Source organism: Neolamprologus multifasciatus, chromosome 22 (assembly GCF_963576455.1).
Source record: "Neolamprologus multifasciatus chromosome 22, fNeoMul1.2, whole genome shotgun sequence".
Classification (NCBI taxonomy): domain Eukaryota; kingdom Metazoa; phylum Chordata; class Actinopteri; order Cichliformes; family Cichlidae; genus Neolamprologus; species Neolamprologus multifasciatus.
In genome coordinates this window covers 28,484,862-28,612,149 of record NC_140459.1, presented here as the reverse complement: position 1 = coordinate 28,612,149, position 127,288 = coordinate 28,484,862, and the positions used below count along the sequence as shown (strand labels likewise).

The following is a 127,288-nucleotide window of genomic DNA, read 5'->3' as shown; positions in this document are numbered from 1 at the left end:
CTTCCAATCAGTAGGTGACCTGCTCTACCTCCTGAGCTACAGCCACCCCTACAGCTGTGTACCGGGGCCTGCGCTTTGTCGGCGGTAATAATAGCTCGATTGCTTGCGAGGCGAGCGGGTCTATCCCACGCTTTGCCGTGAGACTGGGCAGACATCTCCGAAATCATCGAAGCACTATTGCAAAGAGGCTGTATCTTGACAAACCGACCAGACACATGAAGATTAAACCACTACATTCTCGGCTAAAAAAATATTAAAACTGTATTTGGTGACACACACAAACAGGGTTTTTCAAAGTTCAGTTCTGTTAGTTTCCACATGCTGGTTGTTGTGTGCTAAAAACAATGGCCACCAGGCCAAAGCAATGGTTTTGAGTCGATCAGCGTTAACCCCGCCCCCTGAGTTTGATGGGTGAGGTTGACAGATAAAATTATTTCATGATGAGAGCCAGGCGCCAGGACTGCCAAAATGAAATAAATAAATATATCATTAAATAATTAATTAAATGTGTCAATAATTAATTAAAATGTGAAATACATAAATAATTCATTAAATGTGTCAATGAATAATTAAAATGTGTCAATAATTAATTAAAATGTGAAATACATAAATAATTAATTAAATGTGTACGGAAGCGTAGAGCTGCCACCCAGGCAAAAGAAAAATACAAGTGTATCACGTTATAACGTGAAAAGTTTATTGTTCTAACGAGATACTTTTCCTGTTTGTACAATATACTATCATGTTTGTACAATATACCTTTCATGTTTGAACAACATAATATCAGTTCGTACAATATACATAATTATCACGTTCGTACAATATAATTATCACGTTCGTACAATATAATTATCACTATAATTATCACGTTCGTACAATATAATTATCACTATAATTATCACGTTCGTACAATATAATTATCACTATAATTATCACGTTCGTACAATATAAATATATTGTACGAACGTGATAATTATGTATATTGTAATGACGTGATATTATGTTGTTCAAACGTGAAAAGTATATTGTACAAACATGATAGTATATTGTACAAACAGGAAAAGTATCTTGTTAGAACAATAAACTTTTCACGTTATAACATGATACACTTGTATTTTTCTTTTGCCTGGGTGGCAGCTCTACGCTTCCGTAAATGTGTCAATAATTAATTAATTAAATGTGTCAATAATTAATTAAAATGTGAAATACATAAATAATTAATTAAATGTGTCAATAATTAATTAATTACATGTGTCATAACTATTTATTTAATTAATTATTTCCCATTTTAATTAATTATTGCCACATTTAATTAATTATTTAATGGTGTATTTAATTAATTCATTATGGCAGTCCTGGTGTTCCATACTCAAGAGGCATGGTGTCAAGAATGAAGCTCATCATCTTCCAATTCACTCAGGAAATGGCAAGACACACCAAGGTAGGCCTCTGTTGCATGACTGTTCTAGACATCAGCAGTCACGGTGAAGAAACTTTTGACAGCTGCAAGGGTCTGCTTTATCTAAAGATATGAGATAATTTGAAACAATAGTAACCATTAGGAAGAAAATTACAATATAGTTTTTTATTATTAATAATGTTTGTCAGTTTATGCATCAAGATTTAAATTTGCCAATTCAATAATTCAGTTACATCAAATACAGTTAAGTAGGTTAAACATTCAACATATCAGTAAAAATAACTTTTTAACCAGGATAACTTTTTTGGTTGCTCAGTCAGCAAGCTCTTAATATTATTTCATCATTACATGTATTAAATTGTAATACAAATTGCTATTTTGTGTTTATAGTGTCTGAGAGTTCAATCCGTTATTACACTCTTAAATCCTACTACTTATTCCTGCGTCTTTCAGGATCTTACAAAGCTTGAAACAACGCGTTGACTATTAAATTAGTCGCCAATGATTTTGATAGTCAATGTAATCGTGACTAGTTGACTAATCGTGGCAGCCCTACTATCACCATAAACAGTAGCATAAAAAAGAAAAAAACCAAAACACACCATGACCAGTTTGTGTCTCTGTAACTAACCAGAGAACTTCAAGCATTACAGCACATGACTAATTTGTGTTACTTTTCTCCAATGACCCAACAAAACACAGAAAGGCAATAATAATGATAAAAATAATAAAAATAGAAATAACTTTATTTGTATTGCAAATAAAATCAAATACAGACACATAATCAACATACAATCTATGTAATCTGAGAAAGCTTAAGGAGCTTAAGTTACCTTACTGCGCAAAAGTCCACTAAACACACGCAACCAAGCTACCAACTCTCCCGACTTCATATAACCAGGGAAACAATGCCTGGCTAGCTAGCTAAGCTTGCAAAAGAACACCACAAAAACGCATAGCATAGTAAATGAGCTAAAACAAAGGGTTACCGTGCCAGTTTCCTCTGTTGTTTTTCACTGGTAGCTGACTGAGTGTTGATAAAGTTGTGTACAATATTAGCCCTTTTCTGACTTATTTTAACTGGCAGTTTAAACAATTTCGCAATTCACACAGCTTAAATAAATATTGTGTGCTAACCTTTATGTTTGTGTGTGTTTTTCAGATGATGCATTTCAGGAATACTTTGAAAATACTTGTCCTAGCCTCCAAATAATCAGTTGTTTTGAATTTAATAAATCCTCTTAACCTTGTTTTTTCTTCCTAGCCAAATAAAATGTTCCACAGAAAACAACAATATGGAAGGTCATCTTGCAGGACTCAATAAATAGTTATAGGTAGGTTTTTGAAATGTCATACTTGGTGTAATCTTAGCTGTGTTGACATTGTTACGCAACTGATATAGTATATGGTTTGATGACATTGCCAATGTTTACAGTGCAACAGGCGTATTTTATCATTTGAGAGAATGGGTAACTGGAATGTCACACCTTTAATATTTTCCTCTTTGCACACTATCAGCTTTTGACGTGAGCTGACAGCAGATTAACCTATATTACAGGCTCCTTTATTAAATCCATAGATCACTACTGTATGGAACCACAGATGGAAAATATGTTTTATAGTCATGGGTCCTTCTTCAGTTTTACACTGGATATAAAATGCAGAATGCAGTGGGTTTGTATGTGATTAGGGCTAGTGGTGTGCAATACTGCAGTGTTTAGTATTCATCTGATATCAAGTAAATACAGCAGGGGCAGTATTGCCAATAATACCGATACCAATGATTTTTAAGGCAGCTTATGTAGGAGAGACTGGCATATAATGGTTTATGAAATTAATCATCACTTGTTTGACAAATCTGAACACATTTTAATGACCACCAGAAATCACTATGATTTTTACTCCAGAATAATTAGTTAACATAATAAAACACATACATGAAATATATTTGACTGTCGACACAAAAAGGTTATTATATTCAGACATTTTTCATACTTCATGTTTTAGGTATATTTTTTCAGCTCCAGTACAATAATTTATTTAACACAAGTCAGTGGCTTGAATATATTATCTAAATGTCTTAGTATATTCTACAGGCAATCAATCTGCTTACCTAACAACTAAGATGACCAACAACACTTTACTATTAAGTAATGCTGGAGAACCGAATAAATAAATATTTTAACCACTACATGAAGTACCTTGTTGTTCTTTGCCTGTTAGAAAGGACAGTAAGACTGGGCTCTGTCTGTAGGCTCTGTGCTGGAGGTCTAGTCTGTCGAAGGGATTTCCTTCCTCCCGTCTTCATCTTTTGCTGCTTGTTCCAGCATTTACAACTGTAAATTACTTCTTACATGATGCGCTGCTTTCTCACTCACTGCAGCCTGCATTTCACTGCTCAGTCCCATGGGCTCAAGTGATAGCTAAACACAGCAGAACATGGAGGGGATGGAGCAGCATGTACCTGCATGAGAGGAGCAGTGTTTACACAGAGATGCCTATGATCTGATAAACACGAACAATGCCGTGAGCTTGGTAATTATATTAAAATATTACACCAATACCAGTGTTGGTCTCTACATTATTGTTATTTGGCTTGGTCTAGCCACCTCTAGTTAAAACAGTTCAAAGAGCCTAAAGTTTCCCTGGGCCAGTTCAACCATATACTATTATACCAAACATTAGAAAAAGTGTTTGAAGTGAAACATTTGTGATGATCTAAATTGCATTTAGATCATTAAATTGTCACATATGACTAACAGCTCTAAAATTTTGCTTTTTGCTTTTAGCAGGCAGGTACTTATTTTCTAGTAGAAAAGGAAATGGATAGCAGAAATTAAGTTGCGAGAATTTTGGTGAAGTACACCAAAACACCAACTGTGGAAGACTAGAATGGAATTAGAGATCAGAAAACTTGACATCTGGAATTAAAAAAAAGAAAGAAAGAAAATTCATCAGGACCCTGATGACAAAAAATTCAGGTAACAAGGATCTGACAGAGAGTAGAGGTAGGAACCCATCCTTGTTGGATGAAAAACAGGTGCTGGTGCTAAACTCTTGAAACAGCTAGTACAGCCACGTCTCCAGAAGGTGGTGATTGGAGAGGTGTGCCAGCATGCGTACATACATCAACCTGCGGCTAAGGAAATGGGAAAGAGAGAAAGAGCAGAAGAGAACAGGCACAGAGGAAGAAAGAGTATGATAGACATGCTTGACTATGACATTCTAATATAATTTTGGTTGTACTATAGATGTAAATCAAAATTAATGAATTAATTAATTTCAATATTTTAACATCTGTGTTTGGATTGGAATGTTTGCAGAGTTTACAATCGCTGTGTCTTTAGCTTTGTTAAGCTCTGTCCTCCAGTCCAAGCTGGCTACTGAAATACGGATCACACAATCAGTCCCAGTGGCTCTGCCAACCTTCTGGCACTGCCCCTGGAATCCACTGCACCACCTCTCCTCTGCAGTGGAGCCGCAGACCACACTACACCACATTCTCAAAAGTAATTTTGTGTGTAGCATCGTGTTATATGGGATTAGTACAAACCATTTTAAAAGTTGTAAATTTTAAAAGTTTTAATCCATAATAAAGTGCTGTCAAGTAGTATTTAGATTGCCTTTTCTATTGATGAGATTTGTGTTTCTGTAATTATTCCTTTTTCTACTAAACTACTGAGCACTAAACTACTGAGCATTAAACTACTGAGTTATTCATTGTTCTTGCCAGTTGGCTTTGCTAAAATCAAGCAATAATCGAAAATGTAACCTGCAATCAGTTTATGACTACATCTGGCTAATATTGGCAGTTCATGTGCTAGCACATCCACACCTTCTCTGTCTACATTCATTTCAGTGTCAATAGAAATGTTCCATCACAGCACAGCTGTTATGATTAGCCTGACGGTAACTGTCAAATGTCAATGTCAACTGTCAATGATGACTTGCACCAAACCCCCCCCAAACAAACAAAACAAAACTATGCAACATACCAGCTGAACACTAAGTGTATTGTGCTCATGAAGCATAATAATAGTGGAAGATGATTAAGGTTTAGAAGAAATGTTTGAGGATCAGAAGAAAATTAGGCAAAGGGCTCCGAGACATTGATATTCATTTACAGACAAAGCTGTGATGTGTATTTTGTGTGATGTGTGTTATACAGACTGTAATCGTGCTAATTTGAACATGTTTTAAATGGCTAATTGAAAGTGAACATGATTTCAACCCAGCTGATTTTGATCGACATGCACTCTTACTGTACACTGAAGCACTGAATCCAACACATACCAACTTGCAACTGATTACATAATTATGTGTGGTCAGTGGCTGAAGCAAAAACTTGGGTGTGGGAGGAGTTTGGAGAGGCCATGGAAAAAGACTTTCAGACTGCCTCGAAGAGATTCTGGCAAACTGTCAGGGGGCTCAAGAGGGGAAAGCGGTTTTCTACCTGCACTCTTATAGTGCGGGTGGAGCGTTGCTGACTTCGACTGAGAAAATTGTCGGGAAATGGAGGACCTCCTTAATCGCAATGGCACGTCTTCCGTGGAGGAAGCAGTCTGGGGACGAAGGGGATGACCCGCCAATCTCCGGAGGCAAGGTCACTGAGGCATTTAAACATCTCCTTGGTGGCAGAGCAAGCTGATACCAACTGAAAATGTAGACATTATTGCTTACAAAAAGCTCAATGGTCAGTCTCTTCTTTAGTCAAGAGGATGTGTTTTTCTCAGTTCCCAAAATTTTTTCACATTTTTATTTATCTGACCACAGAACAGTTTTCCACCTTGCCTCAGTCCATTTTCTCTACCAAGAATTAAACATTGCCCACAACGTTCAGCTGTGTGAAAAATGTTGAACACAATAATTAGATCTAGATAACGCATCTGCAGTTACATTGTCAGTGTTTTAACATTAATCTGTGGCTTACAATCCTGCAGACCAGACCAGTGCCCAATTCTCTTGTTCGTGTTTTGCATCACAAGAAAAAACAAACAAACACTGGTCACAGTTATCGTTTTTGGATTATGGTCAGTGAAAACTTGAATAGGTTTCAAAGTAGATTCTATTTACACTTGAAAGCTCTTCAAAGCAAGCAACAAGGCAAGGACATCTTTGTTAATTGTGCTGTAGTTTAGCTGATGTTGTACTTTTAGAGCAAAAGCAGGTGGGGTGATCTAGCCCAGCGGTCCCCAACCTTTTTTGCGCCACGGACCGCTTTAATTGCAGACAATACTTTCACAGGCCAGCCTTTACGGTGACCCAGATAAATACAACAAAATAAAATGATACGACCAAGACAAAAACTGTGGTGTTTTGTATATATGATAAACGCAAATTCACTGTGTAATTGTGTAACTTTATTGGCACCATTCCCCTGAAAAGGCCAACAACACTGAGAGTAACATCCTCCTCTCTGCCCCTTAATGCTCTCTTGTTGCTATGGTAGTGTGTAAACATTTCTTTCAAAATAAGACACACAACTACAACACGTGAAAAGACCCAGGGAAACCAAGTTAATGATAAAAACCCTGAAAACCATAAATTTCACACCTGAGCCTCAACTCTCATGGCCAGGTGTCAAACGACTCATGGACCGGTACCGGTCCATGGCCTGGGTTTTGGGGACCACTGATCTAAGCCACACCAGTCTACTAGAGAGCAATGCTGTCTAGGTACTAGTATCAACTGTTTATTTAAAGGAAAGGCTGAAATTTTATGAAGCTAGTGCATTACTCAGCAAACATAATCACAACCTGATAAGCAGGAGACCAAACAATGGTCCAGGTAGCCACTGTGTTCACAAAACTGGATCAACATAATGCATACTATATAGTCCACAACCACGAGGGCAATGAGTAGTAATCCTGAAAACCAGACCCATGTGCGCAGTGTCCTACAGCTGCTTCTGGAGAACCGTCTATGGCCACGTCTACACTAAGAGTTTTTTTTAATTGACTGACAATGAGGTTGGAGTTGTTGCTGCGATTAACACAAAAGTACAAAGTTGCAAAAGCAAGTGAGAATTAAAGAATTTGAAGAAAGCTAAACGTATTAGTGTGGACATGACCTATACGTTAATGCAGAGAAGTGTGAATTTCACGCCTCCACAGTCTCTTTCTTGGGCTTTTGTTATTTAAGGACGGCAGGTGAAGACGGACCCAGCCAAGGTTCAGACAATTGCTGAGTGGCTGGTCTATAAGCCTCATTAGAAACAGCTCCAATGTTTCTTGGGATTTGCCAATGTTGTGGAAGTTTTCCACTTAAATAAGCCTGCAGACGAGCGGTGAGCGGTAGCTAGCATTCTTTAATTCATGCACACAACATATAAACAACTTGTGAAGCCCCTGCATGACCACGGGGCAGGGTCAGCAGAGTCTCTCTGAGCCAAGTCAACCTCTCAGTTAAATACCTTCTCCAGGAACAAAAGGCAGTACACAGCTGTTTCACACCCTAAGGTTCACACTCCCTTGCTACTTCCCAGAGTCCTCAAGAGACAAAAGACTGGTCCTCTGGAGTTCCTGTTTCCCCAACATCCTGACTACACCCCCTACCATTTGTCTTAAGTATGAGTGTCAGACATGTTAAAACAATGAAATAATGTGATTAATACCTTAGTGAAAGAAATTCCTCTACAATCCCACCCTTTGATTCTAAAATCAAGAATCACATTAAAACCAAGAATTTCTTTCCTGACATTTCTGTATATCACATCAACATTATTGTACACTTAAAGGAGTTTCACACTGTGTATCCTCACTTCACTGTTCTCCCACCACCCTTTGTTCATCTTTAATCTTCCCCACAATCTAAGCTCTCACATGCAAATGGAAACAACAATGATACAGAGGAAAGGTCTTCTCCAGAGTGTCAAAGTACTTTGCATGGCAAAGTGAAACAGCATTAGGTGTCATTCTCTGTCACAGTCATGGCTCCTGGTGTCTGTGCCATTTACAGAGTCATAATTCCAACGCTGATCTTCCTTGCGCTGTCACTTTTGGAGCTTAGCACGCTCTCTCCATCCCTCGATTTCTGTTCCAACGGCGGCTGTAGAGTTAAGGCAGAGCACGTCGTACACCTTAGTTGTCTTCCTCAGCGTCAACGACGAAACTCTTTCATTTTATTTTAAGATTTTGCTGTTCAAAATCTCCTCGTGACAATCCTTTGGAAGCCCAGTGTCGTTTGTCTGTTGTCCTGCAGATGGTCCCTGCTTCTCACTGGTCCACTTGAAAGTGTTGTCTCCTAGTCACAGTTTGCATCTACGCCTCAGTCAATCCTTCCATATCCCTCATGTCACGGTTCCTGCAATTTAAAAATGAAACTTCCCCGGAAAAAAACCTCTTTTGCCCTATGTTAGCTTAGCACAATTAGACATGCACAATAAGTTGTGCATTGTCTCTTAAAAATTCTCAGGGCTTCTCCCCTAGAGTAGCTTCACTCCAGGCCTGTTGTAAGAAAAAACATTAGCCAGTGGTGTGTCCTGCTGTAAATCATGTGATTAGATCATATGATTAACCCTCTGCTGTGGAAAAAGTGACATAGATGTTAGCGCAGCGCGTCTGTATGCACACTTTCTCACAGTGACCTCTGCACTAGTAAACAATACAAGGTCATGAATAACACACCGCTGGTAAATTCACAAAGACACAGAAAGTGGCAATTAAAAGGTTAAGTCAGCACGGCTCAAAAGCCCATGCAACCCAGGATGTTGCTGTCACCTTTCTGCTCCTGTAACAAAGAAAACATACATATATACATCCACCCTTTTGTCTCTCTGGGTGGAGGTGCAATCTTGCATATTGGTGTCAAGTCAGTCAAGTTTTTGTCAGTCCAGTCAATCCCGTGTTTATTGCTGATAGCAGAAACCTCTTGTGTCGCAATAAGTTCTACTGCCAGCAATGACGTCATTTCAAAAGGAAAAAAAAGAATTTAGACTGGATTACCTCGCTGAATCCTTTTTGGCAGGGACTTGTTTTCTGATTGTCCCAAATAAGTGGCTTTCCTCCTGAGCCCATTTTAATTTTGGAGAAGCTCACTTGCGATTGTCAACATGTTGTATAGCGCTTTCGTTTCTGATCTTGCAGGCCTGCTTGAAAAAGAGGAAAATTGCCAAACAAAAAAAATCTCAGTGCACTGTTTAAAAATCAAAAAATATGAATGCCTAGTTTTAGAAGTTGTCTAAGCATACTCCCTTAGAATGATAAAAAAACAAAAAAAACAAACTAATTGGCAGGTTCAAAGTGGTACCAAAAGAAAATGCATCAGTAATCCCCAAAACTTTCATCCACCAGTCACACACCTCACACAACAGCAATATTCTATTAGAAAATGAGTTTTTGTTGTCCCCATGTACCCAGATGTGTGTCATGATAAGACCTCCCTCACACATCAGAAACCAGAAACTTCAATAATCTATTAGTCCCCACTCATCTGACCCTCCCGCAGCATTCTGTTCACCGCTGATTCAATCATCCTTCCCCAAAAATACTACTAGTTCACTAGTCTATGTATCACTTTTCTTAACCTACTAAGCTAACCGGACAAGATGATGGTAACAGAAATGCATGCTTAAAATGCTATTGGTCTTCATGAGCTTCATTGCATGTGTGTTTGTGTTAGTAGGATTAATGCATTTTCTGTTTGTGTAATTTTTGTGTACCTCTCCTTTTTGCGGTGCTCCAGACACTTTTCAATTCTCCACGCAAGGCAGTCGTTTTTCCTTCCAGTTTTCCTAAACCCAAATTTTATTCCCACACTACAACAGCATTCTCCATGTTGTCCCCTTCTCCTTTGACTGTGGTCTCATCTCATCTCTCCCCCTTGCAGCAGTCCAGTGAGAGTCAGTTGTCTTTCAGCTTTGTCCTGTTTTCCACTGTCTCATTTTGCCATTTTTGCTCCAAAAGTGGCAAATGTCCAACTCAGGCAGTCTTTTCAAAAGTCCATTCACACAGTGAAGTTGCAGCTCCTTGGAAATGCACATCCATCCATCCAGTCATGATGATGCCATTTTTCTCCTTGCTGTCGCTGTCTTGCCACAGCTGTTTGCTGCTGGACCTTTTTCTTCACTGCTCAGGATGCTGCTGTGAGCTCTTGAGATCCATCTCGTTGTTCTGAAACTGCATTTCTAGTCTTCAGGGAGAGATTCTTGGAGCTTGTGTTCTCAGGGTGACAAACACATGGAAGTTAAGCTGTAAAACAATTCAGCCAAAACTTGGCTTGAGTGTTTGTAATGATGTTAACCTATAATTTTCTTCCGACTGCTTGCACGTGGAAAATTGATCCGGGTCTGCTCTTCACCTGCAAGTGACACACTGAGACATTTTGATCATTCTTCTCATTGCTTAAAACAACACATCTCCCCTCTCTGGTTTCTGAACTCCCTTTTCTTAAAAACCCAGAGAGATTGTAGTGTTCTACGTTGAAAAACACCAAACCCTCTTCCTATTTTGCTTATTTTTATCAACAATTTTGCTAATTTTGTGTGTGTCCACCCTAGGGGAGCTGGTGGCCTGCAGTACCACCCTCTCCCCACTAGTTGAAAACAACTTTTACACACATTTCTACACTCCTCTCTCTTTTTTTTTTTTTTTTTTTTTTTTTCCCCTTTTTCAACTTTTTTAACCCCGTTTCTCACTTTTTTTTTTTTTTTTTTACACACACATCAACGTTTTCCCACACAACCATTCTCTGCAATCTTACACACTACACATTTACTCATTCTTACCACAGTCACATATTGAGTTTTGTCTCTGGCCGCCTGGTGGAACGTCTGCCGATCTACTGGATCTAGATCCCATTTTACTACACGAGGCGTCCCCCGTGAGGCCCTTGCCTTCTACGGACCAAGGAACGAACACCGCCACTCCGTGCACTATAGTACACAGAGATGGATCCCGACAGTGTACCCGAACCGCCGTTCCTGTGACGTACTTGGACCGAACACAGGTCTGGGCTGGCTTCTCCCCAACAACGTGCGCGAGCCAACTGTCCTTGTGAGAGCCGTACCCAACACAAGCCTGGGGCCTCAAACCACCAGGTTTTCCTCCCGGAGACTCGAACTCCGGGGTCGGCCAGCGTTCTCCCCCTCGGCCAGACAAAAAACTCTCCATGACTGTATACAAGTTAGCTACAACTCACCCATCTGCAGAAGTCCCCTCAAAATCGATGATCTCGGTGGTGACTGAAACACACGGCTCCGTGACTCCTCCATTTCCTTCGCTTCAACAGCTGGTAGGACAAAGGTACCTTTTCCCTCAGGGGTGATCAGCCCGTCCACGGAACCGTTGTTCAGCGACCACAGCGGACCACCCTGCTCGCAGCGCCATTTTGTTGTGGAAGTTTTCCACTTAAATAAAGCCTGCAGACGAGCGGTGAGCGGTAGCTAGCATTCTTTAATTCATGCACACAACATATAAACAAGCTTGTGAAGCCCCTGCATGACCACGGGGCAGGGTCAGCAGAGTCTCTCTGAGCCAAAGTCAACCTCTCAGTTAAATACCTTCTCCAGGAACAAAAGGCAGTACACAGCTGTTTCACACCTTAAGGTTCACACTCCCTTGCTACTTCCCAGAGTCCTCAAGAGACAAAAGACTGGTCCTCTGGAGTTCCTATTTCCCAACATCCTGACTACACCCCCTACCATTGTCTTAAGTATGAGTGTCAGACATGTTAAAAACAATGAAATAATGTGATTAATACCTTAGTGAAAGAAATTCCTCTACACCAACTTTACTGATGCTTCATCAGAGGTTACAGTAAGGTAGCAGTGCCACTTTCTAGACGTACGTCTCTCAAAGTTCAGTTTGTTTGGTTCACAGAGGCGGATCCAGCATTCTCAAGATTAACGACTCACCTCAGCACCATTGTTGGTACATTCCGACACTAGATTACATTTTGTGGTAGAGGTGGATGCTTGGGTAGCTGGGGTTGAAGCTCTCCTTTCCCAGCGCTTTGGCTCTTCTTTGGCTCTCGGAGGAGGCGGACGCACTTTTTCTCCTCTCCCTTATCTTCCCTGCTTATGTCCTTGTCTAGTCTCGTGTTTTGTTTTTTTTTGTATTTTCCCTGGAACACTCTCTCACAGTCTGTTCTCTAAAACCTAAAAGAGGAATTATGGATTTGATCAACTGGTCCCTAAATGCAATTGACACCCCTTTCTCAACGAGAAGTTTGGGCTTGGGTGAGCCTGAGTGCTGAAGATATCTACCTATTCGGAACCATGGTAACAGGGTTCTGGCTGATCGGAGCTGGGTTGGCCCTGACTTATCGAAGAATTAAGAAAGCGGAACCGGCTGTTCAGACCCCCACAAGGCTGCCCGCTGGGATTGGAACGATGGGAAAAGCGTGAGTTTCTCAAATGGGCTCATTGAGTCAGCACGGATAAGATCTTGGAGAGGCTACGGCTGCTGTGAATACTCAGAATAAGATCTTTGACTGCAGACTGGAACATCTCGGAAGGGCTAGCCCGGAATAACATCTCTGGGCGAAAAATTGGATGACATCTCGGGGAGGCACACTGCCGTGAGTTCTCAGATATTGGCTCCTTGAGCACAAGAAATGACAACATCACAGAACGCAAGTATGGCGAAGCTCGTGGGTCTCCAACAGGAGATTGAGAGACCAGTGTTGGACTTTAGAACTGCTTTGAAATTCGTATGAGCTGTTCGCACTAAGTAAAAAAAACATCACTTATGCGGATACCCTCTCGGCGCCAGCTGCAAGGCCGGAGCTGAACAAACACCCTGATAATGACTGTGTTTAGTCTGTTCCTTCCCATTCCATGCAAGACCACCTGGGTTGGCTGGAAGACTGTTTACTTAGCCTAGCAGGGCGAAGGACACTGTCTCAGCTGAACTATGGACACGCACACACATACATATACTGATACTGATAAGCACTCACTGACGCATCACCCTCCCTACCCCGGATCCAACGCCACCTCCAACGCTTACCTCCCCTCTGATGTGGACATCGGGTCAGTTGGAGGCGCAGTCGAAAGATTGCAGCGGTCCCAGATCAGATGTACACACTGGAACTCTTTCCCATGTTGCTTGTCTGTGTTTATTGTGCTATGGTGTGTTGATATCTGTGCATTCCTGTATTATCCTTTTGTGTTACACATTTCAATGTTTTTTTTTTTCCTTGCTACCTAGCCTGACCTGTCTCCCCAATGTGATGTTTGTGTATTTTATGTACGGTCGGCAAAGTCTGTCATCTCGGTTGTGGGCAAAAGACCTGCAACTGACAAATAAAGGCTATCTCATCTCATCTTTCATCTCATCCCCTGCAGATTGTTATTGTAAATAAACTGATTGTAAACTCGATCGCTTCTGTGCATTGTGTCTGCTTTCGGTCAATTTCTGTGCCGTCTGTAACAAAGTTATCATCTTCCAGGATATAATAAATAGGTAGATAAGTACCTTAAAAAATGTAATCCATAGTGTAATTGGAGTTGTATATACATTGCTACACAACTAATAAATGGCTTAATATCAGTGTTATTCATTTTTAATTCAAAAATTCAGTATCTAGGAAGTATTAAAATGTATGCTAGTATCCTTTTTTGGAAGTGTTTCTTTTACTCCAATATTGTGACGGATTTGAACATTTGTCAGTGTTGTAAATAGCATACAAATCATCATCAGTTTTAATAATAGAGTACTGTTACTTATTTAGAGACCTCTTTATAGTGATGATATGTGTATATCACAGTCACTGCTGACTTCTTTGTCTACTAAACCCCTGAATAACTCACACACCATGAAATATACATATTGTATTCGTTAGTCAGTAGTTAACAGCTATTGTTATTGCAAGCAGCTGACAAACCTTTTAACATGTCAGCAGTCATACTGGTCACAAAATAAAGTAAAAGTTTAGAACTTTAGAACTTTAGAAAGCAAATTTAATGCATTATTACCAGTCCTTTCTTCTCTACTATTGACACTTCATGTGTTGACAACCTTAGGTTGTGTCCACGCCTTCTCTGTCAACATTATTTTCAGTATCAACAAACCAGATGCCTCAGGGCAAAACAGTGACAAGTCACAGTGTAAAAACAGTGACTTGTCTAAGAAGTTTACATCCAATGGTTTCCACATAGTGGAAATGGCAGAGATAAACCCCTAAAATTCCCTACACCTTCCTTTCACCTAAATTTAAAAATGAAAATATAAATTTTGCAAGAGAGAAAAATATTGCCATTAGTCCCATTTAAGAATAAACTTAAATGGGATAGGCAAGCAAGCATTTCTAAATGATGTTATTTGTAATGTTTCAGTTGAGAGAAAAAAAATAAATATTAAGCATCATGTGTCTTTTGCAAGCCAGCTGCACTCACATGATTCTCTACTGATCCAAATCAGCTAACACATTATAAGCAAAGATAATAATCTGTATCTTAATTCAAAAATATCATATAACACTACTGTTTTGTAAATATTAAATAAACTGATTTCCATTAGTTAGTATGACAAATAGTTCTTTTAAAATTTATTTGAAAAAAACCCCCCCAAAACAACTATTTTATTTTTTAATAATTTTATTAAATCTATTTTTCTGGATGATAGAAGGCACTTATGAAGCATATCAATGAAAAAGAAGATTAGGTTTTGGAAGGAGTATTTTGCAAACTAAAACACAAAACGTGACACACTCTGGGCAGAGAGACATCCATAAAGAATGGCTTAATGCTGGATGAGGACAAAAACACACAATTGGTTGAAATAAATACCCAAACTTTCACCTGAAGACATCAATGTGAAAAAAAAAACAACCATCACAGTAAGAACAGTGGCAGAGGTCAGAAATAATTGCATCAAAGGGGCCCAATGTACCGTGTTTTTCGGACCATAAGGCGCACCAGATTATAAGGCACATTAAGCGAAACAAAACAGTCAGATAAGTCAAATTTTATTCAACTCATTCTTCTTGCTTTCTCCACTTCCATACCATTGATTCATTAATGTTGATTTTTCATTAATACTTAGGCAAGACCCCTTTATATCTCATTGGGATGTACCATATTTTCTGCACTATAAATATGATGAGTTCTGAAAAAATGAAAATGTATAGCTCTGCCATCACTTCCAACATAAATTAAGACAGAAAACTAAATAGCAGTGATGTTTGTAGGGTTACTGAAGTTGGGCTAGCTGGTATATAATGATGTGCTGCGTGATTGCTAGCGACACAGCTATGTTAGCATAACATAAACACAGTGAAGCTGGAGGATGAACGCTAACTTTTTTCCAGAGGAGAACAACTGAGATAATCCATCCACAATACAAGGTTAGTCATTAATATACTGCAACAACATGGGAATAGAGCAGCTACGAGATAATTCAACATTAATCAATCAATGGTATGGAAGTGGAGGAAGCTAGAAGAATGAGTTGAGTAAAATTTGACTTATCTGACCGTTTTGTTTAGCTTAATTTGCCTTATTATCCGGTGCACCTTATGTATGAAAACAGACCCGGTCATCAAGCCCACTCAAGAATGGGGCTAATTATTTTAGGGATTGTAACATTTAGTCCTATCAAGTAATCATAATAATAATAACAATAACAATTACAACAACAATAAGAACTCTTATTATTATTATTATTATTATTATTATTATTATTATTATTATTATTGAAACACTTTTTCACATTATACACTGGATATTACACAACGATAAAGGTTCTCCATTTATTTTTTATTACAGTTAGTATGTCCTTTGCATGGTAATACTAGCAGCAAAGGACACAAAAAATGACATCAGACAATGACATGTGAAGGGGTCCTGCCCAAATATCAATGACACTATCCTCTTGAGGCTGTTTTGGCAGCATTATTTAGACAACTTATGTTGGGTGTTCTATTACTTTATTACTTGTTCATTTGTGTTCTTAGTAGCCTCAATGAATGGTCAGTGTTAGTATTTGTAGCTCCCATGTTGCATAGTGTTTTAGAGTTAGAGGTTTTAAAGATAGGCGATTGTGGGTGAGACACTTCACCTGTTGCCTTCTGGTGGTGGTCAGAGGGCCCGGTGGCGCCAGTGTCCGGCAGCCTCGCCCCTGTCAGTGCGCCCCAGTGTGGCTGTGGCTACAATGTAGCTTGCCATCACCAGTGTGTGAATGTGTGTGTGAATCGGTGAATGGGTGGATAACTGCTTGTGTAAAGCGCTTTGGGGGACTAGTAAAAGCGCTATACAAATACAGGCCATTTACCATTTACCATAAGACCATATATGAGGGTGGAATCTTAAGTTTTCAGCTAATAATAAAGAACCTCTAGTAAGAGTTATGCGTTAAATGTTATGGTGTAAAACATGGACTCAAATATCAGCTGTATTGTGCTGAGTAAGAGGCTAATAAAATATATATTTAAAGGTATTTATGTATATCTATATGTGTTTGCATGTGTGTCGGTTTTGTGGGTTGTCATAATAAAATAAAATTTAGTGCCACAACTTCTCTCAATGCACAAGTCAGACACAACCTCTATAGTTATTTGCACATAGTTTTTTGTTTTGTTTTGTTTTGTTTTGCCTGTCCCATTTGGTTCGTTTTGCCATCAGAATTATTGTCTAAAGGCGAATTATTGTCTAAAGGCGAAGAAAGATGCCTAATGGATTTACTTTACCAAATTGACCATCCCAGCCTTGCCGTAATGGTCTATTTGATTCACCTTTTATTTATATATGATTGATACATATATCAATCACCTGGATCACCTGTTGAGAAAGAAAAAAGAAAACAAGCAGAAGAAAACGAGAGCAATACAATAAACAACATCACAATGATATATGTGAATATAACAGTAAATACTAAATATTAAACATTATTGTGCACCACGTAATATCGACAGCGCACAGTGTGCTTTGAGGTAGGAGCCAAAAAGGGTGTAGTTTGTGTGTGTGAGCACCCGTGTGTACACCTGTGAGCATAGTTGCGCTTGTTTTTAAAAGGTTCCTTCAAGTAATGATCTGCTAGAGGGTATTTGCACATAGTCAACAACCACTCCCTCCCTCCCTCCCTCTCCCACTGAACAGTTGCTCATTACTTGATAGCTACATGGATTGTCATGGTCCGGGTGAGTGCTGGATTTTCCTGCGTGCCAGTAAATCCATCACTGGGCAGAGTCATCACACCCCTTGTTTGTGGCACCTGTGTGTAATTTGCTGGGAGGCTCTTAAGACCAGCGTTCTCAAACATTCCTCGCCAGAACGTCAGCTAACCCACGTTAGTGAGAGCCATAGCTCGGTAAACCCCGTTTTGCTGTTTTTATCTCGCTAACCCTGTCTACTTACCTCTGCAGCTTCACAGTGGATTGGATCTTGCTGCCTGTAACCACTCAACTCCCCGTCGCTGGCCTGCTACTATTCTTGGCGCTATTCACCTGCCTGCCTCCCTGCCCTACACTTCACAGTGAGTGTACACGAACTGGTTCAGCCTCACTCGGACCACTAATCCCCTCCTAGCCTCGCCGTCAACCCAGACAATGACTCAGAGAAACCCTGCGACCCTGTACCTTGTATGCCTGCTCCGGAAAATCCCAAATAACATGCCCAGCCCAATAAAGAGACTATTTCCTTTTGGCTTTGCTGGTGCACACGCAGTGTGATTCTTGTTTATTTGGTTAAACAATTATTTTGGAGATGGTCTAGCCAAGACTTGTTTACTTTCTCAGCATTCCTGGTAAAAGCTTATCTGCTAGCCCTTGCTAATCAGTGTGTTTGTAGCTATAGATTCTTAGTACCATAATCAGAAACTTTATGTTAGCAGGTAGCCAAAGTTCAGAGGTTTATGTTTTCCCTCTCGCCCTTAGTTCATGATTAACATTTTTATTTCTTTTACCTCCTCCATGGTCTGCCATTGTTGCGTGCCAAATAAATTGTTCGTTTGCACTATACCTCCGAGCCTCCGTTTGGTGTCTGCATTTGAGTGCACTTACTTGTATCTGGCCGCCCGGTCGTGACATGGATAGCTTCATAGATATATCCTACAAGTTCTTCTTGACTCATATTCCTGTTTTTTTTTAATGTGTTTTTGGTAAGATGCATTAAATTTACACTCTGTGTTATCTCACACTAATCTGTAGCGAACCTCTGAAGTGTGTTTGCATTTATTTAGTATGCATTTCCCAGATTTCTTTTTTTCCTATTTTTTCTAACAGTTTAGCAATTGATCTTGTTCTGCCTCAAATAGAGTGGCCTCATATTGTGTAGTCAAATTCTTCAGAAGCAAATGGGATCATTTTAATGAGTGCCATTTTGAGTTGTTTTGCTTTTTAATCATTGTGTTGTTTTTGTTGCTATGTTACTTCATTTTAGGTTAATCAGCACCCGAACCACAATGAAAGTTTAACTGAACAGGAGTTTTTCAACAGCAACAGAGGTAAGCAGAGAAAACAATGAGATAAACAGTTCATGCAAATGCAGAATCTGACCAAGATCTGGAAATATTTTGTACTGTGTGTTTTCCGTTCTGTTGGGTGTCATACTGTTTTATTCAACTTCAAACAACAGATGTTGTTACTTACATGAACTAATAATGTGGGAGGTGATTTATGCTGGTAAATGCTATCTATTCAAATGCCATGAATATAAGAGGACACTAACCAACTTCTTATGCTTATCCGATTTTGTGCATTCCAGTGCAATGCTGTTAATATGCTGCAAACTTAAGGTTATGTATATAACCCCGGTTCTCTGAGTAGCATGAGTGAGTGTCTCACTATGGGAACGCCTGCTGCGTGACCTCATCAGAAGCTCAAATACCATTACGCCAGCCCTTACAGGCTGGCTAAGTGACGCCCATGTCAGGAGGGGCCAGTGCCTCCCTATATAATAGGCTGACATAGCGTCAGATGTCATTCAAAACAAGCCCACCTCTTCCTCGCTTCCATAGCAAGGAGGGCGGTCTGGTGAAACACTCAATCATGCTACTCAGAGAACCGGGGTTATATACATAACCTTAAGTTCTCTTTCATAGCATTCGTTTCGTGTCTCACTATGGGAGAAATACTGACTCCCGGATTGCCAGACATGCCTGTTAAGAAGACAACTGTCCCCAACAGCACTTCACAGGGGAGAGGCCCCCACCTGGGAAGAACCTGCACTGAGGACTGAATGTGCTAGGTTAGGCGCTGTCACATCTAACCTGTAAAACCTAGCAAATGTATTAGGTGAGGTCCAGCATGCAGCTGCACACACCTCCTGAATAGAAACTCCCCTAAAGAGAGCCCATGAGGTTGCCAGACCTCGAGTGGAATGCGCACGTAAGCCAGCAGGGGGCTGAAGGCCTGTGAAAAGGGATGGCCTGTGATTCTAAGCACCAGCTTTCAAACACATGCCACTTGTGCTCATATAGCGTCCTAGTAGACGATGCTCTAGAACACTGAATAGTGTCGATAACACTATGAGGGAGCCCTACCGTGTTCAGGTTAAACCACTCACGGGCCAAGCCCATAGAGCTAGCCTCTCTGGGTGGGGGTGGAATATTTCCCCCTGTGCCTGAGACAGGAGGTCTCTGCGTAGTGGTAACGGCCAAAGTGGGCCGCACAGCTGCTGAAAAATCTCCGCCAGCCAGTGCTTCCCTGGCCAGTGCGGGGCTATCAGAATCATATAGTGACTTCTCTCCCTCACTCTGGCCAGAGTTGGAGAAATGAGGGCCACTGGGGGAAAAGCATAGAGGAGGGTTCTCGGCCACTCGTGAGCTAGAGCATCCACCCCGAGTGGAGCTCTCTGATCGTGCAGCGAGTAAAACAGGGGACACGGAGCATTCTCCCTGGATGCATAAATGTCCACGGTCGCCTGACCGAATCGCAGCCAGATCTGCTTCACCACCTCTGGGTGAAGCTTCTAGTCCCCATACAGCGGGTTGCCCCTGGAGAGAAGATCTGCTCCAAAGTTCAAGATCCCCGGCACGTGAGTTGCTCTCAGTGACAGCAGGTGGACACTGCTCCAGACATCAGTCTGCGTGCCAGTGTGTGCAACTTGGGGGACCCCAGACCCCCCTGTCTGTTGATGTAGGCCACAACGGTGGAATTGTCCGACCTCACTAAAACATGATGACCTCTCAGCCAAGGGAGAAAGTGTTTTAGCGACAGGTGAACTGCCAGCAGTTCCGGGGACAGAAAAGCCCTCACCCTCACCCTCACCCGAAGGGAGTCTAGGCTGAGCCCTATGAAAGTAATGCATTGAGTTGGCGTCAATGTGCTCTTTTCTACGTTTATCTGGAAACCCAAAGTGTCCAGATGGTGTATGAGAGCATTTGTGTGACAAGTCGCTCCCTGGCGGGTTGGGGCTGCCACCAGCCAATCGTTGATGTATGTGGCCACCCGAATGCCCTTTTTCCTGAGCGGGGCCACTGCTGCTTCGGTGCATTTCACAAACACCCTTGGGCTCAGAGAGAGACCAAAAGGCAGGACTACAAACTCGTATGCTATCCCCTGGAAAGCAAATCTCAGATACTTTCGGTGTGGGGGATATATATGGGGATGTGGAAATAAGCATCCCTCAGGTCGATTGATGTGAACCAGTCGCCCGCTCGTACAAACCGTAGCAGCGAGGCGTGTGTCAACATCCTGAACTTGTATGTCCTCAAATGCCGGTTCAGGGCACGGAGATCCAGAATGGCTCTCATCCCCCTCCCCCCTTTCTTTGGTACAAGGAAATACCTTGAATAAAATCCGCTGTGCATTTCCTCGGGAGGGACAACTCTTATAGCTCCTTTGTCTCTCAAGGTGGAAATTTCCTCCAGGAGAAAACTGTCTGACTCGCCCAGAGCACAAGAGTAAACGATTTCTTTGAAATGTGGTGGAGCGACACTGAATTGCAGCCTGTAGCCCTTTTCCAATGTCCTCAGCACCCATGCTGACTGAGTGCAGGTGGCCCAGCTCGTCATGTGGAGAGACAGAGCGCTCACTGGCCACTCCACCGAATATGGCGTTTTGGAGCCCCCTTGTGGTTGCAGCGCAAAACATACGCCATTTCGGTGTCCCGTCACCTCTGACACAGGCGAGCGAGGTGACGGGCTCATCTGCACCATCACAGCCGTGGAAACGCGAGTCTCCACGGGCTGCGTTATGGCAGACGGTGCTCTGTTTTTCAGCATGTTTGAGTTTTTCATGCGTTTTGCAACGCTCGACAGCGCCCTCGGCAAACTGCCTGGATGCGCGTGTCGGGGCTTTTTTAATACAGAATGCATGAGAGAAGTGCCTGTGAAACAACACTGCGAACTTTGGCTCTCTTTCCCTCTGGCGGGTCCGGTGACAGGAACGCCGGCCCGAGTTAAGCACTCTGTGTGTTGAACTCGCTCTGGAACGGAGCTGGGAGGCGGCAGGGCAGCCCATGAAGGGGGGAAACTGGGTTCGCTCCCGCCTAGAGAAGAGGCTGTCAGGCCGGCCGCTTCTTCCTCCTCACGATCGCGGCAGTGGGGGGAGGAGGAGGGGCCGCTTGAGGTCTGGCCTGGGGAGACTGCTTCAGAGTCCATGATTCTTAGGGGGCCCCGGCAGCCTGGGGGGCTGCCTGCGTCTTAGGCACTTTGGGAATCCTGAAAGCGGGGACCGGGCCCAGAGACGCTGCCTGCGCGAATGACTGGCGCGGTGCTGCTGGGTGGCATACTGGGCCTCCTTGGCAGGCAGAGTTTCAGAGCCTCATCATCTCTCTTTTTCTCCTCACATCTCTTCTGCATGGATGTAACAGCCGCACCGAAGAGACCGTGAGGGACGACAGGGGTGTCGAGGAGTTCCTCTTTTTCCTTGGTCGTCAGGTTGGTGAGCCCGAGCCAGCGTGCTCGCTCCTGAAGAACCATGAGGCCCATGGCTCTTCCAGTAGCCTGTATGGCTACCTTGTGGAGGCGGAGGAACGTGGTCAGTTATAACGCAGATTTCTTCCCACACTGTGGTATCTGGGTTAGCTGTCATGCTCTCTTCTAGCTCAGCTTGGTAAGCCATTAGCATAGAAGAGGCGTTGTGGGCTCTTACTGACAGAGCCGCTGCCTTGTAGCACTTGTCTGTAAGGCTAGACTGGAAGCGGTCTGTTTTGGAGGGGAGAGATGGAGCCGATGAGGACAGAGACGTCTTCGGGTGAAGATGGCTCGCCACCAACGGCTCCACTTGTGGCAACTGGCGGAGGCCGATAGACTCCATCCCCTCACAATCCAGCAGAGAGCTCCCCACGATGGGGTGTTTCTCGCTGTAAGGTTTTGCTTTCCATGTCACCGCTATCTCATCGAGTAGCTCAGGGAAAACAGGCAACACATGCTTCCCCGTCTTTTTCGCCTTCTGCAATTTCTTACCGTCAAAACGAGACTTTACAACCTCTGTTTGTATGGCGGGCCACGGGATGTTGAGCCTAGCGGCTGCGCGCTTGCACATGTCCTGCATGTCGAGATCCAGGGGAGACGGCGGTGTCGGTTTTTCAACCTCGCCGGTAGTCGAGGGCTTTGCAGCCCAGCTGATGCTAGCCAAGGAGGTGAAATCTTCCTCCTCGCCGTCGTCGGACAGCAGGAGCTCCGAGTCAGCAGACTCATCTCCGTCCTTGTTAGCATCTCCTCCCCAGGTGACTCCAGCATCAGGGGAAAAACACACGATCTCCGTGTGCCTCCAGCGACGGGAAAGCGGTCGTGATGGGCTGAGGGTCTGCCTCTGCCCAGCTCGGCCCTGGCGTTGTGGCCAAATCATCGGGCATCTCAGCCATGGTTAGCTAGAGGGTTGCGCACGTTAGCGAGACTGACACCGAGTGCGGAGAATATTGCTATTCCTCGCTAACGTGGGGTGAAAAGTGTTGCTACTTTTCTACAGGTATTGCTACCTAATGTGTAAAAACCGCTAGCATCAAAGGGTATTGCTACCTGATGGTGAAACTAGGGGTACCTTTATTAGCAAAGTATTGCTACTTCCCTGCGTGAAAGTATTGCTACTTGGCACCCGCACTAGCTACAGAACAGTATTGCTACTGCTTGTATGCTAGTGGACAACTGAAAAGCTGGGAACAAAGCGCCCGGCGACCGAGTTGTTCACTCGAATCTGTGGACAGTTTAGCTTTAGCACCCAATAGCACAGTTGTCTACAGGCTTCTGCGAGAAGCGAGAAGAGGTTTTTGAATGACATCTGACGCTATGTCAGCCTATTATATAGGGAGGCACTGGCCCCTCCTGACATGGGCGTCACCTAGCCAGCCTGTAAGGGCTGGCGTAATGGTATTTGAGCTTCTGATGAGGTCACGCAGGAGGCGTTCCCATAGTGAGACACTCACGAATGCTATGAAAGAGAACTATAAATATTTATAAGTAAAGAGCTATTGTTTCTGTTACTGTATTCTAAAGGCTTAGTCCTATTTTTCACATTCACACATGTATTTGTTCTCAGATTGGAACTCTGCCAAGATGTATTTCAAATGGGGAAGATCCAGAGTTAGCATTTTCCCGCTACTGAGTATCACAGCAATTGTTTTGGTCTCCAATCTTTTATGGAGTTTTTCTGGATATACCTTCTGTCATCGTGAGCCGAGTCTTTGTGGCTGTCAGAAATGTCTAAGAGACAGTGATCCTTGGTTTAATGACATCATCAGTGAAGCTCCTGTACCCTTTCTGTCACAGAAACGTATACCTTCAGAGGAAGATTTCCTCTGGTGGAAGGTAAATAACAAAAAAAATCAACATATCACTTTTTTGGCTTCTGTGGTGATGTTAAAGGTATTCTTATTATTAAAGAGCAGTATATTCAAGTATGTCATGACATTTAACAACATATTGCTGCTGTTAAATGACATGGTCTACCTCCATCCAAAAAACAAGCCCAATATATTCCTCTATTGTGTAAGTAAACAAACTACACAAGTTTAAAGCACCTTGTACTATCCATCTTTTATTCTTTTAAATATACTGCACTCTTCATCCTCCTGTATTTCTACCTGAAGAATGGTAAAATCCTTACCATTTACTGGCAATGACAAGTTCTGGAAAACCTTTTTTTAGTTCCTTTAGTGAAAGTCGCAATATCACAATATGAAAGCGCCTCCCCACGCATAAAACTGGATCATTGTCATTTTTTTTAAAGGGCCAGATTTACTAAATGGGGCAAAATAGCATGTGAGCGAATTCCCACTCATCAGTAAGACAATCAGTAAGGCAATTGTTTTGGTCTGGGTTTGTTGAAAAGGTTTGTTGAAACCTTTTATGGAGTTTTTCTGGATATAACTTCTGTCAAAAGAAATGGCTTAATATGGCAATGAGAATTTTTTTTTTTGTTTCTCTCAAGAAAGGGGTAGTGTTCAGGCCCAGGGGTTGAGGTTCTCACTAATGATAACTTAGAGCTCTGAGGTAAAACTGTGACTATATCTGAATTGAAAGACAAAAATTTTTGTAAGTACTGTTCATAATCTCATTGCATAAATGTGCACAACTCGTATGCTTGAAGAAACTTACAGATTAATCCTGATGTTGTATCTTGCAGATTAGTCTTAAACTTTTCAGAACAATTCTAAATATCAAATGAAAGTACTGAAATAAACTTCAGGCCTAATAAGATTTTTGCCTAAATCAGTATACATTTTTTACTCTTGAGCTTCAGTGATCTTTCACAGTTGTTGTAAATGGTGCATCATAATATTGATGCTAATATGGAAAAAGTCACAGGGGTGGGCATTTAGACAAGATCTAACTGAGCTGTGAGCTTAATAAAGAGGAGTGTATGTTTGAAAGGGTCTTTCCCAGACTTACTGGTGACTCCTGAACTTGTAATCATTGGGCAATCCTATAGTATTTTTGTTCTGTGGGGAAGTTTGATTTTTTTTCAATAACTTTCTCCTCTTTGTCAGAACTTACAGGGGGCGAGACTTCAAAACTTGACTTTGTACAATAAAACTCTAGAGAGGCTATTTCAGACAATAACACCAATTGCAGATATTGGAGAACCTCGTCCTGATCACTGCAGGAGTTGCGCCGTGGTGGGGAATTCTGGAAATTTGAGAGGATCGCATTATGGACCTCTGATTGATTTCCATGATATCGTAATAAGGTAATAATCATTTAACACAAACACAAAATCTAATGTAAACAATGTTCTTGCGAGACAAAAAATATAATATAAGTCTATGTATATTTATGTATCTAAAATGCAAAAATGTGTGCAAAATATGCATCCTTCTGTATTATTTAGAATCAATCGGGGGCGTACCAAAGGCTATGAAACAGATGTTGGAAACAAAACAACTCATCGTGTCATGTATCCAGAGAGTTCTACTAGACTGGACAATACCACTAATCTCTTGTTTTTTCCTTTCAAAACAAGTGACTTTTTGTGGCTCATGAAGGACTTAAATCAAGGGTAGGCTAAAAGGGCTACTGTCTTAAAACCTATGTTGCTAGAAATTGTATAACTGTTTTGCTCTGAATAGCAGATTTTAACTGCTTTGCAACATAGTTTCAGCTAATTGTAAGGAAAAATGCAGTCTAGTTTTTTTTTTGTTTTGTTGTTAGAACAACCAAATTAAACAAAACAGTTTTTGAGACAACCCATCAGAGGTCAGCCTTTCTTTTTTTAAACAGCAAAAAGTGCAGAAAGTTATATGAATTGTTATATGAACAACTTAATCTTTTGTTGTGATGTGCTAGTCTTAGGTAATTATTAGCATTTATTTATGTAATCAGTTCATTTCATCTTTTCAACAGGAAAAATGGTGCTACAAAATTAAAGAAGATAACTAACAAAGATTTGGTGAGTATTTTAGGTTTACATGAACAAAACTGGCATATAATGATATCTAAGAAGTATAATAATAAGTAATAAATTTAAGCTACCATTAATTCAGGCAGGCGACAAAGTCAGCTGATTTTACACACTGAACTGGATAATCTCATATACAGTAGGTTTTTACTATTAACCTGATTTAGCATATCCACTATTGCTACAGATGTGCAAGCCATTTCACAAGTCACCTGCACCTCAGCTTTTTCTTTGTTGCAGTATTTACTGTTTACTCTGCTCTGTATTGGGTATTGTTATGGTTTTCCCAGTCTCTCATACTTGGCATTTATGTGCCTGGAAGGTCATGCAGGTCAATAGTCAAAGCCATACCACCAAAAACAAATACTGGCTTCTTTTAGCTACAGTGGTGGTAATTTAAAGTATTTTGTGAATTTACTGCAGAAAGTAATAGTTCATAGAACTCAGATTTTAGGCTATGTCTGATTCATAATAGATCTGGATCCTCCATCCGGCTTTCATGAAATATGTTCATCAAGAATGGCTGGGAAAGAAGGGTGCTTATCCATCCACTGGCTTTCTTGCTGTGGTTCTCAGCCTAGTGATGTGTGATGAGGTATGTTCACTTTAAACAATTTGTACATTATGCATCTGACTGACAGTGGTGGTAGTTAAACACTGAGAAACACTGATTTACCAGCAAAGTTGAGAAAAGTCTGCCTTAGATGACTACATGACTAAAACAGAAATGTATCTATGGTTATTTCAAGAAGAGTCAAGAAGAGTGGACATCTGATGTTTGACACATTTACCTCCAAACCAAAGGCAGCAACTACTCTAGCTAAAGACACATCCTCTTTTAGGGTTGTGTTTAAAGGTGGTACCATGAAGGATATCAAGTGTTAAAAGTTGCCAAACCGAACATGTAGAGCCTACCCGCTTGTGTCAAAAGAGCAGCTGAAAGTAGTTTTATATAACTCTTGGCTAGCAATGTGTAAAAATTCCATACTTGGTATTGATTCAATGCCAAGTACAGGGCCAGTGTTGGAGTCAAACAGATTCAACAATTAGTTTTAACTTCGCAAGAACAGTGTAACATGAATTTTGAGCTGAATGTGTTTGTTTGCCTGAAAAGCAATTTTTGTGTCAGCTTCTGTTTAAATGGGCGATCTGGGTCGTTGTGTCCTTGGGAAAGACACTTCACCCGTTGCCTACTGGTGGTGGTTAGAGGGCCCGGTGGCGCCAGTGTCCGGCAGCCTCGCCTCTGTCAGTGTGCCCCAGGGTGGCTGTGGCTACAATCTAGCTGCCATCACCAGTGTGAATGTCTGCGTGAATGCGTGTGTGACTGAATGTGTAAAGCGCTTTGGGGCCCTTAGGGACTAGTAAAGCGCTATACAAATACAGGCCATTTACCATTTTAAATGTATTATATAAATAAAATTAAGTTGACATTTAAAAATCAAGGGTTACTACATTCAGAAATTTCCTTAGTTTATGTTTGATGTACAGTGTGGGCCATTTATATGGATACACCATAATAAAATGGGAATGGTTGGTGATATTAAAGTCCTGTTTGTGGCACATTAGTATATGTGAGGGGGCAAACTCCTCAAGATGGGTGGTGACCATGGTGGCCATTTAGAAGTCAGCCATCTTGGATACAACTTTTGTTTTTTCAATAGGAAGAGGGCCATGTGACACATCACACTTATTGGTAATGTCACAAGGAGAACAATGGTGTGCTTGGTTTCAATGTAACTTTATTCTTTCATGAGTTATTTACAAGTTTCTGACCACTTATAAACTGTGTTCAATGTGCTGCCCATTGTGTTTGATTGTCAATGCAACCCTCTTCTCCCACCCTTCACACACTGATAGCAACACCGTAGGAGAAATGCCAGCACAGGCATCCAGTATCCATAGTTTCAGGTGCTGCACATCTCGTATCTTCACACCATAGACGATTGCCTTCAGATGACCCCAAAGATAAAAGTCTAAGGGAGTCAGATTGGGAGACCTTGGGGGCCATTCAACCGGCCCACGATAACCAATCCACTTTCCAGGAAACTGTTCATCTAGGAATGCTCGGACCTGGCAACCATCTTGCTGGAAAAACTCAGGGAATGTGCTAGCTTCAGTGCATAAAGAGGGAAACACATCATCATGTAGCAATTTCAAATATCCAGTGGCCTTGAGGTTTCCATTGATGAAGAATGGACCCACTATCGTTGTACCCCATATACCACACCAAACCATCACTTTTGTTGTTCCAACAGTCTTGGAGGGATCCATCCAATGTGGGATAGTGTCAGACCAATAGCGGTGGTTTTGTTTGTTAACTTCACCTTTCACATTACAGTTTGCCTCATCACTAAACAAAATCTTCTGCATGAACTGAGGGTCCTGTTCCAATTTTTGTTTTGCCCATTCTGCAAATTCTGTGCGCCGATCTGGGTCATCCTCGTTGAGATGCTGCAGTAGCTGGAGTTTGTAAGGCTGCCATTTGTGAGTAGCTAATATCCGCCGAAGGGATGTTCGACTCATGCCACTCTCCAGTGACATGCGGCGAGTGCTACGCTGTGGGCTCTTGCTGAATGAAGCTAGGACAGCCACTGATGTTTCTTCATTAATGACAGTTTTCTTGCGTCCACATTTTGGCTAATCCAACACTGAACCAGTTTCACAAAACTTAGCAAGCAGTTTGCTAACTGTAGCATGGGAGATGGGTGGTCTCGTAGGGTGTCTTGCATTGAAATATGCTGCAATGACCCGGTTACTGCGTTCACCAGATATCAACATAATTTCGATCCGCTCCTCACGTGTTAACCTCTTCGACATGTCAATGGCTGTGAACAAAGAGAAAGTTGTAAATAGCTTATAAAAGAATAAAGTTACGTTGAAAACAAGCACACCATTGTTTTTCTTGTGACATTACCAATAAGTTTGATGTGTCACATGGCCCTCTTCCTATTGAAAAAACAAAAGTTGTATCGAAGATGGCCGACTTCTAAATGGCCACAATGGTCACCACACATCTTGAGGAGTTTGCCCCCTCACATATACTAATGTGCCACAAACAGGACTTTGATATCACCAACCATTCCCATGTTATTAGGGTGTATCCATATAAATGGCCCACCCTGTATATATTTTTTCAGTTCTAATAACATATTTTATTTAACATCTAACAGTTGGCTGAATATATTTAAATGTCTGAATATAATCTGTAGGCTATTGACCCTGTGCACGAGAAAATGCTAACTTCCTGGTTTGAGACCGGATGTGGGGTTGTACATTTCCGGTAGCTTTACTTTGCGGTCAATCGCTACTGCGAAGATATACTCCAAAATTGATGTCCAAAACTCGAAAACGGAACGATAAGTTACAAAGAGGAGAAGGTGGGAACACTCACCACTGTTGTGTCATAAAAATCTAATGATCAATTTTGACGTTTAAAGAGTTTAGATCGATCAGTTGTTTACATCACTCAACACAAGCAGAACTGCATCACTGCAGCAGAAGACACATCGTCCACATTCAGAAGCACATCTCTGTATAGTGACTGGTCTTATGATTTAAACAGGCAAATGTTCAGCATTCAAACTACAGGTGAACAATAGTCAAACCAGATGTTTTCCCCGTTATGTCGATATCAGCTAATCAAGTACACACCTACACAGCATGTTAACAAACCGTGAAAAAAAGCCACACAAAAAATTAATGATTGCTGGTAACGGTTTCTATACATTAGTATTTACGAAGGGTATGTTGTGACTTACCTTCAAAATTACAGCGGTCCCTCGCTATAACGCGGTTCACCTTTCACCTCGCTGTTTCGCAGATTTTTTAGTGCAAGTTTGCATGCTTTTTTACGTCCTGCGTCCTGATCGCTGCAGACGATCTCCTCCGTCTCTCCTGTACAGTACAGAATCGCTGCATCTATCGCTAGCAGTGTGACTCTGAAGTGCAGTGCTGTATGTCCACGATGTACACGAAACGTTTTGCACTGTCAAAAAATAAAATTGGCTACTTGATTTCACCTATCACTGGTTATTTTTAGCACCCGCGATAAACGAGGGACAGCTGAGAAATATAACATTTGAATCCATTTTCTCTTTTCCCCTGAGGCGTGGGGGAAAAATATCGACAAGTCGATGAACATCATTTACAGATATATTGGGTAAATGCCCGAGACATCTATAGAAATGTAAATCGCCACTTTATTTATTTATTTGCTTAACTTGTTTTGGACCGTAAACAGGGCGCGAATAGGACACCGGAAACAAAGCTCCCCACAGGAGTTTCCGCACCGGAAGTAGCATATGCTAACGTGCACATAGTCAATAGGTCTGCTAAAGTAACAAGTATGATGATCACTTACACATTGAAAATTAACATTAACTTAATCTAAACATTAAAACATTATTTTCATACCAAAATATACAGGCTGTTTGGGAAGTATCACAGCCCTTCATTTGTTATTGTTCCAAACTCATTTTTCAGAATTTCACACATAATATGCACAATATAATGACAAAGTAAAAAAAATTGCTTAAAATTCTACCAAATGTATTAAAAAAAAATCATTAAGTCATGATACCAGCTGAAATCTATCAGTAACTGGAAATCCTGCCACTTAGTGCAAATTAAAATTAGCTGGTTCAGTTCCAACTCGTAAACTATAAAAAGGTGTCCCATTACCATCGTGTCACACAAGAAACATTTCATGATGTATAAGCTCACTCAAGATCTCCACAACCTTATTTTTGAAAGCATACTGATGTCATTGTTTGAGGAAGAATTTCTAAACTGCTGAAGGTTCCTGTGAGCACTGTTGAGGCCATGATCCGGAAGTGGAAAGAACATAATTTCACCATAAACCTACCACAACCAGGTGCTCCCCATAGGATTTCAGACAGGAGTGAAAAGATTTATCAGAAGAGTTACCCAAGAGTCACTTGTGGAGAGCTACAGAATGGAATCAGCTGCACTCGCCCACCATGGCCTGTTCTCATTCTCAAAGGCATGTTGAAATGCATTGAAAGTCTGCTGAACAACATTTAGAAAACCCTGTGAAATACTGGGCATGTCAAGGTCAGGTGATCGGTATGTTGTGGAGTGGACCCAAAAACAGACGAAAGAGAGGCCGACCTCACAGGGGAATAACAGAGATGATGAACCCTCTCAGGGGGCTTGACAGATGGCCTTCAATGAAGTGGGTGAAACTGAAGGCCCTCAGGTGGCTTTGCAGGTGGTCGATGCGCTGGATGTGGTTTAGGAGGTGCTGGGTGCCCCAGAAGTGGCTTGGTAGGTGCCAGCTGGAGGCTCGGCTGAACTAGTGAAGAAGGATGCTGAGCAGGCTCGGCCTTGGGACTTCCAGGCCATACTCAGTAAAGATGTTCCTCTATACTCTGCCCGCCACTTTGTTAATGGGCCGAGAGGCAGGACCGAACTTTTAAAAAAGAGTAAGCTGTTTATAGAGGCTGATGGCAAAAGGCAACTAAGGTGGATCTACGATAAAACTAAACTGGACAAACTAAATACTAGAACACTGGAATTGTAAAACATGAAACCTGAACATGGATACCTGGGACATTGCAGGAAACAAATAAACAACTTGACAATGAATGAATGACAGCTTACAACATACACAAGAGGATGACGAGGGAAGAGGAAAGACATGGGGACCACAGCTGGGGCAAATAAATATAATAATGACAAGACAGGAGGAAACAAAACTGAACACACTAACATAGGACGCAACACCGTCAAAGTAAAACAGGGAACACTAAGACAGAAACTAAGAATTAATGGCTAGACACAGGCTGGGAAGAAGGAATCCACAAGGGAACAAGACAGACTGGGGAAACAAAGGGAGGAGACAAAAAGGGAAACACGGAAACTATTACGGATGATGAGACAGAGAAGGAGCGAGAGATAGCCAGAGAGAGAGAGAGAGACAGAAGGCACGACAGAGAGAGAAGGAGAAGGAGAGAGAGCAGCAGCATACATGAACGCACATGACAGAAAAAGGAAAACGTAACAAAACACGGGAAGAGAAACATGTAAACAGGAAGGGGAGACGAGACACATCGAAAAGACAACATGGAAACTGAAAAATATAACTAAACATAGCAGCAATACCAAGACTAACTCAATACTAAATAATACAAAACTAAAACATTACAACAAAAAAGAATTTGGAAAAACACCATAAACTCAAAATGCTGGGTCCAATGATCCAGAACCATGACAGGGGGAATATAGTCTGGTCAGATAAGAACAGAATTAAACTTTTTCGGTGCCATAATACACACCATGTTTGGAGGTCAAATGTTACTGCATATCACCCAAAAACATCATATCAACTGTGAAGTTTGGATGTCGGAACATTATGGTGTGGGGTTGTCTTATAGCATACAGCACTGGGATGTTTTGTATAACTGATGGTTGGTTGAATGGAAAAACGTACAGAGACATTTCTGATAAAAATCTGCTGCTGTCTATCAGAATAATGAAGATGAAAATAAAGTAGATGTTTCAGCAAGACAATGATCCCAAACACACAGCTAAGGAAACTCTCAAATGTTTTTAGAGAAAGAAAATAAATGGCCCATCCAGTATATATATATATATATATATATATATATATATATATATATATATATATATATATATGTGTGTGTGTGTGTGTGTGTGTGTGTGTGTATATATATGTGTGTATATATGTATATGTATATGTATATATATATATATGTATATATTTGTATATATGTATATATTTGTATGTATGTGTATATATATGTATGTGTATATATATCTACATATATATATATATATATATATATATATATATATATACACACATACATATATATATGTAGATATATATATATAGATCCATGAGTACATCAGCAAGATAGACACAACATATTGGTTAGTTATACCAAGTGATAGCAACCTCAGGAAAAAGGAACACGAGAAGCTTGAGATATACCTAGGGCTGAGAAAGGACCTTGAGAAGATCTGGTAATTTAAGGCAACACAACAGTGATTCAGTGGTAATTGGAACATTGACCCCCAAAGTGGGCAAGTAGCCTCAGTGTCATGAACTCGCTGTGTGCAGGCAGGAATAGGACCCAAAAGCAGACTCCCAGAAGCAGGAAGTGAACCCCAAAAACACGGATTTATTGCTGGAAAAAGGAATAATCATACAGAACTAAACTGGGGAATTCTAATAATCATTCACACAGGGAAACACAGGGAGAGTCACAAAGCTATGAGGACACGGAACTGAGGGAGACACGGACATAAATACTCAGACGGATCATGAGGGAAGTGAGAACACATGGGAAGCAGAGCTGACATGAATAACCATAAAGAGACAGGGGGAGAGCAAACACAACATAACGCACACTGACGGGAGACTTTCAAAGTATGGAGGAGAGGCAACCGAGAGGGAGCGAGGGAGAGAGAGAGCAAAAATGATGGACTAGGGAAATATGAAGGAATAAAACACAAGGAGGGGAAACAAGACACAAGGACTCACACTGTATAAACACAGACACTCAGGGGAGACAGAGGACAAAGACACAAGGGGAGATCTAATAAACCATACTGAACAGAATAAGCTAGGAACCATAGAATACAAGTGAACTCAAAAATAATACAGAATGACCAAAAATGCACAACGCCCCCCCCAAAAAACAAACAAACAAACAAACAAACAAACAAACAAACAAACTGGGTCAAAAGGACCCAGAAACATGACACTTAGGGGATCCCAGAACTGAGAAGTGATTATCAATGATTATCAGTCATGTTCCAGTGTGGAATCTGGCTGTACCACTCAAGGACATTTACAAAGTGGTCAAGAAGTCACTTTTTTGTTATCTTGGTTGCATGCTTAGGGTTGTTGTACTGTTAGAACAACCTTCACTCCAGTGAGTGCTCTCATTAATGCTAAAACTGTCAGTGAAGATACTACCCATCCCTATTCCTTTTGCAGAATCCCTGTCATCACAGCATTTATGCATAAAGTGCTCTATGGGCTCATTTTCATTAACTCCTCAGTCAGCTTTGTGGTATAACTTAAACAAGCTACTAAGAGAAAGATTCTCCATGTCCTCAATAGGACATGGAGATAATGATTTATTTTAAGAATGCTATTAGTTAATGAATAAAAGAATGAATGAATAAATAAATGCTCCTAGTCTAAACAATACATTAAATCTTTACTTCAATTTTTTCCCCAGGTCACTATCTTTGGGTTTGGAGCAGACAGCGGGGGAAGCTGGAGCCATTACTTTGAAATCTTCAAAAACAAAAAATTTAAAACAGGAGCCCATCCAGGAGCAGAAGAATATAAAATGATAGAGAAATTACACAAAAAGAAGACAATTGTTTTTTTTAAAGGATGGTAATTTCTTTTTCATGTTTTCATTTCTGCCTTTATCAGTTGCAAATCATCTAACCAAAGACCTGTGTTATAAAAATGAATAAGTGATGGTAATTGCCCCCCCCCTTCAAAATAAATACCACTATATACTAACTTTATCTATATTTGACTTTATCACTAGTAATCTTATATACATTTTGCCTCCAAACTAATAGAAAATACAATGCAAAATCCAAAGTGCAGTCATAATCCCCTGTAACTTGTTCATGAAAAAAAAAGAAAAGTATAGATGTTTGTTGCTAAAGGGTTATTGAATACATTTGATAGTCATACTGGATACCTTTCAAGTATACCTTTCAAGACAAGTCATACCTTTCCATAATAAAGATTGAACAAGCCTTTAAATAAACAGATGTGCCTGAGAGCAGTGTGTTTGATTTGTGTTCTTTGTGGGAATGCCAATTTTCCGTCGATCCATTCTCGCTTATCCTTATCAGGGTTGTGGGGGAGTTGGAGCATATGCCAGTTATCATAGGATAAGAGGCTGGGTTAACCCTGGACAGATTGCCAGTCTGTCACAGGGATATCACAGAGGAACAGATAACAGTTTGCACTCACTTTCACACCTATGGGCAAATTAGAATCAACAGTTAACCTAACCCCACTATGTATATCTTTGGGCTGTGGGAGAATACCCAGAATACCCAAAGAGAACCCAGGCAAAAACATGCACGAAAGGCCCCAGCTGGATGATGGAATACATATTAGCCACCCATCTTAATCGTTTCTGACATAGATGTACCCTGGAATGTACTTTATATATTTAAGTCACTTAAATTATTAGTTATTTTAGTTATTTTGTATAAGAAAATTGTGTTTGTTGCTTTTATGTGTGTGTGATTATTTGTTATTGCTCAGCTTGTAAGATAACATAGTCATTGCCTCATAACAAGTTTACAATAGAAGGAACATGTTCTCATTTCACCTACCGATAATGATAAATGTGGGGGAAGCATATGGACCTTACTTCCAAAGATGAATCTGGGAAGTATTAACATAATGCCTTCAGTAGGGTACAACACTAAAAATGTTTATTTTTATAACACTTTTCAACATATGGTTACACTGTACAGCCCAAAATGTACACCTGAACAATGAAAAGCAATATACCGTATTTTCACGACTATAAGGCGCACATAAAAGTCTTACATTTTCTTCAAAAAGTGCGGTGCACCATATAGTGCAGTGCGTCCTGTGTGTGTTGTTGTTGTAAGGAGGACGTAGTAGAGAACACCATGAGAACGCTAAAGGGGGAAGTGTGGGCGTTGATTGTATATAAAAGAACAGGTATGTGCATTATGCAGAACATCGCTGTTTTAACAACCCTGAAAATGGCAAAGAGACATGCTTATGAAGCACAGTTTAAACTGAAGGCCATCAGCTACGCGGAGGAACATGGAAATCGAGCAACCGCGAGACAATTTAAGATTAATGAGCTGCCTCTTGTTCTCTCATTCTCTCCCCCTCCCTCTCCTGTTTCTACTTCAATCATGAAACTCATCAATGATCAGCTGATCGGCTTTCCTCTCTTGTTTGTTTATCGCCCACTTTGCGCCAGAACGGGAAAACCGGCGGATGTCGCGCTAAACAACAGCAGCAAGTTTAAGCTTGATCAGCTGTTGTTAGAATTTATTTAATATTAATTTCTAGCTGTAAAAGCTGCTGATCATGATATCGGTTTGGTTATCTGGTGAGAGGGAAACATGAAGATGAAACCAGGAGATGTCCTTACTGAATCATCAGAGCTGAACAGGTGATGGAGAAACAGGTTTACCTTTTAGGTGACATAAATGAGTTAAAGGGAAGTTATGAACTGTTTCTGAGAGACAAATAACACCAGGATCCTTTTCTAAGTAGCTGACAGCTGGTAACTGTGCAGGGGCGGGGCTAGCAAAGTTTTGCCAGGGGGGCAGGTAGGGCATTAACAGGGAAAGGAGGGCACAAAGAAATACTTTCTTATTCTCATTTAAAATGTCTCGTTTTTAACAAATAATTATCTGAATCTTACAACAAACGTTTTCATCTGATGTCAAATGTATAGAAATCCATTATTGTACATAGTAATTTTTTTAGGGTCCCATCATAATTTCTCAATCAATCAATCAATTCGCCACATGCAGGTCGGTAGCGTTACAGAAAAACACTGAAATGTACACAACAGTGGGAAAGTACAAGAGGAAAAAAAGAGACCTCTACTCATGCTGTGCTTCCATGGTAGGACAGCACGAGAACAGAAGAGAACAGGAGAAAAAAACTCCTCTGCACAAAAATCACATAAATGTCCACAGCACAACTTTGTGAAAGACATGACAAGCCACAGGATTGGGTGGGGGGTAATACGTAATACGAAGCGAACACAGCAGCCGCCCTGCACAGCGCTACCATTCCAGCGCGACACACAGACCCGCAGGAAGACCCGTGTTCCCCCGCAGGAAACAAGCATCGAAGGCGTTTGGAAAGGGAGGGGGATGAGTGTGTGCTTATCAGTGTAAGTGTATGTGTGTGCGTGTCCAGAGTTCAGCTGAGACAGTGCCCTTCGCCCTACCAGGCAAAGTAAGCAGTCTACCAGCCAACCCAGGTGGCCTTGCATGGAATGGGAAGGAACAGACTAAACACAGTCGTTATCAGGGTGTTGTTTTTCGGCTCCAGCCTCGAGACTGCCGCTGGCGCCAAGGGGTATCCCCATGAAGTGATGGTGCTTTTTACTTTAGTGCGAACAGCTCATATGAATTTCAAAGCAGTTCTACAGTCCAACACTGGTCTCTCAATCTCCCGTTGGAGAGCCGCGAGCTTCGCCATACTTGGGTTCTGTGATGTTGTAATTTCTTGTGCTCAAGGAGCCGATTTCTGAGAACTCACGGCGGTGTGCCTCCCCGAGATGTCATCCAATTTGCGCCCAGAGATGCTATTCCAAGCTAGCCCTTCCGAGATGTATCCAGTCTGCAGTCAGAGATCTTATTCTGAGTATTCACAGCAGCCGTAGCCTCTCCAGATCTTATCCGTGCTGACTCAATGAGCCCATTTTGAGAAACTCACGCCTCTCCCATCATTCCAATCCCAGCCGGCAGCTTTGTGTGGTTTTGAACAGCCGGTTCCGCTTTCTTAATTCTTTGATAAGTCAGGGCCAACCCAGCTCCGATCCTCCAGAACCCTGTTACCATGGTTCCGAATAGGTAGATATCTTCAGCACTCGGGCTCACCCAAGCCCAGACTTCTCGTTGAGAAAGGGGTGTCAATTGCATTTAGGGACCAGTTGATCAAATCTATAATTCCTCTTTTAGGTTTTAGAGAACAGACTGTGAGAGAATGTTCCAGGGAAAAGCAATAAAAAACACGAGACAAGACAAGGACATGAGGAGCTAAGCAGGGAAGATAAGGGAGAGGAGAGGAGAAAAAGTGCGACCACCTTCGCTGAGAGCCAAACGATAAGAGACCGTTCAGAAGTAGTTAAGTACTGTATATGATGCCTGTATTTTCCCACATTTTCTAGATACTGTACCAGTACTTTGTGTAAAATGCCATCAAAAAGTCAATTAAGTTTTATTGTTTCTCACCTGTCTTTCTATCTCCTTTCACTTATTAAAGGTTGCCATGTTAGAAAAAACATTTTGCCCTGCCATGCTGTTTATTGATGTGGCAAATGAATGTTTTATGAAAATATATCTAAATCTGTCATCAGTAATCAGTAATGAACATGTCTCACCTCTAGTCTTCTCTGTCTTAATTTCAGGTTTTAACCATGTGTTGTAGATAGTTCAGGAGGTTAACTCGACCAAGCAGTCGAGTACTTTCGGGTACTGTTTAGAATACCAGAATAGGGAGGATGGTGTAGGTTTAAGTTTATTAGACTGATACATATATACCAACAAGACAGTGTACATCACTGTGACAACAGCGTTTGTTTTCATTCAAAGGATTTATGGTTTTTCCAATAGTACCTGGTGGGCCAGTCTCTAGTCAAAATGCCCGGGCCGATTTTTTGTCCCAGTCCAGCCCTGACCATGAGAACGTTAAAGGGGGAAGTGTGGGCATAGATTGTATATAAAACCCGCGCCCTATAATCAGGTGCACCTTATGTGTGTGTTAAATACAGTAATGGCACACATAACTGAGACTGCGCCTTTTAGTACGGTGCCTCTTATGGTCGTGAAAATACAGTAATAAAAACATACACTACATACACTCCCTGTCCACTCATCTGCCTTCACATGCATATGAACTCGAGTGACATCCCATTCTTCTGAAAAGGCTTTCTATAAGGTTTAGGGTTTTGTTTTGGGGAACTGTTGACCATTCTTCCAGAAACACATTTGAGAGGTGAGATACTGACGTTGGACATGTAGGCCTAGCTTGCAGTCCCCACTCTAATTCCCCTGGAAGAACACCTAAAGGTGTTTGTTGGGGTCAGGACAAGGTCCATAAAGACTTAGTTTTGTGCACGGCTACTGCTAGTGATTAGAGAACTTTGTTTAGGGCCTTTAGCTCTGTATACATTCCCACCCCCTGACTTACCCATGATTACAGGGGCTGAACTGGGTTTTCCTGTCATGTACCCTTTTTGTGGGCGTTGGGCTGCAAGGAAAGCCTCTGCCATCTCTGAAGCTTCTTTTGAAGTGGTGGGGTTGTGCTCTTTCACCCAGGTCCTAAGGCTAAGAACCCTGAGAAACTGCTACATCACTATAACATCTCCTATTTGGTCCTTTGTCTTCTCCTTTGGAAGCATCCACTTTTCATACAGGTCTTGAAGGCGCGTTCGCAGCTCTTTTGGGTCCTTCACCATCATGTCGCGGAATCTCATTCGGTAAGCCTCAGCACTTATTTCGAATTTTTCAAGAACAGCAGTTTTTAACTTTATCATGTCTGCCTCTTCAGTGTCCATAGCAACATATGCAGCACGTGCTTTACCACTGAGAAGTGGAGCTAGATGAAGTGCCCATTCTTCTTGTGGCCACTGACATCCTGTTGCAATCCTCTCAAAAGTGGTTAAATAATGTTCAATATTTTCATCCTCACCATAGGGCTGCATCAAGTTTCGTTCAAGTGTCCTTTATTTTCTGGCGTCGCCTTTCAACAATTGTCTCACAAAACATAAGACCTGGCAGTCAAAGTCTCACCTGCTTTATACAGAATTCCATTCACATCTAAATCTCATTAACCTTTACCACTGAGAAAACAGGGTAGACTAAATAACACAGTCTAAACAAGGAAACAGGAATAAAATCATTCTTCCACTTAAACTCATTCACTCAACTAAACAGTTTGTGAAGTCAATCTCTTCACAAAATCTGACTCTGGAGGTTATATTAAACTAAATTAACAATTTTACACAAAAAAAAAAAAAAACAGCCCTTCATTTGGTTACAACTAATTGTGGGGATATGATGTCACTAATTGATCAGTGACATCATATCCTATAAAAACAGGAAGTACCTTCCATTATACCTGTTTCACATATAGGACCTGCACAAAGGAACACACAATGGTAAGTATAACCAAACTACATAAACAAATGAAAGATTCAAATCAACTAATGATGAACTGACATTTAGCTTTAAGAACATTTTCCCCAGATGTAATGAACGTAACCAATGCTACCACAAACTGACATGGGATTGTATGTAGAGCCAAGGTTACATGTGCTGTGTTTACATTAAAGCATTACGACTGACTATAAGATCACAGAACACAAAATAACAATATATACAAGTGACAAATGGTAAATGATTTCAGTCCTAGCCACTTTGTCACAATGACAAGTACCAGTCTCATGGCAACCATTAAACCCAAACTTTTCAATTTGATTGTGAGACAGAGAAGCATGACTTGTCATTCCACAGAACATGCCTCAACTGCTCTAAAAGTTTAAGGGCAGCCCAAGGGACAGGGGCATAGCCCAAAAAAGGGACAGGGGCCCACCCACCTGAAGGCCCACCATCCGCAGGAAGCACCATAGGGGTCGGGTGCATTGTGTGCTGTCGGTGTTTTATTAGTGGATTTGGGATTTAGGAGACTCAGGAGGGAAAAACAGTGCTCTACCTACACTGTGTATATTGTCCTAGGACCTGGCATCCACATATGTGGACATCACATTTTGGGTTGTGTAGACCAGGGGTGCCCAAACTCCGGCCCGCGGGCCAATTGCGGCCCGCGATCCATTTTTAATTGGCCCGCAAGTAATTTTATAAGTAGAATAGAATATGGCCCGCACTTCAACTTTTGCTTGAGTGTACATACCCAGCGCAGCTGATACTCACCAGAATAATTTACTAAAATTATATGCACTCCTGTTATTAAGTCCAGTTCAGTCTGTTAATGTTGATAACGGTTTCAAATTAACGTTAATAGGTGTGTTGCTAAGCCTAATAACTTGAAATGTACCCGTCCCATTTTCCCCTTTATTGTTTTTTTTTTTGTACTGTAAATCTTCTGTCGAAGAAGGAATCCGAGGCTGCTGTTCTGAGAATGAGCTACCAAAGCTTTTTCTGAATAAATCAATAAAGATCCATTTATGGAAAGCTATGATGAAGGCAGTTTTGTCTTTAATTATATTCAACAATATAACATATTCGCCCACTTTTAAGTGATTTTTCTAACTTTAATACACTAAAGTTAAGGTTATTTACCTAATTTCTAGTAAGTGGCCCAGCCCCTCCTATATTTTTATGTATGTGGCCCTCAGTGAAAAAAGTTTGGACACCCCTGGTGCAGACCAAAACACTAAATTTCGCTCTACAAGGAGCTGATATCCACTTACGAGGACATTACACTGCCACTGTTCTATCGAAATTTAAAGTGAATTTCCTCTTATGTGGTATTATTTTTTCTCTGAAACAAAAATCAGGTAAAAAAAATCTGGTAATTCTTGGTTTTTACATTCATCAGGTTGCAATCAGCCCAAAATGTACAGGGTTATGCAGTGTTATGTTTCACCTGCATGGAGAGTTCCTTTGTTGTCCGTTCACAGCAAAATCTTCCAAATACAAGCATCACATCTTAAATCAACTCCAGGCCTTTTATCTGTTTAATTGATAATGACATAAAGAAGAAAATGCAAACACCAGCCCATGGAAGAGCCTTTGAGTCAAATATCTAATTAAGTTCGGTCCCTTTAAACAGAGGGTAGCGCATGTTCGGGAGCTGGAACGAGTAAACCCTTCATCCAATTCGATTGTGGATACCCTCAAATAAAAAGTGAGAGTCTACACTTTTTATACCCATTTCCATTATGTAACTATAATTGAAATATGTTTTAGTAAACAGGTAAAAAAACAAAACTTGTCTCAGTGTCCAGGTATGGCCCTAACATCATGTCCCAGAAATCTGTAGTTTGTTTTATATATATATATATATATATATATATATATATATAAACACCCAGCACGCCCCTGCGGGCGGTTTATCCTTCAAGCTCGGGTCCTCTACCAGAGGCCTGGGAGCTTGAGGGTCCTGCGCAGTATCTTAGCTGTTCCCAGGATTGCGCTCTTCTGGACAGAGATCTCCGATGTTATTCCCGGGATCTGCTTGAGCCACTCGCCTAGCTTGGGAGTCACCGCACCTACTGCTCCGATTGCCACGGGGACCACCGTTACCTTCACCCTCCACATCTTCTCGTGCTCTTCTCTGAGCCCTTGGTATTGCTCCTCCTCTGGCCAGCCTATTACCCCAGCAGGGTACCTGATCACGGGCAGGGCGTACGTGTTGATGGCCCGGATCTTGTTCTTACCGTTCAGCTGACTCCTCAGGACTTGCATGACCCTCTGCAGGTACTTGGTGGTTGCAGCTTTTCTAGCGGCCTCTTCATGGTTCCCATTCGCCTGCGGGATCCCCAGGTACTTGTAACTGTCTTCTATGTCTGCAATGTTGCCTTCTGGTAGTTCAATCCCCTCAGTTCTGACTACCTTCCCTCTCTTTGTTATCATCCGACTACACTTCTCCAGCCCGAACGACATTCCAATGTCATTGCTGTATAGCCTGGTAGTGTGGATCAGTGACTCGATGTCTTGTTCACTCTTGGCATACAGCTTGATGTCATCCATGTACAGGAGGTGGCTGACAACTGCTCTGTTCCGTAGTCGGTATCCATAGCCAGTCTTGTTAATGATCTCACTGAGGGGGTTCAGGCCTATGCAGAACAGCAGTGGGGACAGAGCATCTCCTTGGTAGATCCCGCACTTGATGTGACTTGTGCTATGGGTTTGGAGTTGGCCTCTAGTTCCTGATGAAGGCTCTTAGGGTCCTGTTGATCTTGTACAATTCTAGGCATTCCAGTATCCAGTTGTGGGGCATTGAGTCATAGGCCTTCTTGTAATCAATCCAGGCAGTGCACAGGTTGGTCAGCCTGGTCTTGCAGTCTCGGCTGACTGTTCTGTCTACCAGTAGCTGGTGTTTTGCGCCTCTGTATTCTTGCCAATCCCTTTCTGTGCCCCTCTCATGTATTGACCCACGTGCCTGTTCATCTTAGCCAATATGATGCCTGACAGGAGCTTCCATGTAGTACTGAAGCAGGTTATTGGTCGGTAGTTGGATGGGACCGGTCCCTTCTTGGGGTCCTAGGGGATCAGGACTGTCCGACCTTCGGTTAGCCATTCCGGGTGTCTCTCGTCAACTAGCAGCTGGTTCATTTGTGCTGGCAGACGCTCGTGCAGTGCAGTCAGCTTCTTCAGCCAGTAGGCGTGAACCATGTCTATATATATATATATATATATATATATATATATATATATTAGGGATGCACCGATACCGATACTGGTATCGGGTATCGGGACCGATACTGTAAAAAGGTGGTATCGGTTAACTCGTAAAAGTTAACCGATACCACGAACCGATACTAACTTATTTCATTAATCAGAGGGTGGATTGTCATTTTTGTTGTAGTTTTTTAGGTTGGCCACTAGGGGGACATCCCGTGCTAAACAGGCACAGGGTTAGACGAGTGAGACTGGCGGCTCCAGATAAAAAAAGAGAAACTGGAGGCTGCTGTAGCTAGGCTAAACAAAATGTCAGCAGTGTGGACCGGAACAGCCAACTTTAACTCGGGTTTTGGAAAAGCGATGAAAAATGTCAAGAGAAAATCCATGGGCAATTAAAATAACAGAGGCTCTGACTCATTTTATTGCTCTGCATGACCAGCCAATGCCGGTCGTGGAAAACATAGGATTGCACCGTCTTCTCAGCATACTCGAGCTGCGATATAAAATTCCCAGCCGCCCACACATCAGGGAGATAATGGTGCCAAAACTTTCTAAAGAGGTAAAGACAAGCAGTGTGTGCGATGTCAGTCCTTGGTTTAATGGCACAGTGGACTGATGATCCAGGGCAGATGGGGAGTTCGTTCGTCAATGCCAAATACTTTCGTTATTTTGTTTGTTTGTTTATAATATGGACACTCTGCAATAATTTAAAAGTTTATTTTATTCTCAAACCTAATTTGTATTTACTTTATTCCAAACAGAAGTGTTTATTTATTATTCTGAAAGCTCGAGACAGTGCCAATAGTTCAGTGATATTTTGTTAAATTACAATGTGGAGACTCTGCAATAATTTAAGAGAAGTGCTTATTTTTCACTTGAAATTTTTTTGTGGTCATTTTTATTAAGATATTATTTATTATCGGCAGAGAATAAAATAAAATCTGTCTTCCAATTCATTGCATTTGTGTGTGTGTGTGTGTGTGTGTGTGTGTGTGTGTGTGTGGTAGAAGTATCGGTTTTTGTACTCGGTATCGGCAAGTACTCAGATCCAAGTATCGGTATCGTATCGGTTTGAAAAAATTGGTATCGTTGCATCCCTAATGTATATATATATATATATATATATATATATATATATATATATATATATATATATATAAAATTCCCCACTCGCCCCTTGTGGGCGGTCAATCCTTCAAGCTCGGGTCCTCTACCAGAGGCCTGGGAGCTTGAGGGTCCTGCGCAGTATCTTAGCTGTTCCTAGGACTGCGCTTTTCTAGACAGAGATCTCCGATGTTGTTCCCGGGATCTGCTTGAGCCACTCGCCTAGCTTGGGAGTCACCGCACCTAGTGCTCCGATTACCACTGGGACCACCTTCACCTTCACCCTCCACATCTTCTTGAGCTCTTCTCTGAGCCCTTGGTATTTCTCCAGCTTCTCGTGTTCCTTCTTCCTGATGTTGCTGTCATTCGGAACCGCTACATCGATCCCTACGGCCGTCTTCTCATGTTTGTCTAGCACCACTATGTCCGGTTGGTTAGCCACCACCATTTTGTCCACAGATGTTCCTGTATACTATGCCGGCCACTTGGTTATGGCGTTCCATGTATGCCTTGCCTGCTAGCATCTTGCACCCTGCTGTTATGTGCTGGATTGTCTCTGGAGCATCTTTACACAGCCTGCACCTGGGGTCTTGCCTGGTGTGATAGACCCCAGCCTCAATGGATCTTGTGCTTAGTGCTTGTTCCTGTGCTGCCATGATTAGTGCTTGCGTGCTGTCTTTCAGTCCAGCTTTGTCCAGCCACTGGTAGGATTTCTGGATATCAGCCACCTCCTCTATCTGCCGGTGGTACATACCGTGCAGGGGCCTGTCCTTCCATGATGGTTCTTCGCCTTCCTCCACTTTCTTGGGTTTCTGCTGCCTGAGGTGTGTATATATATATATATATATATATATATATATATATATATATATATAAAATTGTTGGTAAGGAATTGTTAAATATGCTTATAACTCATTGAAGCATATTGGTATAATTGTAGTGCAGTGGTAAAACGTCAGTATAAGATGATGTATTTCTGAAATGTATGATGCAAAGGACCTGTATGTGCAGCGTGGAGCGGCGTCTGCATGAAAGGGATAACTTGTGAGAATATCTGTGTGCTCCAGTATTCCAAGTGGGCTGAGATTGCTGTGGAATGTAAGTGTTTATAAAAATGTATGTAACACTTCCACACTTTTTAAAGGAGCCTTGTGTGATTTAGCTCTTTGTACTTTGTTCTGCACAGACAGAGGCCACTGCCGTGTTTTTGTGTTTTGTATTTTATTTCATTTCCTTTATTCCTCGTATTGTATTGGTGCATCTTTGTTTAATTGGTTATTCTGTTACTTTGCCACGTTACCTCTCATGCTGTCGATGTTCAGTACAAGTCCATATGGCCGCTATTTGACAAAAGTAAAGGTCAAAGGACATTTTTGTTTATTCAGTCGTCATTGACAATAAAACAGCACATTAAGAACCCCAGTAATTGTGTCCTGTGTGGCTAACCATTTCCCAGGCTACATAAGAGACAATATTGTTTGTTTAATATGTTGGCAGTATTACATTTAATATGTTGGCATTATTACATTTGGTTCAATACGTAATGTGTAAAAAAAGAATGTACGAGCTTTGATAACTGTTTCTGATAGAATGAAGAGTAGACTGATATATGAAATTTTCCTTTATTGGGTGAGAAAATCATACCATGTCAAACTGCTTTAAGTCATACAGAATAGATATCAGAGCCTTAAACAGGCTGACTTCTGCTAAATGGGTCAAACTGGGCAGAAAGTATGCAAACACATAACATCCTTATGATGTAACACTATAGATCAACTTACGGTGACCTATAGTTGAAGTGACCTTCAACTATAGGTTGAAGGTCACTTGGTGTTCGCTCGCTCGCTCTGTGGTATAGTATCGCTTCCTGTTCCTGCTCAAACACAGTGGTGTTTCTGAGTAGCTTATTTGCTTAGCAGTTTAATTAACAACTTTTAAATACATTCTTTTTTCACAGTATAATCTTCACGTGCTTCATCCGAAGCACACTTTCTGTGTACTCACTACCTAATTTATAGTATTCACTCACTGTCTCTGTACTGTTTCGCTAGCTTAGCTCGTAGCCGACCCGTTAGCACCATGGCTACTTCACCTGTCCCTTCTGCACTTTCTTGCTCATTGTGTCAGATGTTTAGTTACTCCTCGGCCTCCTTTAGCAGTAATGATATCTGTAACAAATGTAGCATATTTGCAGCTCTGGAGGCCAGGATTACTGAATTGGAGACTCGGCTTTGCACCCTGCTCTCACCCTTAGCTAGCCAGGCCCCTGTAGCTGGTGCAGCCGAAGATAGCGTAGGCCCCGCTAGCTGTTTCCCGGCAGACCCCAAGCAGCTAGGGAAAGGCTGGGTAACGGTGAGGAGGAAGCGTAGTCCTAAACAGAAGCCCCAGGTACACCACCAACCCGTTCATGTGTCTAACCGTTTTTCCCCACTCGGTGACACACCCGCCGGGGGTCAAACTCTGGTAATTGGTGATTCTGTTCTCAGACATGTGAAGCTAGAGACACCGGCAACCATAGTCAATTGTCTTCCAGGGGCCAGAGCAGGCGACATTGAAGGAAATTTAAAACTGCTGGCTAAGGGTAAACGTAAATTCAATAAAATCATAATTCACGTCGGCAGTAATGACACCCGGTTACGCCAATCGGAGGTCACTAAAATCAATATTGAATCGGTGTGTAACTTTGCCAAAACAATGTCGGACTCTGTAGTTTTCTCTGGTCCCCTCCCCAATCAGACCAGGAGTGACATGTTTAGCCGCATGTTCTCCTTAAATTGCTGGCTGTCTGAGTGGTGTCCCAGAAACGATGTGGGCTTCATAGATAATTGGCAAACCTTCTGGAGGAAACCTGGTCTTGTTAGGAGAGATGGCATCCATCCCACTTTGGATGGAGCAGCTCTCATTTCTAGAAATATCGACAAATTTATTAAACCCCTCAAAATATGACTATCCAGAGTTGGGACCAGGAAGCAGAGTTGCAGTCTTACACGCCTCTCTGCAGCTTCTCTCCTCCTGCTACCCCCCCAAAAACCCATCTCCATAGAGACTGTGTCTGCTTCCAAAAAGACAAAAAACAAACTAAAAACCAGCAACAAACAACTTAAACAATCACAAAGAAAGAACAATACAGTATCCACATCTGAACCAAAGAGTAAAACAGTGAAATGTGGATTATTAAATATTAGGTCTCTCTCCTCCAAGTCTCTGTTAGTACATGACTTAATAATTGATCAACAAATTGATTTACTCTGCCTTACAGAAACCTGGTTGCAGCAGGATGATTATGTTAGTTTAAATGAATCAACACCCCCGAGTCATTCTAACTACCAGAAATCTCGAAGCACAGGTCGAGGCGGCGGTGTGGCAGCAATTTTTCACACCAGTCTATTAATTAATGAAAGACCAAGACAGACTTTTAATTCATTTGAAAGCCTGATGCTTAACATTGTCCACCCCAGCTGTGAAACTCAGAAACCAGTCTTACTTGTTATCATCTATCGTCCACCTGGGCCTTACACAGAGTTTCTGTCTGATTTCTCAGACTTTATATCTAATTTAGTTCTGAGCTCAGATAAAATAATTATTGTGGGTGATTTTAACATCCATGTAGATGCTAAAAATGACAGCCTCAACATGGCATTTAATCTGTTGTTAGACTCAATTGGTTTCTCTCAAAATGTAAAAGAACCCACCCACCACTTTAATCACACTCTAGATCTTGTTTTAACATATGGCATAGAAACTGAACATTTAACAGTGTTTCCTGAAAACCCTCTCCTGTCTGATCATTTCTTGATAACATTTACATTTACAATAATTGATTACGCAGCAGTGGAGAGTGGACTTTATCAAAGTAGATGTCTTTCTGAAAGCGCTGTAACTAAGTTTAAGAATATAATCCAGCCACTGTTATCATCGTCAATGCCCTGTACCAACACAGAGCAGAGCAGCTATCTGAACGCTACCCCAACAGAGGTCGATTATCTTGTTAATAATTTCACCTCCTCACTACGTACGACTCTGGATACTGTAGCTCCAGTGAAAACTAAGGTCTCTAATCAGAAGTACCTGACCCCGTGGTATAATTCTCAAACACGTACCCTAAAGCAGATGACTCGTAATCTGGAGAGGAAATGGCGTGTCACAAATTTAGAGGATCATCATTTAGCCTGGAGAAATAGTTTGTTGCTTTATAAGAAAGCCCTCCGCAAAGCCAGAACAGCTTACTACTCATCACTGATTGAAGAAAATAAGAACAACCCCAGGTTTCTCTTCAGCACTGTAGCCAGGCTGACAAAAAGTCAGAGCTCTTTTGAGCCAACCATCCCTTTAACGTTAACTAGTGATGACTTCATGAACTTCTTCACAAATAAAATTTTTATCATTAGAGAAAAAATTACCAATAATCATCCCACAGATGTAATATTATCTACAGCTACTCTTAGTTCCATTGATGTTAAGTTAGACTCTTTTTTCCAATCGATCTTTCTGAGTTAACTTCAATAATTACTTCCTCCAAACCATCAACGTGTCTTTTAGACCCCATTCCTACAAAACTGCTCAAAGAAGTCCTGCCATTGATTAATTCTTCGATCTTATATATGATCAACCTATCTCTAATAATCGGCTATGTACCACAGGCCTTCAAGGTGGCTGCAGTTAAACCTTTACTCAAAAAGCCATCTCTAGACCCAGCAGTCTTAGCTAATTATAGGCCAATCTCCAACCTTCCTTTCATATCAAAAATCCTTGAAAGAGTAGTTGTCAAACAGCTAACAGATCATCTGCAGAGGAATGGTTTATTTGAAGAGTTTCAGTCAGGTTTCAGAGTTCATCACAGCACAGAAACAGCTTTATTGAAGGTTACAAATGATCTTCTTATGGCCTCTGACAGTGGACTCATCTCTGTGCTTGTCCTTCTTGACCTTAGTGCAGCATTCGATACTGTTGACCATAATATTCTATTAGAGCGATTAGAACATGCTGTAGGTATTACAGGTATTGCACTGCAGTGGTTTGTATCATATCTATCTAATAGACTCCAATTTGTGCATGTAAATGGAGAGTCCTCTTCACACACTGAGGTTAATTATGGAGTTCCACAGGGTTCGGTGCTAGGACCAATTCTGTTTACATTATACATGCTTCCCCTAGGCAGCATCATTAGAAGACATAGCATACATTTTCACTGCTATGCAGATGACACCCAGCTCTATCTGTCCATGAAGCCAGATAACACACACCAATTAGTTAAACTGCAGGAATGTCTTAAAGACATAAAGACTGGATGGCCACTAACTTTCTGCTTCTTAACTCAGATAAAACTGAGGTCATTGTACTCGGCGCTGAAAAGCTTAGAAATATGGTATCTAACCAGATTCTTACTCTGGATGGCATTACCTTGGCCTCCAGTAACACTGTGAGGAACCTTGGAGTCATTTTTGACCAGGATATGTCCTTCAACGCACATATTAAACAAATATGTAAGACTGCGTTCTTCCATTTGCGCAACATCTCTAAAATTAGAAATATCCTGTCTCAGAGTGACGCTGAAAAACTAGTTCATGCATTTATTACTTCCAGGCTAGACTACTGCAATTCATTATTATCAGGATGTCCAAAAAACTCACTGAAAAGCCTTCAGTTAATCCAAAATGCTGCAGCAAGAGTACTGACAGGGACTAGAAAGAGAGAGCATATTTCTCCTGTTTTGGCTTCCCTTCATTGGCTTCCTGTTAAATCCAGAATTGAATTCAAAATCCTGCTCCTCACATACAAGGTCTTAAATAATCAGGCCCCATCTTATCTTAATGACCTTGTAGTACCATATCACCCTATTAGAGCACTTCGCTCTCGCTCTGCAGGCCTACTTGTTGTTCCTAGAGTATTTAAAAGTAGAATGGGAGGGAGAGCCTTCAGTTTTCAGGCCCCTCTTCTGTGGAACCAGCTTCCAGTTTGGATTCAGGAGACAGACACTATCTCTACTTTTAAGATTAGGCTTAAAACCTTCCTTTTTGCTAAAGCATATAGTTAGGGCTGGACCAGGTGACCCTGAATCCTCCCTTAGTTATGCTGCAATAGATGTAGGCTGCCGGGGGATTCCCATGATGCATTGAGTTTTTCCTTTCCAGTCACCTTTCTCACTCACTATGTGTTAACAGACCTCTCTGTATTGAATCGTATCTGTTATTAATCTCTGTCTCTCTTCCACAGCATGTCTTTATCCTGTCTTCCTTCTCTCACCCCAACCGGTCGCAGCAGATGGCCGCCCCTCCCTGAGCCTGGTTCTGCCGGAGGTTTCTTCCTGTTAAAAGGAGTTTTTCCTTCCCACTGTCGCCAAAGTGCTTGCTCATAGGGGGTCATATGATTGTTGGGCTTTTCTCTGTATCTATGAAGCGCCTTGAGGCGACATTTGTTGTGATTTGGCGCTATATAAATAAAATTGAATTGAATTGAATTGAACTTACATCAGACTATGTAAAGCATATAAACAATTACAGCAATATGATGCAACAAACACAGCAGTACTACTAATCCAAAATACTCAAAGCTTCATAGAACTGAAACAAACATTTATTTTTAGGTCCATTTTGCTGCTGATACATACTTTAGGTTTCTGAACATTAAACTTGTTGCTGCCTTTCATAGTGTTTAACTTGAAGGCCCTGAGTACTTTCTCCCACAATGAAAACACTGGAATGATAAAATATTTTGAACATTACCTAATAAGACTGATTCAGGACAGACAATTAGTTATTTTAAACTTTTCTAGCAGTCCCTCACAAACAGGGAACAGTCTGTCTATTCTCTCCATCTGTCAGCTGCTGCTGCTGGCTCTTCCTCCTCCTCTTCCTCACACACTGCTGAGTTTGTCCTGGTGGATCATCAGGGGTGCAAAGCCTCACAGATGATGTGCAGCAGTGGGTCCCTCAGTCTGTCCTCAATCTGGACACTTGCAGTTGTCACACATGGAAATCAAATGTGTGATAAGCTGCAGGAATCGAACACAAGTGTAACTTATAAATACATGTTCATACTTTTATTACGCAATCAGAGAGAAAGAAAAAGAGAGAGAGTGCTGGACAGACAGACAGGTGACAGTCTCAGGTGTATACACTGCTACAAAACAGCACAAGAGAAGGAAGATTTAGTGTTTGTGTTATTACGAGTGCTAAACAAGAAGAGGTACAGTGGACACATGTGTGACTCCTGTGATTAAAGCATCTTTCTTTCAGCTTAACGAGTGAACCGTCAGCTCGTTCAAACACACGTTAAAGTCCGTTTGGCTCACCACCACCGAACAGAGGCAGCAATATAACACAGCTAACATTAACAGTGCAGTGGATCCTGCTTGTGCCGTGATAGGTCGGCAGCCTTATGAAATCTCCCCTTGTGGGACTAATAAAGGTATATCAATCAATCAATCAATATTCAGGACTGCAAACCAAGCAGCATTGACTGACTTTCAGCTTGTTGTGTTTGTGGATATATGACTGACTTTAATTATTCATAAAATCATCACATTCTCTGTAAGATTAAGGTCAACTATATATATATTTTAAAGTAGAGGCTTTAAAACCAAGTTAACGCTGAAAGTACAAACATCACTAATGTCACATAACTTTGCCAACATGTGGCCAACAGTAATGTTTTGATGTTCATCATTATTAAACATTCGCACATAAATAAGTAGTGATGGGTACCGGTATCGTTCTGACATAAACGGTAGTAACCAGACCGAAAAGCAGTGCACATTTCGGTGCTTCTTTCGGTGCTTTTTTTTTTCCTGAGATGTGATACACTTCAGATTCTAGCCAATCATTTTACGTTTCCAAGGATGGTAGGTGGGCCCAGGTACGTACGTTCTTTTAGAGCAGAGCTACAGATTAAAAACGCCCAAGGCGAAGCGGTCAAAGTCTGGCTATACTTCACAGCAAAAGATGCAAACTCAGCAGCCTGCAACAAGTGCTTTAAGGTGATATTGTGCAAAGGAGGTAACTCCTCGAATCTGATGAAACACCTGGCGACGCATAGCGTTTTTTTAAAAGCCGAGAAATGCGGCGTATTTGATAGCTTGCTGCGAGACCTCACACCGTGCACATCTACTGCAGGTGTGGTGCCTGTTATCGGACGCGGAGTTAGCAACATCCCCCAAAAACCCGAAGAGTAGAGTCCTGGCCCCTAGCCCTGCCAGTGTAGCAGAAATGATGACGGATGATGATGGCAGCAGCAGCCGTTCTTCTCTGCGTGAGTAGCTTAATGGTACTCAATGTTAATGGTACCTAATGGTAAATGGTTTGTATTTGTATAGCCCTTTACTTGGTCCTAAGGACCCCAAAGCGCTTGACACTATACACAATCATCCACCCATTCACACACTGGTGATGGCAAGCTACAGTGTAGCAAAAGCCTCCCTGGGGCGCACTGACAGAGGCGAGGCTGCCGGACACTGCCGCTACCGGGCCCTCTGACCAACACCAGTAGGCAATGGGTGAAGTGTCTTGCCCAGGGACACAACGACCGAGACTGTTGGAGCTGGGGCTCGAGCCGGCAACCTTCCGATTACAAGACGAACGCCCAACTCTTGAGCCACAATCGCCCTCAGGCCTAATGTTTGTGTGTAATTTACGTTGAGTAGGCTAACCACGTTATTACATTAATGCATGTAAGGTGAACTAGCAAACACCGTCGTAGTTAAACACCGTCGTAGTTACATGCTGCTGTCTTCTTGTTATACTTGTGATAGTCCCTTCACCCTGGCCAAAAAAGCTAAAATGACCAAAGAAAAAGTGGAAAACAGCTAAACATGAGAGGTTTTTGGACAAAGTTTGTGCTTTTTCCATTGTTTAAGCGCTGCTTCCAGCCAAGAGTGATACCATATATGCCCTATAGCTGCAGAAAAGTCTAACATTGTTATCTTTTTACAAAAGAACAGCTAAACATAAGAGGTTTATGGACAAAGTTTGTGTTTTCCATTCTTTAAGCACCGGTTCGAGCACCGTTTAAGCACCGTTTTAAAGCACCGTTTTAAAAGTACCGGTTTGGTACTGGTATCGGATAAAACCTAAACGATACTCATCCCTATAAATAAGTGACACCATATTCAGTACTTACTTTTGACAGTTCACTCTTCGGCCGCTCCCTTCTGTCGTCTGCCGTATTTTGCGGCAAAATTATCCACACCCACTGCCGCGCTATGGATTGTGGGATATATGGGACCACGAAGTGTGCACCGGACCACGCTTGATATTTGGGGAAATCAACGGCGCATTTGGAGTATGCATTTGAAGTACACTTCGAATTGGGACAGCCGTCGTCGCGTGGCGGTGACATAATCGCACTTAAAATGCGTACTTCAAGCGTGCGGTCTCTTAATTGGGACACAGCCTTCTGTCTATCAGCATTGCACATGCACCTCGGACATCCTGTTTGAACAATAATCCAGTCTAGAAATAATAGATTTATTACCAGGTTTTTCAGCATCACTCTGGACAGACAGGATATTTTTAATACTTTTAATATTGATATTTTTCCATTTTAGAGATATTGTGCAAATGTAAGAAAGAATTCTCACTCCATGGACTTGTTGCCACTGATTTCAGTGTATGTCTTCTGTCTTCCCTGTTTCTTAGCGGGTTAAACATGAGCTAAAGGCGAGAGCCTAAAAACCGGCTCAGGGGAAAATTTAGATAACATGTCACTTTGTATGAAACAAAAAGAATCACTAGAGGTTCACAACAATCTATGAAACTACACTGTGAGATACTACCAGTAGTACTAACAAAAATGCTATGAACATTTCTATAAGTCACTTTAATACCAAGAGTACAAAGAATCACAAGAATACACTGGATTTTCTAAACTATGAGTGTTTTTTTCAGCTGTTTGATCAAAGACTGCTGTCCTGAAAGAGCAAGCAGCCAAAATTAAAGTTTTCCCTCTTTATAGGACACTTGCAAACACTGGACAGCTGCTTCATCCAGCCATGCTTCCCAAAACCCAAGACATTTAAAACTAGAACAAACAAGAAGAGTTAGGATTAAAACCAGACAACCAATTAGCCTTCCTGTCGTGTTCAATTTACAACTTAAAACCACTCATAAATATTTTGTTTTACATCTGATTGCTTCAAGGCCTTATGACATCCTCCTTGAACATATAACAGTGATGATCACCTCTTTTATTGAATTTTATTGAAGACAAACAAGCTGATGAGTAAGATAACCAAAAAAATGTGAAACTCTGTTATAGAGTCTGACAGCTGATGGTAAGAATGACCTGCGGTAGCGCTCCTTCCTACACTGTGGGTGTAAAAGTCTACTGCTGAACGAGCTGCTCAGTGCTCGTACAGTCTCATGCAGGGGGTGGGAGGTGTTGTCCATGATGGATGTTAGCTTAGACAACATCCTCTCCTCCCCAACCTGCTCGATGGACTTCAGCGAACAGTGCAGGACAGAGCTGGGCCTCTTGGTTAAGTGTCCCCCTGTCCCTCTCTGGTATTCATATGTATTATTGTAGGGTCTACCTTACAATATAAAGCACCTTGAGGCGACTGTTGTTGTAATTTGGCACTATATAAATAAAATTGAATTGAATTGAATTGCTATTCCACCACTCCAGCAGACCACAGCATAAAAGAGAGCAGACACCACCACAGTGTCGTAAAACGTCCTTAGAAGAGTGCTGTTCATCGTAAAGGATTTCAGCCACCATAGCAGGTGGAGACAACTTAGACCCTTTTTGTAGAGTGCATTTATGTTTGTGGACCAGTCCAGTTTGTTATTGAGGTGAACACCCAGGTAATTTTACTGCTCCACCATTTCACTGTCCAAACCCTGGATGTTCACTGGTGTAATAGGGGGTGGCTTTTTGCTGAAGTCAATCACCAGCTCCTTCGTCTTGCTGGCATTAATGTGAAGATGGTTCTGTTCGCACCAGCTGATGAAGTCATTGATGACCCCCCTGTATTCCAGTTCGTTTCCCTCCGACATCCGACGCACAATGGCGGTGTCGTCTGACAACTGTCCATGTTATAACGGAAGTCTGCAGTGTACAGGCTGAAGAGGAAAGGGGCGAGTACTGTTCCTTGTGGGGCCCCCGTGCTACAGACTACCACCTCAGACACACAGTCCCGCAGCCTCACATACTGGGATCTACTGGTAAGGTAGTCAACAATCCACAAGGACAACTTATGGTCCACTCCCTGTAGCTTTTCCCTTAGCACTGAGGGCTGGATTGTGTTGATGGCACTGGAAAAACAAAAAACATGACTCTCACAGTGCACCTGGCACTCTCCAGATGAGAGAAGGCCTGATGCTGCATTTAGATGACAACGTCATTCACCTCGATGTTCGGCTGGTAGGCAAACTCCACTAGGTTTAGGTTTCTCCCGACTAGTGGGCGAAGGTGGTGAATTATGATCCTTTCCATGGTCTTCATCAGGTGTGAAGTCAGTACAACGGGTTTGAAGTGGTTCGGCTCCTTGAGGTATGTTATCTTTGGGACTGACACCATGCAAGAGGTCTTCCACAGAACAGGGACCCTCTCCAGACTGAGACTGAGGTTAAAGATGTATGTGATAACTAGGGGTGCAACGATACTCTTATCGATATTGAACCGTTCGATACAGTGCTTTCGGTTCGGTACGCATATGTATCGAACAATACAAAATTTTTAATTTATTTTATCAACTTTCCTTCTGACGGTGCTGTCTGTGTTGAGCGCTCAGTGGATCTGCGCTCGACAGTGCAGCCTAGGCGGAGTAGTCGAATGCAGATTCACTGAGCGCAGGGCAAGCTAGTGAGACAGAAGTTAAGTTCTCCTTGCAACATGGCAAATTGAACCTCCCCCACCCTCATTCAGATCTGGCGTTTGGAACTATTTTGGTTTTCATGTGATGTATGACCCTGAAGGTAAGCGAGTCATGGACTAAAGTAAAACAGTATGTTGGATGTGCCACGCAATGCTCAATTACATTGGTGGGAACTAGTGTGTTAGTGCAGTTAGCTCGTTAACGTGTTGGCCGTCCAGCCCCACGCACGGGGTGATCCGCGGTAGCTCGTTAACGGAGATTTGCCGTGTTGTGGCGTTAACGTCATTTCAACGAGATTTACGCTGACAGCACTAGTGGGAACACAACAAATATGACTGCACATTTATGCCGACATCATCCTAGTGCAAAGACAAGTGGAAGCAGAGAAAAACAACAAGCAGGCATGCTACAAACTTTACCCGAGTCATTTAGACAGCCGTTAGCACATGATTCTCCTTATGGGGACCTGATATGTTTAATATGCTGCTGAGAATATAGCCCAGAAGAAGCGTATAGTATAGCTTTTATTTTGGAAAGAGCCATTTCTCTGTAATAAACTCTCTTTTCCAAAGATGAGTGATTCCTCAATCGGATACAGGCTCGCAAAATCGCTAGCGATTTTTCCAGTCGGGCTACCAAAATCTCTCTGCCCTGCCCGTCGGCCTATCGTAGGAAGGAAAAATCTATGTCAATGCTTTTGCATTCTTTCGAAAATGTAGCTGGGCAATTATGTCATTGGCATCGGTGAGCCACTGTCAATGTGACATATTGAAATCGCGTTTGAATTTGCGCTTGTTTTTTGCTTTCACTTTGCAATCGCGTGAACTGTGTATAGAGAGCGACAGCACTGATTGGTGAGTAATGATAATTTGCGCACCAATTCCTCTGACATCGTCTTATCAATCATTAGCTTACTATGCAAACATGACAAGTGAAATCTCCCGCAGCTTAAACATGTGAGAGGTTGATCGCGCAGAGAATCGCTGAGCATTAAGTGAGTGCGTGTGTAAAAGCAGCAGGATATATATTTTAGTTCTGCTGAGCCAAATAAGACAGGTCAGGGTGAAGCAGTGACAGCCAAAGAAAAGCTTACCACAAGTTATGACAAATCAGACTATAAGGCAAAAAGAAAGTGCAGCTTTATGGTTTTATGGACAAACGAATTTCTGTGGTTGCAATATGACGAGCTAAATAACCAGGGCTGCACATAAGTGGTCCGCAGGTGCGCATTCGTTGTCAAAATAAAAAACGCGCACAAGATAAGAAGTTGCAACTCCTGTTTGCGTATATAAGATTTTCAGGAGGAGGACAGACATTTGTTTAGAACTCTTAAAGATGTCGAAGAAGCTCCTTTAAGCAATTACTGTGATGTACCTCCGCCTCCAAAGAAATGTCAGAAGGAGTCCGAACCACAAAAGAAGCGTGTATTCTCGGAAAAGTGGTTGCAGGAGGTGAGCTGGCTTCAAACAAATGACGAACGCACAGAGATGTGGTGCAGAATGTGCCGTGAAAATTTAATAAATGACAAATTAAAAAGGCATGAACTTTTTTTTTTTGTATCGAAAAAATATCGAACCGTGACACCAAAGTATTGAACCGAACCGAACCGTGAATTTTGTGTATCGTTGCACCCCTAGTGATAACCTCACAGAGTTGATCTGCACAGTCCCTCAATAGTCTGGAGCTGATTCCATCCAGACACGTGGCCTTCCTGGTTTTCATCTTCCTTGGCTGACTCCGCACCTGGTCAGTTGTGATGGAGAGGCTGCAGTGTAGGGTGTGGGTGGTTAGCTCCTGATGGGGGGAGGAGGCAGTACAGTCGTTGAAGGAAAAAGGGGGAAAGTGAGGTGCTGTCCACTACTGTGTGAAGTCACCAAATTAGTGTTGTAATGCTAATGACCTTGTTAAGAAAGGGGGATGAGTGGAAGACAGCACTTAACACAGGTCAAATTCCTTCTCCAAGTCCATAAAACACATGTAGACATACATGTAAGTCACTTCTGATGAACAACAACTCAGTGTTTTGTGATGCTAGGGAGGCAATGAAACCAGTGTAAACCTGTTCAGATTGTGAGAGTGAATTATGAGTTTAAGAAAATAATCATGTGGATAGAGGTGAAAAGCAAGAAATAAAAGTATCAAATTCAGTAATTTTAGGTCAAATGTGAGTCATTATGATGGGCGATATTTTTGTATATGGAATGGCAACCAATATGTAATGAAATGAAGAAATGTATTGTTTGAAATGTATGTGCCTCACACTGTGGTTTAATCACTAAAATCTCTCTCCATGTTTTCCTTCTACATTTATTGATTCATACAAATATACTGGATAAGAAAAAATGTGAAACCTTCATTAAAGAAAATCTACTATGAGACAGAAAATTATATAGAAATGTGAGATGTGAATGAATAAATGAGAAAACTGAAACAACTGCCATCTGCTTTTAAAATAACCACATGCACAAAACAGTTAAAAAATGAAGAAGAAATAAAACCAAGGTTGTGGAGGTAAACACAGACGACACAAGAGCTCTCGATTGACACTGCTCGTTTATTACTCATCACCACACAACTGAACACTTTCCCCTCCAAAACACAGCAACAACACTTCCTGAGAACTGGGTGTGAGTGGAGCCCTCCAGTGGTTCACCACACATGCCCCCCCCGAACACCCAGTAGGGTTATCCCCTAGTCCAGAACCCTTGCTTTAATTAAACGTCCAGAATGGCTGAACCGGGGAGGTGGAGAGCTGGCGGAGGGGAAATGAGCCTGAGGGTCAGGCTGGCATGGGCGGTCAGGAAAAACTGAAGATAGCTCGGGCCCCGCCAGGTGGGGGGCGCTCCCAGAGGAAGAAGCAGGGTTGTCCAGTCCAGTGGAAGGCGGGCGGCCACGGCGGGGGGCCTGAGCACCACCTGATCATCCAAAAGCACATGTGCTGGTTTAAGTCTGTCAATAGAAACAGCCTCCTGCCGACCCACAAAATCCAAAAGGAAATGCTTCCGGCCCAGTTGAATAACCCTAAAGGGGCCGTCATACAGTGGACGCAGCGGAGGCCTATGAGCGTCATGCCTGACAAAAACAAACTGCGAAGAGTCCAACGACCATGGAACAAAGGTGTCGGGCACACAATGGTGCACTGGGCCAGGAAGAGAAAACGAGTCTCTTGGGGGACAGAGAGACAGCACAGATGGAGCGAAGCACGGGGGTGGGCTCTCAGGCAAGAATTCCCCGGGGACCCGGAGGGGCTGACCGAGGACAAGTTCAGCCGGGGAAACCCCAAGGTCTTCTTTAACCGCGCAGCGCAACCCCAGTAAAACCCATGGAAGGCGGTCAACCCAGTTGCCATCTGTGAGAGAAGCACGGAACGCGGCCTTAAGCGACCGGTGGAAACGTTCGCACATCCCGTTGGCCTGCGGGTGGTACACAGTGGTTCCTTGACACCCAGGCCGTAAGCCATGGCAGACCAAAGCTTGGAAACGAACTGGGGGCCCCTGTCTGAGGTGATGTCGGCGGGGGGACCGAAACGCGAAACCCACGTTGACAAAAATGCCCTGGCCACTGCTGCTGCTGTAGTGGACGCCAGAGGCACTGCCTCAGGCCAGCGGGTTGTGCGGTCCACTACAGTCAAAAGGTGCATGAAACCTTGTGACTGCGGCAGAGGACCAACCAGATCAACATGCACATGATCAAATGCCTCCCTGGAACGCAGAAGGATTCGAGGGGCGCCTGTGTGTGCCTATGGATCTTAGCACATTGGCATGGGATGCACGCGGCTGCCCACTCTTTCACTGATATACAAAGGCCTGGCCAAACGAACGTAGAGCTGACCAGCTTGACCAAGGCCCGGACGCCTGGATGAGAGAGGGCGTGTACGGAGTCGAAAACGCGATGATGCCACGAAAGGGGAACTACAGGGCATGGACGGCTGGTGGAAACATTGCAAAGCAGGCTGGGCCCGCCGTTCCACACGGGTCTGTCCTCCAATACAAGGCCTGTTTGCGCAGACCGAAGGGCAAGGACGTCCGGGTCGGCCTGTTGGTCAGCGGCCATAGCCTCAAAGTCTATGCCAACATAAACGGGAGAAACCAGCACACGGGATAGACAGTCAGCCACGCAGTTGGACTTACCAGCCACGTGCTGAATGTCAGTTTTGAACTCGGAAATGGCTGCCAACTGGCGCTGCTGGCGCCCGCTCCACGGATCAGAGACCTTGGACATCGCGAATGTCAAAGGTTTATGATCGACGTGCGCGGTGAAGCTCCGACCCTCGAGAAAAAAACGAAAATGCCGTGTCGCGAGGTGCAGGGCCAGCAACTCCCTGTCAAAAACGCTATATTTGCGCTCACTGTCCCTAAGCGTGCGACTAAAAAAAGCGAGCGGTTGCCAGACACCGGAGACCCGCTGTTCTAACACTGCGCCCACCACCACATCCGACGCGTCCGAGGTCAACGCAATCTCCGCCGACGGAAACGGGTGGGCCAGCAGGGCAGCATTTGCCAGCGTGGTCTTGGCCCCAGAAAATGCCTGGATGCGTTCAGGGAGCCAGTCAATCGGGTCCTTAGCTTTTTTACCCTTCAGGGCAGCATAGAGAGGCTGCAGCAGGTGCGCAGCTCTGGGGAGAAAGCGGTTGTAGAAATTGACCATCCCCAAGAACTCTTGCAGCGCTTTAACGGACGCAGGACGCGGAAAAGCTGAAACGGCCCGGACCTTGTCTGGCAACGGAACTACACCGTCAGCGGAAATGCAGTGGCCCAAGAATCCAGAACTGGCAAGCCTTACTGCCTCTTGGGGGGTTGACGATCAGGCCGTGTGCCGCCAAGCGCTGGAAAACCTGATGCAGATGGGACGCGTGCTGACTCTCAGAGCAGCTGGCCACCAATATATCATCATGGTACACGAAGACGAAGAGCAGCCCGCGCAAAACAGAGTCCATCAACCGCTGAAAAGTCTGGGCGGCGCCTTTCAGGCCGAACGGCATGCACAAAAGTTCAAACAGGCCGAAAGGGGTAATAACGGCAGTTTTGGGGACGTCTTCGGCGCGCGGGAACCTGGTGATACCCCGGCACCAAGTCAATTTTAGAAAAAATCGAGGTGCCGACGAGGTGGGCGGAAAAATCCTGGATGTGGGGAATGGGGTAACGGTCGTTCTTCGTGACATTATTCAAACGCTACAGCGCGCTGGCGGGGTCCATGTCCCAGGGTCGGAAAGGCACAAGGCGGCAGGCAGCGGTGTGATCTGGCGCCAAAACGCTGATGGTAGAAACAGAGATCCGTGGTGTCGCTGTGCCACGATCTTTGCCATCAGCGAAGGATTGGAGACGTCAGGGCAGGTCAGTGGGGAAGTGGAAGGCGCCGCCGGCGAAGCTGGAACTAGGTCGTGATCGTGGAAAGTGCGGGTAGCCAGGAGAATACGATCTGCGTCCTCAGCCAGGGAGCGATAATCCTTCGTGTCCAGAAGGGGAGAGTTGGCGAGGCTGGCTGTCACGGCCACCGGCAGCTGTCGGAGGAAGATGTGGGCAAAGAGGAATCCCCCGTCATCCGGTCCGAGAAAGGATAGCATGTGCTCCATCAGTTCGAGAGCCGTACCGCCACCCAGGCCTGAGAGGGAGAGGAGCTTCTCGGCTTGCTCTGCGTTGGAGAGGGCATAGCGCCGAAGAAGCAGCTCCTTAAGGGCGGCGTACTTCCCTCGGGTGGGTGGGTCCCGGAGGAGAGTCAACGCACGACGGGTGGCTAGCGGGTCGAGAGAAGCCACTACATGGTGATATTTCTTGTCATCAGCCGAGATGCCACGAAGGGCGAACTGAGCCTCCACGTGCATGAACCACGACGTGGGATTGTTAAGCCAAAAGTCCAGCAGCTCGAGCGCCACAGCAAACGTAGCTGCAGCCGGAGGCAGAGGGCTGGCGGCTGCTGATGCATCAAGAGCGGAGTCGGTGCCACCATCGGACTGCAGCATGTTCGAGTCAGGGGTCACCAATGTGGAGGTAAACACAGACGACACGAGAGCTCTCGATTGACACTACTCGTTTATTACTCATCACTACACAACTGAACACTTTTCCCTCCAAAACACAGCAACAACACTTCCTGAGAACTGGGTGTGAGTGGAGCCCTCCAGTGGTCCACCAGATGGTCATATTGTTGTCTTTGGATTATCTAAGGTAATCTGATCTAATTGTTCACAAGGAACGAGGTGGAACAACATATTATCTTACACATGTGCAAGCATACCTAGTCACACACCAACCCTTTTAAAAACTCTGTAAATAGCACCTGGGACATTTTCTATTGTGGTTACACTGTCTTGACAGGCATTTCAAAAGTTCAGTACATCAATTGTCAGCTCATATAGTAATAATAATAACAAATTAAATAGGAACAGGAGCTGTTTGTGAAATACCTGCTTGACTGCAGAGAGCAGAAAACATGATCACATGAACTCAATAAAAAAAATGCAGTAACTGAGAGTTCAGTGAGGCAAGATCACTTGAAAGAACTGAACATGATTTAATGGCAGAGAAACTAATGTATTTGGTGACTACACTCCGATTACCCATAACAGCAGATGGAATCCCTGTAGTGACAGGTTTTAGGACAAGACCCCAAGGAGTCTAGATGCTGGAGCTTTAATGGAGCTCTGCGCAATTCAGGTGAGTTGAAAACAGGGAGGAGATGGGTTGCACAAAGGGAGAATGATGGAAAGCACAGATTTCTAGCACACAGAGTGGAGGCTCAAAGAAGATGACTGTACTTAGGTAATGATGATGATTTAATAAAAAAAAAAAAAAAAAAAAATCAAAATCAAACCTGAACTACTTAGCCCCAACCCAGTCATGATCCTTCAAAGGCAATTTGTGCCTCACTTCTTACAAGTTCAAAGGGGGTGAAACAAGTTCCCACATCAGAACATTCAAAGACTATTCTCACTCTGCTATTGTGAAGATGTACCTTTTAGTCCCATAATGGATCTCAAGGAGATGAGAAGAGGCTTTTGAAGAAGTGTATGGTGAAAAACAAATGAGACAGAAACACCGAGACAGCAAGACCAAGACCGGTCTCAAGACATCCAACTCTACTGACTACATGAACAACACTTGTGATTGTATATAAAAAAAACATATCTGTACCCATTCATCTCTCCATCTGTTACAGGTTGTCATGTAGGGTGATGGAGTACCTGGAGGGAACCCATGCAGGAGTACGGAGAACAGTTCCTGTGTGGGAACAGAACACACAAAACATAACATAAATTATTTGCCTAACATTTATCTCCATTATACAATTAACCTCCTAGGACCTGGTGTCCATATATGTGGACATCACATTTTGGGTTGTCTAGACCGAAATACTAAATTTTGCTCTACAAGGGCCTGATATCCATTTATGAGGGCATTATACTATCACTGTTCTATCAAAATTTAAAACGAATGTCCTCATATGTGGATTTCATTTTTCTCAGAAAAAAAAAATCAGGTAAAAAAAAAAAAATCCGGTAACTATTTGTTTTTACATTCATCAGGTCCCAATCAGCCTAAATAGTAAAGAGGAATTAAAAATGCATGCCATGAGAGAGTTCGGGTCTTAGGAGGTTAAGAGTCTTAGCAGGTTAAGTCAGTTGTTTTTATATATACCTTATGTTGGGGAACTGGGGGTTGGAGCTTAAACAGTTTAGGCCAACATTTTGCTGTGATCTTTATTTTGAGTTTGTAGTTATAATCTTGATTATTTTGCATTACAACATAAAACAATATGCTCCACAAATTTGTCCTGCCTTGTTAATCTATTGGCTTGTTGTAAAGTGTTGGTAGGTGTCGTAAGGTTAGGCACGAGGGGGTGATGAAAGGTTAAGTAAGTAAGTAAGCAGGACGTGGAGCAACAGTTTTCTGATCGTCGCCGTTTATTGTGGTTTCGTTGTAACATAAAAGGAATGTAAACAGAGCTCCCACCAGAGGCATTTGTTTTGTATTTTTCGGTTTGTATGGAGAATAAATGTTTTCCTTTTTTTACATTTGTGTCGTTTTTGCTACCGAAAGACATATAAGCGATTCAAGAAGAGCACGAGTCAGAAACTTTACGTCCTGCAGAAGCGGCAAAGAAGGACCAAAGGTTTCCGCTACACTGGGTATATCATTAAAAAAGAAAACTGGGGCAGAAAAAAGACAATATACCTGTCAGGGACTGGGTCTGTGACCCAGCATTTTTGAGTTTATCGTTATATTTTTGTGATTTCTTAGGTATATTGGAGGTATGTTAAGATCTTGCTGTGGCTGTTATTAGTTTGGATTTGAGTTTCCTTGTATTTTGTTATTCATTGTTTATGTTTATTGTGGTGTCGTGATGAGGAATAACCGGGGACGGTAACTAAGATATTGACAACGCCACCTGGGGGAGGGCGTTACACCCCAGGAAAGATTTCTCTAGCCAATGTAAGTATTACACTGGCTACCAAAACCCACAGACTCGTTATTAACGGCAGAAGTTAGACAGATGAATTTTACAAATCAAAGTTTATTAAGAACTACTACTAAAAACATAGAATTATAAAATCAAAAAGGCACCTAAGGTAGCAGGGTTGAGACGGCAAAATAGTTAATTAAAACACTTTGTTAACAAACAATGATTAAAATGACCAGACTCCCTACCACGATGCTACCCTAAAACAATCACAGCATGATAAAAGAATAACTAAACAAAATGGTGGAGACCGGCCACTTGAGGAGGCAACCTACAGGGAGGAGTGCCCAAGGGTGCCACCAATTACTCACCCGTGTGATTCCACTGCAGACCTCACTCACACTAAACTCTAAATGGTGCAATCTACCTATGCCCGGTGTGTACACTCGCATGCATCGGGAAGGGGATTCCACCTCACGTGCCTAGCCCCTCAACAAGCAGCCGCACCTCCACTAAAACAATAAAACAAAGCATAAAACGTTACACAAATTAATAAAAGATCTACATAAAACAATTACACCCCAAAGTACTGTTCGTTATAAAAGCATCACATAACAAACAAAACACCATGTGACAAGACAGCAGCAGTATAGTGCAAACCACTCTAAAAGGGCAATACTAAACTGAGTAGCTTTCCTTGAGAGATCTGCAGCGCTTAACTGCCTAATGCTCTCAGCCACCTTGGATGGACAAGACTGCCAAATGCCTCCTTCTGGTAGTGAAGCGCAGCTGTTCCTTATAAGCCTGCTAATTTTCAACTGGGGAGGTGTGGATGTTAGTGGTGCGTTTGTGGACATCATGTAAAATCCTACCCCAGAATCTACTTCACTACATTAAGTCCATCTAGTCATAAGCTCCTAGGTTGCCTAGTTATAGTTCTTTGTTTATTTAGATTCCTTTGTGTCATCACCCCCTGTGTTAAGTCTCCCTTGTTGGTTAGTGTGTCTAACCTGTCATGTTTCATGTCTGCGTGGTTTATGTTGTCAAGTTCGTTTCATATTTGTGTCCCCTCATCTTTCCTGTTTATTTTGAAAGTCTTGTTTCCATGTTCTGTGTACTTAGCTTACACTTTCCTTGTTGTGTCATTATGATCTATTGTGTCAGCTCTTTCCTCATGTGTTTCCACTTCAGCTGATTACCCCGTGTGTGTATTTAGTCTGTGTGTTTCCATTCAGTCATTGTCAGGTCGTCTGTTGTACTTCCCCCTAGTCATGCCAGTTTCTAGTGTTTTGCATGATTGTGTTTGGGGCATGTTCATGTTTCAAGTCTTGGTTTTTCCTCACAGTTTCTATCATGCCCCTGCTCACTATCATTTTAAGGTCAGGTATCATAGTTGCCATAGTCTAGTCTCGCCCAATTTAGGTTTAGTTTTAGTTCTCGCCACTGTTGATTGTACCTTGTTGTATGTTCCTGTTTTTCATTAGCCACAATAAACGGCTCACTTTTAGTTTACCACAGTTTTGTCTTCCTCCATGTCCTGCTTTTACATCTACTTCCTCATCACCGGTGTACCCTGCTGTGACAATATCCTTGCTTCATAGATTGCCTCTATTACATAGATGTAATTAACCCTTTAAAGCCGGTCAGAGCGGGCACGCTCCGTTTTGCGTAACTATTTTTAAATCCCGGTAACACTGCAACTACATAAGCTACCGCAATAATTTTTTTTGCATATGAAACCGGAGGAGTTGTACTTACGTCTTATGCCATCAGCTTGTCCTAGGTCACGGTTTCCTTCCACATATAGCTTTGCAAAAATTGCATAAAAAGCACTTGCAGCAACAAAAATATAATATTCCAGAAACACAGTTTGCCGATCCGATCAGCTGTTCGTAACACTTCCTACGTTGGAATAGACGTCAGCGCGAACTATCGCATGTCCGTTATTACCTGCCCGGAAGTGACGTCATTTTTGCGGAAATGTAGTTTTTTTTTACCTTCAGGGCCTATACAAGCATATACTGGTGTTTTTAAAGGTTATGTTTGACTTTATGACTTTCTGTGTTGTTTCTGGGATGCTTAGAAGTCAAACTGCACTGCTGGAAAAAGTTTATTTTGATGCACATGCTGTTTTTTTTGCAAATTTGCATTACAATATTTATTTTTGTTTTTCCAGCAGTATATAAAAATTGGTGTATTTAAAAAATAAAACTATGAAGACACTCAAAATAAATTTCCTCTGGTGGGAAACTATGTTGTGCAACTTTTTTGTATTTACAGTTTTGAGGGATAAGCCTCTTAAATTTCTCTAACTAGAAATATATGTTAAAAAAACAAAAAAGATTTTCAATTCTTTTGTAGTTTATTGCACTTTTTTGCAATTTATGTAATTACTATGCACTTAATGCATATATATTAGTAACATGTGGGCTATAATGGTTGTATTGATGTATAGCAACTTGAAATGCTTCCAAAAATGGCACTACAGCATGTAAAAATATAATATAAGCTCTGGCGGACTTGGTTCTATGGTAGGTCTTAAAGGGTTAAATGACAGGTAGGTAAGGAGAGAGGAGTAAGGTAAGTGTCTTCCTTTGTTAAAACACAGTGATATGCATAAAGTGTTGCAAAGCAACAAGTATATTTACAGGATCTGTTGTGCATCACAATACTGTAATATAACCAGATCATCCACTTCTGTCACTTTGGACAAGTTTTGTCTATGTCCTTCATCATATAGTGCGGAAAAATGCACACACACATATTCAACTCCTGTTGAACACATCACCTTGGTCCACAGCCAGACCTCTGTGGCACAAAGTTTCAGGTATTAAACTGCTAGAATTTCAATGAACATAGACCTTTTGTTTCATTGTTTTGAATTTCACCCACATTGGACAAAGACAGGAATACTTGCACAGCCTGTTAGGCTTCTTTCCTTTTTTGCATAAAGCAATTATTTACATTTATCTCTACTGTTGCTCTTTTGCTGACCTCAACATTCATTTCAAAATATTTTGAGTTAGGAGCAAAGGCTTTGGTCTGCTTAATTTTTACCTGTTTAGAAAACAACCATAGAAAAAAAAACAACCACTGTACTTTTAAAATGTCAAAGTCATTGTCAATGTCAACTTTATTTATATGGCACTTTACAGCCAACAAGATGCACCAAAGTGCTGCACAGCAAAAACACCAAAGCAATTGATAGGAGTACCTGAAAAGAAAGAAGGGGGGAAAAGGCAGAGATTATTTGTTTTAAACACGACACTAGTTTCATGTAGATGAAATCAAAACCAACTCTATCTGGTGGACATGTATGCTACCATGAAAGTAAACAGTCTATTTTTGAGCCATCATCTGGTGTTCACATTCTGTGGAGATTTTCACATTAGTCAGATATGAAAATATTAAAACACAGCTACAAGTTAGGGGCTCCTTGAAGCCAGTCTCAGACATAGAGTTCTCTAGCATATCGAGACTATCTCTCCACACCGTTACATATTCCATATGTACGGGGTACGACCCCCCTTGGTCGTGGCGTATGGATATTTCTTTAAGACACTCCAGCACGCCCGGCTACGCCCCACAGCTTACGTATAAAACAGCTGTGTGGACGTGACACCGGTGATCGTTTGATCTCCACTTGGTGTGTGTGTGCGCGCTTACCTTGAGAGTGCTGTGTGCTTGCGTCTGTTGGAGCGTGCTTCGGCATCCTCCGTGGGCGATGTCTCTCTCCCTTGTAGGTGGCCCCGGTATTCCCCTGGTATCCCTTAGCTTGGTTTCCCCTAGCTGGCCCTTGCTTCCCCTTGGTTGGTCCCCCTTCCCTGGCATATCATCTCGAAAAAAAAAACAGGCTTATGCGCCGGTCGGACCATGCTGTGCAGCTGCCGGCTAGCGAGTAGCTCGGTTACAGTAAGGAAACACGGCAGGGACACGGCTTCAGCGTTCAAGCATACGCTATCGCCTTGGCACTGTGCGGCTCAGCTGCTATGTGTGTTAAAAGAGGGGATACGGCTTCAGCGTCCCAAACGTTCACTGTTGGCCTGCTTAACAGTGTGGGAATAAACAGTGGGGAATTATGCTACAGTTCGTGCCAGCTAATTGTTAGCCGGCCTGCGAGTAGCATTCCAGCTGGTTAGCCTGTCTGGCATGTCGCCCGCAATTTGCGGGTTAACGCGGCCAGCAGGGCTCCGCTCGTAGCTCGGCTATATTGGGGAAATGTGTCAGAGTTCCAAGCATATGCTTTTACCTGTCAGCACTGTGACGCAGGAGCTAATAAACAGTGGAAGGGGAATTCAGGTTGTGGCTAGCGCCAGCTAATTCTACATAAATGTTATCCAGCCAGTCACTACATGGTAAAATTTAAAAGAGACATAAATACTAATTGTACTTTCTGTGGGGATCATCCAGAAACTGTGACACATCTTTTTTGGTATTGTTCTTTTACACAGAGATTCTGGAAGGAATTTAGCGGTTTTGTCATTGTCCATATTTTAAGGGAGTTTTCTTTACAATGGGAAAAGGTTTTATTCTGTTTCTTTAAGTTCCGCAAGAAGAATGATAAATGTTTTTTTATGATAAATTTGTTAATACTTTTAGCTAAATTTTTAATCCATAAATGTAAGTTTACTAACAAAACACCATGTTTCTGTCATTTTTTTAAGGATGTGGAAATGTACATACAATCAATATCAGACTCCACCAACAAAAAGCTCTCAAAACAATATATATGTGAATTTTTGCATGTATTCTTATAATTGTTACCTTTTTCCTTTTACCCCTGGCTTTGTGTGTTCATGTTCTGTTGTTTTGAATACTTCATCTGTTCGTATGTTGTATACTCATTGTTTGTTAAATACAGTTTAAAAAAAAAAAAGCGCCAGCTACCTGTTGGCACTTCCTGTTGGCACTTCCTGGTTAGTGTGTGACCCGGCCCCTTGCTTGGTAGCAGAAGTATGGCAGCCCACACGTCCCAAACATGTCTGTGTATGGCATTTTTGCCTTTTTATGGTAGGCACAAGCAGTGTGGCTGTGCCTGGGTGAAAAAGGGCAAATATATAACTACTATGAAAGCAGCCTAGAGCATGCTGTGCTGGCTGAAGTAGCTGCTGCTTGCATGCACTGCTTTGTTGCCAGCACAGCCTAGGCAGAGGTTGATGTTTATGACACTTGGCTCCGGTCAGATGACTAGGGTTGCCTGATGGAACTGTTTGTCTGGCCTGCGGCCACCACTCTTTAAAGAAGCTGAGGGGCCTCTGCAGGCGTGCAGAGACGGCCATGTTCAGTTGAGGTGGGGAGGACTCTGAGCCTAGGCTCAGCTGTCCTCCAGCCGCTCTCCTCCCTCCTGACCTCCTTTGAGTTGGGCTTAGTGGCCAGGTCTGCTGCAGGCTGTGTTCCCCTGGCCTATTACCCGCGCTTCGCCGGTTCATACGCCAGTCAGACCTCGCTGCGGCTGACGGCTCGGCAAGCAGTTGACAGTTCTCCGGCCTGCGGCGCTGGCTCTCTGTCTGGCACATTGCCCAAATGTTGCGGGTTTACGTGGCCGGCAGGGCTCGCTCAGTGAGCTGACACCCCCGGTGAGTTACGTCCCTGGCTGCACTGCAGCTCCGGACAGTCTTCCCCTGGCATGTTGCCTGCATTCGCCGGCTTACACGCCAGTTGGACCTCGCTGCAGCGAGTGTGCGTTCTCCAGCCTATTTTAGCCGGATTCTCTCTGGCATATCAGCTGCTGCAGCTCCTGGCTGTGTTCCCTTGGCGTGTTGCCTGCACTTCACCAGTTTACACGCCAGCCGGGCCTCGCTGTGTGTGATTATTTGGCCGGCGAGTGGGTGTTCTCCGGCCTGCGACGCTGTGCATGGGTGTCTCGTTTTCGAAGTTCACTCTCGCTCCCCTGTCTGTGGACAGCGCTAGCGACCGCTCAGCCCTGGGGCAGACCTTCGGGTTAAGTCCCCACTTGGCTTTCAGTGGGCTAGACCGCCAGCCCCCGGTCTGCGGATGGCTGGGTTGCTCCGTGGTTGGATGGACCCTACAGGTTGCTTCCCAGCCTTGGCCCTGCATCTTTGCAGCTGTACTGCTGCTGTGTTCCTCTGGCGTATAGCCCGCGGTTCGCCGACTCACATGCCAGTTGGACCTCGCTGTGTCTGATACGTCAGCCGGCGAGTGGGTGTTCTCCAGCGCTGGCTCTCTGTCTAGTGGGTTGCCCCTGCATCGCGGGTCACCTGGCCAGAGCAGGTGCCCGCTCAGTGAGCTAACACCTCCCGTCTGTCCGTTAGTGTCTCATCAGGCCCACTCTGCTGGGCACTCGGGCATAGCACTAGGGCATAGCAACCACTCCGCGGTGTCTATAGACACCGCGGAGTGGTTGCTATGCCCTAGTGGTGAACCTTGGGTTGCCACTTGGGCCCTCAGTGGCCTGAGCCACCAGCACCTCCCTTGTCGTGTATGGTCCAGGTCAGCTTCTCTACTCCTAATTTGCATGTTAGCAATGTCTTTGATATGCTGCTTAGTGATGGTAAGCCAATGAAAACCCAATAAGAATCGATAAGAGAATCAATAAGGTATTAAATTGCTAAGTGATACTGATATGGGAAAACAGCCCTTACTTGTCGAAGCATGGACTCCACTAGACCCCTGAAAGAGTGCCTTTAGGACAGGTTGCCCCACTGCATGTTTAAATGCAGATGGGACACGGCCCGTGAGTAATGATAAGTTAATCAATGATAAGAAATGAGGCCCAATTACATTGAACCCATCCTTTAAAATCCGGGATGGGAGGAAATGATGAGCCGAGTTCGAACTTCTCAATTGATCATTCATACTTTTAAAAGTAAAAAGTGAAATTGGCTCAAACTGGTAGAAGTTGGACAGAGATTCACCAGGAGGAAGAGGATTCACTACAGGAAGATGTGGGAGTGAGGTTTTTAGAAGTGAAATCTTCCGTGTAAAATAATTTAAAAATTGCTCACAGAGAGCTGGGGAGGCAAAGTCTGGTTTATCAGGGCAAGGATTGATGGCAGAATTGAAAATTTTAGACAGGGCCGGGGGTTATGGCTATTAGTCGCGATGATGTTGGACAAAAAAGCAGCTTTAGAAGTCTTAACACCATCCTGATATATAGTGCAGCTGCTACGTAAAATTTCGTAAAATGTCTGAAGGCGAGGAAAGAGCCCAGCTGATTTATTTTTTCAAGTGGAGAAAAAATGCTAATGACATATTGTCTAATATAGTCACCAAATATTTAGATATTTAGAATTTTACAAGGTTGATCTCCTAAAATTAGTGTTATTGTTAATATCTGTGGAGAGTGGAGAGTTGTCATACCCTGAGAGCAGGCAGAACTCTTACACGCACAATTAGTCAGAGACAGGGAGGCAAGAGAGCTAAGGTGGAGAGCAAGAAAAACTGTCAGCAGTATATATACACACACACACACACACACACATACACACACGATAAAAGTTGATGTGGATCACCCAGCTTTGACAATGTATGGTATGCTGCTTTTCAAGAGGTGGACCCTTGGACTGCCGACCAAATTATGGTCCACAGTACTTTCCAAATTAAATATATACCCAGCAATATAGGCAATAGAGGATTAATGATTTAATGACCTCCAGAAAATCATTATCACCAATCAGAGTGAAAAGAAACACTTGTTCAAAATTACTCAAATGAAATAAAAGGGAGATAAAAGAAAACAAAGGGGCTTATTAAACATGGCTCACATGGAAGTGCTGAAGTGTTTTGCAATTACAAAATTTAAATTAGAATCCCCAAAATTGGACTTTTAGACTGATGAATCACAAAAGGTTAAAGTTAGATGTCATTATATATGATGATACATAGAGGGCGCTCTTTTACTACTTAATAGAGCAGAAGAAACTTGACACCCTAACCCTGTTAAACATAACACATAGGGTTATTTTTCCAAAGTCATGGCTTAATTTTAGTTCTGTAAATCAATTATTATTTATTAATATTTAAAATATTGTAAATGAGAACAAGAAAAAAGAAATCCTTTTATATATAAAGCGGGTGGTTCAGTTTCCCTGATGTGGATCAGGCCTAGTTTGAGAATAAAATGGTTATCACTGACATTTATCACACTGACATGAGACACAGACTTTCAAAGTAAAACAGGAAATATAACACAGAGACTTGATACTGAGACAGAGTCATGACTGACCGGAGAGACAGAGGGAACATGAAGTACAGAGAAAAAGGGTAACCACAACACAGGTAAGGTACAGAAACTCCAAGCTTCTTTAATAATAACCAAGAAGCATAAATCAAACACAAAACACTGGGTCACAGCCAGGACCATGACAGCAATGACAAGAATGCAAAAGACAAACAATGAAAACCTGGAAAGCCAGTTGCCTGGTAATCAAAGGGCTAACATAGAGACAGACAACCACTCAAGCTACCATTCATACCTGCAGCCAGTTTAAAATAACACTTCACCTAGAATCCACCCAGTTACAAATAGATCATCAGTTGTAAGAAATTTGAAAAAATTAAAAGCTTATTTGTACTTTACATGTACTGCCTGGCGTTCTAACACAAAAGCTGACAAAATATTCAGTTTTCCATGCTCAAATAAAGAGACGAAAAAAGGGCATATGACCAAAATAATTTGTTTGTTTGTATGACCAGAGTAAAATGTTGTACCTTGGTATACAACATTGGAATTATATGACAGTTGTTTAGCAGGTCAGATGAACACACTGGGAAATTGCTTCTTTTTAGAGAATCCATCTTAGAATTTGCAAAGATCTAAAATAAAGTGTGTTCTGTGGCCTCAAATATCACTGATTTGGTTTCTGCTTATTAAATTTCTTATAACCTTCTTGCCATTGGTCTATGTTGAGTCAGTCTTGAGACTGACAGTTCTTAACTTCTTTTTTTTAAGCAGAAAACCTGCAGAAACAGGTAATGGGAGTATCATGATCATTTACCTGAAAACTACCATCTAATTTCTTTCCAGTTTAGAACAGAAAATGATCAAAACAAGAAGCAAACAATGGAAAAAACCTATTACACCTTCCTGTGTTTTGGCACGAAAAGTACCACACAAAAGATCTAACGCCCACAGCATGCAAGACTGAAGGGTGGTTTTTGCAGCGCTTTCCCAACACTTTTGCTTTAAAGACAAAACCAGGAACTAGTCTTTGTCCAGCAATTGTGTTGTGTTCCAGCCTGCAGTGCTGGTTGTACTCGAGTGTCCCGTCCTCGAGTTCACTCTTGTTGCTCCCCTGTCTACGGACAGCGCTCGGCAGCCACTTGGCCCTGGGGTGACCTGCCAGTTGGGTCCCTGGCTTGGCCCTCCTCTCCAGCGGCTGCACTGCAGCTGCCGGATGTGTTCTCTGGCGTGTTGCCCGCATTCGCTGGCTTGCCCGCCCATCGGTCCTCGCTGTGTCTGATATGTCAGCCAGCGCATGTGTGTTCTCCAGCCTCCTTAGCCAGTCTTTGTCTGGCATATAGGCTGCTGCAGCTGCAGGCTGTGTTCCCCTGGCGCATTGCCGCATTCACCAACTTGCCCACCAGTCGGTCCTCGCTGTGTCTAATGCCCCAGCTAGCGGGTGAGTGTTCTCCAGCCTGCGGCGCTGGCTCCCTGTCTGGCGTTGCCCGCTTCTTGCAGGCACCCAGTAGGGTCTCCTCTCAGCGGCTCGATGAGCTACGCTTCCTCTCCTCTCTCTGCTCCTGGAATTCCAGGTTCGGGCCCTGGGCTCCGAAGGCTCCAGCTGAGGATCCTTGGGGAGCGTATGCGTGGGCTGCCCGTGCTTCTGGCCTTTTGTCGCTCCAACCGCATGCCGCGGGTTGAGCTTGCCAGACCTTGCTGTGTCTGACATTTTGGCCAGTGAGTGAGAGGTCCCCAGCCTGCGATGCTGACTCCCGGTTGGTACTTTGCCTGTGTGTCACGGACTTACATGGCCAGCACGGGGATGCCCAGTAGCTGGGACTTTGTGTCTGACCTCGAGTGTCTCATTGCGAGTTCACTCTTGAGGCTCCACTGTCTGCGGACATGCATGTGGTGACGGTGCTGGGGGTAGACCGTTGTTGTCGTCGCCTTGCTCAGCCCTCCACTTACGCAGGCTAGGCTGCCAGCCCCCCCCCCCCCCCCATGTCTGTCAACAGCTCGGGGGGGCTTCAGCTTTGAGGATGGACGGGTCACATCCCAAGCTTCACTTGTGGTTGCTGGCTGTGTTCACCTGGCGTGTTGCCCGCTTCACCGGCGGCAGTCGGACCTCGCTGTGGCGAGTGAGAGTTCTCCAGCTGTAGTGCCGACTCTCTGTCTGGCATTGCCCGCATGTCGTAGCCCTATGCGACCAGTGGGCTGTTACTTGGCGGCTTGGTGTACTGCGTTTCCTGGCTATCTGTCTCGCGGTTCCCGGGCTGACCTTGAGCGGCCGATCACTTGCGGTCCTGCATCCTGAATGACCGGTTCAGGCCAGTCTGGCATCTGCAGACTGCTGCCTCCACCCCCTGGCTTGGCCTTCGCATTGCGAAGCCCTGATCAGGGTGATGTCTCTATTGGTGCGTAGTCACTGACTCCCGGCACCTTCACTCTCGGCGGTGCATTGTCTCCTTGTGGGGTGTCTTACAGAGTTACCCCGTACATATGGAATATGTAACGGTGTGGAGAGATAGTCTCGATATGCTAGAGAACGTACGGTTACAGTGTAACCTTGGTTCTCTTAGAGAGAAGAAGAAGAAGAGATAAGAAGAGATAGTCTCTCACTAAGAGAACCAAGGTTACACTGTAACCGTATGATACCGTAAAAGTCCATTTATTTCTATTATTATTATTATTTATTTCTCTGCATGTAGGGAGGACTTTTTTCAGAGAACTGGTTCTCAGTAGTTAAGTTATTTGGATTGTGCTTATCGGTTACTATCGCACTTATACAATTAACAGATTTCAGTTGTGTGCCAGAGGAGGAAAACAGTGGTGCATTCTACAGCAGGGATATGGACAATGTTTTGTTTGTTCACCTTTTAACAAAGGGGGAAATCCCTCCAACATGTACAAACATTTGAACACACAGCATGCAATTAATTTGCATGTTAGCAATGTCTTTGATATGCTGCTTAGTGATGGTAAGCCAATGAAAACCCAATAAGAATCGATAAGAGAATCAATAAGGTATTAAATTGCTAAGTGATACTGATATGGGAAAACAGCCCTTACTTGTCGAAGCATGGACTCCACTAGACCCCTGAAAGAGTGCCTTTAGGACAGGTTGCCCCACTGCATGTTTAAATGCAGATGGGACATGGCCCGTGAGTAATGATAAGTTAATCAATGATAAGAAATGAGGCCCAATTACATTGAACCCATCCTTTAAAATCCGGGATGGGAGGAAATGATGAGCCGAGTTCGAACTTCTCAATTGATCATTCATACTTTTAAAAGTAAAAAGTGAAATTGGCTCAAACTGGTAGAAGTTGGACAGAGATTCACCAGGAGGAAGAGGATTCACTACAGGAAGATGTGGGAGTGAGGTTTTTAGAAGTGAAATCTTCCGTGTAAAATAATTTAAAAATTGCTCACAGAGAGCTGGGGAGGCAAAGTCTGGTTTATCAGGGCAAGGATTGATGGCAGAATTGAAAATTTTAGACAGGGCCGGGGGTTATGGCTATTAGTCGCGATGATGTTGGACAAAAAAGCAGCTTTAGAAGTCTTAACACCATCCTGATATATAGTGCAGCTGCTACGTAAAATTTCATAAAATGTCTGAAGGCGAGGAAAGAGCCCAGCTGATTTATTTTTTCAAGTGGAGAAAAAATGCCAATGCCATATTGTCTAATATAGTCACCAAATATTTAGATATTTAGAATTTTACAAGGTTGATCTCCTAAAATTAGTGTTATTGTTAATATCTGTGGAGAGTGGAGAGTTGTCATACCCTGAGAGCAGGCAGAACTCTTACACGCACAAATAGTCAGAGACAGGGAGGCAAGAGAGCTAAGGTGGAGAGCAAGAAAAACTGTCAGCAGTATATATACACACACACACACACACACATACACACACGATAAAAGTTGATGTGGATCACCCAGCTTTGACAATGTATGGTATGCTGCTTTTCAAGAGGTGGACCCTTGGACTGCCGACCAAATTATGGTCCACAGTACTTTCCAAATTAAATATATACCCAGCAATATAGGCAATAGAGGATTAATGATTTAATGACCTCCAGAAAATCATTATCACCAATCAGAGTGAAAAGAAACACTTGTTCAAAATTACTCAAATGAAATAAAAGGGAGATAAAAGAAAACAAAGGGGCTTATTAAACATGGCTCACATGGAAGTGCTGAAGTGTTTTGCAATTACAAAATTTAAATTAGAATCCCCAAAATTGGACTTTTAGACTGATGAATCACAAAAGGTTAAAGTTAGATGTCATTATATATGATGATACATAGAGGGCGCTCTTTTACTACTTAATAGAGCAGAAGAAACTTGACACCCTAACCCTGTTAAACATAACACATAGGGTTATTTTTCCAAAGTCATGGCTTAATTTTAGTTCTGTAAATCAATTATTATTTATTAATATTTAAAATATTGTAAATGAGAACAAGAAAAAAGAAATCCTTTTATATATAAAGCGGGTGGTTCAGTTTCCCTGATGTGGATCAGGCCTAGTTTGAGAATAAAATGGTTATCACTGACATTTATCACACTGACATGAGACACAGACTTTCAAAGTAAAACAGGAAATATAACACAGAGACTTGATACTGAGACAGAGTCATGACTGACCGGAGAGACAGAGGGAACATGAAGTACAGAGAAAAAGGGTAACCACAACACAGGTAAGGTACAGAAACTCCAAGCTTCTTTAATAATAACCAAGAAGCATAAATCAAACACAAAACACTGGGTCACAGCCAGGACCATGACAGCAATGACAAGAATGCAAAAGACAAACAATGAAAACCTGGAAAGCCAGTTGCCCGGTAATCAAAGGGCTAACATAGAGACAGACAACCACTCAAGCTACCATTCATACCTGCAGCCAGTTTAAAATAACACTTCACCTAGAATCCACCCAGTTACAAATAGATCATCAGTTGTAAGAAATTTGAAAAAATTAAAAGCTTATTTGTACTTTACATGTACTGCCTGGCGTTCTAACACAAAAGCTGACAAAATATTCAGTTTTCCATGCTCAAATAAAGAGACGAAAAAAGGGCATATGACCAAAATAATTTGTTTGTTTGTATGACCAGAGTAAAATGTTGTACCTTGGTATACAACATTGGAATTATATGACAGTTGTTTAGCAGGTCAGATGAACACACTGGGAAATTGCTTCTTTTTAGAGAATCCATCTTAGAATTTGCAAAGATCTAAAATAAAGTGTGTTCTGTGGCCTCAAATATCACTGATTTGGTTTCTGCTTATTAAATTTCTTATAACCTTCTTGCCATTGGTCTATGTTGAGTCAGTCTTGAGACTGACAGTTCTTAACTTCTTTTTTTTAAGCAGAAAACCTGCAGAAACAGGTAATGGGAGTATCATGATCATTTACCTGAAAACTACCATCTAATTTCTTTCCAGTTTAGAACAGAAAATGATCAAAACAAGAAGCAAACAATGGAAAAAACCTATTACACCTTCCTGTGTTTTGGCACGAAAAGTACCACACAAAAGATCTAACGCCCACAGCATGCAAGACTGAAGGGTGGTTTTTGCAGCGCTTTCCCAACACTTTTGCTTTAAAGACAAAACCAGGAACTAGTCTTTGTCCAGCAATTGTGTTGTGTTCCAGCCTGCAGTGCTGGTTGTACTCGAGTGTCCCGTCCTCGAGTTCACTCTTGTTGCTCCCCTGTCTACGGACAGCGCTCGGCAGCCACTTGGCCCTGGGGTGACCTGCCAGTTGGGTCCCTGGCTTGGCCCTCCTCTCCAGCGGCTGCACTGCAGCTGCCGGATGTGTTCTCTGGCGTGTTGCCCGCATTCGCTGGCTTGCCCGCCCATCGGTCCTCGCTGTGTCTGATATGTCAGCCAGCGCATGTGTGTTCTCCAGCCTCCTTAGCCAGTCTTTGTCTGGCATATAGGCTGCTGCAGCTGCAGGCTGTGTTCCCCTGGCGCATTGCCGCATTCACCAACTTGCCCACCAGTCGGTCCTCGCTGTGTCTAATGCCCCAGCTAGCGGGTGAGTGTTCTCCAGCCTGCGGCGCTGGCTCCCTGTCTGGCGTTGCCCGCTTCTTGCAGGCACCCAGTAGGGTCTCCTCTCAGCGGCTCGATGAGCTACGCTTCCTCTCCTCTCTCTGCTCCTGGAATTCCAGGTTCGGGCCCTGGGCTCCGAAGGCTCCAGCTGAGGATCCTTGGGGAGCGTATGCGTGGGCTGCCCGTGCTTCTGGCCTTTTGTCGCTCCAACCGCATGCCGCGGGTTGAGCTTGCCAGACCTTGCTGTGTCTGACATTTTGGCCAGTGAGTGAGAGGTCCCCAGCCTGCGATGCTGACTCCCGGTTGGTACTTTGCCTGTGTGTCACGGACTTACATGGCCAGCACGGGGATGCCCAGTAGCTGGGACTTTGTGTCTGACCTCGAGTGTCTCATTGCGAGTTCACTCTTGAGGCTCCACTGTCTGCGGACATGCATGTGGTGACGGTGCTGGCGGTAGACCGTTGGGTCGTCGCCTTGCTCAGCCCTCCACTTACGCAGGCTAGGCTGCCAGCCCCCCCTCTGTCTGTCAACAGCTCGGGATGGCTTCAGCTTTGAGGATGGACGGGTCACATCCCAAGCTTCACTTGTGGTTGCTGGCTGTGTTCACCTGGCGTGTTGCCCGCTTCACCGGCGGCAGTCGGACCTCGCTGTGGCGAGTGAGAGTTCTCCAGCTGTAGTGCCGACTCTCTGTCTGGCATTGCCCGCATGTCGTAGCCCTATGCGACCAGTGGGCTGTTACTTGGCGGCTTGGTGTACTGCGTTTCCTGGCTATCTGTCTCGCGGTTCCCGGGCTGACCTTGAGCGGCCGATCACTTGCGGTCCTGCATCCGGCATGACCGGTTCAGGCCAGTCTGGCATCTGCAGACTGCTGCCTCCACCCCCTGGCTTGGCCTTCGCATTGCGAAGCCCTGATCAGGGTGATGTCTCTATTGGTGCGTAGTCACTGACTCCCGGCACCTTCACTCTCGGCGGTGCATTGTCTCCTTGTGGGGTGTCTTACAGAGTTACCCCGTACATATGGAATATGTAACGGTGTGGAGAGATAGTCTCGATATGCTAGAGAACGTACGGTTACAGTGTAACCTTGGTTCTCTTAGAGAGAAGAAGAAGAAGAGATAAGAAGAGATAGTCTCTCACTAAGAGAACCAAGGTTACACTGTAACCGTATGATACCGTAAAAGTCCATTTATTTCTATTATTATTATTATTTATTTCTCTGCATGTAGGGAGGACTTTTTTCAGAGAACTGGTTCTCAGTAGTTCAGTTCTTTGGATTGTGCTTATCGGTTACTATCGCACTTATACAATTAACAGATTTCAGTTGTGTGCCAGAGGAGGAAAACAGTGGTGCATTCTACAGCAGGGATATGGACAATGTTTTGTTTGTTCACCTTTTAACAAAGGGGGAAATCCCTCCAACATGTACAAACATTTGAACACACAGCATGCAATTAATTTGCATGTTAGCAATGTCTTTGATATGCTGCTTAGTGATGGTAAGCCAATGAAAACCCAATAAGAATCGATAAGAGAATCAATAAGGTATTAAATTGCTAAGTGATACTGATATGGGAAAACAGCCCTTACTTGTCGAAGCATGGACTCCACTAGACCCCTGAAAGAGTGCCTTTAGGACAGGTTGCCCCACTGCATGTTTAAATGCAGATGGGACATGGCCCGTGAGTAATGATAAGTTAATCAATGATAAGAAATGAGGCCCAATTACATTGAACCCATCCTTTAAAATCCGGGATGGGAGGAAATGATGAGCCGAGTTCGAACTTCTCAATTGATCAATCATACTTTTAAAAGTAAAAAGTGAAATTGGCTCAAACTGGTAGAAGTTGGACAGAGATTCACCAGGAGGAAGAGGATTCACTACAGGAAGATGTGGGAGTGAGGTTTTTAGAAGTGAAATCTTCCGTGTAAAATAATTTAAAAATTGCTCACAGAGAGCTGGGGAGGCAAAGTCTGGTTTATCAGGGCAAGGATTGATGGCAGAATTGAAAATTTTAGACAGGGCCGGGGGTTATGGCTATTAGTCGCGATGATGTTGGACAAAAAAGCAGCTTTAGAAGTCTTAACACCATCCTGATATATAGTGCAGCTGCTACGTAAAATTTCATAAAATGTCTGAAGGCGAGGAAAGAGCCCAGCTGATTTATTTTTTCAAGTGGAGAAAAAATGCCAATGCCATATTGTCTAATATAGTCACCAAATATTTAGATATTTAGAATTTTACAAGGTTGATCTCCTAAAATTAGTGTTATTGTTAATATCTGTGGAGAGTGGAGAGTTGTCATACCCTGAGAGCAGGCAGAACTCTTACACGCACAAATAGTCAGAGACAGGGAGGCAAGAGAGCTAAGGTGGAGAGCAAGAAAAACTGTCAGCAGTATATATACACACACACACACACACACATACACACACGATAAAAGTTGATGTGGATCACCCAGCTTTGACAATGTATGGTATGCTGCTTTTCAAGAGGTGGACCCTTGGACTGCCGACCAAATTATGGTCCACAGTACTTTCCAAATTAAATATATACCCAGCAATATAGGCAATAGAGGATTAATGATTTAATGACCTCCAGAAAATCATTATCACCAATCAGAGTGAAAAGAAACACTTGTTCAAAATTACTCAAATGAAATAAAAGGGAGATAAAAGAAAACAAAGGGGCTTATTAAACATGGCTCACATGGAAGTGCTGAAGTGTTTTGCAATTACAAAATTTAAATTAGAATCCCCAAAATTGGACTTTTAGACTGATGAATCACAAAAGGTTAAAGTTAGATGTCATTATATATGATGATACATAGAGGGCGCTCTTTTACTACTTAATAGAGCAGAAGAAACTTGACACCCTAACCCTGTTAAACATAACACATAGGGTTATTTTTCCAAAGTCATGGCTTAATTTTAGTTCTGTAAATCAATTATTATTTATTAATATTTAAAATATTGTAAATGAGAACAAGAAAAAAGAAATCCTTTTATATATAAAGCGGGTGGTTCAGTTTCCCTGATGTGGATCAGGCCTAGTTTGAGAATAAAATGGTTATCACTGACATTTATCACACTGACATGAGACACAGACTTTCAAAGTAAAACAGGAAATATAACACAGAGACTTGATACTGAGACAGAGTCATGACTGACCGGAGAGACAGAGGGAACATGAAGTACAGAGAAAAAGGGTAACCACAACACAGGTAAGGTACAGAAACTCCAAGCTTCTTTAATAATAACCAAGAAGCATAAATCAAACACAAAACACTGGGTCACAGCCAGGACCATGACAGCAATGACAAGAATGCAAAAGACAAACAATGAAAACCTGGAAAGCCAGTTGCCCGGTAATCAAAGGGCTAACATAGAGACAGACAACCACTCAAGCTACCATTCATACCTGCAGCCAGTTTAAAATAACACTTCACCTAGAATCCACCCAGTTACAAATAGATCATCAGTTGTAAGAAATTTGAAAAAATTAAAAGCTTATTTGTACTTTACATGTACTGCCTGGCGTTCTAACACAAAAGCTGACAAAATATTCAGTTTTCCATGCTCAAATAAAGAGACGAAAAAAGGGCATATGACCAAAATAATTTGTTTGTTTGTATGACCAGAGTAAAATGTTGTACCTTGGTATACAACATTGGAATTATATGACAGTTGTTTAGCAGGTCAGATGAACACACTGGGAAATTGCTTCTTTTTAGAGAATCCATCTTAGAATTTGCAAAGATCTAAAATAAAGTGTGTTCTGTGGCCTCAAATATCACTGATTTGGTTTCTGCTTATTAAATTTCTTATAACCTTCTTGCCATTGGTCTATGTTGAGTCAGTCTTGAGACTGACAGTTCTTAACTTCTTTTTTTTAAGCAGAAAACCTGCAGAAACAGGTAATGGGAGTATCATGATCATTTACCTGAAAACTACCATCTAATTTCTTTCCAGTTTAGAACAGAAAATGATCAAAACAAGAAGCAAACAATGGAAAAAACCTATTACACCTTCCTGTGTTTTGGCACAAAAGTACCACACAAAAGATCTAACGCCCACAGCATGCAAGACTGAAGGGTGGTTTTTGCAGCGCTTTCCCAAAACCTTTGCTTTAAAGACAAAACCAGGAACTAAGAACTCAAATTAATTACAAATTAAAGGTAAGACAAACTAAACAACTGCAAGCAGCTGTAAAGTCAACCACACAGGATAAATACAATGGAAAAAACAAAAGAGAAAAGCTAAACTAGAGCTAAACTAAGTTAGACTCAAACTGAACATAATTCAGCATAAACAGAAATTGGGAGTCCAAAAATACAAAATGCTTGGTCCAAAACCCAGAACAGTGGTTCCCAGAACCCAGAACAGATACAAGATGAAATTGGAAGAGAAGACCAACAAAAACATTAGAGCAGAAGTTATACATATATAAATGAAATTTTCTCTTTGATCAATACAAGAATCTGTATTCCATCACAGAAATGGAAATAGGATTTAAAGTTTACCCCTGATGTCAACCAATTATTTATATAAGTATACAATACAGGGGAGATACAGACTGCCAGTGGGGTCATGTAGTGGTACCTGGTTAAATTTGCTGGATATGATGAGCTAAAAATCTCATTTTGTGTTGCTTTTCCTAAGACTGGAGTAAATCCCTCGGAGACAGCCAAAACTGTTTTTCCTGAGGCTGAGTTCCAGTTAAGAGACTGTGTTTATTCTGCTCCTCCTGAGCCGGGGAATATTTCTATGAGTACTGCTCCACATCCGCTCAGTCTCCTGTTCAGTCGCCCTCAGTGCAGTCTCCTGGTCTTTAAATCAACCACCACCTTCACCTGCTCCTTCCGTACAGGAAGCTGTAGTTACACCATCTGTAAAGGACTGTTTTTTTTAACCATTCATTCTAAGCAGAGCGACAAACCCATTAAAACTGTTAAGTTCCCTCAAAAGCTGAGTCCCTTAGAATTAGTCACTCTCTCCAGGGCTTCCCCAAAGATTAAGTCCCAGCCTTAAGCTGACTCTGGCAGCAGGGAGTAATCTAGTCGAGGATTACTCCCTGCTGCCGCTGCCTGAGCGAAGCCAATGTGCTGCTCAGCTCCAGCCAACATCAACATTGTCAGAGTCCCCGAACCTGCTGGTGCTGTTTTGTGCCCACCAGAGGTCTCTGCGCCTGCTGGTTCTGATCCATCTCTGCCAGAGATCTCCGGGCCTGCTGGTTCTGTGTCAGCCTCTGATGGTGTGTCTGAGGGACCGGTTCAGCAGCCTGTCTCCGCTGGAGGGCCTGAAGAGCCACTTCAGCCATCTGTCATCGCTGAGGGGCCTGAGGAGCCGCTTCAGCCCTCCGTCATTGCTGAAGGGTCAGAAAAACTGCTTCAGAACCTTGTGTCCGCTGACGGCTGTCCAATCAGCCACCTCCTGTGTCCCCACCTGTGGTTTCCACACCGTGGCTGCAGCGATTCTAGCAACTGTTTCAACTCCACTGCAGTGCCACCACCTGCAGTTGCCACGCCTGGTCCTGCCTCGTCTGGTCCTGCCTCATCTGGTCCTGCCTCATCTGGTTCTGCCACCTCTGGTCCTGCGGTTGCTACACCGCCGTCTGATCCAGCTCAGCCTGAACCACCTCGCCTTCGCCGGCCACTTTCCAGGTCGTTGGCTGGACTTCTTCGTTGTCTTGGACGGCTTTCTGAACCCTGTCTCTGCCGCTGGCTTCGCGGTCGGTCCCTTGAACGAGGTCGCCGTCGCCGCCACTGCCTTCCGCGTGGTCGGCCTCTGGACCTGCTCTGCCACTGCCACTGCCTTCCACGTGGGCGGCCTCCGGACCTGCTCTGTCACCACCACTGCCTTCAGCGTGGCCGGCCGCCAGAACTGTTAACACACCACTGTTGCCGTCTGCATGGTCGGCCGCCTGAATCTGGTTCAATTTGCTGGATATGATGTCACTGTCCTGGGTCGGTGACCCAGTGTTTTTAGTTTTGTACCTTCACTTTTGATTTTATAATGGATTATGACTGTGTTTTGGTTTCTGTCCCACATTTCAGGTCTCTATGTTCTGTCTCCCTAGTCTCTGTTAAGTTTACGTGTCTAGATTTCAGTCGGTGTGTTTCCTGTTTTACATTTATAGTCCCTGTCCTGTGTGTATTGTGTCTGGTCTTGCTCCCCCTTGTCTCGTCAGCCCTGATTTGACCCAGCTGTGTTTCCCTCCTGTCTGTCATCCCCTGATTGCTCCCTCTGTGTATTTAAGGCCTGTTTTCTCTGTGTCAGTGTCAGGTCGTTAATGTCTGCTCGCCCTCATACTACGCTGTGTGTTCTGTTTATCTGCTTGCTAGTCTGCTAGTTTATTTCTCTCCAGAATAGCTAGTTTTCTGTCCAGTCAGCAACTCGCAATAAAGCTGTGCATTTTGAGTTCACCTTGCCTCTGTGAGTCCTGCATTTTGGGTCCTTTTCCCTGCCTGCCTGCATACAGCCATGACATATGACATATCTAGTCTTTGATTTTCCATGTTACAAGATACTTTCTACTTCAGCAAATTAAGACAAGGCATCAGGTTTCACTTTAAGCACCATAGCTTAAAGTGAAACTGAATCGACCAAAAAGTAGCTGCCATCTGACTTGACGGGAGTTCAACTGTTTTTTTGCAGGTTGAACAGGTTTCTTTTGTCTGCCCAAACAATGAACGGTAGCGCAGTCCTCTCTAGCCTCTGAACTGACAAAGTTAACTTTACAGCATCGTAGGAAGAAAAGCAATGGTAGCTCACTGCCCAGCATAAACGCAAGGTGCTGTATAAGGGCTTGATTTATTTGTTTGATTTATTTGTTGTGTAATTAATTAAGTAATTATGCCATAGTAATAAGGGAACATTGAAAATGTATAACTCGTTGAGGGGGACGGAGGACCTAAAGGGTTGGGCAATTGAAAGGTTTCATTTTTGATATTATTTCTTTTGTTATATTTTCGCTATTATTCTCACATGGAAGTAAACTTAATGGGATAAATTAGGGTTTATGTCATCTTTTAAAAAAGACAAAAAGGGGAAACTGTTGGGATTTAAATATATAATCTGAATGCTTATCTGCTGATTATATTGTTTTATGTATAAGAGAGGGCCAGCTTTGAGTTTGAGTTAAAAGTACTGACAGGAAACTATGCTTTTGCCAAAATAGGACCTGCAGCCAGAAAGTGAAACTAAGCAGAGTCTTTGATCAAAACTTAAAGTGTGTGTGACGTCTAGAGGAAGTATATAAATGACTAAGCCGCCTGTTTTGCTTCAGACTTTGGCTGACGTGTCTGTGTGTCTGCTGAGTCTCCATATTCTGGAATATAGGAAATTAAAGATCATTTTTAGAGTTTGACCACTTTGAGCCTTGTGTCTTTTTTGGCCGTAAAGAATACAAAGAACTGGGATTTAATACGCCTCTGCACAAAAAAGTAAGGAAAGCTCAATTCTCACTGTTTAACCTCTCTCTGTCACTAACCTCGCTGTGTATCAATTCCGCTCTCACTCCTGTTTCAGGCGTTCTGTCCCGGACAGGACTCTCACTGTGAACTTTGATTATGTTATTGTAAATAAACTGATTGTAAACTCGATCGCTTCTGTGCATTGTGTCTGCTTTTGGATCAATTTCTGTGCCGTCTGTAACAAAGTTATCATCTTCCAGGATATAATAAATAGGTAGATAAGTACCTTAAAAAATGTAATCCATAGTGTAATTGGAGTTGTATATACATTGTTTGCCATTTTTGCAAACGATTCCCTTATCGATTCCAGTCGCCCCGAATGACGTCACCACGTTGCGGAGCGTCATTTACCTGGCAGGAAACACGGCGCCTAAGCGGCTCAAACGCTCAAAAGTTTAGTTTTGCTTTACGAGAATGGATGACAACAGGGCAACTTGCAATACTTGCAAAGTAGATATTTCATTTCAGGGAGGAAACACTACAAATATACAAAAGCATTTGCTCACAAAACACACGATGACCTTAAATGAATGTCGTGTTTTTAATTCCGCTCCGGACTCGTGAATCTCAACCCAGCAGCAGCGGTAACGTTTGCACGTCCTCTCCCGTTAATGCGGCAGGTAAATAATCAACTAACAGTGCATATTATGTTAGCGCGATCTGCCTTATTACAAAACCTGCCATTACTGTGCATTTAGATGACCATGATGAGAGAGACACACAGAGTCTGGCTCAGATGCTGGCAGTTCTCACTGCAGTCTACCGTTAGCGTCTCCTTTCAGGCCAGGATAGACGAATGTCACCGAGCAGTCACTAAGTTTGTGGTCAAAGGCTTGCACCCATTTGCCACAGTAGATGATTTTCGGTAAGTGAATGTGTTTAATTGTAGGCAGGGACATTACTGGATATTCTTGTGTAATTGCTACAGAATAATTGATGTTATACTTTGTTATTGCTACAGAAGAATATTTATTTTATTATTTTACATTTACAATTTTTTTTTCCTGGGGACCCTGTGACACCCCATTGAAGAGCCGTAGGCTGTGGATCTCTTAAGATCTCACTGTTGGGTTTGTAAGGCCATGTTACTCCTAAATTTCTATCTTGTTCAAAGAGAAGATATAAAACAAAGTTCTAAGCTATTAGACCTTAGTGTTCTCCTTTTTTAAAAAGAATCGATAAGAGAATCGATAAAGAATCGAATCGTTAAACAGAATCGAAAATGGAATCGGAATCGTGAAAATCTTATCAATACCCATCCCTAGTGTTATTCATTTTTAATTCAAAAATTCAGTATCTAGGAAGTATTAAAATGTATGCTAGTATTCTTTTTTTTAAGTGTTTCTTTTATTCCAATATTGTGACGGATTTGAACATTTGTCAGTGTCGTAAATAGCATATAAATCATCATCAGTTTTAATAATAGAGTACTGTTACTTATTTGGAGACCTCTTTATAGTGATGATATGTGTATATCACAGTCACTGCTGACTTCTTTGTCTACTAAACTTGTCTACTGATCCAAATCAGCTAACACATTATAAGCAAAGATAATAATCTGTATCTTAATTCAAAAATATCATATAACACTACTGTTTTGTAAATATTAAATAAACTGATTTCCAGTGTTTAAGTCAAATTAGTTAGTATAACAAATAGTTCTTTTAAATTTTACTTGAAAAAAAACCCCAAACAACTATTTTTATTTTTTAATAATTTTATTAAATCTATTTTTCTGGATGATAGAAGCCACTTATGAAGCATGTCAATGAAAAAGAAGATTTTTTTTTGCAAACTAAAAAACAAAATGTGACACTCTGGGCAGAGAGACATCCATAAAGAATGGCTTAATGCTGGATGAGGACAAAAACACACAATTGGTTGAAATAAATACCCAAAGTTTCACCTGAAGACATCAGTGTGAAGAAAAAAAAAAAACCCCATCACAGTAAGAACAGTGGCAGAGGTCAGAAATAATTGCATCAAAGCAGCAGTGACGTTTGTAGGGTTACTGAAGTTGGGCAAGCTAGTATATAATGATGTGCTGTGTGATCGCTAGCGACACAGCTATGTTAGCATAACATAAACACAGTGAAGCTGGAGGATGAACGCTAACTTTTTTCCACTTGATAAAAGTTAATGTGAGGGTTCCCGATGGTTAGCGACAAATATAATCGCATGGCAGGATGCTGTAAGCGGGCCAAACTTCAGAGAGGAGAACAACTGAGATAATCCATCCACAATTCAAGGTTAGTCATTAATATACTGCAACAACATGGGAATAGAGCAGCTACGAGAGAATTCAACATTAATCAATCAATGGTATGGAAGTGGAGGAAGCAAGAAGAATGAGTTGAGTAAAATTTGACTTATCTGACCTTTTTTTTTTTTATAGCTTAATTCGCCTTATTATCCGGTGCACCTTATGTATGAAAACAGACCCGGTCATCAAGCCCACTCAAGAATGGTGCTAATTATTTTAGGGATTGTAACATTTAGTCCTATCAAGTAATCATAATAATAATGACAATAACAATTACAACAACAATAAGAACTCTTATTATTATTATTATTATTATTGAAACACTTTTTCACATTATACACTGAATATTACACAACGATAAAGGTTCTCCATTTATTTTTTATTACAGTTAGTATGTCCTTTGCATGGTAATACTAGCAGCAAAGGACACAAAAAATGACATCAGACAATGACATGTGAAGGGGTCCTGCCCAAATATCAATGACACTATCCTCTTGAGGCTGTTTTGGCAGCATTATTTAGACAACTTATGTTGGGTGTTCTATTACTTTATTACTTGTTCATTTGTGTTCTTAGTAGCCTCAATGAATGGTCAGTGTTAGTATTTGTAGCTCCCATGTTGCATAGTGTTTTAGAGTTAGAGGTTTTAAAGATAGGCGATTGTGGCTCAAGAGTTGGGAATGCCTTGTAATCGGAAGGTTGCCAGTTCGAGCCCCAGCTTGGACAGTCTCGGTCGTTGTGTCCTTGGGCAAGACACTTAGCCTGTTGCCTACTGGTGGTGGTCAGAGGGCCCGGTGGCGCCAGTGTCCGGCAGCCTCGCCTCTGTTTGTGCGCCCCAGGGTGGCTGTGGCTACAATGTAGCTTGCCATCACCAGTGTGTGAATGTGTGCGTGAATGGGTGGATGACTGGTTGTGTAAAGCGCTTTGGGGTCCTTAGGGACTAGTAAAAGCGCTATACAAATACAGGCCATTTACCATTTACCATATGACCATATATGAGGGTGGAATCTTAAGTTTTCAGCTAATAATAAAGAACCTCTAGTAAGAGTTATGCGTTAAATGTTATGGTGTAAAACATGGACTCAAATATCAGCTGTATTGTGCTGAGTAAGAGGCTAATAGAATATATATTTAAATGTATTTATGTATATCTATGTGTGTTTGCATGTGTGTCGGTTTTGTGGGTTGTCATAATAAAATAAAATTTAGTGCCACAACTTCTCTGTGTGGCAATGCACAAGTCAGACACAACCTCTATAGTTATTTGCACATAGTCAACAACCACTCCCTCCCTCCCTCCCTTTCCCACTGAACAGTTGCTCATTACTTGAGAGCTACATGGATAGCTTAATAGATATATCCTACAAGTTCTTCTTGACTCATATTCCTGGTTTTTTAATGTGTTTTTGGTAAGATGCATTAAATTTACACTCTGTGTTATCTCACACTAATCTGTAGCGAACCTCTGAAGTGTGTTTGCATTTATTTAGTATGTATTTCCCAGATTTCTTTTTTTCCTATTTTTTCTAACAGTTTAGCAATTGATCTTGTTCTGCCTCAAATAGAGTGGCCTCATATTGTGTAGTCAAATTCTTCAGAAGCAAATGGGATCATTTTAATGAGTGCCATTTTGAGTTGTTTTGCTTTTTAATCATTGTGTTGTTTTTGTTGCTATGTTACTTCATTTTAGGTTAATCAGCACCAGAACCACAATGAAAGTTTAACTGAACAGGAGTTTTTCAACAGCAACAGAGGTAAGCAGAGAAAACAATGAGATAAACAGTTCATGCAAATGCAGAATCTGACCAAGATCTGGAAATATTTTGTACTGTGTGTTTTCCGTTCTGTTGGGTGTCATACTGTTTTATTCAACTTCAAACAACAGATGTTGTTACTTACATGAACTAATAATGTGGAAGGTGATTTATGCTGGTAAATGCTATCTGTTCAAATGCCATGAATATAAGAGGACACTAACCAACTTTTTATGCTTATCTGATTTTGTGCATTCCAGTGCAATGCTGTTAATATGCTGCAAACTATAAATATTTATAAGTAAAGAGCTATTGTTTCTGTTACTGTATTCTAAAGGCTTAGTCCTATTTTTCACATTCACACATGTATTTGTTCTCAGATTGGAACTCTGCCAAGATGTATTTCAAATGGGGAAGATCCAGAGTTAGCATTTTCCCGCTACTGAGTATCACAGCAATTTTTTTGGTCTCCAATCTTTTATGGAGTTTTTCTGGATATACCTTCTGTCATCGTGAGCCGAGTCTTTGTGGCTGTCAGAAATGTCTAAGAGACAGTGATCCTTGGTTTAATGACATCATCAGGGAAGCTCCTGTACCCTTTCTGTCACAGAAACATATACCTTCAGAGGAAGATTTCCTCTGGTGGAAGGTAAATAACAAAAAAAAATCAACATATCACTTTTTTGGCTTCTGTGGTGATGTTAAAGGTATTCTTATTATTAAAGAGCAGTATATTCAAGTATGTCATGACATTTAACAACATATTGCTGCTGTTAAATGACATGGTCTACCTCCATCCAAAAAACAAGCCCAATATATTCCTCTATTGTGTAAGTAAACAAACTACACAAGTTTAAAGCACCTTGTACTATCCATCTTTTATTCTTTTAAATATACTGCACTCTTCATCCTCCTGTATTTCTACCTGAAGAATGGTAAAACCCTTACCATTTACTGGCAATGACAAGTTCTGGAAAACCTTTTTTTAGTTCCTTTAGTGAAAGTTGCAATATCACAATATGAAAGCGCCTCCCCACGCATAAAACTGGATCATTGTCATTTTTTTTAAAGGGCCAGATTTACTAAATGGGGCAAAATAGCATGTGAGTGAATTCCCACTCATCAGTAAGACAATCAGTAAGGCAATTGTTTTGGTCTGGGTTTGTTGAAAAGGTTTGTTGAAACCTTTTATGGAGTTTTTCTGGATATAACTTCTGTCAAAAGAAATGGCTTAATATGGCAATGAGAATTTTTTTTTTTTGTTTCTCTCAAGAAAGGGGTAGTGTTCAGGCCCAGGGGTTGAGGTTCTCACTAATGATAACTTAGAGCTCGAGGTAAAACTGTGACTATATCTGAATTGAAAGACAAAAATGTTTGTAAGTACTGTTCATAATCTCATTGCATAAATGTGCACAACTCGTATGCTTGAAGAAACTTACAGATTAATCCTGATGTTGTATCTTGCAGATTAGTCTTAAACTTTTCAGAACAATTCTAAATATCAAATGAAAGTACTGAAATAAACTTCAGGCCTAATAAGATTTTTGCCTAAATCAGTATACATTTTTTACTCTTGAGCTTCAGTGATCTTTCACAGTTGTTGTAAATGGTGCATCATAATATTGATGCTAATATGGAAAAAGTCACAGGGGTGGGCATTTAGACAAGATCTAACTGAGCTGTGAGCTTAATAAAGAGGAGTGTATGTTTGAAAGGGTCTTTCCCAGACTTACTGGTGACTCCTGAACTTGTAATCATTGGGCAATCCTATAGTATTTTTGTTCTGTGGGGAAGTTTGATTTTTTTTCAATAACTTTCTCCTCTTTGTCAGAACTTACAGGGGGCGAGACTTCAAAACTTGACTTTGTACAATAAAACTCTAGAGAGGCTATTTCAGACAATAACACCAATTGCAGATATTGGAGAACCTCGTCCTGATCACTGCAGGAGTTGCGCCGTGGTGGGGAATTCTGGAAATTTGAGAGGATCGCATTATGGACCTCTGATTGATTTCCATGATATCGTAATAAGGTAATAATCATTTAACACAAACACAAAATCTAATGTAAACAATGTTCTTGCGAGACAAAAAATATAATATAAGTCTATGTATATTTATGTATCTAAAATGCAAAAATGTGTGCAAAATATGCATCCTTCTGTATTATTTAGAATCAATCGGGGGCGTACCAAAGGCTATGAAACAGATGTTGGAAACAAAACAACTCATCGTGTCATGTATCCAGAGAGTTCTACTAGACTGGACAATACCACTAATCTCTTGTTTTTTCCTTTCAAAACAAGTGACTTTTTGTGGCTCATGAAGGACTTAAATCAAGGGTAGGCTAAAAGGGCTACTGTCTTAAAACCTATGTTGCTAGAAATTGTATAACTGTTTTGCTCTGAATAGCAGATTTTAACTGCTTTGCAACATAGTTTCAGCTAATCGTAAGGAAAAATGCAGTCTAGTTTTTTTTTGTTTTGTTGTTAGAACAACCAAATTAAACAAAACAGTTTTTGAGACAACCCATCAGAGGTCAGCCTTTCTTTTTTTAAACAGCAAAAAGTGCAGAAAGTTATATGAATTGTTATATGAACAACTTAATCTTTTGTTGTGATGTGCTAGTCTTAGGTAATTATTAGCATTTATTTATGTAATCAGTTCATTTCATCTTTTCAACAGGAAAAATGGTGCTACAAAATTAAAGAAGATAACTAACAAAGATTTGGTGAGTATTTTAGGTTTACATGAACAAAACTGGCATATAATGATATCTAAGAAGTATAATAATAAGTAATAAATTTAAGCTACCATTAATTCAGGCAGGCGACAAAGTCAGCTGATTTTACACACTGAACTGGATAATCTCATATACAGTAGGTTTTTACTATTAACCTGATAGTTAATAGTATGTATTAACTATCTACAACTTGCTACAGATGTGCAAGCCATTTCACAAGTCACCTGCACCTCAGCTTTTTCTTTGTTGCAGTATTTACTGTTTACTCTTCTCTGTATTGGGTATTGTTATGGTTTTCCCAGTCTCTCATACTTGGCATTTATGTGCCTGGAAGGTCATGCAGGTCAATAGTCAAAGCCATACCACCAAAAACAAATACTGGCTTCTTTTAGCTACAGTGGTGCTAATTTAAAGTATTTTGTGAATTCATTGCAGAAAGTAATAGTTCATAGAACTCAGATTTAAGGCTATGTCTGATTCATAATAGATCTGGATCCTCCATCCGGCTTTCATGAAATATGTTCATCAGGAATGGCTGGGAAAGAAGGGTGCTTATCCATCCACTGGCTTTCTTGCTGTGGTTCTCAGCCTAGTGATGTGTGATGAGGTATGTTCACTTTAAACAATTAGTACATTATGCATCTGACTGACAGTGGTGGTAGTTAAACACTGAGAAACACTGATTTACCAGCAAAGTTGAGAAAAGTCTGCCTTAGATGACTACATGACTAAAACAGAAATGTATCTATGGTTATTTCAAGAAGAGTCAAGAAGAGTGGACATCTGATGTTTGACACATTTACCTCCAAACCAAAGGCAGCAACTACTCTAGCTAAAGACACATCCTCTTTTAGGGTTGTGTTTAAAGGTGGTACCATGAAGGATATCAAGTGTTAAAAGTTTTGCCAAACCGAACATGTAGAGCCTACCCGCTAGGGATGGGTATCGAAAACCGGTTCTTGTTGAGAACCGGTTCCCACTGTTTCAATTCCTTGGAATCGTTTGCCATTTTTGCAAACGATTCCCTTATCGATTCCAGTCGCCCCGAATGACGTCACCACGTTGCGGAGCGTCATTTACCTGGCAGGAAACACGGCGCCTAAGCGGCTCAAACGCTCAAAAGTTTGGTTATACTTTACGAGAACGGATGACAACAGGGCAACTTCCAATACTTGCAAAGTAGATATGTTATTTAAGGGAGGAAACACTACGAATATGCAAAAGCATTTGCTCACAAAACACGCGATGACCTTAAATGAATGTCGTGTTTTTAATTCCGCTCCGGACTCGTGAATCTCAACCCAGCAGCAGCGGTAACGTTTGCACGTCCTCTCCCGTTAATGCGGCAGGTAAATAATCAACTAACAGTGCATATTATGTTAGCGCGATCTGCCTTATTACAAAACCTGCCATTACTGTGCATTTAGATGACCATGATGAGAGAGACAGACAGAGTCTGGCTCAGATGCTGGCAGTTGTCGCTGCAGTCTACCGGTAGCGTCTCCTTTCAGGCCAGGATAGACGAATGTCACCGAGCAGTGACTAAGTTTGTGGTCAAAGGCTTGCACCCATTTGCCACAGCAGATGCCCCGATTTTAGGTAAGTGAATGTGTTTAATTGTAGGCAGGAACATTACTGGATATTCTTGTTTTATTGCTACAGAAGAATATTTATTTTATTATTTTACATTTACAATTTTTTTCCTGGGGACCCTGTGACACCCCATTGAAAAGCCGTAGGCTGTGGATCTCTTAAGATGTCACTGTTGGTTACTCCATGTTACTCCTAAATTTCTATCTCGTTCAAAGAGAAGATATAAAACAAAGTTCTAAGCTATTTGACCTTAGTGTTCTCCTTTTTTAAAAAGAATCGATAAGAGAATCGATAAAGAATCGAATCGTTAAACAGAATCGAAAATGGAATCGGAATCGTGAAAATCTTATCAATACCCATCCCTACTACCCGCTTGTGTCAAAAGAGCAGCTGAAAGTAGTTTTACATAACTCTTGGCTAGCAATGTGTAAAAATTCCATACTTGGTATTGATTCAATGCCAAGTACAGGGCCAGTGTTGGAGTCAAACAGATTCAACAATTAGTTTTAACTTGGCAAGAACAGTGTAACATGAATTTTGAGCTGAATGTGTTTGTTTGCCTGAAAAGCAATTTTTGTGTCAGCTTCTGTTTAAATGGGCGATCTTGGTCGTTGTATCCTTGGGGAAGACACTTCACCCGTTGCCTACTGGTGGTGGTCAAAGGGCCCGGTGGCGCCAGTGTCCGGCAGCCTCGCCTCTGTCAGTGTGCCCCAGGGTGGCTGTGGCTACAATGTAGCTGCCATCACCAGTGTGTGAATGTGTGCGTGAATGGGTGGATGACTGAATGTGTAAAGCGCTTTGGGGCCCTTAGGGACTAGTAAAGCGCTATGCAAATACAGGCCATTTACCATTTAAATGTATTATATAAATAAAATTAAGTTGACATTTAAAAATCAAGGGTTACTACATTCAGAAATTTCCTTAGTTTATGTTTGATGTACAGTGTGGGCCATTTATATGGATACACCATAATAAAATGGGAATGGTTGGTGATATTAAAGTCCTGTTTGTGGCACATTAGTATATGTGAGGAGGCAAACTCCTCAAGATGGGTAGTGACCATGGTGGCCATTTAGAAGTCAGCCATCTTCATCATATTTAACAACCTACACATGTTATTATATGAATTGCGCCCTTTAATAAAACCCGTTTGGTCCTCATTAATAAGCGAGGGGAGTGAAAACTCCAGACGTTTTGCTAATATCTTGGAAAGGATTTTTTTAGATCCACATTCAACAAAGAGATTGGCCTATAGGAGGCACAATCTTCAGGTGGCTTGCCCTTTTCAAGTATAAGGGATATATTGGCTTCCCTTAAAGAATTGGGCAAGAGACCCTTTTTAAAGGAGTCATTGTACATGTACAGCGGGCCAGCTAAAATTTCTCTGAATTCTTTATAAAACTCGGCACATAGTCCGTCTGGTCCCGCTACTTTGCCAGCCTTCAGCTCTTTAATGACGTCTAATACCTCCTGTTTTGATATGGGAGAGTCCAATTTGAGGTTCTGGTCTTCAGAAACCCTGGGAAGGTTAAGAGGGGCAAAAAATACATCCAATAGGTCTGCTGTATTTGTCTGAATTTGCGGTTTATAAAGGTCTTCGTAGAAATTTCTAAATATATTATTAATACTGGTGTTGTCAAAAAACTGTTTACCATTTACATCTTGGATTGAAGTGATGTTCTGAGAGTCTGATTTCTTCTTAGTCAGGTAGGCTAAGTACTTCCCAGGTTTGTCACCATGTTCATATAACCTTTGCCTAGCAAATCTAATTTTAGTCTCTGCATCTTTCGTCAGTAGACAGTCTAATGCCGAACGTAGAGCATAAATTTCTTTGAGTTTACCCGTAGAAGGTTTTTTAAGATAATCTCCTTCTGCGTGTTTTAGCTTGGATTCTAAAACCTTCCTTTGCTCTGCTTGTCTACGCTTTCTACCTTTAGTATATGAAATAATGAGACCTCTTGAGTAGGCCTTTAATGTCTCCCAGAGTAACGACGAGTTATCCGTGGAGGGTATATTAATTAACAAGAACTGTCCAAGTTCCTCTGTGAGGTAGCCTGTCAATCCTAGATCGTACAGGATAGAGGGGTCAAAGTGCCAATGTCTATCCTGGGGGGCCGGATTCCTGACGTTACAATGAAGGAAAACTGCTGCAGGGTCTGATATAACTATGTTACCAATCGAGCTAAATGTAACTGATGGCAAAATAAGGTTTGGGACAAAGAAGTAGTCAATTCTTGTATAACAAGTATGTACTTTAGAGAAAAAGGTAAATTCCTTATGTGCAGAATGCTGTGCCCTCCATACGTCAACATAATCCAATTCCCTACATAAGGTAACGAGGGTCTTGGCTTGAGGTGAAAGGGATGGTTTGCCCTGAGGAGATTTATCCAAAATTGGGTTTAAATGACAGTTAAAGTCCCCACCAATGAATGAGTTTCTAACATTTAAGTCCACAAATTTTGTGAAGGCTGTAATCAAAAAGTCTCCTGGGTGACCAGGGGGATAGTAAATATTCATAATGGCGATTTCCTCTCCATATAAAACACCTTTCACTATAACAAAACGGTCATCGGTATCCCTTATACAATCAAGAGGTGTGAATGGTAGATTTTTCCTAATTAATATAACTGTACCCCTGCTCCTTGATGTAAAGGATGAAAAAAAAGACTTGCCCAAATCCCCCTTGTGCTAGTTTAGCATGTTCCATAGGATTCAAATGCATCTCCTGTAATAAAGCAATGTGGACCTGCTCACTTCTGAGATAATTCAAGACCTTTCTTCGCTTAACAGGCGTATGGATACCATTCACATTCCAGGTACATATGTTCACTGTTGACATGTTGGTCTTTTATTATTCAAATAGAGTCTGGAGTATACTGAACATCTTCCTAAAATTAAATAATGAGAGTAACGCAAGTAAACAAAAAAACAGAGCCGGGCCAAAACAAAACAAGTAAACAAATACCAAGCTAAACAAACAATGCTAAACATTACCAAAACAAAACAAAAATAAAAAGAACCCACTGTCCCCCTCCTGAAGCGGAGGAGCTCGAGTGTAGAGGTTTCCTAACGGCAGAAGATACTTCCCTCCCCAAAAGAAAAAAAGAAAAAGAAAAAAACACCCAAGAGTTATAGCAACGCTCATAACATACCGCAAATGTTCAGCAGGATGATTCTAGTCGACCTCACAGCGAACGGTAATGATAGTGGGACGGTGTATGCAACGTCCGAAAAACAGGAAGAGAAAATTGTAAGAAATATATATGAACAGTCAACCATAGGCAGCTACTTGAGGTGTGGGAAAAAATAATAATCCACGATCGAGTGGGACGAGGAATGGATACCAGTTCTCACTCATCATCAGCCGCAGGAGTTACGTCCAGCGACTCGATGAAGCCTTCCACCTCAGCCGCATCTCTGAAGATCTTAGTGGATCCACGGTGGGTCACCTTCAGCAAAGCGGGGTAAATCTGCCTATAGTCAGCTCCAATGGACCTAAGGCGCTTCTTTACCTCGTCAAAACTTTTCCGTTTACGGACAACCGCGACTGAGTAATCCTGGAAAATCATCACTGTGGCGTTCCCGTGCTTCAAGGGCTGGTTGTCCCTGCTCATCGCCCATGCTGCATTCATGATCCGCTGTTTGTCTTGATAATTGTGCAGTCTCACCAGTGCAGGACGTGCTCTGTGTCCAGAGGACAGGGCTTGCGCTGCTGTGCGGTGCGCTCTTTCCACTTTAATTCGACCAGCTTTTGTTTTGATATTAAGAAGCTCAGGCAGCCAGCACTCAAAAAAACTGATAGGATCACCACCTTCTGCGCCCTCCGGAAGACCGATGATACGAATATTTTTCCTCCTCCCTCTATTTTCCAAATCATCAGCGCGCTCCGAGAGCTGCTTTACCCGTTTCTCCAGTGACTGGAGCTTATCCATCGCTATTTAAAATGTGTTAAAATAAGTTATATAATTTACCCTTTAAGTGGAAAAGTTTGGAATGCATGTGTTTAATGTATGTGATGTGTATTGTTTAGACTCACTACCTTCTTATTTACATTTTGAAGTGTCCTTTATTATATTGTTTAATTTTATAGGCACACACCCTCTAGCAGATCATTACATGAAGGAACCTTTTAAAAACAAGAGCGTTCATGCTCACAGGTGTACACACGGGTGCTCACACACACAGACTACACCCTTTTTGGCTGCTACCTCAAAGCGCACTGTGTGCTGTCGATATTACGTGCTGCACAATAATGTTTAATATTTAGTATTTACTGTTATATTCCCATATATCATCGTGATGTTGTTTATTGTATTGCTCTCGTTTTCTTCTGCTTGTTTTCTTTTCTTTCTCAACAGGTGATCCAGGTGATTGATATATGTATTTTCTTTGTCTGCTTATTTAGTTGTTTTTTGTTTTTTTTGCCCTTTATCCCCGTCCCTCTTCTCTGCTGTTTTTTCCCCCTCTTCCTTTCTCCCTTTTCTTTTCCTCATTCAAGTCTGTCCCGTATCTAGCAAGTGAAAATAAAAAATAAATAAAATAAACAATAAAAGGTGAATCAAATAGACCATTACGGCAAGGCTGGGATGGTCAATTTGGTAAAGTAAATCCGTTTCTTTCTTAACCTTTAGACAATAATTCTGATGGCAAAAGAACCAAACGGGAAAGGCAAAAAAAAAAAAAAAAACATTTATAGGCATGTAATAAAGCTTGTGTGCCCCCAGCCAATCCATAAGAGTTTTAGGTAAAGGGGTGGGATTTGGCTGGGGCTGTGGGGTCTACTGTGTGTGTGTGAGAGGGAGGAGAGATAAGCTCTACTATCGAGTGGACATTTGAATCTGTAAACTAGCAACATGCTGTTACTTTCATAGTTGAAAGTACCTCATATGTGGAGCTGTTGTAACCTACCAAGAGGAGGAGGAGACAGACGTTTTACCAGTGTGATGGAAGCAAAGCTCGTATGGTCTCTTCTGCTGATTTGAGTTGTGGATTTAGTGTGACTGTGGATTTTGTGTGTCGTGGCTGAACCCTGCTGGCAGCCTTGATGCCCTTTTTCCCACCTGTCCCTTTGAATTGTCAGAAGCTCTGAATATCGATGTTGGCATGTGCTTTTTATTTTATTGGTTGTTTACAAGTGAAGCGGCCACAATGCACCCCAGCCATGATTTAGGCCTGCAACAAGGGTTTTATTTTTAAGAACGTCTGGGACTGAGTGTGCGTGGGCTACCCGCGCATTTGCCTACATAAGATTTTCTGGAGGAGGACAGACATTTGCTTAGAACTCTTAAAGATGTTGAAGAAGCAAGCTCCTTTAAGCAATTACTTTGGTGTTCCTCCACTTCGAGTCCGAACCCGCAAAAGAAGCGCGTATTCTCGGAAAAGTGGTTGCAGGAAGTGAGCTGGCTTCAAACAAATGATGAACGCACACAGAAGTGGTGCAGAATATGCCGTGAAAATCCCACTCTAGCGGACAAAAGCAGTGCCTTTTATATGTACGCAAACGCGCGTTGCAACTTCTTATCTGGTGCACGTCTTTTATTTTGACAGCGCATGTGCACCTGCGGACCACTTATGTGCACCCCTGATCATAGTGAATGAAATGTAGTGAACACCACTTTATCAGTTCTACATATTAATTTACCACTAAATTCAAATGTTTTTACTTTATTTCGTTTTTTTCTTTTTACTGGGAATCACTCACTAAAGTGAAGTGCATTTCAAATGATATGCTTGTCTTGTAGCTTGTTGATTCATATTTTGGGTTATAAGCATGAACAAGAGAATATCAAAAGCAAATTACACCTTTGAGACCCAGGCCCCACTCACAGCTACATGAGACAGGTGTTACATGTATGCCAGGAGTGACATCAATTCTCTTGGATGTACAACAATGACATTGGAATGTCATTCAGACTGAAGAACTGTTGTCAGATTGTAATAAAGAGAGGGAAACTACTCAGAACCGAGGGAATTGCACTACCAGAACATTGTAGACACTGAGGATAGCCACAAGTACCAGGGACTTCAACAGGCAAATAGGAACCATGAAGAGGCCACTGGAAAAGCTGCAACTCAGCCACCTGAGACATTGTCCTAAGAAGGGAAGTTGACCAAGGTCTAGTGAGTGTCAGAACCACTGACTAGGATGAAACAAAAGATCCATGAGTACATCAGCAAGATAGACACAACATATTGGTTAGTTATACCAAGTGATAGCAACCTCAGGAAAAGGGAACACGAGAAGCTTGAGATATACCTAGGGCTGAGAAAGGACCTTGAGAAGATCTGGTGGGTGAAGGCAACACAACAGTGATTCAGTGGTAATTGGAACATTGACCCCCAAAGTGGGCAAGTAGCCTCAGTGTCATGAACTCGCTGTGTGCAGGCAGGAATAGGACCCAAAAGCAGACTCCCAGAAGCAGGAAGTGAACCCCAAAAACACGGATTTATTGCTGGAAAAAGGAAAAATCGTACAGAACTAAACTGGGGAATTCTAATAATCATTCACACAGGGAAACACAGGGAGAGTCACAAAGCTATGAGGACATGGAACTGAGGGAGCCACAGACATAAATACACAAACGGATCATGAGGGAAGTGAGAACACATGGAAAGCACAGCTGACATGAATAACCATAAAGAGACAGGGGAAGAGCAAACACAACATAACGCACACTGACGGGAGACTATCAAAGTATGGAGGAGAGGCAACCGAGAGGGAGCGAGGGAGAGAGAGAGCAAAAATGATGGACTAGGGAAATATGAAGGAATAAAACACAAGGAGGGGAAACAAGACACAAGGACTCACACTGTATAAATACAGACACTCAGGTGAGACAGAGGACAAAGACACAAGGGGAGATCTAATAAACCATACTGAACAGAATAAGCTAGGAACCATAGAATACAAGTGAACTCAAAAATAAACAAACAAACAAAAAAACTGGGTCAAAAGGACCCAGAAACATGACACTTGGGGGATCCCAGAACCGAGAAGTGATTATCAATGATTATCAGTCATGTTCCAGTGTGGAATCTGGCTGTACCACTCAAGGACATTTACAAAGTGGTCAAGAAGTCACTTTTTTGTTATCTTGATTGCATGCTTAGGGTTGTTGTACTGTTAGAAGAACCTTCACTCCAGTGAGTGCTCTCATTAATGCTAAAACTGTCAGTGAAGATACTACCCATCCCTATTCCTTTTGCAGAATCCCTGTCATCACAGCATTTATGCATAAAGTGCTCTATGGGCTGATTTTCATTAACTCCTCAGTCAGCTTTGTGGTATAACTTAAACAAGCTACTAAGAGAAAGATTCTCCATGTCCTCAATAGGACATGGAGATAATGATTTCTTTTAAAAATGCTATTAGTTAATGAATAAATTAACTGAATGAACTGAATCTTTACTTCAATTTTTTCCCCCAGGTCACTATCTTTGGGTTTGGAGCAGACAGCGGGGGAAGCTGGAGCCATTACTTTGAAATCTTCAGAAACAAAAAATTTAAAACAGGAGGCCATCCAGGAGCAATCGAATATAAAATGATAGAGAAATTACACAAAAAGAAGACAATTGTTTTTTTTAAAGGATGGTAATTTCTTTTTCATGTTTTCATTTCTGTCTTTATCAGTTGCAAATCATCTAACCAAAGACCTGTGTTATAAAAATGAATAAGTGATGGTAATTGCCCTCCCCCTTCAAAAAAAATACCACTATATACTAACTTTATCTATATTTGACTTTATCACTAGTAATCTTATATACATGGGCCGATGGTAATTTTTCGTTTTAAATGGGCAGATGTTTTGTTGTTGTTGTTGTCTTTTTTTCTTTACGGTGTAAACAGTGAAAGGTGGCGGATTGGACAGATGCTGGCAGACGTGTAAAAATAACTCAATTGTTTGGTAGTGGCTATGGTGGAGCTTTCACAGATTCAGTAAAATTAGCAAGTGGTGGAGGCCAGCAGGTGGATGGGGGAAAGGGGAGGCGGAGGTGGAGAGACCCATGGCAGCCGCCGGTCCGACTGTCAGGTGAAATGAGCTTCAGGTAAGAAGTTATGACCTGCAGTCTATCTGGGTCAGATATAAACCAAGTTTAGGTGTAGTTTATTTTCGTTGTGCTAACTTTTTACAGTCAGTTACAATAACTCGTACTGTGTACTAGCTAGCTAGAGTTTCTATACAGTTGGGTGGGTGCTATATGTTACTGGTGAACTTTATTTTATTCATATGGTTAATTAGTAGAGTTGCCTACCATCCTGTAAAAAACGGAATCCTCTGGTATTCAGAGTTAATATTACGCGTTTCGTATTGAGCTGAAAATAAATGCGATTTGTCCCGTACTTCAGCTACAATAAAGAAAAAGACAAAAAGCTGGAGTTATTCTGTGTCTTTACGCTGTCAGCTGCCTCTTCTTCTCTCATTCTCCCCCCTCCCTCTCCTGCTGCTACTTCAATCATGAAACTGATCAATGATGAATAGAATTTATTTAATATTACTTTCTAGTATCAGCTGATGTTTGTTGGAGCCATAAAAGCTGCTGGTCATGATATCGGTTTGGTTATCTGGTGAGAGGGAAACATGAAGATGAAACCAGGAGATGTCCTTACTGAATCATCAGAGCTGAACAGGTGATGGAGAAACTGGTTTACCTTTTAGGTGACATGAATGGGTTGAAGGAAAGCCATGAACTGTTTCTGAGAGACAACTTACACCAGGATCCTTTTCTATGTAGCTGACAGCTGGTAACTGTGCAGGGCCGGGTCTAGCAAAGTTTTGCCATGGGGCCAGGTAGAACATTAACAGGGAGGGGGGCACAAAGAAATACTTTTCTTTCTTATTCTCATTTAAAATTTCTAGCTTTTAACAAATAGTTATCCGAATCTTACAACCAAAGTTTTCATCTGATGTCAAATTTATAGAAATCCATTATTGTACATAGTAAGTTTTTTTCAGGGTCCCAACATAATTTCTTCAGAAGAAAGTACTGTACATGATGCCAGTATTTTCCCACATTTTCTAGATACTGTACCAGTACTTTCTGTAAAATGCCATCAAAAAGTCAGTTAAGTTTTATTCTTTCTCACCTGTCTTTCTGTCTCCTTTCACTTTTAAAAGGTTGCCATGTTAGAAAAAATATTTTGCCCTGCCATGCTGTTTATTGATGTGGCAAATGAATGGTTTATGAAAATATCACTAAATCTGTCATTTATTATTTTTAATATTCAGTAATGATCATGTCTCACCTCTAGTCTTCTCTGTCTTAATGTCAGGTTTTCACCATATGTTGTAGATAGTTCAGGAAGTTAACTCAACCAAGCAGCCTTTGGGTTTCGGCTAAGTACTGTTTAGAATACCAGAATAGGGAGGATGGTGTAGGTTTAAGTTACATATTAGATTGATACATATGTACCAACAAGTTTGAAAACAAACGTCGTTGTGACAGTGATGTACACTGTCACAACGACGTTTGTTTTCATTCAAAGGCTTTAGAGTTTTTCCTATAATACCTGGTGGGCCGGTCTCTACTCAAAATGGCCGGGCTGATTTTTTGTCCCAGTCCAGCCCTGCTTATATATATATATATATATATATATATATATATATATATATATATATATATATATGTATATATATATATATATATATATGTATACATTTTGCCTCCAAAATAATAGAAACTACAATGCAAAATCCAAAGTGCAGTCATAATCCCCTGTAACTTGTTCATTTAAAAAAAAAAAAAAGAAAAGTATAGATGTTTGTTGCTAAAGGGTTATTGAATACATTTGATAGTCATACTGGATACCGTTCAAGTATACCTTTCAAGACAAGTCATACCTTTCCATAATAAAGATTGAACAAGTCTTTAAATAAACAGATGTGCCTGAGAGCAGTGTGTTTGATTTGTGTTCTTTTTGGGAATGCCAATTTTCCGTCGATCCATTCTCGCTTATCCTTATCAGGGATGTGGGAGAGTTGGAGCATATGCCAGTTATCATGGGACAAGAAGCTGGGTTAACCCTGGACAGATTGCCAGTCTGTCACAGGGATATCACAGAGGAACAGATAACAGTTTGCACTCACTTTCACACCTATGGGCAAATTAGAATCAACAGTTAACCTAACCCCACTATGTATATCTTTGGGCTGTGGGAGGAAGCCAGAATACCCAAAGAGAACCCAGGCAAAAACATGCACGAAAGGCCCCAGCTGGATGATGGAATACATATTAGCCACCCATCTTAATTGTTTCTGACATAGATGTATCCTGGAATGTACTTTATATATTTAAGTCACTTAAATTATTAGTTATTTTAGTTATTTTGTATAAGAAAATTGTGTTTGTTGCTTTTATGTATGTGTGATTATTTGTTATTGCTCAGCTTGTAAGATAACATAGTCATTGCCTCATAACAAGTTTACAATAGAAGGAACATGTTCTCATTTCACCTACCGATAATGATAAATGTGGGGGAAGCATATGGACCTTACTTCCAAAGATGAATCTGGGAAGTATTAACATAATGCCTTCAGTAGGGTACAACACTAAAAATGTTTATTTTTATAACGCTTTTCAACATATGGTTACACTGTACAGCCCAAAATGTACACCTGAACAATGAAAAGCAATATACTGTATTTTCACGACTATAAGGCGCACATAAAAGTCTTAGATTTTCTTCAAAAAGTGTGGCGCACCCTATAGTGCAGTGCGCCCTGTGTGTGTTGTTGTTGTAAGGAGGACGTAGTAGAGAACACCATGAGAACGCTAAAGGGGGAAGTGTGGGCGTTGATTGTATATAAAAGAACAGGTATGTGCGTTATGCAGAACATCGTTGTTTTAACAACCCTGAAAATGGCAAAGAGACACGCTTATGAAGTACAGTTTAAACTGAAGGCCATCAGCTATGCGGAGGAACATGGAAATTGAGCAACTGCAAGAGAATTTAAGATTAATGAATCGATGGTTTGCCAGTGGAGGAAGCTGGAAAACGAGCTCCGACAGGTCAAGAAGACGCAGCTGAGTTTCCGCGGACATAAGGTGAGGTGGCCCGAGTTGGGGGAAAGACTCGAGCAGTGGATCATCGAGCAAAGAACGAGTGGGAGAAGCGTTTCGACGGTCACCATTCGACTAAAAGCAGTAACGCTAGCAGAAGAAATGAAAATTGAACATTTCCAAGGAGGTCCGTCTTGGTGCTTTCGTCTTGGACCAGGACTATGGTAGCGCAGCGGATTATAATGAAAAGTTGGCCATCTTCCGCTCCTACTGCAGCAAACACATTGCCGACAAACACATCCAGCCCAGCCACATCACTAACATGGACGAGGTGCCGCTCACTTTCGACATCCCGGTGAGTCACACTGTGGAGAAGAAGGGGACCAGCACGATAGCGATACGCACAACGGGGCACAAAAAGTCTTCTTTACTGTTGTGCTTGGCTGCCATGCTAATGGACAGAAACTGCCGCCTATGGTGATTTTTAAGAGAAAGACTTTGCCTAAAGAGAAGTTTCCAGCAGGAGTCATCATTAAGGCAGATGAAAAGGGCTGGATGAATGAGGAAATGATGAAAGAGTGGCTGAGGGAGGTGTATGTAAAGAGACCAGGTGGTTTTTTCCACGCATCACCATCGCTGTTGATCTGTGACTCTATGCGTGCTCATATCACAGCTGATGTGAAAAAACAAGTGAAGCAAATTAACTCTGAGCTTGCTGTCATTCCGGGAGGCCTGACAAAGGAACTCCAACGGCTGGACATCGGTGTGAACCGGCCGTTCAAAGTAAGGCTGCGAGCGGCATGGGAGCGATGGATGACCGATGGAGACCACAGTTTCACTAAGAGTGGAAGGCCCAGCCCCTCCTATATTTTTATGTATGTGGCCCTCAGTGAAAAAAGTTTGGACACCCCTGGTGTAGACCAAAATACTAAATTTCGCTCTACAAGGACCTGATATCCACTTACGAGGACATTACACTGCCACTGTTCTATCGAAGTGAATTTCCTCTTATGTGGTATTATTTTTTCTCTGAAACAAAAATCAGGTAAAAAAAATCTGGTAATTCTTGGATTTTACATTCAGGTCGCAATCAGCCCAAATAGCAAAGAGAAATTAAAAATGAATGCCATGAAAGACTTTGGGTCTTAGGAGGATAGTGTATATACACTATGTTGTAGCCTTTATAGGTATTCAACACTGGACCATAAACAAATCTTTTCCTTTACAGTTTGGATGGTACAAGTCAAACAAAAAAATTTAAGTGAAACGAAGAGCTTTTACTGTTGGGGTGCCTGGGTTGTTGACCCAGAGTTTTCAGTTTTACATTATTATTGAACTTTGATATTATTTATAATTTCTAGTCTTTTGGTTCCTTAGAGTTCTCTGTCCTATGGTTTATGTCTCTGTGTTCCATAGTTGCTGTCTCCCCTGTCAGCTGTATCCCCCTGTCAAGTCCACGTCTCTGTGTTATGTTTCCTATTTTACTTTGAACGTCCGTGTCTCATGTTAATCTGGTTTTGCTTCCCTTGTCTTGTTAGCCCAGATTTGTCCCAGCTGTGTTTCCCACCTGTCTCCCATTCCCTGATTGCTCACTCTGTGTATTTAAGCCCTGTGTTTTCTTCAGTCTGTGTCGCGATCTCCCTCATCCCACACTGTGTGGTCCATTTGCCAGCCTGCCTGTTTAGTTTACTGGTATTTTCACATTAGTTATTTTATCTTCAGCAATAAAGCTGTTTTTGGAATATACTTTTTGCCTCCTGGAGTCCACACATTGGGTCCTTCTCTCCTGCTGCACACATCACATGACAGAAGTACAGAACATGGACCCAGCAGACTCGGCTTGGTATCAGCAGTTCGCAGTTTGTGCCTTCCCCAAGGAGAGGGTGAGGCAGGAGGCTAAGCATGCGCAGGAGCTCGAGTCAGCCTTCTACGGGTGTTGTTTGGCTCGGGGAGGGCCCCCCCCCCGATTATAAACTCACCTCAGAGACTGTTGGAATTTCATTTCTGAATGAAGAATTGTCAGGGGTTGTGTGTGGAGGCGAGGAAGAAAGAACCCAAACGCAGGACTTGCAGGTAGGTGAGGACTGGAACGGAGGAATGAACAGAACATTAGATGGCTGACTGGCTGACTGAGTATACGGAACACACGGGAATGACAACATCAATGACACGACGGTGAACAAGTGGAAACAGAAGACTTAAGTACACAGACTGATGAGGATGATAATGAGAGACCGGTGAGTACACAGCAAAATATAATCTGGCTAATGACACATGGAACGAGATGGCACAGGAAAAACAGGAAATGAGAACAAGTGAAAAATACAGTGAACATGAATGAACTGAAAATAATGGGTAAGCAACCCAGGAACCATGACAAGAATTAGAGTGGGAGAGCTCTTTTCATTTCGCTCCTTCTGAGCTGACAAAAGACAATCATATAATTCCCTCTTATGTCTGTGAAGGTTCTCAGTCATCCAGGTCATCGTAGTCAAAGGAGCTTGCAAAGAAAAGCGTCTGGACTTCTTTAAGTTACTTGAAGACGTTTCACCTCTCATCCGAGAAGCTTCTTCAGTTCTAAGGTCAAATGGTGGAGAGTCCCAGATATAAACCTAGTGGGAGTGTCCCCACAGAGGGACAAAAGGACCCCCTGATGATCCTCTAATCGCCTGAGCCAAGGTGTGGAACTGGGTGGGACCCACACCCAGTTAATTTAATCATTTTACTGATAATGCACATTGAATTTACATGCTTTTGAATTTCTTAAGCAAGAGTATTTGCATGTATTTAATCTTTTTTATTCATTAACTTAACAATTTGTTTTATTCTGCCTCAAGTAGACAGTCCTTTGTGGAATTTCAATATATGTCATTTTGAGTTTTTTTTGTTGTTTTTTTTTTTTTTTTCTTTTTCATTTTGTAAAAAAAAAAAAAAAATCATCCTGTTTTTCTTGTTATGTTACTTAGTTTTTGGTTACCTAACAGCAGCATCACAGTGAAAGTTTAACTGAAGTGCAGTTTTTCAAGTTTTTCAGTTCAAGTATCATAATACAAGAGAACACTAACCCCTGTGCATTTATGAGTCCTGCATTTGGGTCCAATCCTGCCTGCCTGTACAGCACGCCATGACATCAAGTTCCTGATGAAACAATGTATCATATCTTCACACAGACTAGACAGGTGTCTGTTATGTGAACTCATCTCTTTCCCACGCTTTTATGCCTATCCCCCCACGTGAATCACACCATCCAGACTAATCAATGTATCATCTTCACACAGACCATATATATAGTTGAAGTTGATGTTTGCCTTGCACTCCTTTTACTCTGAGCACAATGAGTAGGCGACTGACTGTTGAAGAGGTTCTGGTCTGGGTTTTGGACATGATGAAGAGGGTAATGAAATTGAAACAGAGATAGAGCAGAATGGAAGAAAACACAGATTTTGATCCAGACTTTGAGGACTCTGACCAATCAAGAGATGGGGAGGGAGAGGCACCTGAAGAACAGGCACCTGAGGAGACATTCCAGTCCAAGAGTGGACACTTGCTCTGGTCTTCATCCCCCCAGGACAAAGGAAGTAGAGTGGGAATGGAAAACATCATAAAGATGACGCCAGAACCAACACAGCATGCGATATGTCGTGTGGATGACTTCAAGTCCGGCTCCCAACTCTTTTTTACCAGAGTCAATTGAGGGAATTATACTGGAGATGACACACCTGGAAGGGAAGTGTGTGTTTGGGGACACCCGGAGAGAAATCGACTTGGTAGACCTCCAAGCCTACATAGGTCTATGTAGGCTTGGAGGTCTACCAAGTATATCGCTTAAACAATGAACCTCTAAAAAGTCTCTGGGATGCAGAGTTTGGCAGGCCTATATTCCAGGCAACTATTTCCTTACAACAGTTTCATGTCCTTTCAAGAATTATTCGATTTGATAACAGAGATGCATGACCCGTCCTCTGGTGAAATGACAAACAGGCACCATTTTGGTAAAACCTTAAACAATTTTCACCTAATTAGACAGTGTCTAATTAGACACCTAATTAGACACAGTTTTCCCTTCAGTCATAAACATTTAGGACAGGTGGGTGGCGCGCCCACCACTTATGTACAATCCAGGCCCTGAGGTGACAGTTGATGATAGCCTGGTTCCTTTCAGCGGTTGCTGTTCCTTCATGGTGTACATTCCAAGAGAACCAGGGAAATGTGGTATAAAGATCTGGTGAGCGTGTGATGCCAGAAGCAGCTATGCCTGGAATATGCAGGTCTACACAGGGAAACCCAGTACTGGAAGGGCAGAAGGAAACCAGGGCATGTGTGTTGTGCTGGACGTGACAACCGGTCTCCAAGGGCGTAATATCACACATGACAACTTCTTCACATCATATGCTTTTGGTCAGAAGCTGCTAAAAAGAAAGATCACCATGGTAGGGACAGTGAGAAAGAACAAGCCTGAACTTCGCCCTGCACTGGTATCAGCCAGAGGAAGAGAGGCACTCTCATCAAAATTTGCTTTCACTGACACACAAACTCTTGTGTCAAATGTTCCAAAGAAGAATAGAAACGTCATCCTGCTGAGCACGCTACACAAAGATGTCCCTATCAGCACCACAGAGGACAGGAAGCCCCTTATGATCCAGGACTACAACAAGAACAAAGGAGGCATTGACTGCCTTGATAAGGTAATGCGAAGTTTCATCCATTTTATTTTATTTTTATTTATGTGAATCATAGCACTTCATGCTGAGTTTGGTCTTTGGTTTTCCATTTATTTTCAGTGCATATTCGTGTTTTTTCATTGCAGTTATTTCATTTCTAATTCTATAAATTCATGTTAAACACTACTTAGAGACATTGTTCACAGTTAAAGAATGCTGAATATTAAATAATATAAAAATTTGGTCGTGAAAAATCGTTTTTGTGCTAATTTAAGAGGACCAGGGAACACTAAAGTAAGGGACGGGAAGTAAACTTTTTTTTTTCCAAACCTTTGAACACATTCTCACTCACTAAAAAAACTGCGAACAATTGTTGCATAACTGGGGTGGATTTTAAACCTAATTTTAGCACAGGTGCTGCTTTTCCTTGCAGACAATGAAGACCATCCTGTGAACTGTTGCAAAGAATGATTGTGTCAAAAATAACATCAGTGTGACGCATCGGGACACCAAAAGATTTCTAGTCTTATAATACATTTGATGAAAGGGTGTGTGTGTTTACTGGAAGAATATTTCTAACTGTGCTATTCACCACACCTCTTGGCATGCCTCTGCATTGTGTCTGCAATGCTTTTACTCCTTTATAAAAAAAAAACAAAACAAACATTGCACATGTATAGAGGGAGGAGTAGAACTAAGATCAAGAAAAAAAAAGCAGGTGCATGTGGAGAGGTGAGGTTTTCATATGTCATGTCATTCTGTTGGGTAGAGGTCAGGTTTTTCCACACTAAACTGTCTCATTAATGTTTTTATAGACCTTATTTTGTGCATTAGTGCACTGCTGTGTTGGAACAGGAAGGGGCCATTCCCAAATTGTTTCCACAAAAAGCATGAAATGGTCCAAAATCTCTTGGTATGCCAAAGCATTAAGAGTTAATTCACTGGAACTAAGGGCTCGAGTGCAACTCATGAAAGACAATGTGGGTAACTCTGGCCACACCTTAAAAAAGGGCATTTAGAGCAGCTAAAATGAAAAGATTTATCATACTTTGTTGTAGGAGAACTAAGCACAAAGGTAAAAAAAAACAAACAAAAAAACATGGTTCAAGCTAAATTGCACGCCACCAATGAAGCTAGGGTCACACAAGACCAGTTTCCAGATTAAGGATTGCAAGAAAGTCTGGCTCCATGCATGAAAAAATATGAAAAAAAAATTGTGTGACTTCAGTTGTGTGTGCACTAGAGTATCCTGTAGTGTAGAACAGAAAGTATAAAACAATCACCCTAAAACTATTCCAATGTATTACTGTTGAAAACCAGTCAAGTGATACCAATAGATTACATATATTTGTACTATAATTTGACTTTAAAAATCCCCATCACTAAAGATATTGTTTTATACCCACACTGTTCTAGCTTGATAGCATAAAGCATGATAGTGTAGTATCACATCACAGTCACAGTGACATGCTAGTGGTGTAGTAGAATGTTATGTAGAAAGTTCTGTATGAAAGCAAGATGCCCAAGGGCTTAGCATGGTTTTCTGTTGCGTTTGAGTCTGCGTGCTTACAGCAACACCTCAGAGGAGAGAACTTTTTAAATTAGTTAACTGACTTGCAACTTAACTTGTATCACTAGTGATCATTTTGGTGTCATATTTTGACTACAGTAAGAGATCATTTAAAAGTTTAGGTTCTTCTTTTCAGTGTATTAGCAACTCTTAAAAAAATGAAAAGCCTGTTGCTGTGATGTCCCACCCTGATTTTCATCTGCTGACAGTGCTAGTGTTGGTCTCAGGAACACAGCTAGAACACAGTGTTCTAGTTTGTCAAATGTAATAAGATGAGTAACTATAGTACAAATGCCCATCCGTACATTTTTCTGGTCTTTGCTGTTTGTTTGTTTTTTGTTGTTGTCTCTCTGGTGAGTTAGAAATACTACCTCAGCAGGCTTTCACTATGCCTACAGGTTGTCAAGGTACTGAGGAGGACTAATCCCTGAAAAGCAGGTGGCGCTGAAAACACCTCCATGCTTTGAGGTTCTGTGCTACAGAGCTGGTTGAGGTGTTTAGTTTGTCAAATGTAATAAGATGAAGATGATGATAATAAATAAATATATATATATATAAAATCAGCTGATGGATTGGGTACAGTGATTTGTAAAACATGAGTTAGTGTTGCTCTGTCACACCATCATTGTGTTGGACAATATTTTAGTACTGTATATGTGCTTTTGTGGCAAAACTTCATTATCTGTCATGTTAATAAGCAGTAAAACATTTAAGACTTGAGCATGCATCAAGACATTTAAGACTCCCTTTTTTTTTCCTCACATAAAAATTTACTTTGCTGTTTTAAAAAAAAAATCAAAATAAAGAATTACTTTTGAGACCACTGCTGCAGCATTTCATACAAGTACAAGAGAATAAAAATGATCAACGTGTTTGTAAGAAAAACAACATGAGGAATCTAATGATGATTGAGCTTTTAGTACATGGTGTCATGCACTGTAACTGTGTTCACCACTAGATGTCAGGTTTGTGCTTCTATTCAATCAGCAGTCTAATTCTACAACTCACTGGTGAAGATAAAGATAACTTGGCTGTTTCCTTTTCCTGGTTACCACAGTATATTAAATATGTTGCTATATGAGTAGTTTTAAACACATGTTCAAATAGTGCAAGCTATAATGAAAATATTGGCAGATTTCAAACATAGTGACAACAGATCAACATAAATTGACATCCAAAGGCTGAGGACAGAAAGTGAGTCAAAATCTTGATTTTAGACCTGTTACAGCTAGACTTAAAGTCTAGCTAAAGAGCAAACTTAATTTGATGGACCAAGAATGTATCATACTTGGTTTGCAGCTCTTTTACACCACTGTTGTACTTTGACAACCTGTAGGTATAGTGAAGGCCTGGTGAGGTAGTATTTCTTTTTTCCATGTAAAAACGACTTGTCAACCACTTTTTCTAGTGAATATACTTTTAAATACAATTACAATGTAAATTTGATATAAATGACATTGAAAATACACTTAGTTACAGCTGTGTTATAATGTATTACCTAATTTTCTCATCACACTACAGGACACCAACAGAATCCCCCAAGTAACCTAGAAGATAATATTATAGGGTCAATATCCATGGGTACATTTACAAGTGTACAATCTCCTTAAAAATGCCCTGCCAAGTTAGCTCTGTAGCTGGCATGGAGTTTAGCTGCAAACAAATGTCCTTGCATGATTCACCTGTGTGCTCCATCCCCCACAAAGAAGTAGCACACCTTTTTTGGCTGTGTGTTGACAGCCATCATCTCAGAATTCCTCGGTTTAAACAAGGACACGTATTGATTCAAGATCACACACCGAAAGAGGATTTTTAAGGTTGTAGTTAAGGGCAGGATTCAGCAGTCTTTGTGAGAACATGCACATGGAAAAAAAAGAGAGAGAGAGAACAAAAAAAACAAAACAGGAAAGACCAGAAAATGCACGGATGGGCATTTGTACGATAGTCACTCGTGTTATTACATTTGGCAAACTAGAACACTGTGTTCTAACGTCACTCTTCCACAGCATGTCTTTTATCCTGTCTTCCTTCTCTCACCCCAACCGGTCGCAGCAGATGGCCGCCCTTCCCTGAGCCTGGTTCTGCCGGAGGTTTCTTCCTGTTAAAAGGGAGTTTTTCCTTCCCACTGTCGCCAAAGTGCTTGCTCATAGGGGGTCATATGATTGTTGGGTTTTTCTCTATCTATGAAGCGCCTTGAGGCAACTTTTGTTGTGATTTGGTGCTATATAAATAAAATTGAATTGAATTGAATTAACTTTGACATTTACAGTTTAAACTCTGATGAAAAGCATTTTTTAAAGAGTTGCCAAAATATTTCAATAATGACTTTATATTCTACTTGCAGCAATGCAAATTAATGGTTCGAAATCAGTCAGCTTGATGAGGGAGTTCCTACTAAATGGTAAATGGCCTGTATTTATATAGCGCTTTACTAGTCCCTAAGGACCCCAAAGCACTTTACATATCCAGTCATCCACCCATTCACATACACATTCACACACTGATGATGGCAGCTACATTGTAGCCACAGCCACCCTGGGGCGCACTGACAGAGGCGAGGCTGCCGGACACTGGCGCCACCGGGCCCTCTGACCACCACCAGAAGGCTACAGGTGAAGTGTCTTACCCAAGGACACAACGACCGAGACTGTCCAAGCCGGGGCTCAAACCGGCAACCTTCCGATTACAAGGCGAACTCCCAACTCTTGAGCCACGATCGCCCAACCTACTATCAAAGGAACACATCTAAAAATGTTTGAGAGGCTGACATGCATCACTACATTTTGGGAGTGAAAACTACAGTAAAAAACCAAACAAAACTAAAACTGATAAGGACTGTGTTAGGGCTTGTTGAGCATGCAGGTTTCATCCATTTTTTAAAACTACAGTTACATTATTTCCTGTGTTGCTTTGTTGAAAGATCTTAAATGGATTCACACCTTTTTACCTCTTACCTCTGTGCTTACTTCTTCTACAAGAATGACACATTTTTGATCTGTTGAATGGTATGTTTAATGACGTCAAAAGGTTTAAGTAATGAGAAGCACTGACTCAGAATGATAACACATTGAAACATACTTTGAATGAAACAGCATTTCATGCTGCAGCTGAAATGCGGAAATGAGTAGGTGTAACAAAGCAAGACAAACATGCCCAAACTGGAAAGACTGGGAAAATTACACAGTAGGTATTTGCAATTATCACATTTGGACATGGACATGACTATGCTCTCAAAACGACTATGACTATGCTCTCAAAACACTTCATTACAGTTGGAGTGAGGCCGATGGGGTAATAGTCATTCAAACCGGTTATCTTTGGGAGGTGCAATATGGTGGTGGACTTGAAGCATATGGGTACAGCTCACTGGGTGAGGGACAAATTAAAAACGTCTGTAAACACCTCAACCAGCTCTGTAGCACAGAACCTCAAAGCATGGAGGTGTTTTCAGCGCCACCTGCTTTTCAGGGATTAGTCCTCCTCAGTACCTTGACAACCTGTAGGCATAGTGAAAGCCTGCTGAGGTAGTATTTCTAACTCACCAGAGAGACAACAACAAAAAACAAACAAACAGCAAAGACCAGAAAAATGTACGGATGGGCATTTGTACTATAGTTACTCATCTTATTACATTTGACAAACTAGAACACTGTGTTCTAGCTGTGTTCCTGAGACCAACACTAGCACTGTCAGCAGATGAAAATCAGGGTGGGACATCACAGCAACAGGCTTTTCATTTTTTTAAGAGTTGCTAATACACTGAAAAGAAGAACCTAAACTTTTAAATGATCTCTTACTGTAGTCAAAATATGACACCAAAATGATCACTAGTGATACAAGTTAAGTTGCAAGTCAGTTAACTAATTTAAAAAGTTCTCTCCTCTGAGGTGTTGCTGTAAGCACGCAGACTCAAACGCAACAGAAAACCATGCTAAGCCCTTGGGCATCTTGCTTTCATACAGAACTTTCTACATAACATTCTACTACACCACTAGCATGTCACTGTGACTGTGATGTGATACTACACTATCATGCTTTATGCTATCAAGCTAGAACAGTGTGGGTATAAAACAATATCTTTAGTGATGGGGATTTTTAAAGTCAAATTATAGTACAAATATATGTAATCTATTGGTATCACTTGACTGGTTTTCAACAGTAATACATTGGAATAGTTTTAGGGTGATTGTTTTATACTTTCTGTTCTACACTACAGGATACTCTAGTGCACACACAACTGAAGTCACACAATTTTTTTTTCATATTTTTCATGCATGGAGCCAGACTTTCTTGCAATCCTTAATCTGGAAACTGGTCTTGTGTGACCCTAGCTTCATTGGTGGCGTGCAATTTAGCTTGAACCATGTTTTTTTGTTTGTTTTTTTTTACCTTTGTGCTTAGTTCTCCTACAACAAAGTATGATAAATCTTTTCATTTTAGCTGCTCTAAATGCCCTTTTTTAAGGTGTGGCCAGAGTTACCCACATTGTCTTTCATGAGTTGCACTCGAGCCCTTAGTTCCAGTGAATTAACTCTTAATGCTTTGGCATACCAAGAGATTTTGGACCATTTCATGCTTTTTGTGGAAACAATTTGGGAATGGCCCCTTCCTGTTCCAACACAGCAGTGCACTAATGCACAAAATAAGGTCTATAAAAACATTAATGAGACAGTTTAGTGTGGAAAAACCTGACCTCTACCCAACAGAATGACATGACATATGAAAACCTCACCTCTCCACATGCACCTGCTTTTTTTTTCTTGATCTTAGTTCTACTCCTCCCTCTATACATGTGCAATGTTTGTTTGGTTTTTTTTTACAAAGGAGTAAAAGCATTGCAGACACAATGCAGAGGCATGCCAAGAGGTGTGGTGAATAGCACAGACAGAAATATTCTTCCAGTAAACACACACCCTTTCATCAAATGTATTATAAGACTAGAAATCTTTTGGTGTCCCGATGCGTCACACTGATGTTATTTTTGACACAATCATTCTTTGCAACAGTTCACAGGATGGTCTTCATTGTCTGCAAGGAAAAGCAGCACCTGTGCTAAAATTAGGTTTAAAATCCGCCCCAGTTATGCAACAATTGTTCGCAGTTTTTTTAGTGAGTGAGAATGTGTTCAAAGGTTTGGAAAAAAAGTTTACTTCCCGTCCCTTACTTTAGTGTTCCCTGTCAAAATTGACTGGTCCTCTTAAATTAGCACAAAAACGATTTTTCACGACCAAATTTTTATATTATTTAATATTCAGCATTTTTTAACTGTGAACAATGTCTCAAAGTAGTGTTTAACATGAATTTATAGAATTAGAAATGAAATAACTGCAATGAAAAAATACAAATATGCACTGAAAATAAATGGAAAACCAAAGACCAAACTCAGCATGAAGTGCTATGATTCACATAAATAAAAATAAAATAAAATGGATGAAACTTTGCATTACCTTATCAAGGCAGTCGATGCCTCCTTTGTTCTTGTTGTAATATATATTATAATATATAATAACCAACCAGTGGCTAACCAACCGGACATAGTGGTAGTAGACAAACAGAAGAAGACGGCCGTAGTGATCGATGTAGCGGTTCCGAATGACAGCAATATCAGGAAGAAGGAACACGAGAAGCTGGAGAAATACCAAGGGCTCAGAGAAGAGCTCGAGAGGATGTGGAGGGTGAAGGTATCGGTGGTCCCCGTGGTAATCGGAGCACTAGGTGCGGTGACTCCCAAGCTAGGCGAGTGGCTCCAGCAGATCCCGGGAATAACATCGGAGATCTCTGTCCAGAAGAGCGCAGTCCTGGGAACAGCTAAGATACTGCGCAGGACCCTCAAGCTCCCAGGCCTCTGGTAGAGGACCCGAGCTTGAAGGATAAACCGCCCGCAGGGGCGTGCTGGGTGTTATATATAGATATAGACAGACAGTCAGATAGATAGATAGATATCTATATATCTTGTTAGTTTTTTTAGTAGAGATGGTCACTGCCCTCCAAAGTCCTCTTTTTAAGATTGGAGAACAGTAGGTGGACAGATCCATTTTGACTTCTAACAGCAGGCTTTCAAAATACAGAGCCAATCAAATCAAACTGGAGATAGAAAACTAAAACAATAATCAAAATGTGTTCTGAAGTGAAATACTGAGCAGTTAGTATTATTGTAGCTACCATCCAGTTTCCCCTTTACCTGAAAGAAAAGGCAAATCATAACATACCTCTGTGCCACAATAAGCAAACAAGGTAATGAGTGTGTTTGTGTGTGATTAAGACTAGTTGTATGTGATACAGCAATTTATCCAGTACCAAGTAAATACAGGAATACAGGAATAGTATTGCTGATACCAATACCAGTACAAACTTCAACTTATAAAGGCACCTTGTGTAGGAGAGATCGATGTGTCACTTTGTCAAATCTGAACACAATGTAATGACACCTAAATCGTTTTGATTTTGACTTTCCAGGATAATTAGTTAACACCATAAAACACACATGTCACCTATCTTGCGTTTTGAAACTGTCTTTTTTGAAGACCTGTAATATAAATGTGCCTTTATAGCACTTTGGAACCGCTTCTGTTCATGTTCATGTTTGAGGTATATATGTTTTCATCTCCAATAAAATAATAAATTCATTTATTTAACAGAATTCAGTGGGCTGAATATATTTTTTGAAGACCTGAATATAGTTTTTATGTTGTCAGTCTGCTAAAGTAGCAACAATAACACTAACATTGAGTAATACTGAAGAACCGAACATGGGTCAAGACTGAAAAATTACGTTCATCCCTACGTGAGCTACATATTTAATATTCTCATCTCTGAAAGAACTGAGAGACTTGAGTCCCTCTCTGAGCTCTGTCTTGGCCATTTGTGTCTGTCTGACACATTTCCTTCCTCCCCTCTTCCCCCTTTTTCATAAATTCATATCTTTATACAAGTTGATGGTGTTGCCACAATAGAAAATGTCCTTTCAGTACACATGACTGGTTGCAGTGTTTTCATTTACAGCTACAAATTTAACATGGAAGCATATAACTATATATATAACTACTCCTGAAGGGGCTACATGAATAGGATGAGGGACCTATGGATTCTTCGATACCCAAAATCCACAATGACGGCGAAACAACTAGTAGCTCAGTGTTCCAACATTCGAAAGAAGGGACTGCTCTCACAGTTAGAGATCGACGAGGTACAACATAAATGCTACGGCAAGGAGGAGTCAGGACGCCAGGTCAGGGGGGAGATATCATCACCCCCACCCGAGATTGGGTACATAGCCCCAAGTGCGACAGGAGAAGGATCGTTGAGTGCGAGAGGAACTGACCTGAAATATAGGATCATGGCCAAGCTTGAAACCTGGATCCCCCGAAGCCGGTTACCAAGATTACGTGAAGTACCCTCAGAAGGTCTGCTAGAGGATGTTAATGCAGCACTACGGACGATACCTACAACCACGATTACCGACACTAACAAGCTGATCTACAATACGGCAGCAGTGATCAGTGAGATGCTTGGCTACAAGTTGAACAGCCACAAGGCCAGCCGCTTGAGGAGGTACACCAGAGAGATAGAAGGCAGGAGAATAAACCAGCTGTTCTCCACAGAACCAGCAAAGGTGTACTCTCAGTGGCAAGGGAACAATAATAAGAGAACAGCACCACCAAGGCTGGAGACGGAGCAATACTGGAAGAGCATATGGGAGAAGGACGCAACCCATAACGGCAATGCTCAGTGGCTAGTGGATCTGAGGGCAGACCATAGCGATCTCCCTGAACAGGGTCCAGTAACCATCACAGTGGCAGATATCCAAGGTTTGTGGACAATATTTGAGAATGATTGGTCTTTTGTGTATGTAGAAAATGTTTCAGATCTTTGAGTTCAGCTCTTGAAAAATGGGAGCAAAAACAATGCATTTGTATTTTTGTTCAGTGTATGTGAGACAATGTGTGATGCTCAGTTTTACTCATGATGGTAGCTTTTTGGTTTGTTTTTACAACTCCTTTTGTGGTGTTGTCATTGCAAAAAAATGACCCAGCAGTAATACCTCACTATACACGCAAACTAAACCATCTGGAGAAAAGTTGATTTGATTATCATCACTCATCTCAAGTCACTGTTATCCTAAAGTGCATTTCTGTGGGTAAATTCCAATAAATTAATATGATATGATATTTTTTCCCTTTAATGAAATGTTTGTATTTATCTTTTGTTAATTTACTCTGTTAATATCTTTGTCTGACATTAAAATGTGTTCTGTTGTCTGAAGTAAGGGTGACGAATATGCAGAAAACAAAAACCAGAAAGAGGGCAAACACTTTTTCATAGCACCGCATGTATTACAAAATTGAAACACAGACAGTGAAATTAATCTATTTTAAACAAAAAATTAATGTATTCCGGACAAAATGTTAACTTCTAACTTTAGCAGAAAATATAATAAAAATAAATTACTTTTTTATATTTTTATATTATCCCCAATTATCCCCTTGGAAGAGAGAAAATAAATTTTGTAATGATAGGTATGGTCCTCTCCATTCGCCAAAACCTCTATCACTGAAGAACAAGTGGTCACTGAATGAGTTGATGCCTAGTATTTTATGATCCGAATGAAATGCTACTGAATTCAGAATCATCTCTGGCATTTTTGCACCATGATCTTGCTATATATCTCATGCATTAACATTATGCATATATTTAATTTTGTTTGATTATAGATATTGAAACAGGTTTTAATCAGACTGGTACAAATGTTATTTCTTAGTTGCAGTGAAGCATATGACAAAAATTAAAAGCTATGCTTTAGCTATTAGCAGTGCCTCGTGCCCTAAGTAGCCATTCATTTTACTTGAATCTCTCCCTTCTTAATCTATTTTTTACCATGTTTACTTCATCTTCCTCCACCTCATCCTTATATCTCCACAGGTGGTGGTGGCAGAAGCAGCCTTTTGTCACTGTGAGACTTGTACCCCTATCTTTTTTTAAAAGACTACTTGAAAATGCATCCCACCTCAGCAGCGATGGCATGCCGTGAGAGACACTGCTTATGCAGTTCAACAGCCCAACCACATTTAAAAAGAGAATGTTTTTTGCCTTTGCCATCAGAACATCATGACAGTGTGACTACCTGACAGAAAATGCCAATGAATCCACATTTTTGCACAGATTTGGTCTTTTAAAGCAGCGGTCTCCAACCCTTTTTGCGCCACGGACCGGTTTATGCCCGACAATATTTTCACGGACCGGCCTTTAAGGTGTCGCGGATAAATACAACAAATTAAAACTAGTACCAGTACAGAAAAAAAAGAAGATTTATTCATAACACACGTGAAAAGACCAAGGAAAGCCGAGTTAACGATAAAAATGGTAACAAAATAACGCTGAAAACCGATAAAAACCCTGAAAACCATACATTTCACACCTGAGCCTCAACTCTCGCGGACCGGTACCGGTCTGAGGCCCGGGGGTTGGGGACCACTGTTTTAAAGTCATGTGGTCCTAAACTTTTGATCAGCTGTAAAACAGCTTGTTTCAGTTTAAGCGTTGTTTTCAATAAATTGCATGCTCAAAGAAATGTTTTGTCTCCCTCTCATTTCTTCTGGTTGCATCTTGAGACTCTACCTGGAACCTTGTTAAGATAGAACCATGCAAAATGTAATTTTCTTTGCCATTTTTCAAGTGGTTTTAAACTTTTGATTGAGACTGTGGGAGCTCTTTGTAACATCTGTCACCAAAAGCAAAGCTTTTATTTTTCTTTGTACTGGTTTTCATCTTGGGTTGGTGTGTATAACTGTAGTCATTAGCTTTATATTGTTAAATGGTAATTAAGAGACAGTGCATTCCAGGTCAAGTGAAAGTAGTATAACATGTCACTTAGTGGAGCCAACCCAATTAGAATCAATAAGAGAACTGATAAGGAATCAAATCATTAAGTGATTTGGAGACCAAAATACTAAATTTCGCTCTACAAGGACCTGATATCCACTTACGAGGACATTACACTGCCACTGTTCTATCGAAATGTAAAATGAATTTCCTCTTATGTGGTATTATTTTTTTCTCTGAAACAAAAATCAGATAAAAAAATCTGGTAATTCTTGGTTTTTATAAATAGCAAAGAGAAATTAAAAATGCATACCATGAAAGACTTTGGGTCTTAGGAGGATAGTGTATATACACTATGTTGTAGCCTTTATATGTATTCAACACTGGACCATAAACAAATCTTTTCCTTTACAGTTTGGATGGTACAAGTCAAACAAAAAAATTTAAGTGAAATGAAGAGCTTTTACTGTTGGGATGCCTGGGTTGTCGACCCAGAGTTTTCAGTTTTACATTATTATTGAACTTTGATATTATTTATAATTTCTAGTCTTTTGGTTCCTTAGAGTTCTCTGTCCTATGGTTTATGTCTCTGTGTTCCATAGTTGCTGTCTCCCCTGTCAGCTGTATCCCCTTGTCAAGTCCACGTCTCTGTGTTATGTTTCCTGTTTTACTTTGAACGTCCGTGTCTCATGTTAATCTGGTTTCTCTTCCCTTGTCTCGTTAGCCCTGATTTGTCCCAGCTGTGTTTCCCACCTGTCTCCCATTCTCTGATTGCTCACTCTGTGTATTTGATGGGCAGTAACGCGTTACTGTAATCCGATTACTTTTTTCAAGTAACGAGTAAAGTAAGGGACTACTATTGCAAAAACGGTAATTAGATTACCGTTACTTTCCCGTAGGAACGCTGCATTACTGCGTTACTAAAACCATGATTTTTTTTTGCGAGAATGTCTCATGACAGTGACGTAAGCGAGTGCGACGTTTGTGACAACAGCTGTGTGCAGATCAACAATGGATAATATATCGAGTGCGGGAGAGAGTATGAGCATGCAGCGAGTACTGACCTTACTTTGAGTTTGATTCCATAAAAAGTGACAAAAACATTAACGTCCGTTGTGCGTGAGAAGAAAACTTCTTTTTACAGCAAAAAAAACCCCCTACACTTCCAAGCAAGCACCAAGTCTGCTACGACTTAATGGGAAATTCACAGAGAAATTCGCGGATTCTTCCACTGACCGCTGCAGCACACCTGGGTAAACCAGGGTAAACCTCGCCTACCCTACTCCTGCTTTACAGGTGAAAATAGAGCAAAAGGACCGCTAGTCTTTGATTTTATTTATTTTCTGCTGTGTTTTACTTGCATCTATTTGAAAGATTGAGTGTAAACACAAAAAAAAATAAATAAATTTTATGTGCTGGAATGTGCAGAAAATAGGTTTAAATATTAAACAAATTTCTTCCAGTCAGAGAATGTTGCATATAATAAAATTTTTGCTTGATGCATAAAGTTAAAAGATTAAAACTAATAAAACACGTTTTAAAAATAGACTTTTCCATTTGATTACATTTTGTATGATGGGTTATGCAGAAAAAGTAGAATTGGGCTGAAAGATCTATCTCTTTATCACCTATTCAGGTTGTAAATCGTGTTTTTAAAAAGTAACTAAGTAATTGATTACTTTTGAAAATAAGTAATCAGTAAAGTAACGGGATTACTTTTTTGGTGAAGTAATCAGTAATTAGTTACTGATTACTTTTTTCAAGTAACTTGACCAACACTGGTATTTAAGCCCTGTGTTTTCTTCGGTCTGTGTCGCGATCTCCCTCATCTCACACTGTGTGGTCCATTTGCCAGCCTGCCTGTTTAGTTTACTGGTATTTTCACATTAGTTATTTTATCTTCAGCAATAAAGCTGTTTTTGGAATACACTTTTTGCCTCCTGGAGTCCGCACATGGGTCCTTCTCTCCTGCTGCACACATCACATGACAGAAGTACAGAACATGGACCCAGCAGACTTGGCTTGGTATCAACAGTTCGCAGTTTGTGCCTTCCCCAAGGAGAGGGTGAGGCAGGAGGCTAAGCATGCGCAAGAGCTCGAGTCAGCCTTCTACGGGTGTTGTTTGGCTCGGGGAGGGCCCCCCCCCCCCGATTATAAACTCACCTCAGAGACTTTTGGAATTTCATTTCTGAATGAAGAATTGTCAGGGGTTGTGTGTGGAGGCGAGGAAGAAAGAACCCAAACGCAGGACTTGCAGGTAGGTGAGAACTGGTGATTTATTGTAGAGAACGGAGGAATGAACAGAACATGAGATGGCTGACTGACTGGCCAACTGAAAGACTGACTGAATGGCTGACTGAGTATACGGCACACACGGGAATGACAACATCAATGACACGACGGTGAACAAGTGGAAACACAAGACTTAAATACACAGACTGATGAGGATGATAATGAGAGACCCGTGAGTGCACAGCTGAACATAATCTGGCTAATGACACATGGAACGAGATGGCACAGGAACAAGTGAAAAATACAGTGAATATGAATGAACTGAAAATACTGGGTAAGCAACCCAGGAACCCTGACAAGAATTAGACTGGGAGGAGTCACGTGATGGAGCGTTTGGGAATGGCCGCGCCATAGAGAGTCTCTGACCCCCGTCGACCCTACATTAGTTTTAAAACAAGGTAAACGCTCCCAAATAATATATTTCCTCACTGCGGTGACTTGCTAGATCAGTGTCCTCGGATTTATTGAGAGACATGGCCACAGGAACTAAAAGGAAGAGCGTGCAAACCCGAATCTCCATGGTGGCGGCGGGGGAAAGTAATGCTAGCAGTGCCAAGGTTGGCCCTGCAAGCCAAGAAGAAGGGCCAAAGATGGATATAAGTGGCCTGTTTGCCGAAATGACTAAGCTTGGAACTATCCTAACTAGTGTTGCGGCCGATGTATCTCACATCAAGTCAGACATGGTGGAATTTAAAAACGCTATAAGTGCAATCCAAATATGGTGACCGAAGCTGAGGGCCGCATTTCAGATGTGGAAGACAAAATGAGGAGCATAACAGAAGATAATGGTAAAAACGCTAAAAAGCTTGAACAACTTTGGACCCGAGTAGACGACCAGGAAAACAGAAACCGCAGAAAGAATGTTCGGCTTATCGGTCTGGAAGAGGGTCTGGAAAGTGGTGGCAGCATAAATGACTATGTGATTAAGATACTCGCGGATGGCCTAGGTCTACGAGGGGAGGAATATGAGCTGGAAAGATGCCACAGAAGTACAGGACCACGCCTGGGACCTGGTCAGCCACCTCGAATCGTGCTGGTGACATTTCTCCATTACACTGCACGACAAAAAGTTCTCATGACCGCTAAGCAGAAGAAAGGAATACTGTGGGAGAACTGCCGCTTGTCAGTTTATGAAGATATGACCGCGAAGCGAGCGGCGCAGAGGAAGCTTTTCTCCCCAGTAATGAAGAAGCTATGGCAGCATAAGATAAAGCACACCCTGGCACATCCAGCAAAACTTCGATTAACATGGAAAGGCCAGCAGAAGAGCTTTGACAGCGTTGAGGAGGCAGAGAAATTCATGCGTGAGAACTTTCAGGAAGTGGTGGAGTAAGGGGTTAGTAAGCTAAATTACGTGCATGGGAGCGCATTGTTAATAATTTCATAAGACGGGGGCGGCCTCCCTGGGGTGTCGACGGGACAGCAGGAGGACAGCAGTTCACTGTCCACGGGACAATCACGGACCAGAGACGGTTTTGCCCACGGGGCTGTTGTTTTTTATTTTTGTATTTTTTTGGTAGAGATTCTATAGGTGAGGTACTGTTCTTGTTTAAACTTATGTTCTGGTTCAAGCAGGCTTATCAGCACAGGTTAAATGGTTATGGGTTGGAAGATATAAGGCTTATAGATACCTTAACATGGCATAGTCATGGGGAATGTGGACGTTAATATTGTGTCATGGAATATAAATGGCTGTGGCACACCAGTCAAAAGGAAAAAAGTGCTTAGCTACCTCAAGTCTCATAATGCTGATATTGCATACATCCAGGAGACGCATTTTGCGACTGAAAATGAAGCATTGAAATTAAAAAGGGATTGGGTTGGGAAAGTATTTCATAACTCAAGATCAAGCAAGAGTTGTGGTGTCATGATACTTATTAATAAAAGACTAAACTTTGTATTATTGAAGGAAAGCCGGGATGAAGACGGGCGAGTGTTGGCTCTGCAGGCTCTCATTAATGGAGTTCAGGTCGTTCTGTGCAATATTTACGCCCCAAAGAGGGATGAACCTAATTTTATGGATGAGGTTAACAAGATGCTAGGGAACATGAAGGGCCAGATCTTGTTAGGTGGAGACTTTAATAATGTGATGGACGAATATATTGATAGAAGTGCCATTAATGCAACTTCAAGTACTAGAACTGGCACAGCAATAGATGCTTTAAAAGAAGATCTCAGTGTGGTAGATATTTGGAGGCTGTTTCACCCTATGGAAAGAGAATACACCTTTTACTCTCATTCGCATAAGACATGTTCCCGAATAGATCATTTTTTGATTTCTAAATCATGTGTCCATTTAGTAGTAAACTGTGACATAGGTGTGATTGCTTTAACAGATCACGCACCAGTAGAATTGCACATAAATCTAAATGTCGAAAAGAACAGAACGGGTAGGTGGAGACTAAACTCAAGCATATTGCAGGACAAAAAATTTGTATCAACCCTAAAAGAGGATATAAGATTTTTTTAGAGGTGAATGTTAGCCATTGTATGGGATGCTTTGAAGGCATTTATTCGTGGAAAGTGCATAAGCTATAGTTCTAAGAAAAATAGAGAAAATAAGGAAAAGATAAAAACTTTGGAGGAAAATATAAGTAAATTGGAAAAACAATTAGCAGGAAAATTTGATGATAATAAATTTAAAGAGATTTGTCAGCTTAAATATGATCTTCATGAAATTTATAACAAAAAAGCAGAATATGCCCTCTTTCGTCTTAAAACTAATTTCTATGAGAATGGTGAGAAGACAGGCAGGCTTATTAGCCAGACAACTTAAGCAAATGGACAATCAGAATGTTATTACGGCAGTTAAAAAGGATGATAAATTAGTTACTTCCTCTTCAGAGATCAACACAATTTTTAAAATATTTTATCAAGATTTATACACGTCCGATAATAAAGTAAGTATGGATCTGCTGAGTACATACTTTGATAAAATGAAAATACCAAAAATCTCACAAGAGGGTAGGGACAAATTGGAAACTCCACTAACTGAGGTAGAAGTAAAAGAAGCTATCCGTGCAATGAGAGCTGGGAAGTCACCAGGAATGGATGGATTCCCAGTTGAATTTTACCATAAATTTATAGATTTGCTATGTCCTTTTCTAACTGAAGTATTACATGAAGCCTTTGAATTTGGACGACTCCCTACAAGTTTTAATCAGGCAGTAATATCACTAATTCCAAAAGGTGACAAGGATTTAACTGATCCAGGTAATTACAGACCGATAAGTTTAATCAATGTGGATTGCAAAATTCTATCCAATGTTTTAGCAACAAGGTTGGAGGTTGTAATACCACAAATTATTCATCAAGATCAAGTAGGGTTTATCAAGAATAGATCTGCTTCTGATAATATGAGGAGAT

The 127,288-nt window shown here is 41.7% G+C and overlaps 2 protein-coding genes across 6 annotated transcripts; both read left to right on the top strand.

Annotated features, from left to right (window-relative positions):
* Positions 1 to 17,477: 17,477 nt before the first annotated feature.
* Positions 17,478 to 35,972, top strand: LOC146493680 (CMP-N-acetylneuraminate-beta-galactosamide-alpha-2,3-sialyltransferase 1-like). 2 transcript variants are annotated; one of them, XM_085149028.1, is made up of 8 exons: positions 17,478 to 17,667; positions 18,738 to 18,801; positions 23,780 to 24,048; positions 25,230 to 25,429; positions 25,571 to 25,738; positions 26,083 to 26,128; positions 26,613 to 26,732; positions 34,372 to 35,972. In XM_085149028.1, exons 1-8 carry the CDS (start codon positions 17,479 to 17,481, stop codon positions 34,537 to 34,539), a joined length of 1,224 nt encoding a protein of 407 aa, XP_085005154.1. In that variant the 5' UTR covers position 17,478; the 3' UTR covers positions 34,540 to 35,972. The 2 variants fall into 2 exon arrangements, with proteins under 2 accessions (XP_085005154.1, XP_085005155.1); XM_085149029.1 differs by lacking the exon at positions 17,478 to 17,667 and adding an exon at positions 17,723 to 17,832.
* Positions 17,723 to 104,332, top strand: LOC146493679 (CMP-N-acetylneuraminate-beta-galactosamide-alpha-2,3-sialyltransferase 1-like). Of its 4 annotated transcripts, none has more exons than XM_085149037.1 (8): positions 17,723 to 17,832; positions 90,185 to 90,248; positions 90,629 to 90,897; positions 92,080 to 92,279; positions 92,421 to 92,588; positions 92,932 to 92,977; positions 93,477 to 93,596; positions 102,010 to 104,332. In XM_085149037.1, exons 3-8 carry the CDS (start codon positions 90,646 to 90,648, stop codon positions 102,175 to 102,177), a joined length of 954 nt encoding a protein of 317 aa, XP_085005163.1. In that variant the 5' UTR covers positions 17,723 to 17,832; positions 90,185 to 90,248; positions 90,629 to 90,645; the 3' UTR covers positions 102,178 to 104,332. The 4 variants fall into 4 exon arrangements, with proteins under 4 accessions (XP_085005163.1, XP_085005164.1, XP_085005162.1 ...); XM_085149036.1 differs by lacking the exon at positions 17,723 to 17,832 and adding an exon at positions 85,923 to 86,201; XM_085149035.1 differs by lacking the exon at positions 17,723 to 17,832 and adding an exon at positions 86,208 to 86,851.
* Positions 104,333 to 127,288: the final 22,956 nt, after the last annotated feature.

Bases quoted from the DNA above. Each gene is read 5' to 3' on its own strand.
- LOC146493679 (XM_085149035.1), top strand. The intron at 90,898-92,079 runs GTAAATAACAAA...CCTCTTTGTCAG, and splicing joins AAGATTTCCTCTGGTGGAAG to AACTTACAGGGGGCGAGACT. The intron at 92,978-93,476 runs GTGAGTATTTTA...GATTCATAATAG, and splicing joins AGATAACTAACAAAGATTTG to ATCTGGATCCTCCATCCGGC.
- LOC146493680 (XM_085149028.1), top strand. From the start codon at position 17,479: ATGGATTGTCATGGTCCGGGTGAGTGCTGGATTTTCCTGCGTGCCAGT. The intron at 18,802-23,779 runs GTAAGCAGAGAA...ATTTGTTCTCAG, and splicing joins GTTTTTCAACAGCAACAGAG to ATTGGAACTCTGCCAAGATG. The intron at 24,049-25,229 runs GTAAATAACAAA...CCTCTTTGTCAG, and splicing joins AAGATTTCCTCTGGTGGAAG to AACTTACAGGGGGCGAGACT.